Source organism: Pleurodeles waltl, chromosome 5 (genome assembly GCF_031143425.1).
Source record: "Pleurodeles waltl isolate 20211129_DDA chromosome 5, aPleWal1.hap1.20221129, whole genome shotgun sequence".
Classification (NCBI taxonomy): domain Eukaryota; kingdom Metazoa; phylum Chordata; class Amphibia; order Caudata; family Salamandridae; genus Pleurodeles; species Pleurodeles waltl.
Genome location: NC_090444.1, coordinates 73,806,570 through 73,950,748, shown reverse-complemented (window position 1 = coordinate 73,950,748; position 144,179 = coordinate 73,806,570). Strand labels below are relative to the sequence as shown.

General features: G+C 47.3%; 1 protein-coding gene across 7 annotated transcripts; it reads left to right on the top strand.

The window, feature by feature from the left end:
* Positions 1 to 41,249: 41,249 nt before the first annotated feature.
* LOC138295361 (sterile alpha motif domain-containing protein 12-like) lies at positions 41,250 to 130,109 on the top strand. 7 transcript variants are annotated; one of them, XR_011203577.1, is made up of 6 exons: positions 41,250 to 41,479; positions 61,436 to 61,606; positions 79,482 to 79,645; positions 79,800 to 79,950; positions 87,184 to 87,324; positions 100,411 to 100,649. XR_011203577.1 is itself a non-coding variant. In XM_069233602.1 (6 exons), exons 3-6 carry the CDS (start codon positions 79,643 to 79,645, stop codon positions 100,422 to 100,424), a joined length of 309 nt encoding a protein of 102 aa, XP_069089703.1. In that variant the 5' UTR covers positions 41,252 to 41,479; positions 61,436 to 61,606; positions 79,479 to 79,642; the 3' UTR covers positions 100,425 to 100,649. The 7 variants fall into 7 exon arrangements, 3 of the variants coding, with proteins under 3 accessions (XP_069089702.1, XP_069089703.1, XP_069089701.1); XM_069233602.1 differs by having other exon boundaries at positions 41,252 to 41,479; positions 79,479 to 79,645; XM_069233601.1 differs by lacking the exons at positions 79,482 to 79,645; positions 100,411 to 100,649 and adding an exon at positions 120,593 to 130,109.
* Positions 130,110 to 144,179: the final 14,070 nt, after the last annotated feature.

Below are 144,179 nucleotides of genomic sequence, written 5' to 3'. Positions count from 1 at the left end.
TTCCACAGATCCATAAACTAAAGTCTAGAATGTTTGGTATCAAACTTGTCAGCACAATAAACCCAAACTGATGCCAGTGCTGGTTTTATTGAAACATGCACCCAGAGGGCATCTTAGAGATGCTCCCTGTATTTACCCATTCCTTTAATGCAGGACTGACGGGTCTGCACCAGCCTACCACGAACAGACAAGTTTCTGATTCCATGGGGTGAGAGCTTTTGTGCTCTCGTAGGCCAGAAACAAAGCCGACACTGTGTCCGTGCTTCACACCTCCACCCTGCAGGAATTCTAACACCTGGTGGTGAGCCTCAAATGATCAGGCTTCTTACCTAGAAGCAGGCCTGATTCTGAGTGTCCCCAGTCGCCATAGGTTCCCACTGTAAAACCCGGCAGCAACGCTGACCTCTGCATAAAGCCAGCCCCGTGTGGCTGGTGGAGGGTGCTTGGCACTAACTCAAACTCAGACCCATGGTATTATAACCCCCAGAGAATGGAACTGTAGGTCTGGTACTTACCGCCATAACTGTAATTTCTTTTATTCCCTACGGAACTGTTCCTGAAAATTGCAGTGTGTCAACTTTTAAAACACATTTGCTATATTCACATAAGCCATTTATATTGCCAAATTAAAACAAATAGGTATTGATACATATTTTGGAAACTTAATTGTAAATGTGCTTTCCTTGCAAATTGAATCTTGTGGTTCTAGAAATAAATGGACAAAAACAAGTTTTGGTATCTAAAAAGAATTGCCCTGAAATTAGGGCTTTGAGAGCATGCTTCATTTATTACCTGTGTGTACAAAAAATGCTTTGCACTACCCTCTGATAAGCCTAACTGCTCGACCACAGTACAACAAAACAACATAAGTATCATATTTGTTGCCTCTAAACTCTGGTGAATCCCTGTACAGACTATATCTCAATTTGATATAGCATATCCAGAGCCATCTTCCTACAATCTTGTATCAGTGGTTCCCCTAAATAGTCAATTTAGGGGAACCGGTATTGAGAGTGAAGGGTAGTAATCACTGGAGTACTGTAGGAATCTGGCCTGGTGTGTGCTAACTACCTATGGTATGATCACCTTATACAAGGTCCATGTATCCCTTATGAGTGAAGTGGAGTCAGTGTCAAGGAAGCCAGGCTCTCTAAAGGTAGCTGTGGATAAGTAGCCAAGGCTTATTTAGGAGACATGCAAAGCTCTCATGCAATACCACTGTAGTCATACAGCACTTACACAAATGAAAGAAGGCACTCAGTGCTACGAAAATAGAGGCTCTTTATTAGAGTAATACAAACACTAGTTAGGCAATACTCTAATTGTAGGTAAGTAAACATACTACACATGTACAGTAACAATCAGGAATAGGCTTAAAAAGCAATTGAGAACACTGAAAAACAGCAGACAAAACTCTAGACCAGGGGGAGTGGGGGTGGGGTGGTGTTGGTGTTAGGTGGATGCAGGAGTTGGTCGACGGTGGAAAGAAGACGGTCAACACTGGGGCAGGTGAAGAGTTCCTGGCTGATGCGGTCGACGTCCCACGCTGGATGAAGGATTGCAGTCAGTCTGTGGAGTGAAAAAAAACACATACAAGACCTGAAAAAGGAAAATATTGCAGTTGCTAGCAGTGGAGCTGTTGGGGTCCAGGAAGGCCAAGTGAGGGGGAGAGGGAACTAAACCCACAGGGGATGTCCGTAGCGACCCTCGGCAGTGCGGAGAGTCCAAAGAAGAAGATGCAGCCCACACAGATGACTCGCAGGCAAGGAGCACAGGAGTCACGGTGAGGCCCATGCAGGACACTTAAAAAGGAGTCCCACGTCGCTGAATAACCATGCAAAGGGCTGAGCGTCACAGGGAAGAGTGATGTGGACAGGGGCAACACGAGCAACACGAAGACTGAAGTTCCCCTGGAGGCGGTGCCATCAAGCCTTGTCAGTTGCAAGAGACACTATGCATGGAGAAGGGAAGGTCCTACCTTCACCCAAGTTGGACAGCTGGTAGGGAGGACGCAAAGGACCACCAACTGTGATGCATGATTCACACAGTTCCATAGAAGAGGAGATCCATGCAGCCGGTCATCATTGCAGCAGAATGCCTGCAGATGCACAGGAGCGACTCTTTCATTCCACGGGAAGTTTGCTTCTTAGGGCAGACTGAAGACTCGCCACCCTCATATGATGCACAGCCGGGGAAATGTTGCAGTTGCTAGAAGAAGCCAGAGAAACAATGTTGGAGAGCAGAGGCGTAGCTGTAGATGCGGACTGTAGGTCCCTGTGGAGTCCAGCTGCGGTTCGAGAGGCCAGAAGTTTCAGTAAACGATGCAGATGATTCCTGCTGGAGTCTTGCATGTCGAATCTTGGAATCCACCCATGAGGAAGACCCTAAATAGCCCTGGAAGGGGAACTGGTCACCTAACCACATGGCCACTAAGATGCCCCCAGAGGCCTCTGCCCACCCTAAGGTCAAGATGGCAGAATCAAAGGGCCATCTGGAAGAGCTCTGGGCACCAACCCTGGGGTGGTGATAGACAGGGGAGTGGTCATTCCCATTTCCATTGTTCAGTTCCAGGACAGAGCAGGGATTAGGGGTCCCTCAACTGGTGCAGATTGGTTTTATGAAAGGATGGCACCAATGGTGGCCATCAAAGCATACCAGTGGCTTGGCGAGGCTACCCCTCCCAAGTCATTTAACACCTTTTTTCTACCCAAAGGCAAAGGGTGTTGCCTCCGTCACCTAAAGGAAATTCTTTTGTTCTGCCTTCCTGGACTACAAGTCGGAAACGTTTGATAACAAACATGCCCATGTTCAGAGTTACTCTTATGTAGCTGGCAAAGGTAGTGACCTATGTCCAGTACACGCGTGAAATGGCATCCCCGCACTAATGAAGTCCAGGAAAATGGAGATGAGTCTGTGGGGGAATCTCTGCTCATGCAGGGGTGCCCTCCGACATCGGTACTTGCAGCAGGCCCTCTGGGCTAGGAGGCCCTGCCTTAGGAGTGACTTACAGGGACCTGGTGCAGTGATCTTCAGTGAAAGGGTGCATGCACCTTTACATGCAGGCTGCAATGCCAGCCCTGCAAACACATTTTACAAAGGTCCCCATGGGTGGCATAACATGCTGCAGCCCATGGGGAACCCCTGGTGTCTCCCCGCCCTGGGCACCATATACTAGGGACTTACATGGGGTAAGAAGTCATAGCAAACAAATGTACAGGGGGAGTGCACTGTAACTGGGGTCCTGGTTAGCATACTGACAAGCAAAAAGTGGGGGTAACCATGCCACAATAAGGGTACTTTGCTACAGCTACATACCCTGGAGTCACAACACCCTGTAGATGACCACTTTCTGTGGGGAGTGGGCAACACCATGTCCAGAGGTCCTAAATTCCACCAGACACAAGTAGAATTTCCTAGGCTGTGTCCATTTCGGGCTGGTCACTCTAGGGGTGTGTCCAGCCTCGAAATACAAAATGTCTCCTACATAGCTAATGTTCCTGAATATCCAGGTGCCAGATGGGGTCTGGGGGTGGGCATCTCCCTCTCAGAGACTAGATCTGTCTTGGAATGCAGATCATGCTATGGGAAGGGGTGTCCAACACCTCACCCTGAGAAGCTTTGTGTCTGACCTCCAAAGAGCAAAGGATCTCACCCCTGGATCTCACTCTAGTCTGTTGGTGGCAAACTGGCTAGAACTGGTCAGTTAGCTCAGAAGCAGTTGTTATGTTTTCAGGATGCGTGCATTAATAAATCCATCGCCAGGGCTTATAAAACATGAGAGGTTCAACATCCCTATTTTCATTGAAGACATCATGGAGCTGGGAAACTCGTATTAATCAGTGGCCAACACATCTATTTAAAATGGATTCCCTGTTCACCTAATATATCTAAGAAACGACAGACCTAGCAGGGGCATATCTTCTCTTGCAGATATGACCACGCATATAATAATATGCACCCTGCCTTAGGGCTATAAGGCCTGCTATAGGGGTGACTTACAAATATTACATGCAGTGTTTTGGGGACATGGCACACAGTCCATAATTTATGTTGCATTTTCACTTTTAGGGGGAACCTTGTCAAGCAGTCTGCATGAGGTCAGTACTGGGTCCCTTAGAGAAGAACAAGTTCTGCTACAGCTCTTAGCGACCCTCTGCAGTACCGAGGCACTCTAGGTAACACTTACTATGGGACTTAGAAGGGTGCTACAGAGCCTTATCACTTGGGATCAAGGGATCAGGTGTCTTGTTTTGGGGAAAGACTGGCACTGGGGACCAGCTTACCAGGAAGCCAGTGAACTTCAGTTAAAGCTGCATCAAAACTTGGCAACAAGTTGGGAGGGGGCAAGGGACGGACAGCTAAGTACAAGTGTGAGTATGACTTTTTTGTGATGTTCGTTAATTGGTTGCAATGTTACACAAGGAGGACGGGCTGGGAGTTGAGATGAATTTGTGAGTATGGCACGTGGTGCCAAAAAAATCTTGCCATTGAATGTTTTATGACCTTGGCCTAAGTTGTTAAATATAGGGCTGCTCAGTTCCAAGGCAACCAAGACTTACTTGGTTTCACCTTATCCCATTTTCTTCTACCGTCCTACTCTTCCTTTATCCTTATTTTATCCTTGCAGGTTAATTTTCTTCTCTACTTTCTCCTGGTGATTGCTTCTCTATGACCCTGTTCCCCTTCCCATTCTGCCTTTTGCTCTTTGGCCTGGTCACTGGCACACTGGTCTACATTCTAAAAGTTTTAACATATCATTTTCAGGGATAGGGAGGTCTTTCCATTATTGTAACACGGGAGCAGCTCACTACTGTTCATGGAAATAATATGTGTGACACCCTCACATTTACAATATATGAGGTTCTATTTTGATGTATGTAGGAAGTTGGCTCGGAATATACTATCTCAAAGTGAGAGATAGTGTGCACAGAGTCTAAAGGTTCCCCTTAGAGGTTGATAGTGGGAAAATTAGATAATTTGAATGCTCTATTTTTTGGTGGTGTAGTTGAGCAGTAGGCTTGTCAGAGGGTAGTGTTAAACATTTGTTGTACACACACAGGCAATAAATGAGGAACACACACACTCAAAAGACTTAACCCAAGTCCAATAGTTTGCCTGCAGAACATCAGGATCCCTCGGCGCTGGCGAAAAGTGAGGGCTACTTTGAGCGACCTCAAAAACTGAAGGGACCAGTGACAACTCCGGACTCTCCTGCTGAGGCGTGACAGTAGGACTCATCTCCCATGTCTTCTGGCATTGTGAAGATCGAGACCTCGACCTCGATCGTCTCCGCTCCGAACAGCGCCGAGAGTCATGATGACGCTGCTTCTTATGCTTTTTGGGAGAAACATGGAAGGAATCCTTTTTATGGCCCTTCTTCTTTGCTTTGGCTAAGAAGAGCTTCGCCTCGCGCTCCTTCAGAGCTTTTGGATTCATGCTCTGACACGAAGAGCAACCTTCCACATCATGCTCTGAACTAAGGCACCAAATACAGTCCGAGTGGGGGTCGGTCACTGACATCCGACCCTGCATTCTCTACACAGCTTGAAACCGGACTTCTTCGGAGGCGACATTGTAACCACCAAAAATCGTTACAGTTAACAACGAGCCAGGAAGAAAAACCATTGGCGTCGAACGCACGGAAAAAAGGAAAACTGATGTCAGTACGCCGACAAGGACCTATTATTGGCACGTTGACGTCAGACGGAGTCACGTGGAGCCATGCCATTATGACGTCCTCGTCGACGTAGACAGCTAGGAAGAAGACTTTCCGTCGGATGCTGGCGCAAGGATCCAATTCATAAGGTGAGGAATCCACAGGTAGTTGTATCCATCAGAAATATATTTTAATTTATTTTAGAACCACAAGATTCAACTCAGGTTACTCACGTTATCGCAGTCGCCTGGGAGTCCCCTCTGCGGTATTTGTTTTCTAGAGCTCGAGGTGGGGGCATTGGATGCAGAGTGAGAAGTCTCACGCTTCCGGCGGGAAGGGAGAGTTCTTTCAAAACTTGCAAAAATGTTGCAGTGTCCTCAGAGGTCGCTGTTCCCCGACAGATGCGTCGCTGTGCAGTTTGAGTCTGGGGACAGGCCGGTAGGGCTGGAGCCAAGTCAGTTGGTGTTTCCGTCATCTCTGCGGGGCTTTCAGGTCAGCAGAACTTATTTGTGCAGGTTGGAGGAATCTGATTTCCTGGGTTCAGGGTCGCCCCTAAATACTCAGTTTAGGGGTGTGTTTAGGTCTTGGGGCAGTAGCCAATGGCTACTGCCCTTGCGGGTGGCTACACCCTCTTGGTGCCTCCACCCTGAGGTGATGGGGGCACATCCATATTGCTTTTGGGGGCATCTTCTAATCTCAAGATGGAGGAATTATAAAAGTTAAGAGTCACCTCAGGGCCCCTTAGGGGCTGTCCTGACTGGTGGGTGGCTCCTCCTTGTTTCCCTCATCATCTCCTCCAGCCTTGCTGCCTAAAGTGGGGGGGAGTCCATCTCCACTAGCTGGGATGCCCTAGGGTGTTGTAACAAAAGGCATGAGCCTTTGAGGCTCCCCGCCAGGTGTTACAGTTCCTGCAGGGGGAGGTGAGAAGCATATCCACCCAGTACAGTCTTTGTTCCTGGCCACAGATTGACAAAGGTAATCTCCCCATGTTGCCAGAAACTCGTCTGGTTGTGTCAGACTTGCAGAAACTGGTCAGCCTAGCACTAGGAGTCGGACTGGTATTCCGGGTCCCTCTCTAAGATGCCCTCTGGGTGTATTTTAAAACAAATACCACACTGGCATCAGTGTGCATTTATTGTGCTGAGAAGTTGGATACCAAACTTCTCATATTTAAGTTTAGCCATTATGGAACTGTGGAGTTCGTGCTTGTTAAACACCCAGACCTTATACTCTTATGGCTAACCTGCAATTACAATGTCCAAGGTTTTGCTAAGACACCGTAGGGGCATAGTGCTCATGCAGCTATTCCCTCACCTGTGGCATAGTACACCCTGCCTTAAGGCTGTAAGGCCTGCTAGAGGGGTGACTTATCTATGCCATAGGCAGTGTGAGGTTGGCATGGCACCCTGAGGGGAGTGCCATGTCGACTTAGTCATTTTCTCCCAACCAGCACACACAAGCTGGCAAGCAGTGTGTCTGTGCTGAGTGAGGGGTCTCCAGGGTGTCATACGGCATGCTGCAGCCCGTAGAGACCTTCCTTGGCAACAGGCCCTTGGTACCAGGTGTACCATTTACAATGGACATATCTGTGTGCCAGGGCCGTGCCAATTGTGGGTACCGGTTAGGGAAATAACACCAGGCAGATCTTATCCTCCAAACCCACCCTTGCTGCCATCCACAGAATCAGGAAGAGCACATCTGAAGGCAGATGCTTTTCTTACCTTGTAGCCCAGTCAAACACGCTTCCACTCAAACTCAGACATGCAGACTCACTGAACCAGCTCACAGAGGATCTAAAGACATGGATCGCAGAGTGTGCAGCACGTCCGCAACAGCTATTTGAGCCTCCATGGGTGATAAGCCGCCCTTTAAAAGCGTCTGATTGCTCAAATGACTGATGTGTGCAAAAATACCTTTATTAGGAATGAAAAACTTGCCTAACAATAGCTTTACAAGTATGTCTCAATAAAAACATAAAAGAAAAGAAATGTTTTACTCAGAAGTTATTTTGAAAGATTAGCAACACATAACTCACCCACTGTTCAATATCAGTCATGTTTGGCCACTAGAAATGGCTGCCAATACTCTTTTTAGTTTTGTTAGTTCCAGAGTGACCTCCAATTAGTGAAGAATGTAACTTATTAAAAATGTGTTTTGCCAATTCTTCACCAACGATAACTTGTGCCTTCTTCCCCTTTCCTACAAAGAACACCTTTTCACCTAATTTGCCAAAAAAACATGAGAACGTTTAAAGGACGATTTCTATTTACTGCAGATGTTGCACGAGAGATACATTAAAAGCACGTAATATATATATATATATATATATACACACACACACGCTAACAATCATTTAAAAAGATAAAATATAATGAAATGAATCAGACTAAACAATATTTGTTAACACATAAGTAGGTAGATCAGTATAATTGAAAGGATCACCAATTCATGAAGCTTCATTCAAACAAGTACAGTAAATTGTATGAATGTATAACAATTTTCTAATTCCAAATTAATTTGAAAAATAACTTACCATCAATTCAATGGTGATTTTTTTGGAAAGTCTCCGTAATCCATGCTTCATTATTTTACTGAAATCATCAGGGTACACATTACTGCGTATATAAAATTCAGAATCTGGTTGTACTTTGTAGCATCCATTGTTCTTTACAATAACAAAATAAATATAAACTGAAGAAAATCTAAACATCGTAATAGTAAAAAAATAAAATCACATGGATGAATATACGTTAACAAAGGTAAATAATGTGTTCCTCTGATTGACAATTTGCACCCACACATTCGTTTTTTGAAAATGGATACCATAAGAATATCTCTCCACAGTAGCTGCCTCCGCTCTGGTGGGAGGAGCACATAAGCCATCAGAAGTCTGCTTCTTCGCCAAGGCACAGCACCTTTTAATAGGAAGAAAAAGATAGTTGGAGATGGTCCTCTTCTCTCATCAGCTTGCCTAATTTTCACAGCAGTTAAGCAAATAAAAAGCTGATCATCCATTTAGCGTTGTTTAGTACAATGAATGACCGCTGTGGGTCAAATATATGTAAGAATGAGGAGGTAGAGAAAAAGTCGTCAGGACAATATTTAGACCAACGTGAAAGAGTGAACACTTTTGGAAAAAGAGAACCAGCTTGCCTCAATAGATGGTAGTTAAATGTGTGGCTACAGACAGGGTTAGATGCTTGTTAACCCTTATGTAAGAAGTAATTACGAGAAAAAAAGAATATTGTATCGTCAACAAACCTATAGGTCCTCATTACAACCCTGGCGGTCGGTGTTAAAGCGGCGGTAAAACAGCCAACAGGTCGGCGGTAAAAAAAATGTAATCACAACCGTGGCGGAAACCGCCAACATAGACAGCCACTTTAACACTCTGACTGCCACAGTGGTACAAACAAACAGCATGGTGGTCACCACCAACAGACAGGCGGAAGACAATGTATCGCCCACAGTATCATGAGAGGCCAATCCACCATCTTTTCAGGGGCGGATTCAACGCGAACAAAAACACGGCGGAAAAAGAACTTGGAAGGAAAAATGCTCACCTCTACACACCATTCGAGGAACCAGGATGCCATGGAGCCGGAACTCCATATTCTACCAGCCATTGTCTTCCTGTTCCTCTACCAGGAGCACGAACGCCAGCGGCGAAGACCACAGTGAGTATTGCACCTACGACACAGGGGAGGGGGAGGGAAAAGAGTGACACACACACGCAACACCCCCACCCTCACCCACTACAGCACACACACAAATACATGTTGATACATTACAGTTACACCCCCAAGGCCCCCGGAAGAATGCAAGGACAATGGAAATGATTGTAACTATTCTGATCAATAAAAATCCAGTACTCATAAATATATATACACACTATTAACAAATATATACACCAAGAATTAAAGTCCATGTGCTGCACATACATAGTCCGTGGACCACTGGGCCCAAAATGCATTGGCGAGGCCCACACAAGATATCCAATCAAAACGGAGCGAACACTGCAGGGGCATCAGATCGAAATACAACAGGCACCTCAGGGGGGAGGGAAGGGGGGGCACTTCAGCCGGATGAGTGCACAACGCCAGATCCATGAGGGGGCTCCATGCCCATTGATGTATTCTGGGGAGTGCAACGCCACAGTCTCAAGTCTTTTCAGTGGGTGGTTTGCCCACTGCTGCATCCTGGGGAGTGCAAAGCCACAGTCTCACAAGTGAATAACAGTCCCCACTGGTTCTGGAGGGGGGTTTGTGCCCAGAGTGCTTCATACTGCCAAGGACGGAGGTAGTGGATGCTTTTCTCCACTGGTTCTGGAGGGGGCTTTGTGGCCAGCGTGCTTCATCCTGCCAAGGACTGAGGTAGTGGATGTGAATCTCCACTGGTTCTGGAGGGGGCTTGGTGCCCAGAGTGCTTCATCCTGCCAAGGACAGAGGTAGTGGATGTGAATCTCCACTCACGGTGGGCCATGGAAGCTGTCCAGGCCCCTGAAACTGACCACCAGCTTTGTACGACTGACCACGGAGGATGGCAGCCATATCTGCGGTGGTGCCACTGGCATATGTGGCGTGTCCACTGGCAGTGATTGTGGCAGCCTCAGTAGCGGCGGTGCTTGCAGCGCTCATTGGCCTGCAGTGCTGGTGGGTGGCTCAGTGAGCGTGCTGGTGGCGGCGGTGTCCTGGGACGCGGTGATGGTAGCGCCGGTGTTCTGGGAAGCGGTGCTGGTGGTGGCGGTGTCCTGGGAAGCAGTGCTGGTGGCGGCGGTGTCCTGGGAAGCGGTCTTGTCCGCCGTGCAGGTTGGCGGCGACTTCCCTTTCTTTCTGTGCCCCTTCCCCACCTTTGATGGTGGCGCAGCTGTCTTCACACTCCCAACTGTAGTCCTGGGAGAGCCCTTTGTGGCAGGTGTTTTGCCCTTCTCCCCCCGGGCTGTGGCCAACTTCTTATGTTTCTGAGGTGGGGGACTGTCTGTGGTCTGGCTCCTTGGCACACTGGCTGCCCTGCTGCTTGGCGCACTCCAGAAGCCGGTTACTGCTGGCACACTGGGAAGGGTAGATGGAGGGGGTTTGGGAGTGGAGGAAGAGGTAGTGGTTGTAGGAGGTGTACATCTGCTGAATTTGGGTGAAGGTGCATGGGCTGGAGGCTGTTGAGGTGGATGGGTGTTGGGTGGGTGGGTGCCTGAGTTTGTGTACTTTGGGAGGAGGGCTCACAGACACACTGGGAGAGGAAACTGGGGATGTGTGAGTGGTAGTGGTGTGGTGAGTGCACATGAGCGGTGTGTGGTGATGGATGTAGTGGCTGAAGATGTAGTGCATGCAGGTGTGAGTGGAGACGTGACAGGGAGGGATGAGGGAGACGAGGAGGAGGGGGACACAGTGGAGGCAGTGGATGTTGGTATGTCTGCATGGGTATGATGCTTGTGTGAGTGCCTGTGGGATGTGTGGTGCGTATGTTTGCCAGAGCTACCCTTGTGTGTTGAGGTGTGTGCATGCTGGTCTGATGGTGTGCTTGGGATAGGCTGAGGTACAGGGGATTAGGTCTGGGTGGAGGAAGTTGGAGGGGGGAGCCTGGACACAGGGACAATGGCTGCCATCAGTGCTGAGGCCAGCGTATGAAAAGCTTGCTGTTGGGCTGCCTGACCAGAATTAATGCCCTCCAGGTATGCATTTGTCTGTTGCAACTGCCTCTCTACACCCTGGATAGCATTCAGAATGGTAGACTGCCCAACAGTGAGGGATCTGAGGAGGTCAATGGCCTCCTCACTGAGGGCAGCAGGGCTGACAGGGGCAGGGGCTGAGGTGCTGCTGTGAGGGCGGTGGTGGGGGGGGGTGGCGGCTGTACCTGTAGATGCAGGGGGCACAGAGGGGCCCGCCACCACAAGGGAGCTCCCATCAGAAGAGGAGTCAGTGTCGCTGGTCTCAGCTCCTGTCCCCGCTGTGGAACTCCTCTCGCCCGCCGTCCGCTGTTTCGCCCTCCAGGGTCATGTGGGATGCAGCTCCCTCCTGCTCCGGTGCCACTGCTCCTCTGCCTGATGATGCTAATGCACACAAGAACAGGTAGACCACAAAAAGGTGGGGAAGACAGAAGAAAGACATGTTCAGTGCATGCAATACCGCTACAGTTGGCGGACACTACAGACACAGCAGCCCTCTGCACTACGCCATGCACTTAGAGTTCCCTAATTAATCACAGGGACATGGGGTACAAGGCCTATGCCCGACTGATGCACACATGAGTCACAGGAGCCTGACTAGGTGTAGATGGCTCTTAACACTGGTGGGGTGCCACATAGCCTGCCTTACGGAGGGAACATGCCTACAAAACTCGTCCTGGCCAAGTGGTACCCACAGCCCACCTCCCCCAACCAGACACCTCCAATGTGCGCTGAATCAGCTGAATGAGAGCGTACTCACCCCCTTGTGGCTGCTGTGATGCTCTCAAGCACCCATCCAACTCCGTGTACGCCACCACCAGGATCTGGAACATCAGGGGTGTCATGGTGCGACGGGCACCCCCCCCCCCCACGTTGGGAGGCCATCCCCAGCTGGGCCTCCGCTGTCTTCTCGCTCAAGCGGCGAATGTCCTCCCATCTTTTAAGGCAGTGGGTGCTACGTCTGTGGTGGACACCCAGGGTCCTGACTTCCTTGGCGAAGACACGCCAAATATCCTTCTTCTGGTGGGCGCTGACCTACAGGAATAGGACAGGGGAAAAGGAGAAGATATAACCGTCCGCACCGTCACAGTCATTGGCCCGCATTCCTACCCTTGCCATGACACACATACACTCCCCGTCGTTTCATGCACGCCTAATTCTCCCCTTCCATCTTCCATCCACACAGGCATTGCCCATACAGCATGCCCACAGTGTACTTACCTGTTTGTCTGGAGGAACGTAGAGCAGCGTGTACGGGGGGAGGACCCCATCCACTAGTTTCTCAAACTCCTTCGTGGTGAAAGCAGGGGCCGTTTCCCCAGACACGAGCTATTGTCCCTTCCAGACTGAGGTCACAGCAGCACTTGCAGTGTAGGTCATCTCCTGTTGAACATCAGGTATCAAGTGAGTGAACAGATAGAAAATGGCGGTCATGTCCGCTGCGGTGCGTACCGTCACCGCCAGCGTACATCGTCATTGGCTCCTGGGACCCATAGGGCCCAATGTTAACCAATGCAGGATTGCGCCGCGGTCTTCGACCGCCTACTGCGACGGTGTACAACGCCAGCGCAGTTACCTCATATCCCATTGTCCCACCTGCAGGTCAGGCAGCCGCCATTTCAGGGGGCCACATGGCATTATGTTTAAATGCGTCACACATACTTAGGCCTTGCATACACACTAAAACAGGCACATATCGGATTGAAAAATATGTGCAATAAAGTTGTGTTTTCGTACATAAGTGTTGGCTGACCCTCTGCTCGCTGTTCTCCTCCACAGAGTACGTCCGCTGGGGCAGGTGAGGAGATGGCGGCATCCTCCGGTGTACAGACTGCTGGTGGACCTGTTGACAATGGAAGAGCGACATGTAATTGTCACCTGCAGACTGGACCATGCCACAATCCATGAACTGTGTGCCCAGTTGGAGTCAGACCTGATGTCAGCTATCCGCCATCCCACAGGTATCCCCCCCTATAGTGCAGGTGCTGTCAGTACTCCATTTCCTGGCAAGTGGGTCTTTTCAGACGACAGTGGCCATAGCCTCTGGGATGTCCCAGCCTATGTTCTCCAACGTGCCTACAGTGAAAGGTGACTTCTATGCCCTGGGACATATCCCCAACATCATAGGTGCCATTGATGGGACACATGTGGCCTTGGCCCACCCGCAGGAGTGAACAGGTGTACAGAAACCGAAAGAGCTACCATTCAATGAATGTGCAGATGGTGTGTTTGGCCGACCAGTACATCTCCCATGTGAATGCCAAGTTTCCTGGATCAGTGCATGACACTTACATTCTGAGGAATAGCAGCATCCCTTATGTGATGGGGCAACTCCAGAGGCACTGTGTGTGGCTATTAGGTGAGGACATGGACCCTATATAGTGTGACTAGGTGTCTGGGAATGGGGGTGCCCCTAAGGGTAAGTGTGCGTCTAACAGTTGTAACAACATTTGCAGATGACTCTGGCTACCCCAACCTGTCATGGCTACTGACCCCAGTGAGGAATCCTAGGACAAGGGCAGAGGAACGCTACAATGAGGCACATGGGCGAACTAGGAGGGTTATAGAGAAAGACCTTCGGCCTCCTGAAGGCCAGGTTTAGGTGCCTACATGACGGGTGTTTCCCTATTCTACGCACCAAAGAAGGTGTGCCAGATCATCGTGGCCTGCTGTATGCTGCACAACTTGGCTTTGCGACGACAGCTGCCTTTTCTGCAGGAGGATGGTCCTGAAGGAGGTCTTGTGGCAGCTGTGGAGCCTGTGGATAGTGAAGACGAGGAAGCAGAACAGGAAATCGACAACAGAAACAAGGTGATTCATCAGTACTTCCAGTGAGACACAGGTAAGAAGACATCACTGCCTGCTACATCTGATACACTTGTTCTACCTCTCATCTGTCTGTCACTTTCACCCAGTGTATGGACCCTGATTTGTCACTTTCCCTTTCGATTTCACAGATGTGCGTCCCACTGTGTGACCTCTGCTATGTTTCCTCATGGACTAGAGCTGTGTGACATAGGTATGCTGACAATACAATGGATATTGCTATTTTCCTCAGTTATTGCAAATACACATTTGTGAAAGGACAGACTGACTCCAGATTGTTTTGTGATTTAAGTGTGTTTATTTAAGTGCTAAATAGTGGAGGGGGTTGTAAAATGGTCAGGGGTGATGGTGGAGGAATGTCCATGGCAGAGTCCAGTCTATTTGTTTCACAGGTGCATTGTCCAAAGGGACATAGGAAGTGGAGCTGGGGCAGTTGGTGGATGGACAGGGTGACAAAGTGGGACAGAAGGATGACAATCAGGGTGGTCTTATTTCTTGACGGGGGTCTTGGCATCGTGCTCTGTCTTTGTCCTAGATCTCAGGGACTGCTTGCGGGGTGGTTCTCCATCTGCAGGGGGTGGGGTGCTGGTGTCGAGGTCCTGTGGCGGTGCCTCCTGTCTACTGGCGCCGGTGGTGGGCAGTTCATCGTCCAGGCTAGTGTCAGGGGCCCCTTGTTGTGCCACAGTGTCCCTCCTGGTGTTCACGAGTTCCTTCAGCACCCCTACAATGGTGCCCAGGGTGGTATTGATGGGTCAGAGTTCCTCCCTGAACCCCAAATACTGTTCCTCCTGCAGCCGCTGGATCTCCTGAAACTTGGACAGTACTGTTGCCATCGTCTCCTGGGAATAGTGGTAGGTTCCCATGATGTTGGAGGGCCTCATGGAGAGTCTTCGCCCTGTTGCCCAGCAGCCCTCCCAGTTCCCCTGTGTTCCTGGGCCTCTGTCCCCTGAACCGTGTGCCCACTGCCAATGCCCCCAAGTCCCTGCTGTTCTTGGGGTGGTGGGTTAGTCTGAGTTCCCTGAAGTGGTGGACACACTGCTGCTTGACGTGTCATGGGGACAGAGGTATGGGCCCGGTGGGTGCTGGTGTTTCCAGAGGGGGGAGGCTCTGTTGTGGCTTCTGCCAGTGGGAGGGGAACCGACTGTCCTGAGGTCCCAGATGGGCCGGGCTGGTCATCTAGATCCAGTTGGACAGAGCTGCTGTCATCAAAGTGGGCCTCTTCTGTGGGTGGAGTGGACATGTCTGGAACATCCTGTCCGGTGACGTTGGTTTGGGGTCCTGCAGGGGGTTTAAAGGCATAGTTTATCTGTGTGTTCCATGGTGTGCAATGGGTGGGTGACCCTGTACCCCAGTGGTTGCATTCCTGTGTAGGAGCTTGTGTGCTTGATGTTTAGGGGTCTGTGTGGGTATGTGCAGTGGACATGCATTTATGATGGGTACCCATGCTTTGTTGTTGCATGAAGGGCCTGGTGTTGGGATGTGTGGTTTGTGATAGTGGGACATCTGTGAGGAGTTGGAGTGATGGGGGGTGAGGGTGAGGGTATGTGATTGCATGCAAGTAGGGTGGGGGATGAAGTAGTGAAAGCTTTGACTTACCAATTCCTCCAGCTACTCCTGTGAGGTCCTCAGGATGCAGTATAGCCAAGACCTGCTCCTCCCATGTTAGTTGTGGGGGAGGAGGTGGGGGTCCGCCGCCAGTCCTCTGAACCGCGATGTGGTGTCTTGAGACCACGGAACACACCTTCGCCCGTGGGCCGTTCCACCTCTTACTGATGTTATCCCGTGTTCTTGGGTGCTGTCCCACTGCGCTGACCCTGTCCACGATTCTGCGCCATAGCTCCATCTTCCTAGCTATGATGGTGTGCTGCACTTGTGATCCGAATAGCTGTGGCTCTACCCGGATGATTTCATCCACCATGACCCAGAGCTCCTCCTCAGAAAACCTGGGGTGTCTTTGCGGTGAACATGGGGTGGTGTGGGTGATGTCTGAGGTGATGTTTAGGGGTGTGTGGTGTTTTGTGCGTGGATGTGTGTGTGATGGTGTTTTGTGCCTCTGTATGGTGTTGACATCTTCGCTGTGCTGTCTCTCTGGCCTTCGTCAATATTTTAGGTAGTAAGGGTTTGTGGGTGATGTGGGAGTGGTGTGTGTATGTGGATAAGGTGCGTGTATTTGGAATTGTCCAATGTGGTTGTATTTTGTAAGAGTGTATTTTGAGCGCGGCGGTGTGTTATCGCAAGTTTATCACTGACTTTTGGTGTTACCGCCAATGTTGTAATGAGGGCCATAGTGATTATGCTCAAATGGCGTTCACGAGAAAATCTCAAAAAACAAATGTAAGATTTCAGTGTGCTCTAAAAAAACATTTTTAGGCTGCTAGTGAAACAAGCTGCTTGAAATACTATCGACAGCTGGTGACTAACATGGAAGATCGGTCAGGCACCCGCAAACAGGCTGGAAACACTGAAAGATAACCTTTGTTTGTGCTCAAAGATGACGATAGTCCCACGCCAATGAGCTGACACCACCATCATCAGTTTTGTGAAGACACGAAAGAGGATCACAGTAAACTTAAAAAGCTACTTGCTCACTTTGAAACACAGTTAACATGTGTGAAAAATTCAGGATGCGGGTGTGTGAATAAGCATTGTGAAGGTCTAGCACTACTATAAAGTATCCTGTTTGAGCACTGACAACACCTCAGCCAGGGTGTGCATTTAGAAATTGTCTTTGTGGAGGTAGCTGTTGACTGACCACCAAAAAAAAAAAAAAAAAAAGGATCTTTTAGTTTTTTTTGTGCACAAAGAAATGAAAAAGAAAAAGAACCACAACCTATCTCTGGAGGTAGGACAACCTACTCTGCGCTTGTGCAGAAGAGAGATGGAAACACCCACTGGAGCAAGGAAGATTAGCTCTCCATCAGACACTGAATGAACATAGCAACAGGTCATGAGCTTCGCAGGTCTCTAAACGTAGATGACCACTGCTGTTGCTTTTGCCATCTCCATTCCTCCCAATGACTCCCTCCCATTTCTGTTAGTCAGCACAAACCTTGGCACTGAAAAAATAAAAAATACCAAGCCAAAGGCACTTTACCGTCAAGTCTGCGAAGATCCACATCCAGAGCTGATCCCACATAGCCTGCTCTTCCTTGCCAGCACCAAATGTTGCGGCGTTAGTCACACAAGCACAAAACTTTTGATAGCTGCCTGTGGATCTTCCATGGTGTGTACAAGCTTGAACTTTCTGGTGCAGAGCCTGTGGGTGTCTAAAACTGAAACTTTATAACAGAGGGCACAAAAACGCATAGACCTCAGCCAGATTTTGTTGTGACTTTAAAGACTCATATTGACTAGCAGGCTGTATGTCACCACACTAGACTGAGGAATAATAGTGGGTAAGAGGCAAAGAGCCCACACAAACAGTTGTAGACTACAGTTCTAAGAAAGACTATTATTTTGCCACACTATGTTCTATCTTGCGTGTGATGTTTAATTAAAAGACAAGTATTAAATGGAACATTTGTTGTACACACACGGGCAGTAAATATGAACACACACTCAATGACTTAACCCCAGACCAATAGGTTTTTTATATAGAAAAATATTCTTCTCTTAATTTACTTTAGAACCACAAGATTCTGAATTCAAGTAAGTACATAAATTGTAAGGTACTTGGCATAAGCAAATATAGAACTTGGAATGAACACAGTAAGGTACACAGTTCTGGCAAATATGCAAATAACCTATTTTAAAAGAGGACACTGCAAAATTCAACAGTTCCTGTAGGAGGTAAGTAGAAGTTAATTTAGCAGGTAAGTAAAGCACTTACAAGTTCAGTCTCCAGAGCATAGACAGCCAACTGTTGGGGGTTCAAGTCAACCACAAACACCCAGCACCAGCAACACAGGGGCGGTCAAGTGCAGAGGTCAAAGTAGCATAGGCGCTTATGGAGGAAAGGGGTGCTCCGGTTCCACTCTGCTAGCAGGTAACTACCTGCGTCCTCTGGGAGCAGACCCGGGGAGTTTTGTAGAGCACTGGGTTGGGGGGTGTCCCAAACAGGCGCACAGGGCCAGCCAGGTCCAGTGTGCAAAGTAGGTGTCAGGTTTTGAATAGAAATCAATGGAGGGACCCAGGGGTCACTCTGGTGATGCAGGCAGGGCATGGGGTTCTTCTTGGGCCAGCCACCGACTGGGCTAGGATGAGGGACGCCTGCTGGTCACTTCTGGACCGGTAGTTGGCAGTGCTTCTTCCAGGCGTTGGGATCTCTGTTACCAGGAAGTTGCGGTGAGGGGGAGCCTCTGGATTCTCTCTGCAGGCTTCACCGTGGGGATGCAGGGAGATTGTCTCAGGGTGGCCACGTCGTTGGAGTCACCTGGGGGTCCACGCTGCAGTGTTGGTCTCTCTGGACACAAGCTGGGGCCGTTGGTGCAGAGTGGTGGGGAGTCACGCTTCAGGAGTGAGGTGGGTGTCCCTTTAAAGATGGTTTCTTCCTTGTTGTTTGACAGAGCCCATATCCACTAGAGTTTTTTGGTCCTTTGGGTTGAAGGGCAGTCCCCTGAGTCGGCAGAGGTCGCTGGTCCCGCAGGATGCGTCGCTGTTGCAGGTCCTTTGAGTCTGGAGACAGGCAGGTAGGGCTGGGGCCAAGTCAGTTGTTGTCTCCATCTTCTCCACGGGTGTTTTGAGGTCAGCAGTCCTTTAGGTTTTCAGGAAATCTGAAATCCTGGGTTCAAGGTCGCCCATAAATACTGAGTGTAGGAGGGTGTTAGGGCTAGAGGGCAGTAGCCAATGGCTACTGACCTTGAGGATGGCTACACCCTCCTTGTGCCTCTCTTTGGGGAGGGGGGCACATCCCTATCCTTATTGGGTAAATCCTCCAAAACAAGATGGAGGATTTTCCAAGGAGGGGGTCACTACAGCTCTGGTCAACTTAGGGGTGGAACTGGCTGAGGGGGTGACACATCCTTGTTTTTCTCATTATCTCCGCCTGACTTTCCGCCCAAAGTTGGGGCTGTGTCCAGGGGGCGGGCATCTCCACTAGCCAGAGTGCCCTGTGGCAGTGTAACACGAAGCCTGAGCCTTTGTGGCTCACTGCTAGGTGTTACTGTTCCTGCAGGGGGAGGTGTGAGTGTGTTGCCGTAGTCAAGTCTGCTACTGACAAGGGCCTGAGTCACCGTTTTTCTGGTTTCCGTCGGGATCCACTTGTAGATTCTGCGGAGCATGCGGAGGGTGTTGAAGCAGGAGGAGGAGACTGCGTTGACCTGTTTGGACATGGTGAGAGCGGAGTAGAGGATGAAGCCGAGGTTGCGTGTATGGTTGGCAGGAGTAGGTGGGGGAACCAGTACGGTGGGCCACCAGGAGTCGTCCCAGGCCGAGGGGGAGCGTCCGAGGATGAGGACTTCCGTCTTATCGGAGTTTAATTTCAGGCGGCTGTTTCTCATCCATTCGGCAATGGATTTCAGTCCCTCGTGGAGGTTGGCTTTGGTGGTGTGTGGATCTTTAGTAAGGAAAGGATGAGCTGGGTGTCGTCGGCGTAGGAGAGGATGCTGAGGTTATGCTGACGGGCCAGCTGTGCGAGGGGTGCCATGTATACGTTGAACAGCGTTGCGCTTAGCGAGGAGCCTTGGGGGACGCCGCAGATGAGGTTGGTGGCTTCGGAGCGGAAGGATGAGAGTCGGACTCTCTGGGTTCTGCCGGAGAGAAAAGAGGAGATCCAGTTGAGGGCTTTGTCTTGAATTCCGGCTTAGTGGAGACGAGTTAGTAGGGTGCGGTGGCAGACCATATCAAAGGCGGCGGATAGGTCTAGGAGGATGAGGGCTGAAGTTTCGCCGTTGTCCATTTGCTGTCTGATGTCATCTGTGGCGGCAAGAAGTGCAATCTCGATGCTGTGATTGCGTCTGAATCCGGATTTAGAGGGGTCTAGGGTGGAGTTGTCTTTGAGGTAGTGGGTGAGCTGTGCGTTGACGATCTTCTCGATGACCTTCGCTGGGAAGGGGAGAAGGGAGATCGGGCGGATGTTTTTGAGGTCAGCCTTGGGTTTCTTGAGGAGGGCTTGGATATCGGCGTGCTTCCAGCTGTCCGAAAAGGTTGCGGTGTCGAAGGATAGGTTGATGATCTTACGAAGTTGGGGGGCGATGGTGGGGTCGGCTTTGTTGTAGAAGTGGTGTGGGCAGAGGTCTGAGGGGGATCCTGAGTGGATGGAGTTCATGGTCTTTCGGGTTTCGGCGTCATTTACGTGGGTCCAGGTGGTGAGGCGGTCGGCGTGGGAGGAGTTGTTGGGGGTGGGGTCTGGCAGAGGTGTGGTGTTGAGGCTGTCGTGGATGGCGGCGATTTTCTGGTAGAAAAAGGTGGAGAGTGCGTCGCAGAGTTTCTGGGATGGTGGGACGTCGTTGACGTTGGCGTTGGGGTTGGAGAGCTCCTTCACGATGCAGAAGAGTTCCTTGCTGTCGTGTGCGTTGTTGTTTCGGCGTTCTGTGAAGTGGGAGCGTTTGGCGAGTCGGATAAGTTGGTGGTGCTTGCGGGTGGCTTCCTTGTGGGTTACGAGGCTGTCGGTGTGCGCCCGAGAAGCCATTTTTTCTTGAGTTTCTGGCAGGTGCGTTTAGAGGTGATCAGTTCGTCTGTGAACCAGGCTGCTTTTTTCTTTTCTTGGTTGACGCTGGGCCTCTTGAGTGGTGCGAGGGTGTTGGCGCAGTTGAGGATCCACTGTTGGAGGTTGATGGCGGCGGAGTCCGGGTCTGTGGGGTCGGACGGTGGGTTCTTGGCGAGGGTGCTGGTTAGTTGGTCTTCGGTGACTTTTCCCCAGCTGCAGTGTGCCGGTAGTGGGGTGCGGTGGTGTTCGGTGTTTTTCTTGAATGTGAAGTGGACGCAGTGGTGGTCGGTCCAGTGGAGTTCGGAGGTGTGGCTGAATGAGATGTGGTTGCTTGCAGTGAAGAGTGGGTCTAGGGTGTGACCGGCGATGTGGGTGGGTGTGTTGACCAGTTGTCTGAGTCCGAGGTTGGAGAGGTTGGTGGTCAGTGATGCGGTGTTGGCGTCATCGTTGTTCTCCAGGTGGAAGCTGAGATCTCCCAGGAGGATGTAGTCCATTGAGGCGAGGGCATAGGTGCTTGCGAGGTCGGAAATGGTGTAATTGAAGGGGGCTCTTGGTCCTGGAGGTCGGTACCAGGGACTTATCTGTGTGCGAGGGGTGTCCCAATTGTGGAAATAATGGTACATTTTAACTGAAAGAACACTGGTGGTGGGGCCTGGTTAGCAGGATCTCAACACACTTCAGTACTCAGTAGAGTCAGCATCAATAGCAGGAAAAAAGTGTTTGGGGTAGGTGGGGGTTGTGGACTGCAAAAAGGAGGCATTTTCCTACAGAGGGTGTGTAAGCTTGTTGAGGAGACAGCGTTAATTTGTTGTGTTAGAGAAGCCAAGGGTAAAGGCCAGGTTACGCAATTGGTTAATGTGGGCGGGGGCATTAACATGAGTGGGGGGGCCACCAGGAGTCGTTCCAGGCAGAATGGGGTGTAGGCAATCACAAGCATTTCTTGTCTGAGTTGAGCTTGAGGCAGCTGACGTCCATCCAAGGGCAGACTGCTTTCCTCCCATTGGGAAAATGCATCTTGGCTTGAGCAGAGTCGTCCGACATGGAGAGGATCAGTTGGGTGTCATTGTCGTAGGAGACTATCTTTACCTCGTGTTTGATGATCTTAGCGAGCGAGCCATGTAGAGGTTAAAAAGCTTCTGGCAGTGTGTGGATCCTTGGGCTACTCTGCAGCAAGTGTCTAAGTTCTGATGTGCATGGTGGTAGTCTGACCCTCTGTGTTCTTCTGGTGAGGAAGGACCAGATCCAGCTCAGGGCTTTGTCTCAGATGCCAGCGTCAAGCAGCCTGTCACAGAGGCTGAAGTGGGAGACTGTCTAAAATGCAGTAGAGAGGTCTAGAAGGTTGAGTGCGGCAGTGCCTACGCTGTGCAGTATGATGCGTATGTTGTTGGTGGTGGCCAAAAGTGCAGTTTCGGTGCTGTGATTGCTTCCAGATCGGAAATGGGAAAGTTCTAGGATACGGTGTCTCGAGGAACTCTACGAGTTCCTAGTTGATGGCTTTTTCCGTTACATTGGCTGGGAAAGTGAGCAGAGACATGGGTCAGTAATTCTTCAGCTCCCTAGGGTCAGCTTTGGGTTTCTTGAGTAGCGGGCGGATTTCTGCGTGTTTACAGTCTGAGGGGAATGTGGCAGTCTTAAACGATAGGTTGATGGTTCAGCAAAGCTCTGGTGAAATGATGGGAATGACAAGCTTGAGGATGTGATGAGGGCATGGATCTGAGGGTGCTCCCAAGTGGATGGAGTTCATTATTCTTTGGGTGTCCTCTACAGTAATGGTGGTTCAGCAGTTCGTATCTGGTGGGGGAGCAAGGTCCATGGTGCTGAGCGGTGAAGGCGGGCTCTGTATGCTGAAGCCTTTGTAGATGTCCCAGATCTTACAGTGAAAGAAGGTGGGGAAGATCGTTGCGGAGGTCTTGGGAGGGAGGGATGGATGAGGTTTCTGCCCTGCAGTTCGTGAACTCTTTGACAAGGATGAAGAGCTCTTTGATATTGCGAGTGCTGGTGTTGAGGCATGCTTGAAATGCAGCTTTTTGGGTGGCTCGTATGTTCTGGTGGTACGTTGTGTCAGTATTTTTGCAGGCGGTGCGGTTTGGTGGATTTGCGGAGGCTCCATTTGCATTACAATCGTCTGCAGGCGCGCTTGGATTGATGTAGGTCTTGCGTAAACCACTTGGGAGTTTTGCTATGTAGATTCCATGCCAATTTCCTTAGGGGGGCTACATTGGCTGCACATTCAGAGTCAGCGCTTTAGTTTGCCTGCGGATTCATTGGAGTGGTTGACAGCGTTTGGTGATCTGTGCTTCCGTGACTATACCCCAATGCTTGCCAGGGGGTTAGGGAATGTGGTGGCGTGCAGTGTTTGAGTAGGTTAAGTAGATGCACTTGGTCAAGCCAACAGTGTTTGGAGGTGTGGATGAAGGTGAGGTTGTCCCCTGCTGAGAGAATGGCGTAGAGGGTTTGTGGGTAGGGACGATGACTAGTTGTTTGACGCCGAGAATTGTGGGGTCGTACAGGATGTTTGATGTATTGGGGGTCATTGAGGGTATCAAGCTGTAAATCGAGATCACAGAGTGGGATGTAACAGGAGGAAGTGAGTGCTTGGAGGGGCAATGAGGTTGACAATGTCTTGTAAAGACTGGGGTTGAGGTGCAGGTGGGCCTGTAGATGAGGGTGCCACGTAGGAAGGTGTTTCGGTTGGTCAGGATGTGGAAATGTAGATGCTCATGAGTTGACAGAATGCGACTAGATGATGAAAGGCGGAGGTTGTTCTAGTAGATTATGGCAATGACACCTCCAGGAAGGTTGGCTCTGTCCTTGTGTATGATTTTGTAGTTGTGCGTAATGGCCGTGGCAATGTCTGTGGTAGCTGCAGGGGTGATCCAACTCATAGCGAGATGGTGACGTCCAGAGCTGTTGAGTCGAGGTCTCAGACTTGTAGTGCATGCTTGACGAGGGAGCATGTGTTAAGGAGCAGTGAGGAATCATGGGGTGGTACTTGGGAGTATGCTGGAGCAGGCGCAGCAAGAAAATGATCCATGTTTGTACATGTGGTCAGCTTGGTGGCATGCTGATGATCTTATGGGGTTGAGGGCACGTAGAGTGCTTGCGTTAAACCAGCAGAAGGGGTGAGAACCAGGGTCCCTGGTGCTGGGTGGTGTCCATGCACAAACAGGCTTCCCTGTGGCGCACTAGCGTGGCGGCCGTCGTTAAGGAAGAGAGGTATGGAGGCGGTGGTCCAGCGATAAGGAGGTGGGAGAAGCGCTTTGCATGGGGCAGGTGGGGATGCTGGGACACCAGCAGTGCGGGGTAAACACAAGAGGGAGAAAAAGAGAAAAGGACAGAAAAGCAGCAAGTGAAAGGGAAAAAAAGGTCCAATTATTATGCCCAGTGGTGCCTCTGAAATGGGGGAAGACTTAAAAAAGAGGCTTTTGAAGAAAGTGCAAATAGGACAGGAAGTGCAGTGACTAGTTGCAGACTCGCTAAGGGGGATTATGTTTCCATGTGTGTGGGAAGAATAGCCAGCCCATTTAGATGTGCCAGCTGCACCATTTCATCCTGCCAAGGGTGGGCCATCAGGATATTTATGGTCCATCAGTCACACCTGAGCTCCCTTGGTGTGTGCCTGTCTGGAGGGAATGCACAAGAGGTGATGCGTCACCCACCCAAACATGTAGTCAGGGGCAGCCAGTAGGCAGTAAATATTTAAGAAAATAAAACAGCAAATTTCTTAATATGACATTTTCAGCCACACAAATGAACGTTAGACTTGACCATAAGTTGTGATTTTGAATTGCGAGTCCATAGAAACCAAAGTCCAAATTTAGTTTTTTCAATTGGAAATTAGACAGGCTGCTTCACGGTAACCCGGATGTTAGCTTAAGTGCAAGCTAGGCCTTGCGGTGGTGAAAGACAAGTGTAATCTTTTTTATATTACCACAGCAGGTTAAAATTACAAATACACGTCCAACTTGCCCCTGCCCTGTGATCTGTACCAGGCCCACTAAAGGGGTTACATGTGTTTTAAAAATAAAGGTTTGAACCTGGAAAGACTTAACTTGACAGATCAAAATGGAAGTTTAGAACTGCACACACAGGATCTGGAATGACAAGCAAGTCATGTTGACGTACTACTTAATTGGGATGCACAATCATTACTGTGGGCACACTAGTAGCCTTTAATTTACAAATCCAGGGCATAGGTAAGTACAATTTTTTAGGGACTCATAAGTAAATTAAATATGCCAACTGTGGGTAAGCATACATAACCATATTTTAATGCAAGAGCACATACACTTTAGCAGTGGTAAAGTGCTCAGAGGCCCGACAACAAGAAAAAGTCTGAGAAAGAAGGCAGGCCAAAATTTGGGGGTGAATCTTAAGAGAAGGATATTTGACAATAAGCAAACACAAAATACATACAGATATTGTATTTGATTCTCATTTTTGAACCACTGTAACAATATGTCCCGCTGAAAAAAAAAAAAAAAATGAGCAGATAGGATAGATGCTCGTACAAAAATACCAATAGACTGGACTAACCAATTAACTAAAAGAAGAGATTGACTGCCCATACACACATAAACAATACATACATGCATTATTAAGTTCAGCTGCTAACTGTACATTAACTATATTATCAGGGGAGCCCTACTATATGTGAGTTATACAAAGTATGATGATGTACCTACACTAACCAGTACCTCACACTTATGTAGTGTGGTTCACCTACATACCACAAATGTCCGTAATGCACATGAAGATCACTCTTCTTTCCATAAAACAAACATTAATGGGGCAGATGTAAGACAATACACAATTATATACATTCTCTGAAGAGTGGCTATTTCATTTGGGAACCCTGGAGAGAAGTAATTTTGGCCCAAAGTACCGGAGATGGTAGGTTGTTGTACAACAGACCCTGTGCAAGAATAAGAATTAACAGGCACGCCTCCTGTGAATTCCAGCAGTACAGGGCTGCCCTTTCATGCCGATGATATTTGGGCTGGTGGTAGAGGGTGTTATCAAATGGATACGGGTGGGTGTGCAGATCTGAAGGTGGACAAGATGCACGGGGTGGGGGGTAATTTCCCCAGAATGCTGCTTATGTTTTATGTTTCTATTACTAGACGTAAGTGACTATAACACTAAAGAGGTTGCAAGAGATCTTTCAGGTCTTTGTAAAGGTCTCTGGATTTAATGATATTTGGGACAAATGTTTATTGTTCACAATGGACAAGGTACTTGATCAACAATTGGCTTTAGCCCTTACAGCGGAGATGACTAAATTTAAATATCGGGGGGAGATAATTTGGTCCCTCTGCTAGCCCACTTTGACAAGAATGTAAGGCAATGGCAGTCAATGTCAATTTCTCCGCAGGTAAGTGTGGCATATTTTAAAATGCGAGCACTAACCTGCTTCAGGCATCGAAAAAACATAAAAATGTTACTAGACGCAAGTCAAGTAGCTTGAATAATCTACTCGACCAAACTGGAATATACTTGAACTGCAAATGGATCTCATATTGTGGGTTTCTAGGCAAATATTGAATTTTACAATCGCCTTTTTGTTCATTCTCAGATGTGAGTGCACCTTCAAATATGCGAGTTCAGCAGTTCTGCTGTAAAAAAGAAAAATCCTCTTTTGTTTGATTCAATACACTAAGGGGGTGATTCTAACTTCGGCGGGCGGCGGAGGCCGCCCGCCGAAGTTCCCCCACCAAAATACCGCTCCGCGGTCGAAAGACCGCTGAGGGTATTTTAGGATTTGCCCTGGACTGGCGGGCGGCCGCCAAAAGGCCGCCCGCCAGCCCAGGGCAAATCAGCCTTCCCACGAGGACGCCGGCTCAGAATTGAGCCGGCGTAGTGGGAAGGTGCGACGGGTGCAGTTGCACCCATCGCGTATTTCAGTGTCTGCATAGCAGACACTGAAATACTTTGTGGGGCCCTCTTACGGGGGCCCCTGCAGTGCCCATGCCATTGGTGTGAGAATCCCCATGGAGGATTCTCTAGGGCAGCGGTAAACCGGCGGGAGACCTCTCCAACCTCGGACTCCGTCAACTGGTCAACACCCCCACCCACATCGCAGGACACACCCTTGACCCACTCTTCACTTCAAGCAGCCACAACTCTTTCAGCCACACCTCCGAACTCCATTGGACTGACCATCACTGCGTACACTTCACCTTCAAGAAAAACACCGAACACCACCGCACCCCTCTACCGCCTCACCGCCGCTGGGGAAAAGTCACCGAAGAACAACTAGCCAGCACCCTCGCCAAAAACCCACCACCCGACCCCACCGACCCGGACTCCGCCGCCATCAACCTCCATCAATGGATCCTCAACTGCTCCAACATCCTAGCTCCACTCAAGAGACCCACCGCCAACCAAGATAAGAAAAAAACAGCCTGGTTCACAGACGAACTGACCACCTCCAAACGCACCTGCCAGAAACTCAAGAAAAAATGGATCCTCGAGCGTACACCGACAACCTTGCCACCCTCAAGGAAGCCAACCGCAGACACCACCAACTGATCCGACTCGCCAAGCGCTCCAACTTCACAGAACACCTCAATAACAACGCTCACGACTGCAAAGAACTCTTCTGCATCGTGAAGGAACTTTCCAACGCCAACGTCAACGACGTCCCTCCTTCCCAGGAACTCTGCGACGAGCTCTCCACCTTCTTCTACCAGAAAATTGCAACCATCCACGACAGCTTCAACACCTCACCTCCGCCGGACCCCACCCCCAGCAACTCCTCCCACGCCTACCGCATCACCACCTGGACTCAAGTAGATGACGCCGAAACACGAAAAACCATGAACTCCATTCACTCAGGATCCCCCGCTGACCCCTGGCCACATCACGTGTTCAACAAAGCCGACGCAACCATCGCCCCCAAACTCCGCAAGATCATCAACCTCTCCTTCGACACCGCTACTTTCCCGGACAGCTGGAAGCACGCAGAAATCCAACCCCTCCTCAAGAAACCCAAGGCTGACCTCAACGATCTCAAAAACTTCCGTCCGATCTCCCTCCTCCCTTTCCCAGCGAAAGTCATCGAGAAGATCGTCAACGCACAACTCGCCCACTTCCTAGAAGACAACGCCATCCTAGACCCCTCTCAATCTGGTTTCAGACGAAACCACAGCACTGAGACCGCACTCCTCGCCGCCACAGATGACATCAGACAACAAATGGACAACAGCGAAACCTCAGCCCTGATCCTCTTAGACCTATCAGCCGCTTTCGATACAGTCTGCCACCGCACCCTACTAAACCATCTCCATAAGGCCGGCATCCAAGACAAAGCCCTCAACTGGATCTCATCCTTTCTCTCCGACAGAACTCAGAGAGTCCGACTCTCACCCTTCCGCTCCAAAGCCACCAACCTCATCTGCGGCGTCCCCCAAGGCTCCTCACTCAGCCCAACGTTGTTCAACGTCTACATGGCCCCCCTCGCACAACTGGCACGCCAACACAACCTCAGCATCATCTCCTACGCCGACGACACCCAACTCGTCCTCTCCCTGACCAAAGATCCTCTCACCGCCAAAACCAACCTCCACGAGGGACTGAAATCCATCACCGAGTGGATGAGCAACAGCCGCCTGAAACTCAACTCCGACAAGACGGAAGTCCTCATCCTCGGACGCACCCCCTCGGCCTGGAACGACTCTTGGTGGCCCACCACCCTCGGCCCGCCACCCACCCCTGCCAGCCACGCACGAAACCTGGGCTTCATCCTCGACTCTGCTCTCACCATGTCCAAACAGGTCAACGCTGTCTCCTCTTCCTGTTTCAACACCCTCCGCATGCTCCGCAGGATTTTCAAGTGGATTCCAACAGGAACCAGAAAGACGGTGACCCAAGCCCTCGTCAGTAGCAGACTCGACTACGGCAACGCACTCTACACAGGCATCCCAACGAAAGACATCAAACGACTCCAACGCATCCAGAACGCAGCCGCCCGCCTGATCCTCGACGTACCCCGCCGGTGTCACATCTCCCCCCACCTGACTCCCCGTGGAAAAGAGGATCACCTTTAAACTCCTCACCCACTCACACAAAGCACTCCACAACACCGGACCCACCTACCTGAACTCCAGACTCAACTTCTACGTTCCCACACGTCAACTACGGTCTGCCAACCTCGCCCTCGCCATCGTCCCCCGAATCCAGCACAAGACCTCTGGCGGCAGATCCTTCTCCTACCTCGCCGCCAAGACCTGGAACTCTCTCCCCACCTCTCTTCGCCAGACCCAGGACCTCCTCACCTTCAGGAGCCTCCTCAAGACATGGCTCTTCAAACATTAGCAGCTCCCCCCCCCAGCGCCTCGAAACCCTAACGGGTACATAGCGCGCTTTATAACTCTTTTGATTGATTGATTGAATGTGTGTGCATTGTTGTCTGTGTGACAAAAGTGCTGGTGAAATCACCTAAACAAAACTGTTACATTTATTAGGGGAGTGTAACACCTCAAACACCACCTGTATTTAAATGAACAGTAAACTCGTACATTCACAAAAATCCACAGCCAAATATCACATTCATACTTGCATGCCATAACATTTTAAAATCTATATTTTTCATTGGTTTCATTGTTCAATATTTTCTCCCAAAAAAAAAAAAAAGGCACTCATAAATACACTGAATATTTTACAACTGCATACTTTCAGACCTGCCCTGCCTAAGGATCCAGACAACAAGACCCTCAGTTACTGCTGAGGGAGGAGAAAATAGGCTGCGGCGTGGACAACCAACGTGCGTCAGGCTCTTGCCCCATGGTGCATGCTACATAGATGCCAACATTTCAGATAGCTGGATTTTAATACAGATAAAGTGTAGCCATTAAAAAGTCACCCATAGAATTAAATTATACAAATGTCACACACTGCAATAATAAGCGAGCGTCTTGCTGTCCCCATGATCGTTAGGCAGTGCAGGCCTGAAAGTACACACTTGTAAAGATAATGGCCTGCCCTGTATAATGATCACACGGGTAGCAATAACATTCATTCATAGCTGTATGCCTGCGCGCCACCTAAGCAAAGGCACGCATTTTATCATCATAATCGCGTTGCCATTTATTTACTTCTCTGAAAATGCGTGAAAAGTCCCTAGCTCAGTGGTCTTCAAACTGGGAAGGGGCATGAAGTAGTCCCGTGGAGGGGGCTCACCAGGCTCTGCCCAAAAGAAGCATTACACATATAACAGTGTTTTGTTTTAAGCAGAAACATGTTATTGCACTTTTAAAAAGGTAACAGTACTTAACTTCAATGTTTAAATATGGCTAGACATATTTAAACATTGCCACATTTTCTAAAATAATTGTGAAAATACAGAGGGAGGGCCCAATGATTTTTATTTTTCAAAGGGGGTGTGGGGGCATTAAAAAGTTTGGAGACCACTGCCCTAGCTGCTTCTAAAAGCGCAACGGTGTACAGAGACGAAATACGGGAACGTTAATATGCAGGAGAGCAGAGACGCAAAAGAAACACCGTTAAAAAGGAAAGTATTAATTATATATATATATAGAGAGAGAGAATAAATAATAAGCACGAGTTCTGACCTTAAAGAAGGTGGAGGTAGCGCCGCTGCGACCGAAACGAGACCGCAGTGAGGGAAGCTGGCAAAGACGACCGTTAAAATACGCGAAAAATGGGAAAATGCAACAAGTAGGAGGACAGAGGTGCAAGAGAAACTCACCGTTAAAAAGGAAAGTCGTAATAATAGGCCCGAGTACTGACTGGTAGCGCCGCTGAGATCGCAACAAGCCCACCGCATTGAGCCGACCGTTAGAATAGCAGAAAAATAAGAAAATGCAAAACGCGCATGCGCGCACCCATGCGCATGCGCTTTACAAGTGCGCTGTGATGGGGAGCAGTTAAAATCAAAGAAAATGACAACATTATTATTACGCATGCGCAAAGCTCTGCGCATGCGGATATCATCAAGTAGACCCGATTCGGACGGGAATCACACACCTGCCCAAGCGGTGCAACAAAGTTCACATCTCGTGGCATAGAAACGTCTCGAGGGGTCATGTGAGAATTAAGGTGGGGCATTCTGCTCGACACCCCTCGATGCTATTGTTCATGCATTGGGGAGAAATTGTTTGTTTGTTTTTAAAGTCAGTAGCTGGTTCATGAAAATGTATGTAATATACTCTGCAATAATTTTTTTATTATGACATGGTGTTTCTAGTGCCTGATTAAACCATGTGGAGGCTCCTAGGCAGTCAAAATGTATCTCCCACCCCCCTCGCAAATTATCTAATAATACTTTTTTAATTTACCAACCAACAATTTTAATAAACCAATTTTATTACACAAAACTTCACATTACACGTACGTAGTTTGCACCTGATTTTTTTTTACAAACTGACTGAAGATGAGCTTTTAAGAGAGAAACCGTTCTGTTATGTGAATCCGATGTCGATGGCTTATGTACTTTAAGTTGTTAATGCGTACATTACATTAATACAGTATTTTCTCTAAAGAGTCTTTTTTGTAAAGTTTCCATTTGAGTTGATACATGTTTTTTTTATCTTTTGGAAAGCTTGATTGTAATTTTCTTTCAAGATCAAATCAATATTATTTTGATACGTTGTTGTGGGGCCCTTAAAAGGAGTGGGGCCCATAGGCCAGTAACTCTTTGCCTATTTGGTAATATGGCACATGGTATTTCGGAATAGATTGCTCTAAAAGTACTTTTGAAGTTTCCATTTTTAGGACTATCCTTAGCCAAGCCATTTTCATTCCCTAAAGTTATATCTGTAGTATGCTTATAGTTGCTTTCAGCAAGCCCTCGTCGCCCAATGGTCTGTTACTTGCGTCATTCACATTTGTGTTCCACCCACTACAGCGTGGGGCAATATGTTAGCCCACGTCATCATACGTGCCACCAGACTCGATCCAGGAGGGAGGCTCACAAGTTTCGAAGCAAAAAATTGCTTTATTTTAGCTGTCTCCCACCCGAAATTGCCCCTGCTTCAATAGAAGTCAAGGGGGAAAATACATCCCTTTGATTTTCAAAATCCTCAACTTCCTTGTCCTGTTATGTTGGCATGTGTGCACCCGCTGTGTAGGCTAACCATTGGGAGGGACAGCATTTTGCTCTTTCACAAGGAATACATCCACACGCAAAGTAGTTTCCTTAAGAGCCAGATGCAAGGTGTGTTTTTTTATATCAAAAACAAATTTTTGGGTTTTAGTTCCTTGTAATCACATTTCTTTATTTTTTGCAGTTTCACAAAACATAGGCCATAAATATTCAGTGACTATTTGTTTAAACATGAACAATAAAGCAGTAGAAATCCTCTACCATGAACTAACAACATTTGTCATTTAATATCTCTCTCGCTCTAGCAATTTAGATAGTTATCATTTATCACTCATCATCCTCACTCCCAATAAACCATACAATAACTTTCTTTGTGTACTCATAACTATAAGTACCAGTTGTAATTTGCTTTGTATCATATCATGTAGGGGTGAGATTGACAGGGGGAGGTCTGTACAATGCATGTGATCATGTGTATACTTCTATCGTTCCATCCTCTGGTCTGTTTTGTGAAAGGAAGTGACCCCACATACCACGAAACCCCAGCTGACGTCATCAAACAAAGTAAGATTCTAGAATGTCTGTTATTGGTTATTGTTAGAGATGCAGGATTGGGGGATCAGAACTGTTTTGTTCTCTACAATGGATGGCCTCTTTAAGCATCTGAGAGTAAAATAAAATAAATTAAAGCATTGGCATGTGTAGCAGATACTTCACTTGCATTAAAATACCTAATCATCACTCTGTTCCTCATAGCAGTGGTATAAATTACACCACCACTATTGCCCAAACATGCCTCTTCCATGTGTTCTTCTTGTTGCACGCAAGCTGCCGAATGTGCCTCTGTTTCTATACCAATGAATGGCGAGGATGAGTAACACAGCACGTGCAACTGTGATGTTACTACAGTGGTCCCAGAATGCAGTTCTTTAATATCCCACCTGGTGCTTGCCCTTCCACACACCTGTTCTCCTGTGTGCAATTTAGTCCTCTCCTGCCTGCCTATTGAGGGATACAAGGAAAGTGTGAGGATCCAAGCATGCATGCCGTAGGCACTGCCACATGTTTGAAAAACATGGTGGTTACTTGTGCGCTGGGAGGTTTTCCACCAGAATATCGAGGACAAAATATCATGAGGACAAAATTTTGAGATCTTCACAATATGTTGGTTTTCCTTCACAGTATGTTAGTTCTCCATGTTTGTGCTTCGACATTTTGCCCCGTGTTAGAAATGGGGTCTCTAGTAGGCAGTCAGTTTGTCCCAAGTAGGGACCCTCATTGTAGTCAAGATAAGGAAGATATCCGCTCAGATAACCCCTGCCCACCCTCTTGGTAGCTTGGCACGAGAAGTCAGGCTTTATTCAGAAGCAATGTGTAAAGCATTTGCACATAACACACAGTAATACAGTGAAAACACTGCAAAAGGACACTACACCAGTTTTAGAAAAATAGCCAATATTTATCTGTGTAAAACAAGACCAAAACAAGAAAAATCGACCATGCAGTAATAAAAATATGAATTTTGCATGAGTTCGCTTAAAAATACAGTTCCTTGAAGTCGATAGCTCCACCTGGGGCTATCAAAGCGTCATGAACGACAAAACCAACAGTTCAGGCCGGCTGCAGTGTCACGGGCCAGCTCTGGTGTCGGGATGACCCGCAAACAGTACCTTGGAATTGTAGGGAGTCGTGATGCTCGCAATGAGATCCGGAGAGTGGCGTCGCTGATGTTGCCGTTTCAGTTCTAGAGGTCGATGTGGAGGTCGTTGGGCCCTTGAAGTCACACGGTTGTGGATCGAACTCCGGGCTGATACAGTCAGAAGCGTTGGGGTGGATAGCGTTGAGACTGCGGTACGAAGTGGGATGATGCAACTTGCGGTGCCCACAGGTCACAGTGCAGGCAGCGGCTTGGTGATGGCATCGGTGAGACCAGGGCTGCGGTGTGAAGCAGGGCGTTGCGACATGCGGTGTCACCAGGTCACGGTGCAGGCAGCGTTGTCATCGTTGCTGAAGTGCTGTCGTCGGTAGGCCCAAATTGGCGGTGCGGGACGGGCTCTGTGAGGCATCCACGGCTCGCAGTGCAGGCAGGGACGCCTGGTGATGACGCTGGAGTTGATGGTGCTGGGCATGGGACAGGACGGTGCTTTGTGTCCCTCACGAGCGGTGTCCACAGGCCATGGTGCAGGCAGCAGCGCCGGTGTCAGCAGGAACGGCGGCGTCGGGGAAGCCCAGGCTGCGGTGTGAGTAAGGCAATGCCAGAGTGCGGGCCTACAGGTCACGGTGCAAGCAGCGGCTCGATGGCAGAGTTAGATGCCGGTGAGACCATGGTTGCGGTGCGAAGCGGTACAGTTCAGATCACTGCGGCGTCAGCAGGTCACGGTGCAGGCCAGCTGTGTTGTTGGCTGTGTCCCAGTGGTTTTTCTTCCTGAACAGCACAAAACACACAGTTCCCAGTGCTGTAGGCAGATGAAACTGAAATCATTGATATCCCTGAGACTTCCAACAGGAGGCTAGCTCTACTCCAAGCCTTTGGAGAACTTTCTCAAGCAGGATACACAGCAAAGTTCACCCTTTGCTCTCATTTAAGGCAGAAGCAGCAACTGCAGGCCAACCCAGCAGGGCAACATGGCAAAGGGGCAGTACTCTTCCTCCAGCTCTTCAGCTCTTCTCCGTGGCAGAGGTTCCTCATGATCCAGAAAGATTCTAAAAGTCTGGGGTTTTGGGTCCACTACTTATACCCCTTTATGCCTTTGAAGTAGGCATACCTCAAAGGAAAGTCTCTGTTGTTCACAAGATCCTGCTTTGCCCCGGCCTGGCCCCAGACACACTCCAGGGGGTCGAAGACTGCATTGTGTGAGGGCAGGCACAGCCCTTTCAGGTGTAAGTGACAACTCCTCCCTCCACTCTAGCTCAGATGGCTCATCAGGATATGCAGGCTACACCCCAGTTCCCTTTGTGTCACTGTCTAGAGGAGTGTCCCAGACAGGGAAGCCACAAACAGGCAGAGTTACAGAATTGTTTAAGCAAGAAAATGCCTACTTTCTAAAAGTGGCAGTTTCAAACTAACATTCTAAAAATCAACTTCACTAAAAGATGTATGTTTAAATTGTGAGTTCAGGGACCCCAAACTCCAAATCTCTATCTCCCCTGAAAGGGAAACTACACTTCAAGGTTATTTAAAGGCAGCCCCCATGTTAACCTATGAGAGATAGGCCTTGCAACAGTAAAAACTGAATTTGGCAGTATTTCACTGTTAGGACATGTAAGACACATTAGTACATGTCCCACATTTAACATACACTGCACCCTGCTCATGGGGCTACCTAGGATCTACCTTAGGGGTACCTTACATTTATAAAAAGGGAAGGTTTGGACCTGGTGGCAACTGGGTACACTTGTCAGGTTGAATTGGCAGTACAAGGCTGCCCACACAGACACTGCAGTGGCAGGCCTGAGGCATGTTAACCTGACTGCTAGTGTGGGTAGGACAACCAGTGCTGCAGGCCCACTAGTAGTATTTGATTTACAGGCCCTGGGCACACACAGTGAGCTTTACTAGGGACTTAAGAGTAAATCAGATATGCCAATCATGGATAAACCAATCACCAATAAAATATTCATAGGGAGCACTTGTGCTCTAGCACTGATCAGCGGTGGTAAAGTGCGCAGAGACAATAAACCAGCAAAAACAGAGCCCAGTATATCATAAAAACAGGAGGTAAAAGGGCAAAAAGACAGAGGAGACACGCCAAAAGCTGCCAGGTCTAACAGAGGGTTAAATGTCCACCAGTCATCTTTGACAGCAGACTGTAAAACCACATAAAGGCCGTAACACAGCTGGTAGCTCAAGAAAAAAAATATCAACCAGATGGTCTCTCATATGCTTACCCTGCCCTCAGTTTGTGATAATGCCTCAGTTCCGTGGATTCGGACTTTGGTTGGGGTTAGAGGTATGTGTAAGCCTTGACATACTGCAATGTTGTGCAAGACAAAACAGGCTACTATTATCTTGCACAATATTTCCTGGAAGTGCAGCAGCAAACCGATTGTACATCAAGACATTTGAATTGTGGCTTTAGGAGGGTTGTGTGTCGGGACAACGCAGGTCTTTAGCACGCCTGCCTTAAGAATGCAGCCGAAACCACAAATGCATCTCTGCAACGCATTCTTTTACCACGCAAGTCATTACAACGACTTGCCTTGGGGAAAGCGCTGGACTTTGGAATAGTATGGTTTACTATTCCAACTCCAGTCAGCGCCACAGTAGGGAAAGTGTTGGACTTAAAGTCCAACATCAGTCCAACAACACTTTCCCTAAGGCAAGTCATTGCAATGACCTGAGTGGTAAAGGAATGCATTGTAAAGACGCATTCGTGGTTCAGGCCGCGTTGTAAAGGCACAACGTGACTCGGGCCACGTTGTTAAGGCTGTTTTCCTGGTTGCAAGCATGTAAGGTGTGAGGAGATGAGGAGAGAGTGCGTAAGCTACATCACCTGAGGGTGAAAATAACAATCATTTGTAAATGGCCCTCTTGCAACTGTATAGTACATTATGTCTGGAAAGCTACATGCAGTATCTGTTGAGTCGTGCATGTGATATGAGTATTAGTCATTCAGCATGATTGTAGATATGTTAGCAAAATGTACACATAATAGACCTGTATGGTGCATTCATACTTATCCAGAAGCCACATGTTCCCAAATTCTGATGCTGACAGGCAGCGGGCAAGAGGTGACCTGCGGAATATGAAAATGTTGTGTCTACTGCCTTGGAATGTAGTACACACATTGGGGAAGCAGCCTTTGGCATCGCACACACCCAGCACATTGATGGAGTGCCAGCTGTCTGTTGCAGAAGATATGTGCTCTATGGCGAGGTGGCCTACATGACTGCAACCAATTGCACTAACCACACGTGGGAAGTGGGGAAAAGAGGTAAAAATCCCGAACAAACCTTTGCCTTCCTGCCAGTCTATGCGGCATGGCTATGTAGAGATACACTTTCCTATTTTTGCAGCTCAGAACCTGATGCAAGCATCAGGACTGGCTTGACTGAGAAATGCCCACAATGTCACTGGACACCCTCTGAAATGACCCAATAGCAAAGAAAAGTAGAGTTGCTAAGATCCTCAAATAGGCGGGGATGGCCTGGCAGTGGCATGTTGCAGACTCAAGATCCTGTTCCCACTCACAATGTCCAAAATGACCTCAAGCGGGAAATGGAATCTGGAAGTTACATCTTGACTGGACAGCCCAATGAAATTAATCATTTGCCTGAAAATCCTCTCAGCTTTTTTGCCTCCTCCTCAGATCATTCATTCGCAGGACAAGGGGCAAACCCATAAACACATCCTGCAACATGTTAAAAGGTCAGAAAGGGTTTGTTTCGATCTGCTCCTAATTTATGTATTCAGCCTGGCTTGGATTGCATATTAGCCTAACAACATTCTGGTGGAGGTGGGTGGGGGGATTCTAAACACATTCACAAGTGTTTGTGAAGTGTTTGGTACCATGGTGGAATGTGAGATTTGATTTGAGGTTGTGAACAGATTGTGGAACACAATACAAGAAAGATAAGTCATATTTGCAACTGAAGAAGAGATGTTGTAACAAATTGACTCAATTTTCTGGTTGCCGCTTCTATGGCAATGTGATAATGTAGTTGGTAATGTGTATTTCTGGATATTTCTTCACTGTTTTAGGGGTGGGTGTTGCTGGTCAACTCTTGTCCCTTCATATTTGAACCCCAGATGTTGCTTTTTGTCCTTTGAGTTACGTGTGTCCCTAACTCATTGTATACTCCAATGTTTAGTTGCACACACACATATTGAACAGGCAGAGGCTTGATACTGCCATATTTTTCATTACAATGGGCATTTGACATTTATGTTTGTTGTACTACTGCATGTAATACATGTCAGGGTGTCTGATTCTGTCCAGATGTGTAGAGGCCTGCACCTCCGTCTGCCTTGTTATTTGATTGGGATGTGCTCCACCCCAAGTGCGTAGATTCCACCCCGAGAGCGGCACCTCTGCAGATGTAAAAATACTACTAGTAATTATATTACCTGTTGGTTACTATAGCTGTGCGGCCAATCCTATCTGGTCTCATGGCAATGGATTCCCTCCTGCAGGAGCCATGCCGGCAGCCTAATTTTGGATGAAGTTTCCTGAGGCGATTGGTGAGGCAGACCTGACGGGGACTACACGTCTCCTGTGGCAGAGCACTGGAGGCTGACTGCAGACAGATGTTCTGATGTTGCAGTTGTGGCCTTCAGGCCAAATCCCTCAATGTGGCGTCTTTCTGGCAATTTCAACCTATGGGCCGCTCAGGGTATTCCTCTTCAGCGGAGACACAGCTTTCACTCACAGTATCATCAGCGGCCACACCAGTCTCTTAAGCCGGCCCAAAACTTCCTGGTGACAAAGGATACGTGGGTCACACCTGACATCACTCTCAGGGCAATTCAGCTTTCCCTGGGTGCTCCTTGCACCAACAACAGGTTCAACTTCTCCTCCTGGACAGTATCTTCTCTTGCTGGGAACAGACATAATATTGCCTTCTCTTAGCAGGCAGACAGGTTTCTGTGCACTTCCAGCAGAACCTCAGCTCCTCCATCAGAAAGTGCAGACTTCAGTGTATGTGCCCTTACCTCTAGGAGACTGGCTGCCAGACAGATGCCAGCCTTGGTTGCAAGGCTACTCTTCAATAACTCTGTGGATCCACTGTCTCAACCTACAGAACTGGTTTGAGTGAAACACTCAATACAACCCTGACACTGGAGCACAGATGTTGCATTAGTTGAAATTCTTCCGGAGGCAGTCCCTTTTTAGGTCGAAGCCTCTCAGACAGCATGGCTGTCTGGTTTGCTAAACACATCTTGGGGACATTCGGAAAGCTTCACTTGGAATGCATTCCACCCATTGCTTACCTTTGGGTTGTGGTTTGTTACTCACATTTGCTTTGTTTCTATTTGCTGGTTTTATTTGATTTAGGCTGTCCAGTTTAAATTCATCCCTCGCCCAGAGCATCTCTTGTTTATTGTATCCTTGTGGCTACTCAATTTTTGTATGTTCATTCAAAGATAGAGGTCAAATGTCAGGCTCTCTCATCCAACGGAGCTGGTGGTTACCGTTCTTTCTCTGAGTTCAATCATGCTGGCTACTGGGTGTGTCCTCGAGGAAGGATGTAGGGTGCACACAACAAAATTTAAATGTGTGTAAATGAACTATGCAAATGAAACACATTTTGTGGTAATTATGAAGTGTGGTGGAAACAAATATCTTAATAGGAGCAAAACAAACCGGCACACTATGTGATTACATTTCCATACATTATCTTTGTGCGTTATATAGCGCACAAACTTTATGTCTGTGAAAATGTAATGGTCATTTCAATTGAATATATGTTGTCTGTAACCTGAAACAATCTACAAGTCACTGCACTCTGTGCCTTGCACTCTACTTCACTGTGTGCCACTCCACTCTGTGCCACTCTACTCTACGCCATTGCACTCTATGCTGCACCAATCCAGTCTTCAGTATTCTGCTCTACTTTGCATCACTCTACACTACTTCACTGCACTCTATGCCACTCTACTCTAACCACTGCAATCTATCCCAGTGCACTCTACCACTTTACTCAAAATCAATGCCCTCTATGCCACTCCTACTCTAACCACTGCACTCTACACCACTGCACTCTATGCCAGTGCACTCTACACTACTTTACTCACAAGCAATGCACCCTATGCCACTGCACTCTACGCCACTACTACTCTAACCACTGTACTCTACACCGCTGCCCTCTATACCACTGCACTCTATACCAGTGTACTCTAGACCACTTTACTCACAATCAATGCACTCTACACCACTGCACTCTACGCCACTCCTACTCTAACCACTGCACTCTACACCACTGCACTCTATACCACTGCACTCTATGCCAATGCACTCTATGCCAATGCACTCTACACCACTTTACTCACAATCAATGCACCCTATGCCACTGCACTCTACGCCACTACTACTCTAACCACTGTACTCTACACCACTGCACTCTATACCACTGCACTCTACACCACTTTACTCAAAATCAATGCATTCTAAACCACTGCACTCTACACCACTGCACTCTATGCCAGTGCACTCTACACTACTTTACTCACAATCAATGCACTCTATGTCACTGCACTCTATACCACTCCTACTCTAACCACTGCACTCTACACCGCTGCACTCTAAACCACTGCCCTCTACACCACTTTACTCTATGCCACTTCACTCTAGGCCACCTACTCTACTCCATTCTATGACACTCCACTCTACGACATTACACTTCACAATACTCCACTCTATGACACTCTACTCCATTAAACTCTACTCCACTCTGCGACACTCTACTCCACTCTATGCCACTCCACAACACTGTCATTCACTCTATGTCACTCTACTCCCTCTGTGATGCTCTACACAACTCCCTCTATGCCACTGCATGCCCCTTTACTCCACTCTATTCTACGACACACTGCTCTACTCTAGTCCTCTTCACTACTCCACTCTAGGCCTCTCCACTCTACAACACTCTATGCCATGCCACTCTATGACACCCAACTCTACTCCACTCTTCAAGACTGTACTCTACTACAGCACTCCTCTCTATGGCAGTCCACTCTAGGACAACCTACTCCGCTCTACGCCACACAACGCTAATCTGCTCCTTTCTATAGAACTCTCTCTACGCCACTGCATGCAACTTTACTATACTCTATTCTATGACACACTGCTCTACTCTAGTCCTCTTCACTACTCCACTCTAGGCCACTCCACTCTACGCCACTCTATGAAACGCCACTCCAAGAGACTCTTCAAGACTCTAATCCACTCTATGCTGTTGCATTCTACTACAGCACTCCTGTCTATGGAACTCCACTCTAAGACAACCTACTCCACTCTATGCCACACTACAACACTCTGCTCCTTTCTACACAACTCCCTATTACTTTACTCCAATCTATGGCACCCGACGCCACTGCACTCTCCTCTATGCCACTAACGTTTAGCCAATCTGAACAGCAGCCACGCTGGTGTACAACATGGCTAAAGCACATTGGCAAAGCCAAGTGCCCTTATGTAGGCGAGACCCACTGGCCTTGCCAATGCTTGTCAATAACACGCTTTGACCACAGAAATAAATGGGGGAAACGCGCCGGTGTCTGCCGGTGATAGCGCTGCGAGTGAGTGCCTGGAGGCTGTGTGGTGCTCGGCAGAGGAGGGAGGGCCCGCATTCTCCCGGGGCGAGGCAGCGCTGCCCAGACATGCAAGGGGCAGGCCGCCTGGTACAGGCAGGCTGGCAGAGGAGGGGTGGGCCAGGAATGCACGGCAGCTGGGGGGCAGAGAGGGTGGGGTAATGGAGGGGTGAGGGAAGTGGGGGGGGGAGGGGGGCTGTCACTTCTTCAGCACCACGTGGACAGGAAAGCCGAGACTTCCCGTGAACCCCAGGAGGATGGACCTCGCAGGCCGCGGAGGAGGGTGCATCACGTGCAGTGCAGGGCAGACACCTCCATTGCAGTATAAAGCGCATAGAAGCCACCCCGCAGCGCTGCGTCCTGCGAGCCTACGTCACTCACAGTGCATAGGATAAAGCAGGGATCGCGGACGTGTCAACAGAAGAACACCCCAGGTATGTCCAGGCTCCGAGCGATAAACCCCCAGCCATGTCCCTGCAGGGTAAAACCGGGGTGACCTACACCGCTTCTTACATTACTCATATCAGGGGTACTCGCGACGCTTCCCTTGCCAGGTAGGCGTAAAGTACCACTGTTGTAAAGAACACTAGGGTGGAGGGGACCCACTCGCTGATTTTTCTAACCTTAAGTGCTTATTATTCTCAATGAGTAATTACGTCATTTCCGCGTTGGTAAATGTTCCATGTTTCCAAATTAACTCTAGGATCCCTTTAGTCTCTCAGGTAAAATATTGTCTCCGCCGTCCTGTCTTCTGTCGCCCACTTGTTGGGGTGGCTGGTGCCCTTTCGCACACATTTGTCACTTAAGTGTGCATATATGGACCGTCCGAAACGGATTTACTAATGTGAGAAAAACAGTAATAGTGGCAACTGAGCGTGTGTACCACGCTTGAAGTGGGTCTGAGGGCACACCCACGCCTGCCATTTAAGAGATAACTTAAAAACTTAAGCGTTGGTACCTCCGCACACACAGAAGTTCCTTTCCCTCTGAACGGCGTCAGTGTTTGAACTTTTGTGAATATGGTGTAAATTACCTAACAAGCTGCATCTATTTACGGCCCTAATTTAGTCATACGTCAGTCCCAGTGTCTTTAAAGGTAGTCACTTTAAATATGACTGCAGATATAGCTCAAATATATACACCAAACACAGACGTGGTTTGCCCTGTTTGAGACCACCTGCTGAGTTGACTTTTCTGAAAGAGGTCGCACTGGAGGAGAAGGTATCGTGAGAATATTACCGCTGTGTGGAAAGTTCCAAAGGCATCCTCACAGGTCACGAGACGATCTAAGGCTCGGAGGTGGTGCTATCAGTAAAGGGACTGACCTACCAGCAGTCCTAAAGAGACCGTAACAGGGCCAAAGATTGGCGCACAGGAATGTCTATAGGTAAAGCGACAGGCTGTAGTATGGGCCTACATTCAGAAAGGTCTACACAGATTAAGGCCCAGGATGGACATAAAGAAAGTTCAAAGACGTGGTAAAGGGCACTAAATGGAAATATAGGAAGTCCGATGACTGTAAAAAGAGACATCGGGTGGAAATAAAGAGTTCCATCAGACTGTAACAGGGCACATGGGGTGGGTGCGGTGGGGTACAGACCTGCCCAGGGCAGCGTGTTCAAGATAAGGACACTTATGGCTGGTGCTAAGTTTGTGTAGAGTGCTGCCAACTTCAGCAGGGACATTTTAAGGATTGTTGGGGCCCTGTTCGGAAGAGCTTTGAATGTATTCTTCAGTTTTAGCTCTTTCCTGCCCTCTTGGTCGCTGCAAAGACACACTCGTCCAAATTGTAAATGTGTCTACATCTAAAATTACTGGATGGTGAACTATGTTTTCGATATTGCAGAACAAAAACAGCTCACTCATATTACTGCAAATAGTCTCTGTGACCCCCATTTCTTAAATGCGAGATCCTGTTGTGATCTAAAATAAACTTTTTATAAATGGATGGTGCATGAAAAATAAACACATTCTCTGCAAAATGTTTGTAATTGACTGTCACACATCACCCACATTAAAAATAAATTAAAGGAAAACGCTATCTTTTTTAGAATTATTCAAGGTCAGCAGGACAAGAATCTCTGCAGAACAGAGCTGGCTCCTTCAGGGGCCCCCTGAAAGACTGGGGCCCGGGGCCACTTTGCCCAGGCCCTAAAACGTCTCCGAGGCGCACAGGACGAACCCAGACGGTGTCATCTGGGCAGTGCAGTCACGGGACTGTTTCCAGTAGATCCCACCCTGAACAAACTCCCAGGATCCCCCGCCCCCCTTCCCGGGCGGAATCTGTGCGTTATTTCCCCTCCTCTCTGCTGGGGAGCCGCAGCCCTCCAACAGGGCCTCATTGTACCAGGGCCCGGGAGGCCCTGCGCTTGTGCCAGCTGCACAGCTCTTCCTGCCCGCACACCTGCCAGGGGAAGCCAGATAGCGCCTTGCACCAAGTGAGCCCCGTCGCTTCTGGGAGCTAATGCTCCTGTGCACATACTGCGCGTGGCGCTGAGCTGCGGGAGCGGAGCTGAATCCTTCACACGAGGACTTGGATGCTTTTATTTCTTCCTCATAGTTCCTGGAAGGAATGTCTGGAGGCTGATTCACCGCAGACCGCACCTTTCGCAGGTAAACGCTCCTTTTCCTGTCTTTTTTGTAAAAGTTTTGTAAAGTTATTAAACTCACTTATTGAGACGTTTCCCACTTATGTACACCTGAGGTGTACGGTGTACCCGAAGGGGGCCCTACAAACCGTTCTATATCAGGAAACGAGTGTAAGGTGGGGGAGGTAAAATTCCTGGTCACACCAGTGGTTGCCTCATATTTTCTCTCGTTCTGGATGCAGAGAAAAGTCCTGGCCCCCCTCCCAAGAGGGATGCACAGCGCAGCCGCAGAAGGACTTCTGTCTGGACTCGACCACCCTAATCTGTCCTGCCGCCTTACGTTATGAACATACTTCAGGAGACCAGAACGTTTTGCTGAGAGTCGTATGTTGGCAAGCCTTGCACTATCTGCTTCACCTAGAAGCGCTCTGAATCACTGACACACTCTTTCATACTCCCAGATAAGCCTGGGCGAAATTTAAATGAAACTAGTGTAACGTGCGTAATTTTGTGACTTTCGTGTTTTGCGCATTACATGAAATTCCCATAGTTAACCCATAATTCTACTTTGTATATTTGAGAAATTACCCGCCGTTTGCTGTAAAAATTTACTCCAGACTCACAGGAATAGCAGAATACGGGTTTTTGCACTATTTTTTTGGGGCGAAATTCGTCCACGCGTAAAAAATTGACATGAGGACGCTTTTCGCGCTGAAATATAGCATGAAACGATAGATTTACATTTTGTATAATTTCGCCAACATTTTGCTTAATTATGCCGAATAAATGATGCAAGTGTTGCACGCACCTACTCATACGCCCTACACCGTAGCCCACTCTTTGTAGTATGAAAATATGTGCCTGCAGCTGACCACTTTATAAGGGCACATGTAGGATGCTGCTCCTTCCATTGACTGGTCCCGGGCCTCTAGTTCCCTCTTCTGCAAGCACTGGCCCGAAAGGCCGCAACTGCGATACTGGCAGCAGCGGCTGTCGCAGTTCTCAAGGGGCAGGGGAGAAGGTGAGCCATAAAATAATATTTTAAAAAAAACGTACCTTCTGCCACCGGCTGCCTCAATCCTCTTCCTGCAATTGTGGTGGTGTCCCAGCATTCCCCGGGACACCACCACAGGCTCCCCAGCAATCCTGGTGCTGCTCTCATGCTATACCTAGCATGAGAGCAGCGTCATGATTGGTCTGAGCTGCTTGTTCTGCCTGCTCATACAGTGCACTGGGGTCTGTGTAGTTTCTGCAACCTGGCTGAGCTGGGTTGGAGAAACCTAATTGTACACTGGCTCCACTTCTCCTCATCCCCCTCCCATGGATCAGCCCCACCCTCCCTGCACCTGTCGGCTGAGACAGCAGCTGAAAAATAAAATTATATTAAAATATCGTTGTTTTTTTCAGCTGCTAGCTCAGTCAGTGGGGTGACGCTCTTTCGCCATTGCAAAGGATCCGTCCTGGGAGGTCTGGTCACTGTGCAGGACCTGTACACCATCCAACATTCCGAATTGTGACTCGCAAATTGCGAGTCGCTCTGACTCGCAATTTGCGGGTTGCAATTCGGAATGTTCCTACATCCGGCCCTATGTTCGTGAGAAGCCTGTGACTGCTCCCATCCGCGTGAGTCAAGTGCAGACCGCTTGTGCTTGACCCAGTATGCTTGGCATTAGTATAATGAGTCCCAGGACATCGGTGGCAGATGGCCCCGGCCACTGCGGTTGGGGCCCAGTAGCACCTGCCTGCCCTGTGGCCCACCACATGGAGTCGTAGACATACATGAAGACTGAAAATGGCAACGAATGACTAATGTCAGCTGCAGACAAACTCAATACTATTACCTGGTACAATATTGACTATTTGTTGTGCCATGATCAAACACTGACCTGTGGCCTAGAACACGTACTCACAGGTGTGATTATCATTCAGATCACTAGTATTCCTCTTACTGAACCTTTGACCTGAAAATTGCACATACATCTCTACAACAGATACCCACTCAGGTTATGATTTACACGTTTATTAGGGCGTTCGGAGCAATGTTTGCTGAAAGGAAATGAAGATCAAAGTCTCAAAAGAAGCACAGCTGTGGCTGTTGGAATGGCTTGTAAATATTAACTTTTCTTGCTGCATTGTTCATGGCCCCACGCGGCTTCAGTTACAGTATCGCTTTTTGCGCTATGAATGAAATAGCGGAAGAACATCACATACCACTTTCCCAGCATAGTCTTACTTCAGTTCTCAAAACACCTGACACAGAGATCCCTGGGACTTCAGTTCAATATGTCCTCAGTGAGGGATCTCTTCTTTGTTGAAGACAGATTAAGCTATGTGCCAGATCTCATGTAACTTGTACAAAGAGGGGCTTTGTATCAGCCCCCTTCAGCCATTAGTTTGTGTGTGTCAGCCCCCCTTCAGCCATTGGATTCTTTGGGACAGCCCTCTTCAGCCATTGTTTTTTTTGGGACTGCCCTGTTCAGTCATTGGTTCTTTGGGACAATCTCCTTCAGCTATTGGTTTCTTTGGGCCGGCCCTCGCCAGTCATTGGTTTCTTTAGGGCTTCGGCCATTGGTTTGTTTGGGTCAGCCTTCTTTAGCCATTGCTTGGTTTGTTTTTAGATACCCAATGTTGATGCAAAAGTTTTTTCATGTTCCATGTTGTCTTTGTCAATTTTTGTTACACTGAACGGACCACAACATGCCGACAATAGGGCTCAACGCCTGACCCTTTCTCGCTCACAACCGTTAGATACAAACACCTCAGTTGGCACATGATTGAGGGTGTATACAGCACAGATGTTCTAAAACTACTTATCATGTCTGTGTCCCATCATCATCAACACGTCATACCAAGTCACATGGATTCTAGGTGTGCATCACTCATGCTTCATACATTCTAATACTGGTACAACCATGCTCTTTCCCCCTGCTTAGACACTCCAGGGATTTCTCACTGTAGCACCCACACTTTACTAACCTGTTGGGGCCCTTATTTCCTGATAGTTAACCTCAAACCTCCCACATCTGGAACTTCCATCATCACCAGTTCCACAGCTCACTAGCCCCAAAGATCTCCACTCAGTGCTTAAAGAGAGGTCTGATCACTGGATGATTACTGAGTCCAAGACCAGCGAGTGAGTAAAAGTTGCAAGCTAGCTATCCCTTTCAAGAGGAAAGGTCAACTGCATCTATAAGGCGAGGTAAGACAGCTGTTTTAGAGGGCTGCATAGTAGTGGCATCAATGTACTGCACAAATCCATAAAAATTGCTTTTATCCAGGTATGGGAAGTGTCCATAGAGAGAATTTTTTTCAAAACCACTTTATTGATTTTACAATTAAAGAGCATGGACTCCAAAGCAAATGGTAACTCCCATCAGGTTAGATCTTCAGGATATTTGGGGTACAATATATAGAGGATGTTTGTCCTACAGCAATCGTCTTAAGACTGTTGACTCTCAGTATAAACAATGTTCCATGATTAACAACAAACAAATGAGTAACAGCTCCGTGTGGAGGGGGGAAAGCACAGTGGGTCCCCCTTGTAGGAGATCAGGTTTACGAAGGCCCCAGAGGGTGGTGTATTCTTCCAGTTGTCCAAGAATGGGAGATGGGGGCATAAGCACCGGGATGCCTGCATATACCTTACCTGGGAGAAAGGGTAGGGCATATGCAATGTCCACTCGTGATTAAGTTGTCTGGCAAAATACCATACCGATATAGTAGTAGTTAGTAGATAGTAGTTTTCGCTACTTAGGTGTCCAGCTGGCGCTTCACTCCGATTTGGCCTGGATTCTTAATGTTACTCTGCTCGTCCGCAGGGTGAAAGCAGACTTGAAAAGATGGCAGCCCCTCCTACTTAACGTAATGGGGCGCATCGCCCTCTATAAAATGATGATTTTTCCAAAATTTCTCTATCTTTTTCAGAACTTTCCGCAATCTATACCCCGGCACTGGTTTAGAGAGATGGACTCTTTGGCGGCATGCTTTCTTTGGCATAACACCACATCGCGATTGGCTTTTACTAAATGCCAGTGAGTGACGTATGCGGGTGAACTGGGCATGACCAATCTGCATCTCTATTACTTGGCGTCCCAAGTCCTGGTTGTAAATGACTGGCTTGGTGGTGGGTGGCTGGACCCGGCTTCAGGGTGGAGCTGTCACTGGGATTTGAAGGGGTGTTGGAGATGCTGTTTGGTGCCCGACTTCCGCAGGCCCTCTCTGAAGTGACCAAGTGGTCTTCCTGAGCTGGCGTTCTGCGCTTAGGCATACCGGATGGGATTTCAAGTTTACGAAGCAGGCACCATTGTGGAGGGGGAGGTGGCTGAGTGAGACAGCCGGTCTAGAGGGGTTTCGGCTATGGGACAAAATAGGTATCTCCCTGTTAGGCGATGTCTGGTCTGGTTACAGGATGCTTTCCTTTCAGGAACCTCAAGCCACATGCGTGCTGTCATACACCCACTTTAACAAATTCCTCCAGTTGAGGCACACACTCAAATCACACATCCCACTGGATACAGTGCTTCCGGGAATTCAGCTCTTTGGAGGCTAAACTTCTGATGGGGACAATGTTGAAGGGTGGTATCTCTCAAATCTACCACACACTGATACACAGTACCCCTGATACACTGATACATCTGTGGGTGCAATGGGAGCAGTGGGTTGGGCAACTAGATGATGAGAATTGGCGAGATGCCTTGAAGGCCTCTCACACTATTGCGATTTATTCCAAACTGAGGCTTGTACAGGTATACTATTTGCATGGTGCTAATTTAGTCCCCAACCGCTTATACAAAGAACACCTACTTCCCGCCCCAGCCTGCTCTAGATGCCTGCATACTCCCCCAGATTTCTACCACATGGTCTGGATGTCTCCAGTCATTGTGAGAGACTGTACGGCTATTGCTGCAGAACTGGCGGAGGTCTTGGAATGGACAGTGGGGTTATCACCCCAAAAAATTCTTCTGAGTATCTTTGAGGATGTTGGGGGCACGAACTGGCAACCAAGTGCTGTTAGGAGTGCCCAACACTGTGGCAAAAAGAAATATAGCTAGTAAGTTGAAATTCTCGCCTCCGCTCTTGCTGTGCCAGTGGTGTAGGGGGTGGACTGGTGTGCTCACCACAAAAACAGGTATACGAAGCTAAAGGCTGTCTAAAAAAACTCGCTGGGATTTGGGGCAAGTGGTGGAACTGTCTTCGATTAGGCCCACTGTAATGTTTATGTCTCAATGTTTCTGTGGTTTGGAATTGATGGTAAGTCTGTAATGATGGCGCCTTATCTTTTAGTGCCAACCAGAGACAGCTGGATGTGATGGTCATTGTATTGTTATGAAACAATAAAATTGGTTATAAAACAAGATGTCTGCAGTTATTGCAGTCCGGTCTATGTATCTTCAGGGTGGGAGGTCAGCATTGTTATCAAGTGATTTATGGCTGGGCACTAGGTGATCCCAAAGGTCGTCTATTGTCCATGCTGTTCTTCTTGTCTGAAGGCAGTACCTTCCTCCTGGGCCTAGTGTTGGAGATCAGCATGCCGTGTCGCTATCGAGGGGGGAGTCTGAGATTGCCAGTGACGGGTAATAGCTCGGTGTGCAAGCAGTAGATCCAGATCCAGGAATTAGGTTGTAAGCTTGGCTATTGTAGGCGGAGAGTAACTCCCAAGAAGTACCATCCAAGGGGACTGTTCATGGCCAATCTGTGAGCCATATAAGTACTGAGAGAACCAACGCCCAGAAGGAGTTGAGCTGCATACAGCCCTATATCATGTGTATCAGGTGTGATGGGTCGACTGACATTGGGGACAAATCGCTGATGTCCTGGGAAATATAGTCTGCAGCCTTTTTGGAGACAGGTAGGCTCTATGGGTATGGGTGTCTGCATTAAATGAAAGTGTACATTATGTAGGATTAGGAATGAGTATTGTAGGGCTGCTTGCCAGTCTTTATTGTTAAATACTAGTTTCAATTCGTCCTCCCAGTTGCGTCGAAGAGCCTGTAAAGACACCTTGGCATGGGCCGGGAAACCTCTATATAGCTAGGTGACCAGGCATCTCCCATGGCCTATAGTATATAGTGTCTGTAGTGCTGTATGTTTTTGGGGTACAGTTCTAGAGTTGTGCCACCACTGAAACATTACCATGTGGACACTGCCATAAAATGAGAAACTCCCTGGTAAAGAGCTCCTTCTGCTCCTTCAAAGCCGGAAAATCTAAGATGAAGCCATCTTCTTATAGGTCCCCTACAGTGGTCAGCCCAGCTTCCTACCACTTGAGGTCATGCAGGGAATTCCAGTAAGGGCATTGCTGGGGCCTAAGCTTTTGTTCTCCTGGTGTAGTGCAACATGTTATGGAGGCAAGTGCACGCTACCTCCAGCAAAGGAGCCATAGGTCGCACCCGGGAACTTTGGGGGGACAACAAATTGCACAGTAAACCCTGTTTGATCTGGTCAACCGCAAGACCTGTCTTGGTCAAGTGATGTCCAGCTAGCCAATACGCAGCCCACTGTAGTTGGACCACATAATAATAGGCCCAGAAATCTGGGGCTCCGAGGTCCCCAGATTTGGGAGGAAAGAGAAGTTTTGTTAGTGCTATGTGGCCCGACCCGTGTTCCAAATCAGTTTAAGAAGGATGGGGTTTAAATCCCAAAACATTTTCCTAGGTATTTGAAGGAGTGTGAGTTCCAGTGGAATGTGGCGATGTCAAACATAAAGTCATTGGGACGGCTTTTGCGTTCCAGTGAGAAAATAAGTGTTTTGGTGGGGTTAACTCAGAGGCTGGAAAGGGTATAAAATATATTCAGTGTTGTTATTAAGGGGGTGAGGTCCATTCAGAACAGCAGCATATCCTCCGCATATAGGGATATGTTGTGTAAATCAGCCCTTAGTGGTATTCCCCGATCCTTTCCAAGCATATGACACTTAATACTCAGGGGTTCAATTGCCAACATGAATAGCAGGGGAGAAAGTGAGCACCCCTGCCGCATGCCCCAGGCAATATCATATGCCTCAGAAATATGGCTGCCAGTTTTATCTCTAGCAATGGGAGAAGAGTATATTAATTGTAACCATCCTATCATCTTGGAACCAAGGGCCTCATTCTGACCCTGGCGGACGGCGGAGGTCGTCCGCCAGGGTACCGCCGCTGAATGACCGCACCGCGGTCAAAAGACCGCGGCGGCCATTCAGACATTTCCTCTGGGCCGGCGGGCGCTCTCCAAAAGAGCGCCCGCCGGCCCAGAGGAAATGCCCCTGCAACGAGGACGCCGGCTCAGAATTGAGCCGGCGTAGTTGCAGGGGTGCGACGGGTGCAGTTGCACCCGTCGCGTATTTCAGTGTCTGCTTAGCAGACACTGAAATACTTTTCGGGGCCCTCTTACGGGGGCCCCTGCCGTGCCCATGCCATTGGCATGGGCACGGCAGGGGCCCCCAGGGGCCCCGCGGCACCCCCTACCGCCATCCTGTTCCTGGCGGGCGAACCGCCAGGAACAGGATGGCGGTAGGGGGTGTCAGAATCCCCCATGGTGGCGCAGCAAGCTGCGCCGCCATGGGGGATTCTAAGGGCAGCGGTAAACCGGCGGGAGACCGCCGGTTTGCCTCTTCTGACCGCGGCCGAACCGCCGCGGTCAGAATGCCCTGCGGGGCACCGCCGGCCTGTCGGCGGTGCTCCCGCCGACCCTGGCCCCGGCGGTCTTAGACCGCCGGGGTCAGAATGACCCCCCAAGTCTGTAGCACAGCAATCAAACATTCCCAAGTAAGTTTTTCAAACACCTCTTTCAGAGTCAATAGAAATACAGACAGAATCCGGCCATGTATGCGCCGCTTGGACCATCACATGGAATAACTGTTGTATAATAAGCAAAGTGCTGCATAGTGGGAAAAACCCATTTTGGTTTGGATGGATAAGTGTTGGTAGATATGGGAGCAGGTGATCTGCTAGTATCTTTCCAAAGATCTTATAATCTGTATTTAAGATTGATAAAGGGTGATAATGTGACTTTAGCGTGATCACAGTTAGGTTTAGGTATACAAGTGACCAACGCTGCTCTCGGCGTCGGGGGAAGGTAACCCAGTTGTGCATCCTTGAAATTTACATTTTCAAGGTACCAGTAATGCTTTGTAGGTGACGTAAAACTCAACTGGAAGGCCATCCAGGCCAGAGGTTTTAACGCAGGTGAGAGCCTGGATCACCAGGGGCATCTCCTGAACCGTAGTCGGGGCATCTACGGTCTGTACTTTGTTCGGTGCTATGTGGGGTATTTCTATGCTGTTGAGGAAGTAGCAGAAACTGTGAGGGTCCAGACAGGGCCGGTTCTGTAGAGGTCCATATATTTTCAAACAAAATCATATTGATGCTATACAGCTTATGCACTAGCATACCGGTATTATTATGGACAGTATGGATGGAGGATGCTAGTTTTTGGTGATGTATGAGGTGGGCCAACAGTCTGCCCGGTCTGTCTGGCTCCGTATGCATATGGGCTGCATAGGCTTGGGTGTAGAGTCAGCGCAGTCTTTCCATGAGTTCAGTGTGTTCGCATTTCATGATGGTAAGTGTTAAAAACTGAGGTCTCTATTTTGTAGAGCACCCTGTCCAAGTAGGGACCATCATCTAGTCAGGGTAAGTCACAACACAATCCAAATTATCCTGTGCTCACCCTCTGGTAGCTTGGCACAGAGCAGGCAGGCTTAACTTAGACAGCAATGTGTAAAGTATTTGTGCGATAACTCATACAGTAACACAGTGAAAACACCACAAAAGTACTCCACACCAGTTTAGGGAAAATAGATAATATTTATCTGAATAAAATAAGATCAGAACAACAAAAATCCTATATGCACAAGTCGAGATATCATTTTTAAAGGTTTAAATGGGTCTCAATCCTTAAGAATCAGTGGTTATATCCTTGTAACACACAGTACCTGAGATGTGTAAAAAATAACGATGCACAGGGGCTGCACAGGGATGTTTTGACACCCAGGGAAGATGTGTTGAAAATCCTTGACTTGCTGGTAGAAGGAGCAGGCACTGTGTCGATCCGGTAGGCGATGCAGTGAATTTTCAACTGTGAGGCAGGCGCTGCTTCAATTTCTGCAGGCATTGCGTTGATTTTCTGATGCACAGGGATTTTGTGGCCCTGAGACTTCAGAACAGGAGGCAAGCTCAATCCAAGCCCTTGGAGAGGCCTTGTGGGGAAGGCAGAGTCCTTCCATCTGAGTCAGAGTGCAGCAGGCAACAAGTAGGACAGCAGTCCTTCTCAGCAAAGCAGTCCAAATTAGTCCTTTGGGCACCCAGGCAGTCCCTCTGACAGAGTCCAGGTGTAGATCCTGATTTGGTGGGGTCAGAGACCCAGTTTATGTACCCAAAAATGCCTTTGAAGAGGAGGAAACTTCAAAGAGTGGTTTTGAAGTGGACAAGTTCCCCTTTCAACCCAGCCCTGTCTGCCATGATCCCTGTGGGGGGGGTTATCAGTCCTTTGTGTGAGGGCAGGCAACAGGCCTTTGAAATGTAAGAGAGAGACCCTCCACACTCCCTGCCCAGGGAGACCCATTCAGTATGCAGATGAATGCAGATTTGACTGAGTGTCTTGTGTATATGGCTGTCTGGGTGGAATGCACAAAGGGAGCTGTCAACCAGAACAGACCAGATGTGGATTGGAAACAGGCTGTAAGGCACAGATGGCAGTAAGTGCAGAGAAATGCCCACTTTCTAAAAGAGGCATTTCTAAAATATTAATATTAAAGACAACTTCACCAGTAAGCAGGATTTTTTATTACCATTCTGGCCATACTGAGCATGACACAGCCATACTAAACATGACAAGGTTACTAGTTTCAGATCAGAATCTACCACTTAAAAGACATATAAGGGCAGTTCTAATGCTGGCCTATGAGAGGAGCAGGCCTCACAGTAGTGGAAAACGAATTTGTGAGTTTTCCCCTACCAGGACATATAAAACATGCCCTGCCTTTTACTTTCATAGCATCTGCCCTATGGGTTACCTAGGGCCTCCTTACGGGTGACATATGTAGAAACAGTGGAGTGTTAAGTCTTGGCAAGTCATTTTAAATGCCAAGTTGAAGTGGCAGTGAAACTGCACACACATGCCTTGCAATGGCAGGCCTGAGACATGGTTAAGGGGCTACTTATGTGGGTAGCACAATCAATGCTGCAGGCCCACTAGTAGCATTTAATTTACAGGCCCTGGGCACCTCTAGTGCACTTTACTAGGGACCTACAAGTAAATTAAATATGCAATTGGGTAGGAACGAATGTTACCATGTCTAAGGGAGAGAGCACATGCACTTTATCACTGCTCAACAGTGGTAAAGTGTGCAGAGTCCTGAAACCAGCAAAAACAGGGTCAGAACACTGGAGGGGGGGCAGGCAAAAAGTTGGGGGATGACCCAACTGGAGGCTGTCAGGTCTAACAGTAAGACAGTCTCTGACCTGAGGGGGCGCAGGAAGTTGGTTCTCCAAGTCCTGTAGTTTAGTCTCAATCTAATGTACATCATTCTCCAATGATGCAAGTGCACAATGGTGGTGTGCAGTGTGAGGCTTCTTAGTACCACCTTGTATGCCTCCCACACCTGGGCTATAGTGGAGGCTGTGTCAGTGTTTTCGGCTAAGAATCGCCCTGTAGCCTCTTGTAGTGTTTCTTGGAATGATTGGTATTCTAGCCACAACGGCTGCTTCCGCCAAGTAGTCACTGGGGTGGGAACTCTCTCCCATTTTAGACAGGCCTTAAATGGGTTGTGGCCCGAGAGGGTTTTACTGATGTTATCTGTCATGGTGAATTGTGTCTGCAGAGGGGTAGGGCAGACCTGGCGGTCTAGGGAAACATGCACAGGGAAATTAAATGAGTATTCTTTCACCCTTGCATGCCGTATACGCCAATATCTCCGAGTGGCCAATGATGGAGTCATTCTGCAAGCACTGCAGTTTGTGGGAAACTTGTGTATTTTGCAGGGGGTCGGAGTGATCAAGGTACAAATCTAGAGCAGTATTAAGGTCCCCTCTGAATAGCCAGTGAATGTCCATCCAAGGTGCAAGTGCATTTGAGATTGTAGCCCAATGATGGGCTTGATCTGAGCTTCGGGCATAAATCAAGCCCAGTACCACAGGTAGACCGTCGAGGCATCCCTTGGTCAGCATGTACCTGTACTCTTCCACACAGAAGGGAGCCCCATCGCGAATCTAAATTGTGGCCCTTCAGAATAGGAGGTGTAGCGTGAGCATGACACAGCCATACTAAACATGACAAGGTTACTAGTTTCAGATCAGAATCTACCACTTAAAAGACATATAAGGGCAGTTCTAATGCTGGCCTATGAGAGGAGCAGGCCTCACAGTAGTGGAAAACGAATTTGTGAGTTTTCCCCTACCAGGACATATAAAATATATAATTTGATCTCTCCATCTATGTCACAGGGCCAGCACCTTGGCGCCATTCAGTTGGGTTTCCTGAAGGAAGATTACGTGTGCCCCATAGCATCCTAGCTGTGATCGGATGTGGTAACACGTCCTGCCCCTTCCATTCCCCTCCCATTCCAAGTGAGTAGAATATATTTTCCCTGCACCGAAGTAGCAGTCATTATTGATAGTGTGATTGCAGAAATAAAAATTATATCAAAGGAGTGAACACCTGATCCTGGGGGCAGGAAAGAGGGAGTAGGGGATGATGTAAGCATAATACCAACTCAAGGGACCCATTGTCCCCTACAGAGCACAGACAATAGGGCCAGTGGCATAACAAGCATCTGATCAAGTAAAAAAAAAGGAAAACCTCAACAAACTATGCACTGCCAACAGGGGAGTTGCAAAGAAGGTTCAGGAAGTGAAAGGAAATAGGGAAGAGAAAAAGAAAGACAAATCTCAGTGATCATGTAGCGAAGCTATCGGGAACAAGTGCTGGGGGGCACAAGAGGGAAGCCAGTTACATCTCAGCAGCAAATAATTCAGGGGCAGCTCCTTCGCAGTGGCAAAGGAGCATCGCCCCACTGGCGGAACCAGCAGCTGCAAAATAAAACAATATTTTACTACTGCTTTATTTTACATCTGCTGGCTTAGCCAGCATGTGCATGTAAGGGTGGGGCTGACCATGGGAGGGGGAGGAAGAGTGGAGCGCACTTAAGTGCGCATGTTAGTTTGGCCGGCCATCTTAGGCTGGCCAAACTGACATGCGCACTTAGTTTCGCCAACCCAGCTGTGTTGCGCAGCTGGGTTGGAGAAACTGCACAGACTCCCATTCACTGACTGAGTGGCAGACCAAGCCGCTCAGACCAATCCTGACGCTGCTGTCATGCTAGGCATAGCATGAGAGCAGTGCCAGGATTGAGTGGGGAGCCTGTGCTGGTGTCCCAGGGACTTCTGGGACACCAACACCATCGCGGGAAGAGGACTGAGGCGGCAGCAGCAGCAAAGGTAAGTTTAAAAAAAAAATTATTATTAGCGTTTTATTTCCCCCATCCCCTTCCGCCTGCCCTTCCCCTTGAGATTTGCGGCGGCTGCCCCTGAAATAATTGGATATAATAATGCAGCAGGGTGTAGGTGTATTTGGAACCATAAATGGCTAAGCTAGGCAATAGCGATGGGAAGTGAAACCAATGGGGCTGGAGAACGGGCCTCCACTGCAGAAGCTTTCGTAGGTGGGATGGACCGAGGATGGATGGCGGGAGAGTGGGAAGGGGGAAGGAGGGGAGAAAGAAGAGGGAGAAAGGAAAGGGCAGACAGATCAGCAGATGAGAACAGTGGATAATGAGTGACAATCAAATCAGGTTGTCGACAAATTGCGGTGTGACTCTGGGAGCCCCGCAGGAGTCCCACGTGGACAGTGTATCTCCAGACTCTTCTCTGGAAGAAACGTCAGTTGCCAGTCCCTGTGCGGTGCGTAGTGTAGCTGCAGTCTCGGTGGCCGATTGACGATCCGCCTGCATCTGGGCCTGGAAAAGCAGATCGTTGGTGCAGCATCGTGCACCTGGTTTAGATCCACGGCGACACCGGTGTTGTATCCGCTCAGTCATGTGGGCAGATTGACTCAACGTAGGCCTCTCCGACCCACATCATTCCTCTATCTATGATGGAGCTTAAACAGGGTCAGTAAAGAAATATGTGTGGTCTTCATGTATTACTTACAGGCTTGATGGGAACAAGAGGGCGTATTTAAGAGCCCAGACCTAAAGTTGTTCGTTTACAGCCATAAAAGAAGCCGCCAAAGTTACACTGCTGAAGTAAAGTTAGGAAAAATTGAAACTCTTGATGCTCCCTCCAAATTAGGGTGGCGGTGCCAGGCTTGGTGCAGGATATTAGTCATGGTTCATATATTTCAAGAGTTTGACCACTATTGGGCGAGGAGGAGCTCCAGGAGCTAGCGCTCTTTTTGGGACTCTGTGTCCATGTTCCACCACATATGTGGAGGAGAGACCTTCTGGGAGACAACCACAAATTGCAGCCAGTGTTCTATGTAGAGGGTGGGATTGGTGCCCTCTGTCCCCTCCAGCAAACTGATGATCCGGAGATTGTTCCTGTGTGATCAGCCCTTTGCATTCTCAGCACGTCCATCCAGTATCCTGGTTCGGTCAGTGAGGTCCCGCAACTTAGCGGTGTTATCCACCTGTTGTGGGTGAATGTCTTGTAGGGCTTGTTCAGCGGCTTTGACCTGCTCTTTAGTCTTGTTGTGATCTTAGCGGAGCAGATTTATGTCAATAGAGAGTGCAAAGATTTTGGCCTGCCTCGCCTCTCGAGTATCATGAACTGCTGCAAGGATAAGGTCGAGCTAATCGGGAGCGGAGGCGGTCAAGGGTTTTTTGTGCTGGTACCTCTGAGCCATAAGGTGAAGGATAGAGACTGTGTCATGTGCAGTGCTCTGGGTGGTATGAGTAATAGCGGCCAGAGGTTTAGTTGAGTGGAGGCACCCCCTCAACATTACGGCTGAAGAATGGCTGTCTAAGTACAGCGTAGTGCAGATGGGAGGCACAGGCAAGGCCAGAGATAGGCAGAAGGTCCAGAAGGTGGACAGGTCCTGCATCCCCGTGTGCCCAGCCCACCAGACGCTTCCCCCAGTGATGAAAGGGGGGGGAGGCCGACACAGGCAGCTAAGTGCACAAACAGGTGCGTGTGTAGTTGTAGAATTGGGAAGTGTCAGCAGGCAGTGGCTGTATGGTCTTTAATGAAAAAAGTCTATAGATGGGTAATAAGGCGAGACGGGCATTGGCCCCCACCTGGGCTCCCCAAGTCAATGATGAGTAAGGACACAGCTGGAGCAGATGGGAAAAGCAGAGCCCCTATGATGTGAAGAGTCTGTGATGTGAGAGGGAAGAGAAAAGCATCGCTGACAGGCTGCACTGGTATCTTTGCAGGCCACTTTCGCTGCAGCGTATCTGGTCCTGCAGCTGGTCAATGCCTAGGGGGTATCCCGTTCGTGATACCTTGAACCACGGTCAACAGACCAATCGCAGAGTCCACTTCAGGTGATATAAAGGGGGCCAACAATCAGGTAAATTTGGCAGTGAATAGGGCCTCAGTCCAGCCTCTGATCTGTGTCTGTGTCCCATGCTGGGCTCGCAAGGCAGCAAGAGGCTAAGTGGAGGCAAGATGAGGCAGTCTTAAGAGAGACCCAGTGGGGTATGGTGCCAGCACATCCAGCAGGCATCAGATGACAGCCGGGTATACCCCTGTAATTAGCAGTGCTGGTCCCCCCATGTAGCGCCACCAGCGGGAGGGGTCACCCACCTCACGCACACTCAAAATCCTCTCTCCACTGGGTAGAGGGGGCAGGCCCCAGTGATGCACCTGCAGGCACCAGGGCCCACCACAGAAGTGCCACTCACTGATCAAGCCCCTCTGTTCAGTCCCAAAGTGGGGGCGAGAGAGGGTCCAAGACCAAGGCCGTGACCGGGCTCCATACTGCATCTGCTTCTTCCCATGGTCCAAGCAGCCAACACAAGGCGAGGAGCAAAACACTCAGTAGCTGGGAGTAAGGCCCCGTAGGCCGCTACAACGCCTTCAGGAAGAAGCCCCCCTATCCAGCATTGCTGAAGCCTCTCCTCACTGCAGGAGCGTTCGCCTCCTACCTCCTTGGTTCGTGGTGGCACCAAACGTGAGGGAGCCGAAAGCGGGTTGCCACACTAATCTGCAAGGGCTGCCAGTATCATGAGTCCAGGCTGCCGACTTGCGTGGAACCCAAGCCCATCGAGAGGTTCTGGTGCCAGCTGGTCCCAAAAAGCTCTAACTTGTGGCATCCGCCTCCGAAGATGTGGCAGGAGAGGAAAAGGCCAGCTTTATGGGCACTGCATGTGGGGTTTCTGCCGGATGAGCTGACCCTGCGCGGAGTTTGCCATGTTCGTTGACTGTCCACACCCCCAAGTGCTCATGCAGAAATAATTCTACTTTGTCAGGAGCACCAAAAATCCTTGCAAGGTTTTCTGCAAGGTACTTTGTGCAGATATGTTGTTTTAAGTTAACATTTCAAAGCCCACCTTATACACATATTGGGAAAAATGTGGTAGGCCTGACAGACATGCCAGCATCCTTACTAAGGGAAGCAGGGCACCTTGCCCCCCAAGTTCTAATGCCCCATCAGGGACAGGCTCCTGGATGTATTTGGGTGCCATTGTCATGCCCCTACCAGAGGTGTCTGTTAACTTATATATTACCAAGGCAGTAAGATAGTTGAGTCAGTTAAGTTCCCACTCTCAGAATTGCTGATCTTGGGTTAGAATTTTAGAGAATATTGCTCTTCAGTTCATCCTCTGATGTCAATACAATAAGTAACATTTATCTATGTAGTGTTGATACCTCCTATACAAGTGCTTAAAATCTAATGTTTGTGTTGGTTGCAATATAACTAGCCTCTATTGTTTGTTATGTCTCCTGGGTGCTCCTGTTAGGGAGCCTAGGGGATGAATTCACTATTTCACATAAACAAATACAATCATTTAACAGAATCTCCAGCTGATCAGATGAATCTTTGGTTGTTGACTTGAAGAGCTGAGAGGCAGCTAACATTGGAATACATTTCAAATACTGTGAAACCAACGTGGCTTCACAATACAAACAAAGAGGATGGCATTGAACCTTAAAGGCTTATTATCCAATTATTAGTCAAATCACAATCAACCAAATTGGCAATGATTAAGGAAATATATCAGTATAGCAAAGATATTAAGATGCTAAAATACTCTAAATGTAAGTATTATAAAATGCAGAATGGTAGCAAACAATATGTAAAGAATGCAAAATATCCAAATTAGGTGTTCCATAAAGAAACCTGTCCTGCCTAAATTTAGCAATGAAAGAGAGTCGGGGATTTAAAAAGGGATATTAAAGAGGGTGTCAGCATAATGCAAACCTCAGTAGAAGTTCAGAGGCAATGAAAGAGTGCCTAGCATGAAGCTTTCCACTCCGGGAAAACCCAGCAGAGAGATCTTCTCTCTTGAAAGTCGGGTAAAGGCAGTGCTTAATTTGAGCCAGTAGTTTCCAGTGCTCTGCACTTAATTGCCATCACTGACACTTGACAGCTGCCACATGGTGGCGCTGTTTTTTGTAATTTAAAGATGAGCAGAACAACATTTGTTTACTAATTCAATATACAACTAATACCTGCCACCCAAGCCAAAGCATTGGGGGCCTTGAACAGTATGGACTGGCACACTTGTGGCAGTGTGATGGTTAGTAGTTGTGTAGGTACAACCATTGGCAGCGCTGACAGTGACAATACGTGGCAGAAACTGCTGTGGCATCTTGGCGACGGCCCCGGTACTTATTTTTATTTATTTTTACAAATTAAGCACTGGGTAGCTGCTGTGGCCTCCTGACGACGGCCCTGGCACTTTATTGTTTTGTTTTTTTTACAAATTAAGCACTGGTAGCTGCTGTGGCCTCCTGGCGATGGCTCTGGCACTTTTTTTGTTTTTTACAAATTAAGCACTGGGTAAAGGTCTGCCCTAACTTACGATGGGACACTTATTAAAAGCACCATCAAAGGTTCCAGAACATCCATATCTCGCTCCCACAGTCCGGAGCCAATCCAGTGGCGGCATTTGCTGGAAGTCGGCAAACCCTTAAATGTCCATCCTCACACAATTGTGTACACATCTGCCATATTCAGGAAATGTGGCTACATTCATTATTATTCAATTCAGTACAACTACATGTGATTTCTTAATGTGCTCAAAAGCGGTTGACTATCAGAATTTTATTAAGGTGAAACTCACAGGTTAATGAAGTTAGACTCACATTGAATACATATAGGTTACATACAAATGCACACAAATGATGTATATAGAAGGTGGAACCTAAATTTACGCTGCTCCACAATCTCCATGGGTCATTGTCGGATGAATGCATGTAGGTTGTACTAAGTGATTTTGAAAAAAACTCATAAAGATTTTTGAGGGGTTTGATCATAAAATGATCTAACCAACAACATTTTAAGTAAAAATAAAAAAAGACAGCCTTTGTAAACACATTTGTAACTTTTGCAGCTGAGGTCAAGGTTTGCTAGACAATTCTGTAAAACCCTGACAACAAAAATAGCAAGATGGAGCCCATGTGTGTCAGGCCAACCCTCCAAAGCCGACAAAGAACACTGCAGCCAGCATTTGTTAGACAGAGCCACCAGACACTGATGCTCTGTGCTCTGCAGTCTAATTAAGGGTAATTGGTAATTTACCAGACTGTCAGCTAAGCAGATCTAGGCTATTTGTGAACAGCTTGCTCACTCCAGGTGTTTAACTTCTTGAAGTTGGAATATTGACTTCTATTCTGTTTGCATAATTCATGGTGGTAAATCCAGTTGTTTTCTTTCCAGTATAGGATTTTGTGGCGCCAGAGACACTTTGCGTCAGCCTCACTTGGCCCTTGTGACAAACGTACACATTTATACACCTCATGCTACAACACCCAAGCTCAGGACAACACATGAAGCTCGAAAGGCTGTGAAAGCTGCTCGTATCACACTGCAATGGAGCCCTCAGCCCAGGTGAGTCTGGCCTTACATGGTTGGTTGGTTTAGGTACTTTGTAGAGTGACCATATGCTTTTTTGTGGCTATGTGACGTATCTTTTTAAATGTTAGGCAAGGGTGCTGAGACCTTTTTTTATGTTTGGGGCACTGTGCAGTAAGCTTTCAGAGGCGGGTTCAAAATGGCAAATAACGTTATGTGTTTTGCTTTTTAAAAAATGAGATTTGTTGCAAACAGTGACTGACAGCACTTAAGCTAATCAGGCATAGTGGTGTCCGGTAGGATGAGTGTTGAATGTGAGCGTGACGTATGTCCGGAGTGTTTTGTGCTTTTCATGATTGGCAGTGGCTTTTCTCACGTTTTTCGGGTCGAGCCTGCGTTGCATGCGCTCGCGCATCCGTATCGCAGCGAGACGCTTTAGTGTTTAGAAAAGGGCTCGGAGCCCTGTCGACGTCACCTCAGTGTTTTTCATTGGTTCGTGGGCTTGCCTAATAAAATCTGCTTGCTTTCATTAGTCGAAGGCATGCATACGTCATGCCTTTTCCGGTGGCTAGCCCTCCTCGAGCGCAGCGACCAAGTACAGAAAACATGCAAGGCTCGCTGTTTTCTGACCGGCTCGTGGACTACTTTTTCTCTAATTTCCTAGCGCGATTCCGCTTGGCAGAAGTCGAGCGCTTTACATAGTTAATTGCACTTTTTCGGTTACGTACATAAATGCACTTTTGCAGATAGGTGAAAAGTCGGGTTAGGAGTTTACAACGCTATCAGTTCTAACATGAGCAAACGTGAGACCCGTTGCATTGCAAATGCTTGTTAATCTTGGAGTTGAACGAAGCTGAGTGGGAGGTAACTGTTCATGTGGCCGTGCCCTCCATCTTTGTGGGAGATTTTCTTCCCGCTCAGTGGTGGGTGAGATACTTAGGGCCTGATTATAAGTTTAGCTGCTATTTATTGCACCTGGTAAATAATGATGTCACGGGTTTCATGATATATCAGGTGTGATAAATAGCCCCTAGTATGACGTTCTTCAGTATAACAAGTGGATTCTGGTGTTTAACACACCAAAATCTGCATGATGCTGTAATTACTGCATGGGTTTCTCCTGTTACAATTTGGCAGGTTTGACCTGTCGAAATTTAATGAAAGTTGAGGTATTTAACACATCCGATAATTAACCTCACCACATAATTCCGACCGGAGCAGAGGCGTTTACACTTGGGTTGGAATATTAGAAGCAACTTGTAATCAGGCACTGACTGTTGTGCCATCCATTCCCTGGGGGTCAGAGGCCTGAGGTTCTATTGGAAGGTGCAGATCCTTCATCCTCTGTTACATAAGTGCCAGCACTTTACTGCGGTATTGAATTACAGGTGGACTTCCATGCTTCCTGCCCTTGCAGGGCCTGTCTGAGGGAGAAGGTCCCACTGGTGCCTTGCTTCGTGTAGGGTGAGACTGTCACCCGAGGAGCTGTTGGGCTCTGCTCTGTGACAATCTTCACAGTTTTACCAGGACGGTGGTTGGGCTCTAGTTGTAGATGGTCCTGTGAACAAAGCAGAGTACATTGAAAAAGGAGAAAACGAGAGAAACAAAAAGGTGAGAGAAGCTTGACGAGGGGAGAATGCAAGGATTAAGAGGAACGTGCAAGCGTGGGATGGCGAGAGAGGAAGTGCAGGGGGACTCACGCGGTGCAGTCAAGACTAGGCAACCTTGGTATTCTGCAACCTTGACATTCAGTGGCAAGCGCCTACGGAAAACCTCAAGGCCATCCACTTCTTTAATTCACACAAACACAGTTCCTTTTGTCTTTATATGCTACTGGCTCATATATGGACACATTGGGCAGTGATGTGCTTCTCAGACCTGTGTAAACTGTGTCCTAAATGTGGGCTGTAAGTGGATGCACATTTATGGTACATTGCTAGCAGAAATCAGCAGCACCTCGCTGTGCATGTACTAGTGTACGGCAAGGTGTCGTTTTCAGACAAGATGAACTGTACAAAGCAGCCCCTGCCACACCAGTGCTCCCCCTTTCAACACAGGAGAGGGCTGTTCTGGGATAACAGGCACTGGAATCTGCAGAGGTGTGCAGCTCTGTACGTGCTCTGCTCGGCTGCAGCAGGAAATGCAACAAAGAAATGTTCCTTAAACCCTCTGTGCAGTTGCAGAGCGGTTACAGAGGGCCTGATTTAGATATTGGCGGATGAGTTACTCCCTTACAATGGTGACGGATTTTCTGTCCTCCGAAAGCTCAATCCCATTATATCTTATAGTATTTAGTTTTCTGGACGGGATATCTATCACTGTTGTGACGGAGTAACTCATCCATCAATATCTCAATGAAGCTCAGAGTCTGCACCTCTCACTTGTGCAGTGCAAAGGCACCATAAAATAAGAGCCGGAGAATGGCCCAGAGTCGCCTGAAGAATATATGGTAAGATTTTCAGCATTCCCTGTGAGCCTCAGGTCTGACACACGACTGCAGTAGATGCAAGATCAGGAGTGGCACAGCATAAAGGAGTGGGGAAGGCTGAGAGGGGGGATCAGTGCCAGTGGTACTAATCTCAGGCGGTGGCCCCACAAATCTTTTAAGCAGTGAGGTTGAATGCTCATGTGCCTTCATCACATGCAACAAAAATGCTCTGCAGCCCTAATTACCCTCACCTTCCTCTCTTCCTGATGTGAAGGCATTGCTTGCAGTGTTACCAGACCCAGTCTCCTGGCCTCTCCTTCCGGATGTACCCCTTTCTTGTCCAAAATAAGTTTTAAAATCTGAAGTACGTTTATCCGCATCAGAGTCCACACATCAAATACTTAATCCCAATCCTAGGAGGATTTAATACACAATGCTTTTTTTGGATGTTGCCAGATTTCCAGCTATGTAAATCTCATAAATAATAAAGGTTTCAAAAATCATTTTTGTTTTAACCATGATACGCTTCAGATATGTACAGGTAAATTATTATTGGACTGGTACCCCCTGAGGAACCTTTCACCCCTAACTTCCCTCAACCACTGTTGTTCATCTGAGAAAAAACGTCAGACATGCTGCGTGAAACCAACTTCTAGCAGCAGCTGGCTATATATCTGTTGATTCCTCAGTATTGTACTGCAGCTTTGCCACAGTAACAGGGGAAAACTAGACTGCTAACATTCTGTATTCATGACAAATGTGAGGTACACTTGGACACCATTTTGTTAAACCAAGAGCTGTTGAATACAGTCTCTAATAAGGAGAAATCTGCAGTAAATGAGTATTGATGGATTATTGTAGATATGAAACCAGCTGTTTACAAAATATGAGTGGAAGTGTGAGTTTTAAGTCATTAATGGCATAACATATTTTTAAAGGACTAAAAATAGTTAATGACAAAGATCTCTACCTATGTCCATCGTCCCCGTTCCATAAATAGTTTCTCAGACTCTGTCTAATAATATTAGCTTCTTAATTTTAAAATAGTAGTATTGTGGTAGACGTAGAAGGTTTTTTAAAATCTTCCATTCAAATATATAAGAACAGAATTTGTAGAGATTCATCAATCTATTAATAGACTTGTCTCATATTCAAAACTAATAGGTTTGTTCTCCTGAAAGAGCTTTAGTTATATGTAGGGTCACTGGAATTATTTGGCAGAGAGGACCAAATTATGAGGCAGGGTTGACCAATTTATGTGGCAAGAAAAGTCTAGTTATGAATTGACTATGCCAGTGGCTTAAACTCAAGCAAATGCGAGACCCATTGCATTGCAAATGCTTGTTCTTACTTCTTTTGCGTCCTTTTGTCAGTAGTTGCATCTCTCTGTGTGAGTGAGCATCTGCTTCAGAATATTTTTTATTGTGAGTTAAATGTAAAGAAATGATAAAACATGTATATTTTTTTTTGTGTATACAAATGTATCTTTGCCAGCCTTCACAGTAAGTTGAATGTTTCTAATAGTCTTTCCCCTCAGCATGTCTGCCAGTGCAGGGATACTCTGGAAGCGAGGCGAAGTTCTTTATTCTAATTTATTAGATTTCTGTGATCCTTTCGGGCAGGTGTTAGGGGAGAAAGGAGTCGTGATGTTTGGGTTCTTAGAGTAATGAGGCTTGAATCTCCTGGATAGATATTGAATTGCCAATCAAGTCGTAGCATTTTGTTAGGGTACATCAGTGCTTAGTTTGTAAACAAAAAGGTGGCAGTGCCCAAAGCCCTCCTCTTAAACACGCGGCTGCTACAATTAAATGTGCAAACACGGAACACTGAGGCAGCGTAATCCTGAAGCCATCTCGGGCCTTTTCAATCCATTTAAAGCCACTCCCTGCCCCTTCAGCTCACTCTTGCAGCTTTTTACTCTCTCTCTTTGTGACGCTTTTTCGGTTTTCTCTTCCTCCGTCTTTCTCAAATGAGTATTTTGCTCGCAGCAAATGCTTGAGGCAGAAGACTAAGCGCCGGCCCTAAAAAATAAGTGCTGGTGCTCAGCACCGGAAACAACAAGCACAAATTAAGCACTGACGTACATCTGTCCGATTTACCATAACGAGATAACGCTGCCACAGAATGCGATGCATAATGTTCTGGTCTTCGCGTAATTCAGTCAGCCATGTCTCAGTATTTTGTGGTGAACTCCCACATAACTCCAGTGGCCGCGATCATCCTATACAGCGTTGGTGTCACAGGACAGTGGTTATAAACAAGATTCAGTCAGTACCACCAGGTAGCCGCATGATGGCGACAGAGGACAGGGAAAGTGAAACCAGGAACCAAACAACCAGCAAACATCCTTAAATGAAATCACCAACTCTGTGTTCATCGGTTACTTTTCAGAGAGCAGTGGACCAAACATGAAAAATGGGCACGTGCAGTGAGAGTGAAAGAATCCCGGCCTCGGCTCAGCATCCGATGATTGTGCGCAAATCACGTCATCTCACTGTGCCTAAAATATTTAATAGCATGGATAGCGTAGTCTGGTTCTAATATAGCGCTCTATTCTCCGCAGGCCAGGTTGGCGCTGTAAAAATTGGAAAATAAGGTTCAGTGAGGCGCAGTGAATCAGACGTTGTTATATTACCTTTTCTGGATTTGTAGAGCTCGATTTACCACCCAAAAGGGTATCCAAGCGCTGGAGCAGGTGAGTAGCTGAGTCTGGTGTGATGGTTGGGGGTGGGGTTGAGAGAGTGGTCAGTGGTACTTAGTTAAAGAGTTAGGTCCTAAGCTTCTTGCAGAATTCAAGAAGCGAAGAGGAGTCCCTAATCTGTAGTATGGCATCCATTTTAGGACATCCTCATTCCTCACTCCTCATCCCTACTTCTCATTCCTGCTTCTCATCCATCATCCCTACTTGAGGAGTGAGGAATGAGGATGTCCTAAAATGGATGCTGTATCTGTAGAGGGAGCCCATCCCATGTTTTGGGTGCGATGTGGGAGAAGGCAAGGCCTCCGGCTCTGCTTTGTGGATGGGGGTCGGGGAGAGGGGCGAGTGAGGCCGAGCGCCAGTGTCTATGGTTTGGTGATAGTCCAGGGCAAGACTATTGATGGATTCGGGTTACGTGGTGTTGTTAATGCAGGCATCCCGTGTTGAGATGACGCTGCTGGCTGGCGGTGTAGTGTTCCAATACTGGAAGTGACCATACGTTTTCTTACAACATTACAGCCATTTAAAGGTAGGGTGACCAGATTTTGAGGAGCAAAAACCGGGACAGGTTAGATATAAAAGAAGGACTAAAGACTTTACTCTCACTTTTATATCTGGCCTGTCCTTTTTTTTTGCGTAACTTTGTGAATGTGTGCCTAACAGGTGTGTCTTTATATATATATATATATATATATATATATATATATATATATATATATATATATATTACGCACACACACACACACACACAGCTATGGCTTTACCTCCCACCCTTCACCCCCAACCTGCCCCCACCTACCTCTCTCTGCTCCCCACGCGTCTCTCTGCTGGGATCAGACAAGGGACTGTGTTGCCTGACAGTAACAGATACATTTCTTTAATTATTTCATACTGTGTAGGCGTTTTTAACTTATGCTTGTAGGTGATCTGACCTTTGTCCCAAAAACCGGGACATTTATTTAAAGATCTGACCTTTGTCCCAAAAACCGGGACATTTATTTAAAGATCTGACTTTTGTCCCAAAAAAGCGGGACATTTATTTAAAATTAAGAGAAGCGTCGGGACACCGGGACAGTTTGCTAAAAACCGGGACTGTCCAGGGAAATCCGGGACGGCTGGTCACCCTATTTAAAGGGGACCATCCTCACATATGACTTATATGTGCTTACGTTGCACCTGAATTGCCTCATTGTCAGATGCTATATACATTGCTTATTTTGTACTGAAAGGAGCCCTGAGGAAGTCTAGTGGAGGAAACGTGTTGGCAGTGTATGTGGATCAGACATCACATAGGAAAGAATCTTTTTCTTCTCTGTGTATTTTCCATCGTTTGTTTAATCGATTTCTGTATGGTGAGGCTGTTCGATGTTTTCCCTTTGTACTGAATCTAAAATCTCATAACTGCTCTCTATATTTTAAACTGAGTCTTGTGTATACAACCAACAATGAATTCATTTTAGTTGCACTATAATACATTTTAATACATTTTGTAACAACATTCTTTTGTGTGACTTGCCTACTTGCAGTGCTCCAGATCAATATAAAATAGTATATTTGGTTATTACTGACATAATTCATTCACAATGTCCAAACTTTTTATGCAGCAGGAGTGGTTTCTGTCGTAGCACCCGTTTATTTACTGGATTGCATGTTCTGAATGTGACCACATTCTGCGGGTGGCATTGGGCTGGTGGGTTTATCCACCGTTGCAGTTTGTAATAGGGCAGGTGGCTGTTGAGGTATAGTCCTATGTTGTGCAGAGCACTGTATGTGGGTGTGAGGAGTTTAAATCAGCAGCATTTCTGGATGGGAAGTCAGTGAAACTCTCTGAAGTGTGGGGTGTGACGAGGGAGGTCTAGGATGAGTCTGGCTGTGGCATTCTGGTTGGTCTGTAGTCGGTGGAGGAGGTGTTTGGACATTCAAGCATAGAGTGCCTTGTCGTAGTCTAGTCTGCTTGTGATGAGGGCTTGAGTGATAGTGTGTCTGGTGTTCCTGAGAATCTGTTTGAATATTGTTACAAGCATGCAAAGCATGTGGAAGCAGGAGGAGCTGACTGTGTTGACTGTGCTGCGATGCTCTTTTGGGTCCGGGTCTGGTGGCTTAGTGGATTAATCCATCCACTGTAGGGGCCTGTGTTTGACCTCATGGTCACAGGTTCAAACCCCAGTGGGTCCACTCAGCCTTTTATCCAAGTTCTGAGGTCGATAAAATGAGTACCATTGAGTTGGGTAACAATAAACATCTGTTACTCAGCGGCAAGAGGCCTACGGATGAATGTGTGCTTTACAGATACATATGTTATGTTATGTTTTGTCGTCTAAGACGATTCCCAGATTTCTTGCTTGGTTGGTAGGAGTTAATATAGGGCCAATCTCTGATGGCCACCAGGTGGAGTCTCAGGGGGAGCTTCTCTTGCCAAAGATTAGCACTTTCGTCTTGTCAGAATTTAGACTTAGGCAGTTGGTTTTCATCCACTCTGCTACGCTGATCATGCATTTGTTGAAGTTGGTTCTGGTGGTGGTGGATTTGTCGGACACTGATGAGTTGGGTATCAGTGGCGTGGGTGATGATGGAGACAGCGAGTGGTGTTATGTAAATGTTGTGCAGGGTTGCGCTGGCAGATGAGCCCTGTGGGACCCTGCAGATCAGGTTCTTGGGTTATGAGGTATAGGGTGGGAGTCTCACTCTGTGTTCTTCCTGTGATAAAGGAGCATATCCATTTGAGGGTCCGTCCTTGAAGGTCTTCATCGTGTAGATTTTTGATGAGGCTTGAGTGTGACATGGTGTTGAGCGCAGCTGGGAGGTCAAGCAGAATGAGGACGGCGGTTTCTCCTCATCCAGTACGCTGCAAATCTCATCTGTGGCAGCGATGAGTGCCTTCTCTGCGCTGTGGTCGCCTCAAAAGCCAGACTGGGTGTGGGTGAGTAGGTTATGGAGTTCCAGGTGGTTGATGAGTTGTTGGTTGATTGTTTTATTTATTACTTTGGCAGGATATGGGAGTAGGGGGATGGGACAGAAGTTGCTCGGTTTGCTGGGGATGGCTGAGGTTTCTTGAGGAAGGTCTTGACTGCTGGGTGTTTCCGGTCTTCTGGAAAGGTGGCGGCTTTGACTGAGGTGTTGATGATGCGGGTGAGGTATTTGCTTATCAGGGATCCTGATCATCTTGATCGGGCATGGATCTGTAGAGGCTGCATAGTGGACTGTTTTCATGATTGCAGTGGTGTCTTCCTCGATCAGTATTAGTCACTTAGTTAGGTGGCTGCCAATGTTGGTTATGGACAGGCTGGTGATGACGTTGTTGCTTGTTTTTCAAACTTTATGTAGATCTTTTCAGTTTTGCTGTGAAAGAAGCGAGGCCTCTTCTCTTGTTGTCTCTCAGCAGATTGGGCTAGGACCTGCGTGCTGCTTTGTAGGTTGATCTGGTGTCGGCTTTGTGGTTGGATCTCCATTTGCTTTCCAGCTGCTTGTAGTATCCTTTGGTTTCCCGGAGTTCGTCTGTGTACCATGTGATAAGCTTGCAGATTCAGAGGTGTTTTTTAATTTTGATGGGAGCGAGTGTGTCTGCGCAGGATTTGATCCATTGGTTGAAGTTGCTGATGTCCTTGTCAAAGTTGCCGGTGGTGTTGGGTTAATTTGTTTAGATGGCCTTGTGTCAGTTTGCTTCTGTTAGGTTCTTGCAGTTCCATCTGGGCAGGGTGATGTTGGTGGATGCTTTAACTTACACAGTGGATATTTGGAAGTGGATGATGGAGTGGTTGGTCCAGGTGAGCGGCAATGCAGATATGTATTTAATGTTGTTCCTTGCAGCAAACATAGGATCTAGGGTGTGTCCTGCAGTATATTGGGATCTGTGACTAGCTGGGAGAGCCCATGTGCGGGCTTTCAAGCAGGTCAGTGGAGGAGGGATCGGTGGGGACTTCCAAGTGGAATGAAGTTAACACTGTCCAAACCACATACACAACTGGATGCCAGAGAACGCAAACCTGAATGGCAGCTTCCAGGCGAATGAATAAGAAAAAGCTCCCATTTAAAGAGCTGTCATCTTTGGAAACGTTCCCTTCTACAAGCCAAATTATGATGAATTAGTGATTCATATTTGACACAGAGCTCCTGTTCATTCACTAAATCAAGCTGTGGTAAAAGGAACCGAATTGCAGCAGTCATGGTCTGTGCTGGTGTGTATTGTCTGAAGCCCCCTTCCTCATGACTAAAGAATCTGGTGTGGAAACCAGGTTGCACCTGTGCTGAGCTGCCTGCAGATGGATGAAAACAGCTGGATTACCACATTCAAGGTTAATAAACCCCAAAACAGTGCACTTTGTAATCCAACTATGTCCACGGTGGTAAATTGTAATTAAAATATGTGTGGTACCCCCAAAGTGCTGACTTTACATAAAAACTCCTCAAATAACCAAATAAGTGTTTAAAGTGTCAGACAGAGTTTAGAAATCAAGTAGAGGCCTTTAAAATGTGCTAGACTGCCCTCGTGAGTACTCTAGGGCAGTGGTTCCAAACCTGTGGTCCGGGGACCCCTGGGGTCCACGAAGCCTCCTCAGGGGGTCCATGACTGTTCGGAAAATTAAATAATATTAACAGATTAGTCCCCAGCTTTCAGTAATTACGTAGTTGGGGGTCCCCAGATTCCAATTATGATTCATTGAGGGTCCCCGGGTTCCAGTAATGATAAAATGGGGGTCCAAATAAGTCAAAAGGTTGGGAACCACTGCTCTAGGGACATTCTCGTGAGATAATTTCCTGACACCAAAATTATGCACCAGTGACACAAGCATGACCCCAAACAAAGGCAAGGGCTATTATAATTTTTGTAATACGATCTAGAATGTTCTATGTAAATGACATAATTGACCAGCATACTCTGAACATGTAATTTTATGTCCTAATGTTGTGGTGTACAACACACTACATACGAGGAGACAATATGGTGGTGTCTATTATTCAACAGTCGAGGCTGGGGAACAGGTGAATGAACTTCCTGAAATCACCCAGCTGAAATTAGACATCAAAATCAATGGATTTAAAGGGTAGGGTGGAGGGATAGAAGACTGTGGCGAGGAAGCCCAAGACTCGGAGTAATGCAAATTACTTGTAAGTAACCGGGTCATTACTTCCGTGTCCGTCTTCCTTGTCCACTTGTCCAGTCCTTACTCATGAGTGAGTACCCAAGCTGAAACATTGAGTTTGATTTAAGGCAAAAAAACACAACAGAACATGACGAAACACCTGTGATTTTATCCTAGATGAGATCAAGGTTAAACTGAGGTAACAGACGATAATAAGTGGATACCAAAATCTGCAGATGTCCTAATACCCAGCTGAAGATGATAATGTGTCATGAAGGCCTTGGGTATGGCCCAAGTGGCAGCACAGCAGATATCATTGAGGCTGGCACTCCTAAAGGCTTTGCAGGAGGTAAAAACAACTGTAGGTGATCTGCCTTGAACTGGAGTTGAACGGGATTGTCGTGACAGCTGATATGCATTTGTAATAGTCAACTTAATCCATAAGGAGAAGGAAGAGGTCGAAGGCTTCAGATCTCTTTCCTCTAAACTAAAAGTTACAAAAAACAAAAAAGGAATCGGTCTTGTGAAAAGAGGACGTTCTGTCTAAGTAAATTGACAGACCTCTGTGAACGTCTAATGTGGATAATTCAGACTCCTCTAATGACTGAGGGTTAGCAAACAGACCGGAAGATTTATGTCTTCTGAAAAGTGGAAGACATAAACAATTTTTCGAAGAAATTATGGGTTGGAAAATAACGCCAGACATGAGGAGGAAGCCAACAATGCTCCAATCTGCCCAGTCCTCCTTCTTGAAAAAATGGCCAACAAAAACAAAACTTTGGCTGAACGGAACTTGAAATCTTAAGTAAGAAGAGGTTCAAAAGGTTTCGTATGGAGAGCCTGAAAGACTAAAGGAAGATGCCAGAAAGGAACCGAAGAGTTGATCACTGGACAACAAAGAAAGAAACTTCTTAGCAGTCGAGAGGCCAAGTGGGCAAAAGAAAATGTGTCAGAACCCAAGGGCTTGAATTGCTGGCCAATGACTTCTCAAATCTGAAACTGCAAAACCTAAATGTAAGCCATCTCTGAGGAAATCAAGACTTCTATGAGGATCAAACGTATATGAGGAATAGTTTCTCGACATGCACCAGGCCTCAAAATGTTTCCAGTACCTACTGTATGATCTGAGCGTGAACAGTCTTTGGGACTGTTGAATAGCCTCGGTAGCCTATGCCAGACAACCCTGAGATATTAGAGTTAACCTTTCAAATGCCAAACCCCCAGGTTGAGGTGAAGGGTTAATCGGAAATTGCTGGTGTGGGGACAGAGACATTTGCAGAAGAAGTGGGTACCATTGACTCCATGACCACCCTGGATCCACCAAAGGAACTTCTGCATGATCGTCCTGGATCTTTCTCACTACCTGCGGAATAAACTGGAAGGGAGGGAATGTGCAAAGGAGACCCTGAGTCCAAGGAGTCGAGAGTGCATTTGTTGCTGTGGCCCCGCTAATGGAACTAGACTGCAGAATGAGGGAAGCAGGGTGCAAAGAGACCCAAAGCCAGAACTCCGATCCTCTCAGTTATTTGAAGGAATAGGCAAGGAAAAAGACAGAACATCACTGAAAAAGGGAAGTGCCAACTCGGAGATTCCATGGGCCCATTCTCCTTCACCAAAGTTACACTTCTTTGAGCGAATGGAGATGCTCCTCCGTCCACAAGCCTATCTCCAGAGAAAGGAGAACCAGCGCCCGGGGACCCATTCCCCCTTGCCGAGTCACGTATGACCTCACTGCCCGATTGTTTGTTTGAATGCATACTGTCTGATTCTGAATCCAGAGCAAGAAATGCAGAAGAAACCTCTTAATGGCTGCTAATTTCTTCTGGTTGGAAGATAGCAGAGACTCCTTGTAGAACCGTCTGCCCTGGGCCTTGGGTTCCACAACCCCTCTTGCTTGCATCCATGGCCATAACCACCATAGGGCAGGATGAAGACAAAACCCTTTGTCCAGGTTCGACTGAGTTAGCCACCACTGGCCCGCCACTGGGGTGGAGAGTGTATAATTACCAGAGGAGTGATCCCAGAATGAGAAGAGGCCATAGACTAGAGGCTACAAGTGGAAACGGCTTCACAGTAGAAAGGGGAGAGTAGAGGCCATTTGCCCCTTCACCTACCAGCCAAGGCCTTGCAGATGTGTAGTTCTGCTGAAGGAGGAATCAAAGATTGTAAAAGAGTTTGGCTCTTCTTTCCTGGGTTAAAAATACTTGACCCAAGTCAGTTTGAAGCACGGAGCCTGTAAATATCAGGCTCTGGATGGATACAGCAATGATTTTGTGATGCTGATTGTGAAACCGTGCTTCTGGAAGGTGCTGCAGGACTATTGGACATCTTACTCTGCCTTCGAGAAAGAAGAGGATGTAATTAACCAGTTATCTAGTCATTGGTACACCCGAATAGCCAAAGAATGGAGTATACCTACCAAGGGTGCCAGGAGTTAGAACCAATGCAGGCCAAAAAGGAGCACCTGGAACTGGTAGTGAAGACCAGCCACCGGGAACCGGAGAAACCGCTGGGAACTTGAATGGATGGGAACTTGAAGATAAGGGTCCATTAGGTAGACTGAGCAATGGAAGTTCCCTTTCCTTATGAGAGAAAGAGTGGCCTGGAAAGAGACCATCTTGAAAGTCTGATGACGGATACAGACAAATGCTCCCTTGAGGTCGAGTACTGGGTGAAATTCTCCAGAAGACTTCTGGACAAGGAATAGGCTAGAGTAGTACCCCAGTGCCTCTCGTGTTGAGGTACTGGAATTATCAAAGCTTTGTCCAGTAGGAGTTGAGTTACCTTTCGCAAGGCTTATTTCCTGACTGGTAATTTAGGCAGAAGCATTTGATGAAAGGACTTTGGAGGCTTGAGACATGAAAGGATTCAGATATCCGGTCCACCCTATTTTCCAGGGCCCACTGACCTGAAATCGTGGAAAGCCAAGTATCCCTGAAGAGGAGCGGCCTGCCTCTCACCGGAGCAGCAGGGGCATATTCATGCTTTTGGGGGAACAGCAGGATTTGCAGAGGAAACTGAATATGGCTTGTACTGGGATTTGTCAGCATTTGGCCTCTGGAAGCTGGCAGATCAAGGATGGACTGGATGGACTGGGGTCTTCAGTTTCTTATTTTCAGCTCATTTTTTGACCATTTCTTCTAATTGTTGACCCAAGAGTTTATTCCCCTCAATAGTAAGCCTCATTGGAATCGCTTTCTGAGAGGGATCCATCTTCCAAGCGTGCATCCATAAGTGCTGTCGCACTGCAGTTGACGTTCCTTATGCTGCAACTCATAAATTACAGAACAAAACGTCTGATGAAAAGTGGACATGCTGGTCCATTGTTTAGAGCATTGCGGAGCAGTGAATTCCTTCATTCATTTGATAGAAAGTCCCTTACAGCAACTAGACTGTAAGCGTTATCATGTACTGCGAAATTAGGTGCAGCGTATGATGTTTCCAGTGCACCCTCTGTCTTTTTATTAACTGAATCAGCCGAGAGGGCATCCTCCAAGATGACAGTTCCCAGAGATGATAAGGCAGCCATGAGGCTATCAACTTTTACATTTTCTGGACATTTTTCAGAATGTTTTTCCAGGAGATACTGTTTTGCTATCAAACGAGGTGAAAATTGTATCGCTCCAGCCTTCCACTCATGGGAAAGTACTTAGCTCAGGCAGCAGGTCAGTCCACACAGAAATACATGTCATGCAATGTTCAACAACACCCGAAACAACGATACAGTTAAAAAATAAAGCAATTACAATTTTAAAACCTAACTAAATTGAAAAAGAATGAAAAAGAAGAGATTTAATGGTCGAAATGATACAAACGTATCATGCCAAAAATGTAACCTTCACACTACGAACATTTCTGGAGGTCCAAAATCTTCAGCACTGTCTTGAAAAGCGAGAATGCTGAAGCCACCGAGGTTATATCTTTTTGGGGTATGTTTAGCACCTTAACCTTGCCCTCAAGGAATACATCCATTAGAAAGAGTTCTGCAACTTTGGTTCCTCGATGTGTACTTCTTTCAGCAAGATTCCTTACACCAGTCCTTGGAAATAACTTGAAGGAGAACATCTTACAAACCCAACGCCAAAGAAAGGTTCAAGTTAGTTCCTGGGATTTCTCTGCAGTAGCATTGCTTTGTTAGTCTGTACGCCCCTTTGCACTTCCCAGGAACTAGGGACATGTTTCACAAGAGAAAGCAGGAGAAATTGTGACAGGTCCACTATTTTCTTTCTATGCAGTCATTATTTTGCCTGTTTCTAGGATTGTCTGCACTCTGTAGCCAAAGATGTGGAGTTACATAGATAAAGAGGACTTTACTGGCAAGATCTGCACCCTGGTGTCCTTGGAGCCAGCAAGAGGCTACTTTCCTCTCACCCTGGGACAGCTTTCTAAACCCAGATCTATAAGCCAGATCAGTGCACATATCAATAAAGAAGCCCCCGTCATGTAGACAGGAATTTATCAGTGCAGCAATCTAGAGGTGGGTGATATATTCTGTTACGCTGCTGGAGTTTTGGCCACTCCGCTTTACGCTTGTAACGCAGAGTTCCAGCCAAATTCCACCAATTACCGCATAGCCTAGTTTTTCCTCTCACGCGACTTGCGAATAGTAAGTTGGTGAGCGCAAGCTAACCAAAAGCAAACAGCGTATTTGCATTCTAGAAGGGAAGATAGCATCTTCCCCTCCACAGTCACTTCCTCCGCGCAGAACACCACTCTGAAGTGGCAAACTTACACCAGTTTGGTCAGGTGTGACATTTCTGACAACGCTCAAGTACCTCTCCACTTTTTGTCTGAGGATTCCCACAGCCAGTGCGATACTTCTTCTTTAGATGTGGATGGTCATGTCTGCTATCTTGTTTGCTACAGTGCAGGAGGGGAAGCGCTCTGCTGATAGGCCATGCCCTGAGCAATATGATGTCTGCACCGCTGTGTTCCACTCAACAGGACCACAGCTGCTTCTGCCATGACAGCTTCATAGTGACTGAGGGGGCACTGTCCAACCAAAAACAGGAAGGGATAACAGCCACGACGCTGGACCTGGATAGAAGGTGACACACCTGCAGCTTACACAACCAGGTTCACTTTCACAACCATTTTAGTATTATTGATTTACAACTAGGTCGACCCTACCTGGGATATACTTTTGTTACAAGCTTTGGTGCTTCCAGGTGCTAAACATCAGAACAGTTCTTGAATGGCTTCTCTGGTGATGCCGGTTCCACAGAAGGTGATGTGACCGGTGTGTAAGGAGCTAAGTGTGAGAGTAGGGAATAACAAATAACTGGAGTCTCCTTCTGAGTATGAGACAAAGAGGGTCACTGTCTTCACATGTTTAGCACAGGATTATTTTAATACCACTCGTCCAGAAGAGAGATTGGTCCTCCTGGATTAACCTAATTGTCAGGCTCTGCCAGTGATCCATTGATGGGAAGTGCAAAGGTTTGGACATAGCTAAAGTCTTCAAGTGAGACCCCCCCAAGGATGTTCAAGTAACTCATCCACATGGCTGATAGGTTCAAGCTGTGACCTTCGTCGTGTTGACTACTTACTGCCCAAGAATGAACAGCTGCTCCAGCAGTTCTACTCTCCTGATCCTCTCTGCTGATGAAGGGCTCCTTGCACCAACAGCCTAGGGGCTGCTGCATGCCAGTGGCTTGACAAGGCCTGGTACCTCAATGACCCTCGAGTCCAGTCCATCCTGGAAGGCTGAGTACCAAGGAATAGTAGAGTCCCTAAAAATGTTCCTCCCTTGAGTAATAAATATGGGTTCTCCCCATCCATTGCAAGCAGGGTAGAAGCCACACAGGATGGCCTTATCTGCAGCACTTGCTCTCTTCAGAGACCAGCACTAACTCTCAGCTGGAAAGTTTCTCATACGCTATCATGCCCATGCGCTCAGCCAATGGGACATTGGTAGTGCTTCGTTCGTACAGGAAACCATGTCCCTCCCTCCTTATATGCAGCACTTGTTCTCCTCAGAGACCAGCACTAACTATCAGCTGAAAAGTTTAATTTGTACACTGTCATACACACGTGTTCAGCCAATAAGACATCAACAGTGCCTCTTGACAGCAGCTCTCAGACTGCGCACTGGTTGCAGTTCTTGCCAGACGGGGCTGGCTCTGAAGTGGTCCATAGGCTTGTTTTACAGGACCCTGCTAATAGCAGAGGGGCAAAATGAGGCATGTGGGAGTAGAGTCCAGTCATGTCCAAGATGACCATTGTCTTGCTGATTGCTCAGCTCCATTGCACTGCCTCTTCTCAAACAGATCACACAGCTCTGCCACAACAATTTTGTTTTAAAAAATGACAGGGGCAGTAGTAGATGATAAACTCTTACAGCCTCTAGAGTGGGAAGCTCCCAGGATGAATCCCGGGCACCTGCCACAGGTTAGGTGTGGAGTCAAAATTTATCAGAATTCTACTTAATGCTGGTAAAAAGGCTGTCAGACTTCCAAGTTTCCTAAAATGCACTTTCCCAAGTGGGTGATGGACCCAGAATAGTGCAATAACTCCTCATGCTGTAGGTAAAGTTATATTTATGGTTCCTTTGGTGTAAACGTAGATGCTTCTCAGCCAGCGCAATGCCCTTTTCTGTCAGTGCCCTCTGCAACTGCACACTATTGTTCTACCTTCTACCAGTAGCCCTGATGTGGCCTTCAAGTGCGCGGCAGAAAAGGAGTGCTGAGCAGTGCACAGTCGCGCCAATCCTGCCCCAGGAAAGTGCCCTCAGAATGGGCTTGAGTACTATAGGAGATCCCCCACAATACAAGCAGCAGCCTTGCTTGGTTTATGCCTCACACCAGGATCCACTCATAGAATAGGGAGGGAGAAGGTTGCTGCAGATGCTACCAGAATCTAGGATTTTATCCATCGCATTAACAGCATCAGCTTCATTATCTGGCCTACACTGTGAGATACACAAACCTCCAAGGGGTCACTGACCCAAGTCCTCCTTTATCATATTGTGCAAAACGTAAAGATGCTGAAAGTACCAAAATGACATGCCCAGCTCCTTGGTGACACACGCTAAACCTGTATCTTCCTTCAAGGCTCAGGAAAGAATACTTTAAACTTTGCTCTTGAAAATGTCACAGGGTATCTGATGTCCCTTACTGAGCCCCAGACCTCAGCAACATTTTGGGGCCTGCTTATTTCCCAGTCCTCATGCGGTTCATCTGTAAGGACAATTCTCGACAATAGTGCCACCTCACTGGTGCAGGTGGTGAGGGCCTAAGGATAGACATGCCTTCCACCCCCTGCCCTAAAATATAAGCACTAAAATTGGTTGGCGTTGGTAGAATGTGGTAGCTCATTCATTCACTGTGTAAACTCTTAAATGTCTACAGAAAAAACTTACATTTTCCCAGTTCAACAGTGTGCCTCTCTGTTATATGCTTTGAGCACAATTGTAGCCTGAAAGCCACAGGCCACGCTGAAGTGTTATCTTCTTCTTTAAATTAATCTAGCACCTTTGGTGGCATCTCATAGAAATATACTCTTTGGAATACAGCAAGAGCTATAGATGAAATCCCAAATCTCACATTAGGGTTTTTTTAAAGTTAGTTTTGATAGAGATAAGAAGGCATTGAATTGTTCAGACAGTACCATATCAGCTATATGAATCACTGCCCTGGGAATTCACTCTAAATGCAAATGTGACTCTTTGGAACCAAAGCAGTAATTGCCCTCTTGTTTCAGTAGATGGAAGGCTGTTTACGTCCTAATGGGTCAGGAGCTATGTGTTGTTTGCCCAGGACTTCACCTCCTGTGTGACATGCAGCCCAGTCTTGGATTCAGCCTCTGCCTCTGCTAAACCAGGGAAGGGGGAGCCGGGCTCTGAAGTGAGATACATCAGAGCCCAAATGGTAAGTCATGACCTGCACCGATGCAAAGGATTCTGACTTTGGGTTGTCAGTGTGGTGTGAGACGCAGATTGAAGGGGAGCTGTAGCACTGAAATGAGGACTGGATGCCGAGTGTGATAATATGTGGGTCACAGACACCGCTCCTTGACTTTCAGGATAGCAGTGGTGGTCAGCGACCGAAGCACAGCGCTTTGAAGAAGCCCATATCCCAGTGGTCGGTTGAAGATGTGTGCCATTGGCTGAGGAGTGGAGAGTTTGCATGCAGCGCCCCCATAGTGGACTTGGCCCAAATCCACGCCATATCAGGTAACCTGTGGATGTTGTGATTGATTTTATTTTGTGCCACTTAAAACTGATTCTAGAAATTGCAACAACAAATGTGTTCATGACAGACATGCAGATTTCTATGTACACTGATCGAGTAAAAAGGAAGCAGTAGAGAATGGTCAAAAAAGGGCCTCATCTGATCAGTGCCTGCTACCTTAGCTTGTGTCATTCTGATCATGTGCTTGAAATTGCCCTGCCACATGCTCGGGTAGAGCCCTGCGCCTGACCTGCTGCAGCGTTTCCAAATGTTATCCTTCACCCACTGAGTTCTTCAGTATTTTTATTGTCGCCAAAGCCATGTGAAGATTGATTTCCTCTGAATATACTCTTGGATATTTCCATCTGTGTAAGTCCTGTAGTTTCCTCCTGCTCCATGGCCTGATCTTATCCATCCTTCCCCCTAATCCATGGACAGATCTTATCCATGTTATCCATCCTTTCTCCCAATCCATGGCAAGATCTTATCAGTGCTCCTGATCCATAGCCAGATCTTATCCATCCTTCCTCCTTATCCACAGCCAGATCTAATCCATCCTTCCTCCTGATCCATGGTCAGATCTTATCCACTCTTCCACCTAATCCATGGCCAGATCTTATCCATCCTTCTTCCTGATCCATAGCCAGATCTTATCCATCCTTCCTCCTCATCCACGGACAGATCCTATCCATCCTTCCCCCTTATCCACAGCCAGATCTTATTCATCCTTCCTCCTGATCCATGGTCAGATCTTATCCATCCTTCCTTATGATCCATGGCCAGATGTTATCCATCCTTTCTCCTAATCCATGGCCAGATATTATCCATTCTTCCTCCTGATCCATAGCCAGATCTTATCCATCCTTCCTCCTTATCCACAGCCAGATCTTATCCATACTTCCTCCTGATCCATGGCCAGATGTTATCCATCCTTCCTCCTGATCCATGGTCAAATTTTATCCATCCCTCCTCCTTATCCACAGCCAGATCTTATCCATCCTTCACCTTGATCTATGGTCAGATCTTATCCATCCTTCCTTATTATCCTTTGCCAGATGTTATCCATCCTTTCTCCGAATCCATGGCCAGATCTTATCCACCCTTCCTCCTAATCCATGGACAGATGTTATCCATCCTTCATCCTGATCCATGGCCAGATCTTATCCATCTTTTCTCCATCATTTCTCCTGATCCATGGCCAGATCTTATCCATCTGAATCCGTTCCCTTGTGTCACAGTGCTTCCCACCATTAAAGTTCATGGTCTGTTCTGTATTTATGTTAAAAGAACATTTGCACAGAAATACACACCTCACACTACTGCACACTCCCACACAACGTTGCATACTTCCACATATCACCAGCACCTAGAATTACACACACTCAGTGAGACACTGAGCACTATGACCTCCACATATGTATACAAAGAGTGAGTACACTTTTGTTTTGATAAGTTAGTAGTTATGGTATTGTTACAATGTAGGAGCTCTCTAGGAGTGGCCATCTCTTAAAAAGAACTTAACTTCCATGCTGATTGGAAGTTACAAAATACTTTAGGTCTGATTACAATTAAGATAATAATCCCCTTTTGGTTGCAAACTCCAGTTTGATCCCAAAATGAATACAACTCTGGTATAAATTGTGCCCGATGCAGATCTTTGCACCTGCACAGCATGGCAGGTGCAACGCGCCACAGATCGCAGGAACGAACTTCAAAATGCATGCATGCGCATCCCGCAATGAGATGGCCATGGACGCTATTCCCCTATCTGTGATCTCAAACTACACCCTGTCTCCTTCCAAATAATGGGTTCACAAACTGCTTGTGGTGCCAGTTGTAATCAGTCCATTGATACACTTTCCACTTTTAAGTGGATCATTCAGGTACAGGAGGTCACCTCACTTCATCTCTGACTTCTTTCCTCCTGGTTCTGGTCTTCCTTTACTTACAAGTCTTTGCTACCAGGTGTGTTTGACATATTAATTCAAAGGGACCAAACTACTACTGCAGTACCCCGAATGCACTAGGTAAGCACCCAAAATCCCTGTACTGCAAGCGTGATGTCCAAGATGACCTGACGCAAGCTGGCCACCTTATTCAGGTGAAGGGTTGCTGGTGCAAATGTTTGTTGAAAAGACATTACAAATGTCATGTTAATACATGGGAGACAGGACTGCGTGCTTGTTCACCATATTTTCAGTCAGCAGTTTTACATTTTCCTAGAAATGGGCACAATTATAGTGGCCATAATTATGTGCCATGTACGTACGTATGTGTAAATTCTGCAGGTGTACTTGAATTTTCATGTACCTGATCACCTGTGCGTTTTTTGTATGCAGAGATTCAGACTTTTTCCACACATATGTACACAGGAAAAAAACCTTGTGAATTGATATAATAAAAACTGTTTAATTCACAATAACCTTGGAGGGGTAGAACTGTGACACAAAAATGAATATTATTGATTTTACTTATGGCCAGTGTGTGCTGGGTCTTACCTATGATAATACTTTTATGCATTGTCTGCATTATTGCACATTCATCACCATTGAGGTGCAAGGGATCAGGTTGCTGTACATTGAGAACACTAGATTATCAGGGTTAACATGAGGTTTCAGCGGGGTCGGCTTTGAGCTGCAGGACCTGCCTCCAGAGCTCATAATGCAAGCCGTAGGTTCATCATGAAGGATTCATCTCCTCTGGAAGCATCTATTAGTGTGTTGTTGTCTGGAAGAAATCCTGCTACAAGCGTGTAGGGATTAACAGGACACACATCACTCTCTGGGGTGGGATTTCCTACTCTCCTCTTCATATAGGAAACTGTGACTCTTTAATGGCTTCCGGAGCCAGACTCAGCTCTAAGGAGATCAACAATTCTCCAAGAGATGGATAGGGCTGTCTAGAGACAACACAAGCTGATAGTTTAAGCAGAAGGATCAGATAGCCTGACTGGGGCGGCACGCTCTGCACATTGATCTCAAGCCGGTTTAAGAGTACACGATTTAAGGCTGCAGCCTGGGATGAGCCTCTATTGGTTGTACTAGCCTGGACGGATCCATATCCTTAAATTTGGGAACTGCCTTGGACTCGAATTCTGTACAAGTGCAATCTTGTTTCATGCGCTTTGGCGTAAACATAGAAAGTGTAGCTCCCTATCACCTACCTGTACCGGTCCAGGGTATGACATATGAGATGTGTTTACTAAAGCTCAGCAGCGCACTCAACATACGGTTCTGGGCTCTTCCTTGTCTGCACCTCCAAATGTGCTAACATATCCCCTGATGCACTCCTGTGCTTCCTTCGGAGCATTCAGCGCTTAAATAATTCAAGTCCGCGAACAAAGATCAATGGAGTTAAGCAGGACTTTAACTCTAAGCTGTATATGCATGTCCCTTACATGTGCTACACTTCTTTAAACTCTGCTTAACTATTTGATGCTACAAGACCCTCCTGCGCTACCCTTTGCCTTTAGAGAGCCACAGAAAGCCACAGTCTGCTTTTTCACCTGTTGACATGCGAACTACTTCCTGTTGGTCTTTCAACCATGTAGAGGTGCATGGAGGTCCGACCTTTTTCCCCCTCTTTTGGAGATCATGTGAACACCTTTTAAGTATGGATCATTGTACAAGTTCATAATGTCCAAACCTAAATGAGGTTGCAATGATAAAGCATCCACTGACAGACCTCCAAGTACAGAACTTGGACAAATTGGAGAATTCAGAGGTTCTGACATCGCCAGTTGCCTTATCCTTGCTCCCTCAGCTTTCCCCAGTCCCAGTTTTAACCACTCACTGGGCCCGTGCGGGAATTGTTGTTGTCTTAGGCTTACTGACAATTTGCTGTTCACCCTGCTTCTCAAACAAGGCGACCTTTGGTGCTTAGCGGGGTAACCTGGTACCTGGCCATGAGTAGTGCCCTATGCTGCTGCGTAGAGCTACCTCTCCATAGGACCAGTCCTCATTATAGCATCCCAGAGACAGCAGAGTTGCCTGCTGTCCTGTCATCCCTAGATTTTAGCCTTAGATTAAATCCCATAATCAGTGCAGAGTTTGTTACCTTCACGCCTCCTAAACTGTGTTAGGAAGGACTTGTATATGGTCACATCAATGATGTCCTTGACAGTTTAGTTTTTGAGACGGTCCTTTGCTTCTACCTGTTCTGCACTATGAATATTTGGTCTTTGTCTCGTGTTGGTACTTCACCCGGGAAACAGGTCTTTTAGTCTTCTATGGCCTGCTGCTCTGTGACTGTCCTTGAGGTGTCCTTCAGTCAGAGCCAAGGCATCCTCTGTGACCTTCCAGTGCCACACCCATCTGCTGGGGTCTTCTCTCCACTCTTGGTATGTGAGTTCTACACACCTACAAATGGTCTTTCATATGTCAGTTTGGTCAAACTACTCATGGATGTTTCTCATTAAGTTTTTGTGGCTGAACCTTATTTAGACTTACCACAGTGTTTGATCCTCCAATTACAATTTCTTCAGAACATGGCAGTCAGTTGATGACAGGGACAAACCGATGGGTGCGTTTATCGCTGGTTCTCAGGGTCCCTGAGAAGTCCATGAATAAGGTTTAAAGCACGTTGTCTACCTCATGAGACTGTTTCAGTATGTGTTCTGTTTTTAATTCCAATAGATTCGACAAGTAAATATTTCCTCATTTGCTCCTGCAAAGTTTCACATGACAGTGGGCTAATGTGATGTAGGACTCTCGCTAGTCTAACTTAGAATTCAACTTTTCCTTATGTTTTGTGACTGGCTAAAACTGTTTTTTTTTGCAATATAATATATTTAAATGTAAGTAAATAAATATCCATAAAATGCCTTTTAGACACCTTTTAAAGCCCCATAATGTTACTTCCATTGTAAGAAAGTAGTTGAACGTTTACCCGAGGGCCTGCGCTGACTGCGGATGAAGAAGCATTGTCCGCGCTCTCAGGCAGCTTTGAGACGCTGTGTCCAGTGTATGGCTGAGCTCCTGCGGTGCCAAAACCGCCATGTTGTCTCCACGTTTCTGGCCACTCCGATGGGTGTTCAATGAGCTGTTTGGGGTTCAGGACGCAACTGGCAGCAGCAAAATTGCAGTGCAGCGCTAGGAAAAAGATGGCAGACCTGGGCTTTTTTCACTTCACAAGTAAATGCCATGTTTCCAGGAAGAGGACGTTCTCATATCTGCTAATGGACCCATGCCAAGATGGTGGTCAGTCCATAGGATGTTGTTAAAGGATCTCAATCGAAGATGGAGTTTGGCCTTTTAGTCAGATACTGTTTGACAATAGGTGAGGAGGCTCTTCAAAGCAAAGGAAGCATCACAACACATTTGCTCTCTTGTTTTTTTGTTGCATTCTTCATCCCTTTGAATCCATTTTTATCTCTGATTTTTGCTCCTTCCAGGTAAACATTTCGCTGAATTCCCATCCTAAAGTGTGGCCTGGCTCTTTTTTTCTTTCTAATCTCTCTGGAGTGGTTGGTTCTTGCATTCGTCATGGTTTCCTATTTTCTTTTTCAGTCAAAATTCATAGGAAGGCTTGTAGGTTTACCGTCTTTGTGGGGTTTCTTTTATTTCAGACCCTCCTAAGGAAACGCCTGACCTCTTTCACGTGCACCATTTTGTGCATGGCGGCACCACGGCTGCGGTAGAAGTTGCACTTGTTTCATGGTCTACAAGGAGACTCAAGAGACCCTTGAAGCATCCAGTATTAGTATGTATCAATGAGGATATAGCAACTATACAATAGGGGTGCACGATGCATTTCTACACAAATCCATCATGGATAACTTTATTAATCGTCTGAAGCATGAATTGAGGCTCTTCAGTAAGCTCCTCACTCAGTAGGAGCCTTCAAACTCCGTATAAGGGCACACAATAACTCCATGGGTTGGGCTGTACGTGAGGAAGGCAGAGCATATTCTGTGGAGCGTGACCAGTCCTTAGAACTAAACCAGTTCTTCGTCAAATCTTCATTTGCTTTTTAGCAGCAAAGTCAAGGTTTGATATTATGTCCTTTTGAGGTGCCGCATTAGCCAAGACCTTTTTGATTATTCTAACATTCTGTGTACCATACACTTACTTTGGGGGGTTTTCAGCATGCTTTCTTCATCCATTGGTCTGTCTTTGTTGCTATCTATAGCTATCATTGCAATTCTGTCTAAGCAATTGTCTCTATCTGTGCAACCATCCCTAGCTATGCAGTCATCTATCTACTTATTTACACCAATATGTCTGTCTATGAAACACTAGCTATGTATTCAACCTTCCACATCAGCGTTTGCGCATCGCGCTGTCAATCTGTCTTTTCACGCATATCTATTTGCAATAAATATTTACAAAAATATTATCAAAAAGCAATAGACTGAAAATATTTTTGCCTTTAGCCAATGTGCTTTGGTTTAGATTGAAGAGGACCTGGCAGGTCCCCAACAATAAAGTGTTGCTAAAAACATGACAGAGGCCAAAAGACTGGTGGTGGACGCCAGATGTTTCAGATTTGCAGATGCTTGTTCTCTCCTATGGAACAATTTCCGTACAGCAATGCTGAGATATCAAATTTGCACGTATCTTCCAAACTACCTCTGCTGGTCATTACCATGGGCGTCCGGCCGCCTTAGTGTTACGCTGCCTGCACTAGTACGGCCGATGACGTAAGAATGATGCCCCCCCTATGAAAAATTTCTTCAGACGCCCAGGGCCATTACTTAATTGTGATATTTTTCTTAGCATTGTTTGTGGTTTCAAAATAGTATGTGTCAGTGCTTAATTTGTAAATAAAAACGTGCCGGTGCCAAAACCCTCCTGTTAAACACGCGGCTGCCGCATTCATATGTGCGAGCACGGAATACTGAGGCAGCGTAATCCTGAAGCCATCTTGGGCCTCTTTAATCCATTTACAGCCACTCCGTGCCTCTTCAGCTCACTCTTGCAGCTTTCTGCTTTCTACTTTTGTGGTGCTTTTTCATTTTTCTCTTCCTCCGTCTTTCCCATATGTGTCTTTTGCTCGCAGCAAATGCTTGAGGCAGAAGAGTAAGCGCCAGCCCTCAAAAATAAGTGCTGGTGCTCGGCACCGGAAACAATAGGCAAAAATTAAGCACTGGTATGTGTGTTATTTTGCTCATCTCTGCACTGTTGGTTTTTAGTGATGTTTAAATTTTTTATTCCATTTGAGACTGTTCATCTAATACATACCTCTGATGCATAAAAAATAACTTCCTTGATTCCATCTGTTTTGTCGTGGTGTAGGGCGTGCACTGTTGCGACTCACCGACGAGAAGCTTGAGAAGATGGGGGTCGGCACGAGGAGCCAACGGCAGGACCTGATGGAGCGGGTCCTGAAGCTGCGATTACAGCAAGAGATAGAAGATCTGCTGCTGATCACGGAAGGTAAAGTTACTTTTCCACCATGAGGATGGTGGGTAAATGGTGACTGTCCCAAACTGGCGTATCCATGATAGGAGAAGATCGTTGACTAGGTTACCTCATAATTGATCTGGGTATATGAAGCGGCTACTGATTACAGGTACGTAAAGTAATTTAGGTAGGACTCATACTACACCGTAATGGGATAGCCACGTTGAGTCTTTTGGTCTCACTGCTTTTCAGGGGTAGGTAGGGGAGTCCAGTAGTCAAGACTTGCTCTTGATGATAACAGTAGTTAGACCTCAGACAGAGACCATCAGAGTAAATACCACACAAACTTAATGTCTAGTCAGTCACATGACTCCAACAGGATATTTTTACAGGCAGGTGAAATAGGGCAGGAAAAATAGGGATACACACAAAAAGGATCCAACCATTCTCTAGGGGCCAAAATACCATCCATGTGCTTTTGCAGCACACCAGGTGCAACGAACGCAATGAACATAGTGCCTGTGAATAAGTTACTCTAGAGCTGAGGCACTGAACTAACACAACAGATTAAAAGCCCTGGCTTTGTGATTTGGAAGTGCCTCGGGTTTATACTGCTGTTTGTCTTTTAACTGTGGGGTGCAGGTGCCAGAAGGAGGCATAACATGTATCCAGTTCAGTACGTTTGCCATTCACCCTGTCTTCCCTGAGCTCTGGTCGCAAAACTGGAACAACTCGGTGGGTTCAAGACTCAGGGGCACATTTATGAGTGTGGTGGCGCAGGGCAGCGTCACAGGGGAAGGGCAGGATTGTGCCATATTTATCCAATAATGCGCATTCCTGTTCTTTCCCCCGTGCTGGTGCCCTTTTGGCAGCCTAGCACCAACGCAGGCACCCTTGCACCATTGTGCAAAGGTGCCTGTGTTGCATGCAGGATTGTTTTCTTTTCTCTTTTTATGTGTACTGCAGAATGCAGCACCCATAGAGAAAAAACTAAATAATAAAGGTATTGCTCCTTGTTATGCCTCTCCCGGGTAGGCGTAAGATTTTGGCGCATTCCAAAGTTTACAAGTCCTTGTAAATCTGGGAATGAGTTAAAATCCATGGGAGTTGCGTGGGAACACCCACCACACGCTAATGGGAGGCCTACCTAGGGCAGAGTAAGACAACGTAGCAATTTGCGCTGCCTTGCCGTACTCCATATTTTCGAAGCCATTCATAGCCACGCAAAGTGCCTTTGCTTGGCTTCAAAAATATGACTTGGTGGTTTGCATCCCGCATGTACCACATTGTGTGGGGCCAGCATGGCAGAGTCCACTCCTAAATATGGGCCGAAGTGTATGGTTGAGTTTCACTGAAGTAATTGATCACAGTCTGTAAAACCAAGAACCTTCCACCCAGACTGGAAGAGAGGCCTCACCCAAGTGCTGTGCTCTCTCGGGCGCCAGAGGAGGACTCGACTAAAGGGTCTGGCAGTCGGAGGAAAGGAAGGAACCACTGGATACAGTCACAAGAGGACACCGGTTGAAGAACTGACTAGTCCCTCATTTACTGGACTGGGTACTAGTTGGAAAGTGTACCCAGCTGAATGTCCCCCAGGGTACCAAACCTGTGGTGCCTCCTGTACAGTTGTGTGTAGTTGTCTAATTTTTACTCACATTGTACGCATGTTTCTTCTGAGAACTATAGGTTGTAAGTGCGCTATGCAGGAGCTGATTTTCATATGTAACTAGGGACACCTAGCTTACTCTTTACCTCAACATCCCCCTATTCCAGTATTATTTGTCATCATCTGTTCTTACCTTCCCTTGCAAATGTCCACTGTTGTGTCACTCGGGAGGCAAAGGAAATCGAAGTGTGTACTTGTGGACAAAAGGCTAGCAAGGTACCGGCACCAAGGGAGGTCACTCCATTTTCCACAAGTTGCATGGCGGACGTTGGTGGAGGGCGCATACAGCTGCCCGACAACTCTGGTTTCACAGGTCTCGCAAGATATTTTAGCTCGGACCAAGCCTCGATAGAGAGACACCTATGCAGTCAGTGTACGAGTAATTTACATGTGCTAGAGGTGACTGTTGTGTGTTAGTTAATTCTTGGTTTATAGAATGTGGAGGCCGATGACACATTAGGATTCTAGCGTCCCTGACGCTGGAATTCTCCTGGAGTCAGTTGAGCCTGGATGCGTTGAGGAGGCGAACCTGTTCCCTTGTTACCGTACTGGCAACCTAATAAAGAAGAAGATTCACTTACCGATGACTCTGATTTAATCCTTCCACACCCACTTCAATCTGGCGACGAGGGTGGTGGAAGCACTGACTGTGTTGCTTCAGCTTCCACTTTCCATTGGGATCCTTATTTTCATTCAAGTCCATGATCAGCACCACTATAGGAGCGGCGACACTCAGGTCAATTTTGCCTGTATTCGTTTTATTTTAAATTTATTTTTATTATTGTTCCGGGTACATACTCGGCGGTAGTGCGCGCGTGCGCAAACCGTTAATTGACCTGTCGCGCGTGTTTCCGCTCGCGCGTCGTCTCCTAGGTAACGGAGACGCGTCTATTCGATCGTCCAGCTGATGTGTGTTTACACTTGAGTGTCGTCTCCTAGGTAACGGAGACGCGTCAATACGCGCTAGTGCAAATTCGGGATACGCGTTGTCTACTTGGCAACAGAGACTCTCAAGGTATCGTAGGGACGCGCTACACAAGTTACATATTTTACACGTTTTTACGTGCAACATTATTTGGTGACTGGTTATAGAGGTTATGGTGTTCAGGAAACCCCAATCCAAACAGCATTACTGACAATTTTTTGGGGGGGAATAACAGAAATAAAGAATACAACAGAATTAGAAATATATACAATTTTTTTTCTCATCAAACAAGGGAACAGGTCAAGGAGATCCTCAGTGTGCGTGACATGGCGCAGCCTAATTTTACGATTGTTCCGCCACAAGTATTTTGGGCTGCTGGGAATAATCCACCTGTAAAATGGTCAGAATGGAAAGATTATTTCATGAACTACATAGGGGCTATAGATCTTGATGACAGGATGCCTGCAGAACAAAAGAAAATACTTTTACTACATTCATTGGGACCTATGGGTTTGAAAACGTACAACAAAATGCAGAAGAGCCCCATAAGTGGAGATGTGTGTGTTTTTGGTGTTGCAATGCACGACCTGGATAAATATTTTGCACCCAAAGTTTGCATTGGAATTATTCGCTACAAATTTTTTCAAAGAAAGCAGGAGAAGGGTGAATCTGTTGATGACTATGTGGCAGATTTAAAGAAATTGGCCCTTGATTGTAAGTTTGGTTCAATACAAGATGATTTGATAAGGGATCAAGTGGTCATGCACAACAACAATCAATCCATTCAAGAGAGATTATGGATTAATGGTGACTCTTCATTGGAGGAAATTGTGGCTATTGTAAGGAAAGCTGAGATTTCTGAACGGTGTGTTTCAGAATTAAAATCGACTGAAAGAAGTGTTGACAACATCTGCAAGATAAATAATCGTAGAACATTGAAGGAACAGAAAACACCACAAAGTAACGATGGTGAAAAAAGATGTTATAGATGTGACAGCAAGGAACATTTAGCGTATGCTAAATCATGCCCAGCTATGAAATTGAAATGTAGTAAATGTGGCATTGTGGGACATTTTGCGAAAGTATGTAGGAATAAAAAGAAAATGGTTAAATGCATATTAAATGGCAATGCTCATGTAGGAATTGAGCACCAAGAATATGATGACTTGGAATCTAAAGAGGATACTGTAGATGGGAACTTTATTTTGAACATAACAGATGTTGAAACAAAAGGGAAACCAATGTGTGATATGGAAATAGGTGGAATTCCAATGACTATGTACGCAGACTCTGGCTCACCTTTCACTATAGTGAATGAGGATATATGGAATAAGGCATTCGTGAATAAATTAGGTGGAAAACTTTTGCAACCTGATGTGCGACCTGAAAGCTACACAGGAGACAAGGTTGATCTCGTTGGTTTTAGATGGTTAAAATTCACGTTTAAAAATAGGTGTGCCAGAGGAAAATTGTATGTGTCAAAAAGGGGGCCATCAGTTCTGGGATGGAAGGATCAAGGACAGCTTCACATGATCTTAGATCCTAACAGCAAGGAAAAGGTGTTGATAGTAAATGAGGAGCATACCCTGTCTATGGAAATGGAGAAAAGATTCCCCAAGGTCTTTGGGAAACCTTTAGGAAAATTGATTGGTTTTGAGCATAAAATTGTATTAAAAATGAACGCTGTACCAAAAATCCATAAGGTGAGACCAGTGCCCTTGATGATAAGGGATGAAGTTTCAAAAGAATTGGAAAAGCTGGTAGGGATGGATGTGATTGAACCTATAGAAAGCGCGGAATGGTTATCACCAGTGGTTATTGCTCGACGCAGCAATGGGAAAATTCGCTTATGTGTCGATTTAAGATATGTAAATGACAATATTGTCATCGACCGCTTTCCATTACCTAAAATCAATGAAATGGTTTCAAGTCTTAAGGGTGCAAGTTGGTTTTCAACAATTGACTTATCAGCAGCCTATCATCAGATTCCATTAGGAACGGAATCAAGGAATTTGACAGCGTTCATCACACCTTTCGGTTGTTACCAGTACAAAAGGATGCCATTTGGACTAGCGTCTGCAGCTGCAGTTTTTCAAAGACTCATGTATAAGTTATTTGGAAAATCTTTGGGAGTTATGTGTTTTCAGGACGACATTTTGGTGTTTGGGTGTGATCGGAAAATGCATGATGAGCGATTGGAACATGTTTTAGGGGTGTTGGAAAGTAAGGGGTTGACTGTCGAATTGAGCAAATGCAAGTTGGCCAGGAGAAGTGTAGAATATTTGGGGCATGAAATCAGTGGTGAGGGAGTGAAACCGAAAGCATCATTGGTTACTGCCATTGTTAATGCAGCAACTCCAACTTCTAAGGAAGATGTAAGATCATTTTTGGGAATGGCTGAATTTTTTGTGAAATTTATTCCAAATTTTGCAGGAAAGGTTTATAATTTAAGACTACTGCTGAAAAAGAATACTCAATTTATATGGAATGATGTATGCGAAAGGGAATTTTTGAGTGTTAAGGATGATTTGAGCAAAGTAATGAATTTAGAGAGTTTTGATCCTGACTTGGATACTGTTGTGACTACGGATTCTAGCAATAAAGGTCTAGGTGCTGTATTGTCCCAGAAAGGGAAAGATGGAAGGGAGAGGATTATTTTATTCGCATCTAGATCACTCTCGCCTTCAGAGGAGAAGTACTCAGTCATTGAAAAGGAGGCGTTAGCTTGTGCTTGGGCTTTAGAACACTTTTGTACATTTATTTGGGGCAAGAACATCACTATCCAGTGTGATCATAAACCTCTGATTAAGCTTCTCACATCAGAAGGTAGTGTAATGGCTTCTGCAAGAATTTTAAGACTATCTATGCGTATGAAGGATTTTATATACAATATTGTGTATGTTCCTGGGAAAAATAATCTGATGGCAGATTGTTTATCCAGGCTTCCGTGCCCTTTAGAAGGTTGTGTGGATGATCCTTGGGAAGACTATAGTGTTGCTCTGATACATGATACTGGAAATTCTTCTTTTGATAAGGACTTGTGGTGTAAGGAAATGGAAGAAGATTTAGATTTGCAAATGGTGCGGAAGTTTGTCTTGGAAGGTTGGCCTAAGAAAGATCTACTTACGGAGCAAAGTAGACACTTCTGGGAAGTTAGGCATGAACTTTCTGTTGAGAACAGTTTCATACTGAGAGGGAATAAAGTAATTCCACCACATGGAATGAGAAATATTGTTTTGGATCTGTGCCATGAGGGTCATTTTGGAGTTGTTCGCACTAAGTCAGTGGTTAAAGATTTGTTTTGGTGGCCGGGAGTGGATAAAGCAGTTGAAAGGTTTGTAAGGTCATGTGAAGTGTGTTCTTCAGCAGACAAAACTTTGTGTACTTTAAAACCTCCTATGGATCAGAAATTATTACCAAAGCAACCATGGGAATGTGTGGCTGTTGATTTGTTTGGTCCTGTTGGGGATGAGCAAGAATATGTGGTAGTCCTTATTGACCTATTTTCTAAATGGCCAGAAATTGGTACAGTAGAGAGGGGAGACACAGTTTCTGTATTGGAATTTATGGACAAGGTGTTTCTGTCGGAGGGAATTCCTACGAAATTGTTGAGTGATAACGGTGTGCAATTTGTTTCTAGTACTGCTAAGATGTATTTTGGAAAACTGGGCATCAAACACAAAACTACGTCTTTGTACAACCCCAGTGGAAATGGTACTGTTGAGAGATTCAATAGGGTCATTAAGAGTGTTATTCAAAGCTCTATGAATAATTGTGATTGGCACATAGCTGTGTTCAAAGCGATGTGGGCTTACAGGATTACTGAGAATCCAACTACACGTTTGAGTCCTTTCGTCATTATGAGAGGTAGAAAACCCAGGGGTAAGCATAATCCAGCGTGGTTGTTTGGTGCTGGTGTGGAGAATTGGTCGATGGAATTAGTAAGAAATAATTTGGACAAATCCCAAGAAAAAAATAAGATGTACTATGACCACTCTCATCATGTGAAACCTGTCAAAATTGTTGTGGGTGATTGGGTACGTGTTAGGAAGCCTTTTAAAGTAAGGAAGAATGAGAGCCAATATTTTGAACCTGAACAAGTGAGGGAAGTGTTGCACAATGCGGTTAGATTGAGTGATGGTCGGGTCTGGAATCTTAAACGTATTGCTTTATTCAATAATAAGTATTGTATTGGGCAAGATGGTATGGGTTTTAGGAAGGAGGAAGGAAGGTCTGACTGGTTAGATGAGTTGATTGACACCTCTTCACCTTCTGAAGTTTCAGAGGGTGTTTGCTTAGACACCTCTTCACCTTCTGGAATTTCGGAAGGAGGTTGTTCTCTTCTTCCTGGTGATGATTGTGAGGGAGATGTGAGACCTAAGGAGAAGAGGAAAGTAACCCATCCAAGTTGGTTGAAGGATTATGTGTTAGGGTATATCTCTGCCTCATACACGGACTCTGGATGATTTTTAATGGGAATTTCCTCTTCTTATGTATCTTCTTATGTTATCACTATATGTTTGTGTGTTGCTATTTTAATTTATTGTTCCAAATTATTTATTTGAATTTACGGAAGGGGATGTGTTGTGTGTTAGTTAATTCTTGGTTTATAGAATGTGGAGGCCGATGACACATTAGGATTCTAGCGTCCCTGATGCTGGAATTCTCCTGGAGTCAGTTGAGCCTGGATGCGTTGAGGAGGCGGACCTGTTCCCTTGTTACCGTACTGGCAACCTAATAAAGAAGAAGATTCACTTACCGATGACTCTGATTTAATCCTTCCACACCCACTTCAGTGACCCTATAAGCAGACTCTATGTGACGTTGTGCTTATGTAATCTTGGAGCTCTGCCAGTGAGTTCACATATTGTGGTTCAGTCTGGAAGAATACAGGGATAGGCCAGACAGGCAAGGTGTGCACAGTTCGCAGGTTTTAGAAGCTGTGTGAGGTTCTCTGCCACTGCCCTCTTAAGGCAGACTGTAAGCGAGGGACAGTCCATTCTTTCCAGATTTCATTACAAGACCGGAGGCTCCCATTATGCATTTTTCCTTTAATGCCACTCCACACAGCACTTTAAAGCACATAACATCATAAAGAAACATTCCAGAATAGAACATTCATAACATATAATGAGCCCAGGTAGTAAACATTCTGCCTCTTTTAAATGTAGCTCCTCGCAGATAAGTATCAATGTTTTTTCTGCTGTCTCTTAATATTGTTTGAGTTGTTTTAATTGTCTGGTTTCTCGTTTTTGGGGTTTCAGTTTATGGGACCCACTTGATATAGATTTTAACCTGCCATTTAACGCATTGTAGGGCTGTAATTTATGAAGATTTTGAAATATTAGTGTCACATTACATTACATATGTTTAGTTTTCTTTGTGGGAATTCTTAAACTTACTGCGGCAGCCCCGATATAAGCCTGAAGCTGGGGTTCTTTGCAACGGCTGCCGGAGCACACTCATGAAATTAGACTTACTGCAGCCGCCCTGATATTAGGCCTGAGGCTGGGTCCATTATAGATGCTCGCGATCATCCACCAAAGCGCTTCTTGGTCTGTTCGGCCGATAGTAGGAACCGGTGTGCATTTTACCCCGATCTATCCATTTGGGGCATAGGGATTTTCAGACCGACTCGTCTCTCAAGGAGATGACGCATCAATCTTATTTAAAGGAATTGACTGCGTAGCGATGCACTCGGCATACGTATGACCTACGTGCGGCCATTTTACTTCGGTTTCTCTGTCTTTGAAAAACGGAATGGTGCAGGCGGAGTGGCTCATGAGGACGCGGCAAACTTTTGACGTCATTTGACAGTTGCAGCTCCTGTCAGCTGTTCAGGTCAGTTTCAACTGCTTGGATGAACCGTCCTTTCTTTTTCTTGGATAACTGTGTTCCTATAGGTCATAGAGACAGATTTAAGACATAGACAGACATAGAGAGAGCTTTAAAGTTGTTGGAAGATATTTTATAATTACTTAACATCACTAACATGTCTTCTCAGGAAGGTGAGATCTCAGGAATGTCCTTTTAAAATTTAAATCAGGACATGATTAAAAGACTCATTCAAAACGAAATGAGCACGTGTGTGAAAGTTACTATTGATAAGGTATTGACTCATAAAAATACCCATAGGAAGAGGATATTGCTTCTTCATCAGAAGAAAACTCCACAAGTGATAACAAAGGGGTAAAAAAAAGAGTAAGTCAAAACATCTCGAGAAAGGGTTTATACCTAACAAAAAGATGGTAGGTCAAAGCACCTTGAGATTATTGGGAGGTCCTAGCACCTCAAAAAGAAGAGGAGGTCTAAGCACCTCACAAACTATGGGTGTCCCAAGCTGCACAAAAATGAAAGGTGTTCTACACAACACACAGGATGATCTTGGGGGATTAGAAAACGTGGATGTAGGGGAAGCAGATCCTCATGATGATTCCCCTGTTGATGACTATATCCTAGATCTTGACCAGGGTATTAGTGATGGGGATGATCTTTTCCTGAATAATGACACACCTTCTTCCTCTTCTAAAGATGTCATCATAGATCCCCTAGGAGAAGAAATGTTCAACCGACATAATATTAAGCATCCCAAGAGTGCAGTGTGGTACCCTTTGGAGCATGTTGCAAACTGTATTAAAAAATTGATTAGACACCTACTTGAAAAGGGAGCGAGAAACCTTTTAAGAGCTGAATGCTCAAGACCTGTCATTCAAGACAAGGTTTGTCCCACATCCAACCTGGACTCTGAACTAATTACTTTTCTTTCTAAATTGGGCAGAGACCCTAGAAAGGGCCTCAAGAGGTCCCTATAGTCATGTCAGGATCACCTCCTGGATGTAGTCGGTCCTCTTGCAAGGATTATTGATATGGCGGAAGAGGTGCATACTAACGACCTCCCATTAGATGTCAACCTACTCAGGGGTTGAAGCCAGAGGGCCATGGTCCTACTAGGCAACGCAAATGCTAGCATTAATGCAGAAAGGCAAAGAGTTGTTCTCATGAGGATAAATCCAAAATTGGGGTACCTGGTTGTTAAAGAACCCTCAGAAAATCCCAGAGGGCTTTTATTCTGTGAAGACATGATCAAATCACTTAGCAAGCATGTGGTGACTTTTACAGCCTTACATGAAGCACAAACAAATATGCGCAAAGTCTTTAGCGCAGGTGTTTTCGGTCGGGCCAGCAGAAGGGGACTCTCTGCCGGCCGCTGATCACAAAGGTCCCAATTTTCAAACTATCGATCTCCCAGTGGTCAATTCAGAGGCTACAGGGCGTTTCAAACACAAACTTCTACCACCAGAGAGGACGTTCTTTTCGTGGTAGAGGCCCAAGAACATGAGGCCAGAGCTCTTCAGGATATCAGGGTGAGTACTATGAATCATCTTATTTCTTCTTCTGTGGTAAAAGTGGGAGGTCGACTCAGATTTTTTTCCCCAAAACTGAGAACTAATTACACAAGATCCTTGGGTTCTAGAAACTGTAAGACGATTCAAAATAGATTTTTGGCTAGATCCAGTTCAAGACGTTTTGCCAAGGGAAAGCAACAGATGGTAGACAAAGAGATAAAATCACTTCTGCACAAGGGAGACATCATTCAGGGTTTTTTAGATCAAAAAATGTTTATAAGTACACTTTTCCTAGTGGAAAAGAATGATAAGAGGTGGAGGCCTGTTAAAAACCTGAGAGAACTAAACAAGTTTGGAGTTTAGATACATTTCAGGATGGAAGGAATCCATCTATTAAGAGATATGTTATTGGAGAAGGATTAGCTAGTGAAATTAGACCTCAAAGATGCCTAATTTACCATTCCCATGGCCAGTGTTCATCAACCCTATCTTCAATTTACTTGGCAAGGCCAACTTTACCAGTTCCAAGCACTTCCATTCAGGTTCTACTCAGCACCATGGTGCTTGACGAAGATCATGAGAGCTGTAGCCTCCCACCTCAGGGAGAGAGGTTTGTGAATGAAAGTAAATTTGATGACATTCTTATCCCAATGCAAGGATCAGATTTTGAAAGATCTGGATATGGTTATGTCTCTTTTGGAGAGTTTGGGTTTTATCATAAACAAAGAGAAATCTCTTCTGTCCCTTTCCAGGTCTCTCGAGTTTCTAGGCTTCACCAGAGACACTGTGAAGGTTATGCTTCTGTTACCATTGAGGAAGATTGGAAGAATTTGAAAAGAAATAAGTTATGCTCTGAAGCGAGAATCATTTTCTCTGAGGGAACTAGCCAGATTTCTGGGGCTCTTATCATCTTCTATTCAGGCAATCTTTCCAGGCCCATTACACTATCAGGCTTTACAGAGAATAAAAGCAAAAGCCCTTCAGATAGGACTATGGTACGGGGACAAGGTGTCTCTAGACAAGGAAGCAAAATCAGAATTGTCCTGGTGGTTAGAGAATATAGATGTGTGGTATGGTAGGGCAATCTTCGGTTGCTCTCCGAACTTTGTCTTATGCTCTCCGAACTTTGTCTTAGAGTCGGATGCAAGTCTAGCTGGCTTGGGTGCACACTTAGATCTTTCGGAGACTGGTTGTTCATGGTCTCAGGAGGACAAAAATTATCATATAAGTTATTTAGAATTAACTGCAGGGCGTTATGCCCTAATGAGTTTCAAGAAATCTTTGCATGGCAGAGCGGTCTTGTTAAAAATGGACAATGTTTCTGCAGTATCGTATATAAATCGCTTAGGTGGTACAAGTTCCCAAGACCTATCAGGGTTAGCAAGGAAGCTTTGGATGTTTTGTTTGGTACACAAGATCCAGCTAATAGCAGAACACCTACCTGGGAAGGCTGATGTTGTTGCAGATTGGAATTCAAGGTTTTTTCGAGACTTCAGCAACTGGAAACGGAATGAATTTTGTTTCAGAAAGCTATCTCAGGTTTGGCGCCTCTTGAGACTAGATCTCTTTGCGAGCCAACTCACTTCTCAGCTGAAGAGATACTTCAGCTGGATGTCAGATCTGGGTGCTCTAGCATTCAACGCATTTCTTCAATCGTGGAAAGGAACCTTTGCATACGCGTTCCCTCCATTTGCTATGATCCTGAGAGTTCTCCAGAAGGTGAGACAGGAGAAGTGTTCAATTGTCCTAATAACCCCATTTTGGGACTCACAGGTATGGTTTCCAATGACACTAGAACTGGCTTACGAAGTGGCCTTCTTTCTACATGCTGCTCAGGGCCTTTTAATAAACGCAAATGAAGAGGAACACCCTCTGGTACTAAATGTGACTTTGAACCTTCTGGCCTGGAGAGTGTCAGGAAATCTATAGAGATGTCAGGCTTTTCGGGAAGGGCAGAAGACCTCTTGCAGGAATCCTGGGCTCCAGGGACCCATAATAGATATAGAGGAATCTGGAGATCATGGTTTCGTTGGTGCTTGGAAAGGGACCTGGATCCCGTGGAGGCACCTATAGTAGAAGTAGTTAACTTTCTTGTAGAACAATTTGACAGGGGCCTCAGTTACAGAACGCTGAATTGCGACAGATCTGCCATTTCGGAAGGACATAGCCTGATAAATGGCAGAACAACAGGAAAGAACTTCTTAGTTTGTAGGGTACTTAAAAGCATCAGGCTGAGGAGACCTGCTAGGACTAGATATGATTCCTTATGGGATGTTAATTTAGTACCATATATTTTTAAGTCTTGGCCCGCTAACAGATATCTGGATTTGAAGAAACTTTCTGTGAAGCTGGCCTCTTTACTATGCCTAATTTCTTGTTGCTGTGTTTCTGATGTCAAGGCTTTGGAGGTAAGTAACAGACTCTATGACAGTTTTGGGGTTACCTTTGAGATTACTAGAAGAACAAAAGCAATGTCCGATAGTATATTTTATCCAAAATTTGATACTTGCAAGAAGCTTTGTGTGGCGAACTGCATGAAGGAGTATGACTCAAGATTAAGTGAATTTCGCCCTAATGGTACAGGCCAACTTTTAATTTCCTTTGTCAAGCCGTTTAAAGCAGGTACCACTGCTACAATTGCAAGATGGGTGAAATGGACCACGCAATTGGCTGGTGTTGATTTATCAAAATTCCAAGCTCATTCAATGAGAGGAGCAACGGCTAGTATGTCCTTTTATAAAGGGGGCAGACTTTGAGGATATCCTAAGAGCTGCTGATTGGTCTAATTCTTCCAACTTTTGCTAAGTATTATTGTAAACCAATGGAGTACATGTCTGAGGTGGTACTGAGGGGCTACCAACATGCACAGTGGGAGCCTCGGGTCTTGTAATGCAATAGCGATTCTACAAATTACAATGACAAGAGATTCTGAATTTCATTAAAGGCACAGAGGCTAACATTATCCCACCCTCTCTAAACCAACTTTTGTTAGGCCTGTTAAATAAATAATTAAATAAACCTTTGAATGGTACATACATGTCTCTGGGAAATCTTTTGCATTCGGTAAAATTGTGTCTCACAGAAAGGTCTGAGTTAATTGCTTATTTGTATATTTAAACTGCATTCAGGTTGTTCTCCATATTCTACTTGGTATTTGATGTTCTTTTTCCTCTTTATTTTAGAGAATAGTCAATAGTTGGTTTTCATTAAGAAGATATTTAATTCGGATGAGTAATTCGGGGGTTCGTCTGATCTTCACCCAGCATTGGAAGAAGTTGACTCGATTTTCCACTTAAAAGAGGAAGAATGTTGACTACCTGGACTCATTATATGTTGTCAATGTTCTATTCTGGAATGTTTCTTTAGATTGTTATGTGCTTTAAAGTGCTGCGTGGAGTGGCTTTAAAGGAAAAATACATAATGTCAGCCTCCATGTCTTTAATGAAATTCAGATTTTCTTGTCATAATTTGGAGTATCGCTATTCGCACACACCGACATATACAAGATAGGTTGATATTTTAGGAGGGGCTCCTAGGTAAGGGATGGTGCATCTGATTCATGACGTATGGAAAGAGCAAGGAGTGTATGTGTATTGCTATCCTGTTTCTTTCCGGCATTGTGAGGTTGACCACTGGCTTATGGGTCATTAAGGGTGCGTTTTCCAGTCCTGGACCTTTGTGTGATAGCCTAGTGCATTCTGGGTGTTGTAGTCTTGCATTGCTTCCACTGAACAAATGAGACTAACAAACCTGAAATCAGTGATTCGTAGGTGAAAAGTTTATGACTGTAGGCAGTGGCAGTGGTGATCCATCCCTGGCACAGTGGCGTAACAAAGGTACCCGCAGAGGACGCGGTGTCGGGCCCCCAAGCTCCAGGGGGCCCCTCAGCACAGTACACTGTGCATGGGCAGCAGGCCCTTGACTGGGTCCAGGGGGCAGGGGACCCTCTTCAGATACTTTGAGGAGGTCCCCCTCCAGGTTTGTTACACCACTGCCTTGGCTTTGTAATAAACAGTAGACATAAACCTTTATGAAGCTGCCTCGACTGTCCCTCGTCTTATTACAAGAGGGAGATGGACTGATGAGTGACATCGGTGCAAGGCGGCCCACCTGAAGGCTACACATATTTTTTTCCTAGTTGGATACTCTACCAGTGACTTTTCCTGGAAGATCTGGGAGGACTGCCTGGCTTTTGTTTCGTGTTTGTTGTAAATCTCCTCCTGGCCGTGTGCCTTGTGTTGTCACCGGCCCTCCTTGTACATGCTGATGGAGAAGTGTGGCACAATGGTTAGAGTGGCAGACCCTGATGCAGAGATCTGGCCCGGGACCAGGGTTCAATTCCTGCCTTGGTGGGTCTTGGGCTCAGTTCCCTTGGACCAGATAATTCCCGCCTCGGTGTGTAATCTAATTAATGGGTCCCACTCTGTAACTCTGGGCAATAGCTTGCTTAATCTCCATAATGGCCCTCACAGCGCTTGGATGCCTGGCTTCACTCTGGGGCTGTCCAGGAGTGGGTGCCTCACAAGGAAAAGCTAGGAGGGGTTCCACAGCGGTATGAGTACAGTGCCTTGAGACCCTAACAGGTGAGTAGTGCGCTATACAAGTGCAAAGTTTACAGTTTATGGTGTGAGCCTTCCTTCCTGTGCACCCTGGAGGGGGATTGTGCCCACAGATGTTCTCTGTATTGGGACTGTTGTGTACTTTTGTACGGTTCTTTCACTCCAGATCTGCTGGCCAGGCCCTCTCACAAGTCTCCATTGTGTTTTGTGCCTGGTGCACACTGCACCGCTGCATCTCTTGTGTTTCCGTGTGGCAGTGGTGGCTGCAGGGCATGCATCCCCTGTAGAAAGTGTAGATGTTCACAGATGCTGGTGAAGGATTTCAGAAGGAGTGTACTCTGGACACGGTAGAGGTGCTGTGAGAGTTCTGTAGGTGGCCACATTCGGGTGGTGGTTTGGGAAGGTGAACAGCTCTTTTATTGCAGCTCCTGGTGCATGCTTTCACTCACAGCCGCTCTGCCTGGTCCTTTTCAAGTACTTCACGCCTTTCTTCCATACTTCCTCACTGCTGTTCATCAGCAGAAATAAAAAGCTGTGGGCCATGTTTACAAAATGTGCCATGTTTCTTGCGGCCCCCTTGCATCCCCTAACGCCACCATGGTAGTGCCGTATTGACAATGCGGCACACCATGGCGCACATTAGGGGCAATAGCATAATTTTTTCGACGCTGTTGTAACTCTAGACTGGATTAGCGTAAAAAAAATGACGCTAATCCAGTATAGTGGTAAGACGCCCATTGAAATCAATGGGAGCCTCATTTTAACGCCTGCTTTAAGCAGGCGTTATAGCAGGCGTTAAAATGAGGCTAAAAATGGCGCAATGAAATCTTGTACATTCAATTGTGCCATTTTTAGCGACCCTCTAACGAGAGAAAGCCCCCTTTGCATAAGCAGGCATTAAAATGAGGCTAGAAATGCACTTAATTGAATCTTGTAAATTCAGTTGCGCCATTTTTAGTGACCCTCTAACGAGGGAAAGCCCCCTTTGCATACCCAGGCATTAAAATTAGGCTGGAAATGCACTTTATGGAATCTTGTAAATTTCATTGTGCCATTTTAAGCAACCCTCTAACGAGGGAAAGCCCCCTTTGCAAACATCATGCATATATTATGCATAACGTGGTGCAAAGGGTTTACAAGGTGGCGCAAACCTAGTTTGCGCCACCTTGTAAATATGGCGCAATGGTAGCGGCCAGTTAGCGTCACATTTGCAACAAAAATGTTGCCACAAATGTGGCGCTAAGGGGCGCAAGGGCCTTGTAAAACTGGCACTAAGTCTCAAAGGCCATGTCCTCCTGTTCAAGACCCCTAAGTGTGAAGTCACTCCCCTGTAGTTGTTCTTGGGTGCTTGTAAGGACCTTTTCTGTGCGAGGATGCACAGTTATGGAAGATGGCCGAGCACCTGGATGGTGCCAGGACTGGTGGAACCCTTCACCAGGATGTCACCATCCAATAGGTTATCATGCTACCCGCCAGTAAGCACTTTGAGGTAATTAGCTCTGTATAAACCCAAAGCATAGCACTCCATACCACACTGTACCACGAGGGAGGTTGGGTACCACTTCCGGTACTAAATATTGATTTGCATCTGTTACATCTCTGCTTCCTGTAAGTGTGATGGTAATAAAAATCTGTTTTAGGCTTCCTGGTGTGTACGTTTGATGACAGAATACTTAGGCCCTGATTCTCACCCTGCCGGTAATTACCGCCAGGGCGGAGGTCGGCGGTAGCACCGCCAACAGGCTGGCGGTGCTCCGCCGGGCATTCTGACCGCGGCGGTACAGCCGCGGCCAGAAGCGGAAAGTCGGCGGGGTACCGCCGACTTTCCGCTGCCCGTCTGAATCCTCCATGGCGGCGGAGACACCCCCTACCGCCATCCTGTTCATGGCGGCTCTCCCGCCATGAACAGGATGGCGGTAGGGGGTGCCGCGGGGCCCCTGGGGGCCCCTGCAGTGCCCATGCCAATGGCATGGGCACTGCAGGGGCCCCCGTAAGAGGGCCCCGCAAAGTATTTCAGTGTCTGCTTTGCAGACACTGAAATACGCGACGGGTGCAACTGCACCCGTCGCACCTTCCCACTCCGCCGGCTCAATTCTGAGCCGGCATCCTAGTGGGAAGGTTGATTTGCCCTGGGCTGGCGGGAGGCCTTTTGGCGGCCGCCCGCCAGCCCAGGGCAAATGTCAGAATCACCGCCGCGGTCTTTCGACCGCGGTGCGGTGTTCTGACGGCGGTACCTTGGCGGACGGCCTCCGCCGTCCGCCAAGGTCAGAATGACCGCCTTAGTGTCTGATTACACTTTTGTGTACATTTGCAATTGTTTGCTCTACACAGAGGGGTTTACCAGTAGTATCTTTACGGGTGCGGAGTGTCCGCAAATAAAAAGACACATATTTATGATGCGGAGACTCGACACTCGTAAAGACACTAGTCGTAAATTCCTGTGTGTATAGCAAACAGGCATGAACTTAGTCAAAAGTGTAAGTTTACCTTTGTGAATCAGGCCCTGAATAATTTTTTTCCCCTCTAACTAGCATGTATCCACTTGTATAAAATTCAGGCTCTGGCCTCCGAGTAGCAGAGCTGGACATCTCCTGACCTTGGGTCTGGCGCGTAGCGCCCAGAAGCCGGCTTCTCATTACCTTGAATTCCAAAGCGCTGTCTCACCGCACAGCCCCCGCAGATCTAAGTGTCACTTGCGGTTCTACGAGCCGGTGATGTCTCCTGCGGATAGGTCGTGCTGTCACGGTGATAAGTTCACCCTGCTTCCTGCCAGGGTGACACGGCCCGAGCCGGGAGTTAATGGGGGCCCCCCCACATCTCAGGATGTTGAGGTGTCATCTTCCAGTGAGGACAAGCGGCCGCTGCCTGAAACGGGGGCTCCTGTCAGGCCATCTGCCTCCGAGGACAGCACCTTCGCCCCGGAGCATCCACGAACTTTGCTCAACGCAGCCTCACGTGCCCTGGTCGGAAGAAACTTTTAGGTGGATTTAAAGTTTGATTAAGTAAGTTCCTCTCCCTTCACCTTTCTCCTGTAAAACTGTCAGAAATAGAAAGAAATGGTGGCCTGGCATGGCACAGACTAGCAAATTAACAATATACGTAAACTCTGTTAATGACGGTGGTTTGCACTTGATTACATAACATCAAACAGTCACACGTTTCAGTTTCATGGATGGGTGCACAAAGAGGGAACCCTTCATTCGGTTCACTCACATTCCTGCTATATTGTGCCAACATCGCGAGGGTCGCTCTTCTAGGCGCTTAGGACTGCCCCGCCACTCCAATATTTAAGAGCAGCGCTTACAGTAGTGCATTGGCATGGCACTGCCCACCTTTGCAGCTACCAGCCACCTGCTCTGCCCTACTGTGTGGCATTTCAGCAATTAACTCCAGCGATGCGTCTCCCTAGTGCTGCCCTACCGTGCCAACCTTGCAAGGATAGTGCTTAGAGCAGACAGCGGCCCCCTCCCCCCCGGCTGTTCCAGCTTCCAAGGGATGTGTTTTCTGTAGTGCGTACCCCAGGTCTGCTGTGCCAACCTTGCAAGGATGGTGCTTAGAGTCTCCTTTTGGTCACATTTGCTTGTACCCTTATTTGGGGACGTTTTTCTATTTAGACATGTAGGAGACTTAGTGGATTATATAGTGGATCTATGATTATTTTCCACAGACTCTGGACGGTTCTTAATGATACTGGTTATACATGTAGATATAATTTGAGTTAAGGTATGTTTCGATTTATGGGTTTTTCACTGTTTATTATGAAGGGCTCTGGTGGTGTTTCTGTTATCTTACACTGGGCAAGCTATTATTACATTGCGCACTTTGGTGTTGGCCAGTTTTCAGGGGCAGTATTTTTAGTAGTGCGTACCCCCAGGTTTGTTGTGCCAACCTTGCAAGGACGGTGCTTCCAGCAGACAGACAGTTCTACTCCTGGTTGCGCGCAGCTGTGCCAGCTTTTAAGGGCAGTGCTTTCCGTAGCGCATGACCACAGGCCCGCTGTGCCAACCTTGCAAGATTGGTGCTCCCAGCAGACAGTTCTACCCCTGGTTGTGCGCAGCTGTGCCAGCTTTCGTGGGCAGTGCTTTCAGTAGGACATGCCCCCACCCAGCTCCGCTGTGCCAAGATTAGAAGGACCATGGATCCCTGGTCTAGTACTGCCCGCTGCACCCACATTGTATGTGGTACACCCACCAGTGTGCCCTGCTCTAGATCTCAAGGTGGACGCCTGCCCATTACTGCCCTGTCCTGCTAGCACTGAGAGGATTGTTTCTTGAGACGAGCACCGCCTAGTGGACAAGATGTTTCAGTGAACTCTGCCACTGGTGACTGCTGTGAGTCCTACTCCAGTCGAGAGTCCCGATTCCAGCTCAGGCCTCTTCCCCCCCACCCCCACACTCCCTGTCTCTTTACCTCACTTGCTGCCTTTGTCATCCATTGTCTCCTTTCATCACTATTCCTTGTTTTTATCTTCTAACTTCCGTCCCCTTTTTTCAGTCTTTCCCTCTTGCTCTGGGTGAAACTTTGATAGTGAAATGTCCTGATCAGCAGTTATGTGAACATGGTTCCTCTCAGGGATGCTGTTCTGGGCTGCAGTGTCCCCCGTCTCCTGGACGGGTCACTCCCTCCAGAGGCCTCCATGCAGACTCCAGTGTTGTGCTCACAGCGCACCGCCTGCCCCTTCCATGAGGCCAGCCAGGGCGCACAACGTGGCGTCTGCGGAGCGTAGGCCTGGCGCCAGGCAAGCCACCCTGGTCCGAGGGCTGCCCTGGTGCTGGCAGAAAACAGAGGTAGCTTCCCCCGTCTTCCACCCCCTTGGAGAGTCTTGGGGAAGGTTCCCCATGGCACGGTATGTCCATAGAGGAGGGACACAAAAAACAGAGTAAGGCGCATCGAGTCTTCCGTATAACACACTCTGCTCACTGCACACATCCTCCGAGGTGTATCATGTGCACGTGTAAGTGCTACTAACAGCACGCGACACACCGGGTAGTGGAACTAAGGACCCCGGGTCTACTGTGCAGTTTAAGAGGGAGAGTGTGTGTAGGCCCTGTCCCTGCAAGGGTCTGTGTCAATAGGCCTGTGCTGTAGAACTGATGTGACAGGGCAGTGTCCACCCTTGGGGAGTGAGTGCACTCTCGGTGCACGCCAGCGACACCTGGAGTATAGAAGAGACTCACAGATTGTGGAATCCATTATGGACCGAAAGAGAGGGATAGTTGAATAAAGTAGAACAGGGGCGAGCAGAGAGGCGCAGCTTTCAGGGTCAGGCAAGGACTTCTGTCCCCACACAATGGACCGCCTCCTTCAGAAGAAACACGTCCTCCGCGCAGAGACTCATCTAGCCCTCAGAAGTGGACAGAGGATGAGAGACAGGGTTGGATTGGGGCCACAATTAGGCCCGGGCAGTAAAAAAAAAGTGGCCCACATTCGCAGAGCACAAGCTTTCGCAAAACACTGTTTAGTTAGGAGCATGGACCTCATGTTCATAAACATTTGCAGTACTAAAAGTATTTTAAACCATATAGGGCCTGTAACTTTTGTCAAGACTGGAAGCAAAATTATTCCACATGATTCTCTTGGGTGTTCTTGGAATATTTCTCACCCTGAGATTCCCTGAGAGTGCTCTCCATCCTTAGGCCTTTTACACTCACCCATGGCTTTTAGATATGTGCAGTACTTTTACACTACTTAAGAGAGGTCCTGTAGTGTAGTGTTCAGAGACTGGCAAAAGGCGCATTGTTATTTTTTTTTTACTTGCAGGTGGCATCATGCGTAAGTTCTAACAAATGGACTGATGCTAGTGTATAAATACAAAAATGAATATGCGTAGTGTCACTTTCCTCACAGTTTTATATAGCATAAACTTGACACAGCAGTGTTAGGGAGCTTTACAAGAGCACCAGATAACAATACAGAAGGTCAGATTAATTCCTTTGGAGGCTCAGGTGAATTATGTGATTTACCCAGGATCACAGGATGCTGAGCTGATGCTGGGACTTAAACCTGGTTTCTCAGTTTCAAAGTCCGCTAAGGCCACAACCTCTCCCTGCTGACTGCAGGAGGATATGGGGCACGCAAAAAAGAACAGCAGAGACTAATTTATCCCACCCTGTTCCATGGAGGGGAGAAAAATCAACTGCAGAGTTCCCTCTCTGCCTCCTACCAACCCCCAACTCTCAGGTCCTCTCCCCTGCCCCAGTCCTCTGCAAAGCAAGTGGTAACTGCTTACCATCGGGAGCTCTGTCACACCTGGAGAGAGTCGGAGGGGGCATGCTGTGACAGCCGGAGCAGCCCATTGACAATTAGCCGGCTGACCTGCCGTCATTTGATGGAGACAGGTTCAGTATTTGCATATAAAAGCAAGTATAACAGGCTTTCACGTTGTGCACTTGGTGGCGCCTGACAGGGCCAATGCAGGTTGCACTGTTTAACAGACCGAGAAACCAGCCCATAAACTGGCCTCAGGCACAGGCCCATCGGCTGATGCCCGATTGCCCGCCTTGGCAATCCGAGGCTGATGAGAGAGGCGCAGCTTTCAAGGTCAGGCAAGGACTTCTATAACCACACAATGGACCGCCTCCTTCAGAAGAAACACGTCCTCTGCGCGGAGACACATCTAGCCCTCAGAAGTGATTAGAGGATGAGAGAGGCGCCGGAAGCTCGGATCTCCGAAGCATCGCTCAAAGCGGGGTCACATGATGGGAAAGTCCACAAGACTCCCAAGCACCCGGAGAGAAGCGGCACATTAGCATCACTCATTATCTGGAGCCACTCCTTTATTAATTACACTAATTACCCAGCACTCTCCGTCTTATCAGTCCTGATGGACTGCTCCTTCCCAAGGAGAGCATTAATCACAGCCAGGCTGAGTGACTTGAGGGCACACTGCCTTCCCCTGTCAGTCCTGCAGTCCAGCTACATCTGCGGATGTCCCTCACCTGCGCCTGCCTGTCCAGGTGCATTGCGGATGTGCCCTCACGTGCGCCTGCCTGTCCAGGTACATCCGCGGATGTGCCCTAACCTGCGCGTGCCTGTCCAGTACATCCGCGGATGTACACTAACCTGCGCGTGCCTGTCCAGGTACATCCAAGGATGGTCCCCTCACCTGCCCCTCCCTGTCCAGGTACATCGCGGATTTCCCCCCATCTGTGCCTGCCTGTTCAGGTACATCGCGGATGTGCCCTCACCTGCGCGTGCCTGTCTAGGTACATCACAGATGTCTCCCCCACCTGCACCTGCCTGTCCAGGTACATTCACGGATGTCCCCCCCCATCTGTGCCTGTCTGTTTAGGTACATCGCGGATGTGCCTTCACCTGCGCATGCCTGTCCAGGTACATCGCAGATGTCTCCCCCACCTGCCCGCATGTCCCCCCCATCTGTGCCTGCCTGTTCAGGTACATCGCAGATGAGCCCTCACCTGCGCGTGCCTGCCCAAGTACATTCGCGGATGTCCCCCCCACCTGTGTCTGCCTGTCCAGGTACATCTCAGATGTGCCCTCACCTGCGCTTGGCTGTCCAGCTACATCCGCGGATGTCCCCCCCACCTGCTCCTGCCTGTCCAGTTACATCGCGGATGTGCCCCAGCTGCGCCTGCCTGTCCAGGTACATCCGCGGATGTGCCCTCACCTGCGCGTGCCTGTCCAGGTACATCCACGGATGGTCCCCCCACCTGCGCCTGCCTGTCCAGTTACATCGCGGATGTCCCCCCCATCTGTGCCTGCCTGTTCAGGTACATCGCGGATGTGCCATCACCTGCGCATGCCTGTCCAGGAACATAGCAGATGTCTCCCCCAACTGTGCCTGCCTGTCCAGGTACATCTGCGGATGTCCCCTCATCTGTGCCTGCCTGTTCAGATACATCGCGGATGTGCCCTCACCTGCGCATGCCTGTCCAGGTACATCGCAGATGTCTCCCCCACCTGTGCCTGCCTGTCCAGGTACATCTGCGGATGTCCCCCCCATCTGTGCCTGCCTGTTCAGATACATCGCGGATGTGCCCTCACCTGCGCATGCCTGTCCAGGTACATCGCAGATGTCTCCCCCACCCGTGCCTGCCTGTCCAGGTACATCTGCGGATGTCCCCCCCATCTGTGACTGTCTGTTCAGGTACATCGCGGATGTGCCCTCACCTGCGCCTGCCTACCCAAGTACATTTGCAGATGTCACCCCACCTGTGTCTGCCGGTCCAGGTACATTGCAGATGTGCCCTCACCTGCGCCTGCCTGTCCAGGTACATCGCAGATGTCTTCCCCACCTGTGCCTGCCTGTCCAGGTACATCTGCGGATGTCCCCCCCATCTGTGATTGTCTGTTCAGGTACATGGCGGATGTGCCCTCACCTGCGCCTGCCTGCCCAAGTACAGTCGCAGATGTCCCCCCCCCCACCTGTGTCTGCCGGTCCAGGTACATTGCAGATGTGCCCTCACCTGCGCCTGCCTGTCCAGGTACATCCGCAGATGTCCCCCCACCTGCTCCTGCCTGTCCAGGTACATCGCGGGTGTGCCCTCACATGCAGCTACCTGTCCAGGTACATCCGCGGATGTGCCCTCACCTGCGCGTGCCTGTCCAGGTACATCCACGGATGGTCCCCCCACCTGCGCGTCCCTGTCGAGTTACATCGCAGATGTCCCCCCCCATCTGTGCCTGCCTGTTCAGGTACATCGTGGATGTGCCCTCTCCTGCGCCTGCCTGCCCAAGTACATTCTCAGATGTCCCCCCACCTATGTCTGCCTGTCCAAATACATCGCAGATGTGCTTTCACCAGCGCCTGCCTGTCCACGTACATCCACGGATGTCCCCCCACCTGTTCCTGCCTGTCCAGGTACATTGCGGATGTGCCCTCACCTGCGCCTGCCTGTCCAGGTACATCCGCGGATGTGCCCTCACCTGCGCATGCCTGTCCAGGTACATCACAGATGTCTCCCCCACCTGTGCCTGCCTGTCCAGGTACATTCGCGGATGTCCCCTCACCTGCGCCTGCCTGTCCAGGTACATCCGCAGATATCCCCCCACCTGCGCCAGCCTGTCCTCGATCAGTCATCCTAGGAAACTGAGAAGCTCCAACGTGGCAAACTGATCTCAGGGAGGCCAGTTATACAAAGGCAAGAAGGTCATTTACTTAATGACCTATCACCGAATGCATTGCTCACTCTTGACTACCCGGTCCGTTTCAGGAAGATTTGTTGTAATTAAAGCTACTGGACACGGGGCTGGGTACAGAAGAGCAAACAGACCGCTAGTCAGCCATTTTGCAAGAATTCCATGAGAATGCAAATGCCAACCCTAAGGGAACAGGACTGGTTTGAGTAATGATACTATCCTAGTGAATCAGAACTTTTACTATCTGACTGGAGGTGAGTGGTCAGCACAGGGGTTTACCATTCCCTTCTAGAGCAGAAGGCCAAGGCAAGGACCACTGAAGGAGCCCATGCAGATGTCCTTCGTGCAGAGCTGTGTCAAATGTCTATCACTCCCGGCAGAGGAATTTTCAGTACTTTTTGCTTCATCACATGTATTGCAGGATGTGTCCCACTTCATTCCAATGCTTTAGGTGTCAGTGCACTGAGCTCCAGTGGGCCCACGGTGGAGCGACCTCGGGCAGCTTCTGTAGATCCCCCAGAGATCTCATGTGTTGCAGGATGTGTCCCACTTCCTTCCAGTGCTTAAGGTGTCAGTGCACTGAGCTCCAATAGGACCACGGTGGAGCGACCCCAGGCAGCCTCTGTAGATCCCCAGAGATCTCATGTGTTGCAGGATGTGTCCCAATTCATTCCAATGCTTAAGGTGTCAGTGCACTGAGCTCCAGTAGGCCCACGGTGGAGCGACCGCAGGCAGCCCCTGTAGATCCCCCAAGATCTCATGTGTTGTAGGATGTGTCCCTATTCATTCCAATGCTTGAGGTGTCAGTGCACTGAGCTCCAGTAGGCCCACAATGGAGCGACCGCAGGCAGCCACTGTAGATCCCCAGAGATCTCATGTGTTGCAGGATGTGTCCCACTTCCTTCCAGTGCTTGAGGTGTCAGTGCACTGAGCTCCAGTAGGCCCACGGTGGAGCGACCGCAGGCAGCTTCTGTAGATCCCCCAGAGATCTCATGTGTTGCAGGATGTGTCCCACTTCCTTCCAGTGCTTGAAGTGTCAGTGCACTGAGCTCCAGTAGGACCACGGTGGAGCGACCGCAGGCAGCCTCTGTAGATCCCCCAGAGATCTCGTGTTGCAGGATGTGTCCCACTTCATTCCAATGCTTGAGGTGTCAGTGCACTGAGCTCCAGTAGGCCCACAGTGGAGCGACCACAGGCAGCCACTGTAGATCCCCAGAGATCTCATGTGTTGCAGGATGTGTCACACTTCATTCCCATGCTTTAGGTATCAGTGCACTGAGCTCCAGTAGGCCCACAGTGGAGCGACCGCAGGCAGCCTCTGTAGATGCCCCAGAGATGTCATGATGTCCTGCAGGCCACAGTGGGCTCCTGCTGTGACCGCTCCATCATCTTCTACAGCTGCAGGATCACCCTTGCTGGGCACCCAGCAAGCTCCCTTCTCCATCCTTTCATCCTCCATTGGGTGTCTAGACACGCCCCTGCATGCGCTTTACTCCTTGAGGCTCCACACACCTGATTTCCACCTTTGTTTCTCTCTTCAGTCCATTTCCATCCCTCCCCTCCCTGTGAATCCAGCCATCATTTCTCTTTACCCCACACGCACTTCTTTCTTCTATCCTCACACTTGCTGATTTGTGTTCGCAGCTCTCTCGCAGGTTCTATTTCATTCTTGTTTCTCTCATCCCTGTATACCTCCTATTGCTGTGACCCTCCTTCTTCTCTTTCTGTGTCTTTATCCAGCTTTCACTGACTCACACGACCCACTTCTCCATCCCTGACTCCCATGTTAATCTCCCTCCCGTTTCTCCCTCTTATTTTTCTCAGTCTCTTTCCTCCTTTGCCTCTCTTTACCTTTAAACTGGTGAATCTCTGTTTCTGTGTCTGCATTCTTACTTGATCCCTATCTTCTCTGCCTCCTTTTCTCTAGCAGGATCATTCTCACTTTGGCCATCTCCGTTTTTATTTTTTTGCCCCCAAAATTGTTTTATACACCTCCTTCCATGTTTACTCCCTTTAATTTTTGTCATTCACTTCCTTTTTCTCGCTCCTTGTTTCTCCCTAGCTCTGAACTTTAACTCCTGCACTCCTTCTTTTCCCTCTCTCACATGTTCCTTTCTTCCTTCTCTGACTTCTTCTCCTTGCCAGAAATAACTCCTTTTCAATCTCTCCATTCCTCTGGCCTCGCTTCCATTTTCCTCTTTTCACTGAACACGGTGCCAGCCTCAGGCCCATTTAGGTTCACGTTTTGACGGTGCAGCTGTCGAACAGACCTGTTCCCAACAATGCACATAGACTGGGCTCCATGCCCACTCCTTTCAACTCCTTTTTGGCCTTTGCCTTAAGACTTTGTCAGTAATGTTTTGGCTCATCCTACTGCAGTATATCACACCTAATGTTATTGGCTGTTTGAGTGTATCCTTTTACTTCCACTCGAGTGCTTCCATTGAAGTGCATCAGGGACTACTTTACAACTATAGCCCTCTGTCCACCCTTGATGGCTACTTCTGGCTGCTCTGCTCTAATGTGTGATTGCTAAATGTGTTAGCACATTAAACCCACACCTATTAGCTTTGTCAGTGTTAGCATCCGGTTGTATGACACAACCACACATGCAAAAACAATGCATGCCTGAACAATGCGGTCAGAACCACGACCGCGTCTTTACCACGCATGGGTTTACCACGCATGCCTTTACAACAAATTCTATTGTAAAAGCATATGTGATAAAGTAATATTCGTGGTAAATTCCCCCCGCCCTGCACCCTAACACACCCCTGTACGTAAAACTGCCCCATTACCATGCCCCTCCCATCCTGAGCCCTAAACCTAATAAAGTATCCTCCCCTGCTTTTAAAACGACCCCAAGGCCTAAATCCACAATACCACCCGACCTGCCTACACTGAAATCTAACCCGCCCCTCCTGCGCCCTGAGATCTAAAACACACAAGCCATCCACCCCGCCCCTGCCCGTAAAACTACTCCGTCCCCTGCCCTGAGGCCCAAATACACAAAACTACCCCTACCCCCCTGAGCCCTAAATTCCCCAAACTACCCTAAACCCCCTCCCTGAGCCCTAAAACCCCCCCATGCACCGCTCAGTACCTCCCCAAAGTACCTCAACCCGCCCTGAGGCCTAAAAACAAACCCTCCCCCCACCCTGAGCCCTAAAACCCACCCATACACCCCTAAAAACCTCCCCTCCCCAAACTACCCTGACCACCCTCCCCCGCCCTGAGGCCTAAATCCTCCAAACTACCCTGTCCCCCCCGGCCTGCCTATTCTTAAATCTACCTCAACCCCACCCCGACCCTGAGCCCTAAACCCCCCCATGCACCCCTAAAATAAAAAAAAACTCCCATCACACCTAAAAAAAAAAACCAGCCCCACTTACCTCAACCGATCCATCTTCCAGCTCGCCCGCCCATCCGCACAGCGCGCTGCCTGAACCATGCATATGCGGGCCGCCTTAATCACGCAAATGCGTAGATAAGACATATGCGTGGTTCAGACAAGGGTTGTTCAGCTTGCGGCTTTCCGGTACGCATGGCTGTGCCTGCGTAGTTTAGGCCGTTTCCCTAGCATCCTTCTGTCACCCTGATTGCTCATCGCTCCTGTTTTTCTCTGTTCTCTGTCTCTCCATTCTGTTGCTGCTTCTGGTCCTCCCACTACCATTTCTCTCGGGCCCTGTGCTGTGTTGTGTACAAGACACATGGGTTTCTGCTGCTGTGCCTGCACTTCTACCAAGAGGCATGAACAGCTCCTCTCTGCTCTTCCCGAGTCACCAGGGGCAGAAGCTGCACCCACCGCAGCATCCAGTGGCATAGCAAATGTGCAAAGGCCCTGGAACAAACAGGGAAAGTGGGATCCCTGACTGCAATCTGGTAATAAAATACAGAACTAACCAAAGTTGGGTAGGTCCCCAAGGCCTCTGGGCCCTTGCGCCACTTCAATGGCCAAACAATTGATAGCTTTGGCCCTGAAGCATCTGAACGTATGTCACAGTCAGGGTCCTACAGCTGCAGCCCAGATTCCTTATACCTTGTCCCGATTGCCAGGTCACAGTCAGCACCTGGTGAAGCAGCCTCTGCCCTCTCTACATTGCCTGGATCACCAGATCACAGTCAGCACCTGTTGCTGCAGCACCCACCCTCTCTACATTGCCTGGATCACCAGATCACAGTCAGCACCTGTTGCTGCAGCCACTGCCCTCTCTACATCCCTGGATTGGCAGGTCACAGTCAGCACCTGTTGCTGCAGCCCTGCCCTCTCTACATTGCCTGGATCGCCAGATCACAGTCAGCACCTGTTGCTGCAGCCCCACCCTCTCTACATTGCCTGGATTGCCAGATCACAGTCAGCACCTGTTGCTGCAGCCCCGCCCTCTCTACATTGCCTGGATTGTCAGATCACAGTCAGCACCTCTTGCTGCTGTCCCCGCCCTCTCTACATTGCCTGGATCGCCAGGTCACAGTCATACATTGCCTCGATCGCCAGGTCACAGTCAGTACCTGTTGCTGCAGCCCCCGCCCTCTCTCCATTGCCTGGATCGCCAGGTCACAGTCAGCACCTGTTGCTGCAGCCCCCGCCCATTCTACATTGCCTGGATCGCCAGGTCACGGTCAGCACCTGTTGCTGAAGCTCTTGGACATCTCTACCTTTCCAGGATTGCTAGATCACATCTACATCTGTAGCCACTGCCCTCTCTACATCCCTGGATTGCCGGGTCACAGTCAGCACCTGTTGCTGCAGCCTCTGCCCTCTCTACATTGCCAGGATTGCCAGGTCACGGTCCGCACCTGTTGCTGCAGCCCCTGCCCTCTCTACATTGCCTGGATTGCCAGATCACAGTCAGCACCTGTTGCTGCAGCCCTGCCCTCTCTACATTGCCTGGATTGTCAGATCACAGTCAGCACCTGTTGCTGCTGTCCCCGCCCTCTCTACATTGCCTGGATCTCCAGGTCACAGTCATACATTGCCTCGATCGCCAGGTGACAGTCAGGACCTGTTGCTGCAACCCCGTCCTCTCTACATTGCCTGGATCACCAGGTGAAAGTCAGCACCTGTTGCTGCAGCCCCTGCCCTCTCTACATTGCCTGGATTGTCAGATCACAGTCAGCACCTGTTGCTGTAGTCCCCGCCCTCTCTACATTGCCTGGATTGCCAGGTCACGGTCAGCACTTGATGCTGCAGCGCTTGCCCTCTCTACATTGCCTGGATTGTCAGATCACAGTCAGCACCTCTTGCTGCTGTCCCCGCCCTCTCTACATTGCCTGGATCGCCAGGTCACAGTCATACATTGCCTCGATCGCCAGGTCACAGTCAGCACCTGTTGCTGCAGCCCCCGCCCTCTCTCCATTGCCTGGATCGCCAGGTCACAGTCAGCACCTGTTGCTGCAGCCCCCGCCCTCTCTACATTGCCTGGATCGCCAGGTCATGGTCAGCACCTGTTGCTGAAGCTCTTGGACATCTCTACATTTCCAGGATTGCTAGATCACAGTCAGCACCTACTTCTGCAGCCACTGCCCTCTCTACATCCCTGGATTGCCAGGTCACAGTCAGCACCTGTTGCTGCAGCCTCTGCCCTCTCTACATTGCCAGGATTGCCAGGTCACGGTCCGCACCTGTTGCTGCAGCCCCTGCCCTCTCTACATTGCCTGGATTGCCAGATCACAGTCAGCACCTGTTGCTGCAGCCCTGCCCTCTCTACATTGCCTGGATTGTCAGTTCACAGTCAGCACCTGTTGCTGCTGTCCCCGCCCTCTCTACATTGCCTGGATCTCCAGGTCACAGTCATACATTGCCTCGATCGCCAGGTGACAGTCAGGACCTGTTGCTGCAACCCCCGTCCTCTCTACATTGCCTGGATCACGAGGTGAAAGTCAGCACCTGTTGCTGCAGCCCCTGCCCTCTCTACATTGCCTGGATTGTCAGATCACAGTCAGCACCTGTTGCTGTAGTCCCCGCCCTCTCTACATTGCCTGGATTGCCAGGTCACAGTCAGCACTTGATGCTGCAGCGCTTGCCCTCTCTACATTGCCTGGATTGTCAGATCACAGTCAGCACCTCTTGCTGCTGTCCCCGCCCTCTCTACATTGCCTGGATTGCCAGGTCACAGTCATACATTGCCTCGATCGCCAGGTCACAGTCAGCACCTGTTGCTGCAGCCCCCGCCCTCTCTCCATTGCCTGGATCGCCCGGTCACAGTCAGCACTTGTTGCTGCAGCCCCCGCCCTCTCTACATTGCCTGGATCGCCAGGTCATGGTCAGCACCTGTTGCTGAAGCTCTTGGACATCTCTACATTTCCAGGATTGCTAGATCACAGTCAGCACCTACTTCTGCAGCCACTGCCCTCTCTACATCCCTGGATTGCCAGGTCACAGTCAGCACCTGTTGCTGCAGCCTCTGCCCTCTCTACATCCCTGGATTGCCAGGTCACAGTCAGCACCTGTTGCTGCAGCCTCTGCCCTCTCTACATTGCCTGGATTGCCAGGTCATGGTCCGCAACTGTTGCTGCAGCCCCTGTCCTCTCTACATTGCCTGGATTGCCAGATCACAGTCAGCACCTGTTGCTGCAGCCCTGCCCTCTCTACATTGCCTGGATTGTCAGATCACAGTCAGCGCCTGTTGCTGCAGTCCCTGCCCTCTCTACATTGCCTGGATCGCCAGGTCACAGTCAGCACCTGTTGCTGCAGCCCCGTACTCTCTACATTGCCTGGATCTCCAGGTCACAGTCATGCATTGCCTCGATCGCCAGGTGACAGTCAGCACCTGTTGCTGCAACCCCGCCCTCTCTACATTGCCTGGATTGCCAGGTGACAGTCAGCACCTGTTGCTGCAGCCCCGCCCTCTCTACATTGCCTGGATCACCAGATCACAGTCAGCACCTGTTGCTGCAGCCCCCGCCGTCTCTACATTGCCTGTATTGCCAGATAACAGTCAGCACCTGCTGCAGCAGCCCTCACCCTCTCTACATCCCTGGATTGCCAGATCACAGTCAGCACCTACTGCTGCAGCCCCCGCCCTCTCTACATCCCTGGATTGCCAGATCGCAGTCAGCACCTGTGGCTGCAGCCCACGCCCTCTCTACATTGCCTGGATTGCCAGGTCACAGTCAGCACCTGTTGCTGCAGCCCCCGCCCTCTCTACATCCCTGGATTGCCAGGGACAGTCAGCACCTGTTGCTGCAGCCTCCGCCCTCTCTACATCACTGGATTGCCAGGTCACAGTCAGCACCTGTTGCTGCAGCCCCGCCCTCTCTACATTGCCAGGATTGCCAGGTCACTGTCAGCACCTACTGCTACAGCCCCTGCCTTCTCTATATTGCCTCGATTGCCAGGTCACAGCACCTGTTGCTACAGCCCCCGCCCTCTGTACATTGTCTGGATTGTTAGATTACAGTCAGCACCTGTTGCTGCAGCCCCGCCCTCTCTACATTGCCTGGATTGCTAGATCACAGTCAGCACCTGTTGCTGCAGCCCCCGCCCTCTCTACATTGCCTGGATTGCCAGGTCACAGGCAGCACCTGTTGCTGCAGCCCCACCCTCTCTACATTGCCTGGATCGCCAGGTGACAGTCAACACCTACTGCTGCAGCCCCCACCCTCTCTACATAGCTTGGATCGCCAGGTGACAGTCAGCACCTGTTGCTGTAGCCCCGCCCTCTCTACATTGCCTGGATTGCCAGGTGACAGTCAGCACCTGTTGCTGCAGCCCCTGCCCTCTGTAGATTGCTTGGATCGCCAGGTGACAGTCAGCACCTGTTGTTGTAGCCCTCTCTACATTGCCTGGAACTCCAGATCACAGTCAGCACCTGTTGCTGGAGCCCCGCCCTCTCTACATTGTCTGGATTGCCAGATGACAGTCAGCACCTGTTGCTGCAGCCCCCGCCCTCTCTACATTGCCTGGATCACCAGGTCACAGTCAGCACCTATTGTTGCAGCCCCTGCCCTCTGTAGATTGCTTGGATCGCCAGGTGACAGTCAGCACCTGTTGTTGTAGCCCTCTCTACATTGCCTGGAACTCCAGATCACAGTCAGCACTTGTTGCTGGAGCCCCGCCCTCTCTACATTGCCTGGATTGCCAGGTGATAGTCAGCACCTGTCGCTGCAGCCCCGCCCTCTCTACATTGCCTGGATCACCAGATCACAGTCAGCACCTGTTGCTGCAGCCCCACCCTCTCTACATTGCCTGGATCTCCAGGTGACAGTCAACACCTACTGCTGCAGCCCCCACCCTCTCTACATAGCTTGGATCGCCAGGTGACAGTCAGCACCTGTTGCTGTAGCCCCGCCCTCTCTACATTGCCTGGATTGCCAGGTGACAGTCAGCACCTGTTGCTGCAGCCCCTGCCCTCTGTAGATTGCTTGGATCGCCAGGTGACAGTCAGCACCTGTTGTTGTAGCCCTCTCTACATTGCCTGGAACTCCAGATCACAGTCAGCACCTGTTGCTGGAGCCCCGCCCTCTCTACATTGTCTGGATCGCCAGATGACAGTCAGCACCTGTTGCTGCAGCCCCCGCCCTCTCTACATTGCCTGGATCGCCAGGTCACAGTCAGCACCTATTGTTGCAGCCCCCACCCTCTCTACATTGCCTGGATTGCCAGGTGATAGTCAGCACCTGTCGCTGCAGCCCCGCCCTCTCTACATTGCCTGGATCACCAGATCACAGTCAGCACCTGTTGCTGCAGCCCCGCCCTCTCTACATTGCCTGGATCGCCAGGTCACAGTCAGCACCTGTTGCTGCAGCCCTTGCCCTCTCTACATTGCCTGGATCGCCAGGTCACAGTCAGCACCTGTCGCTGCAGTCCCTGCCCTCTCTACATTGCCTGGATCGCCAGGTCACAGTCAGCACCTGTTGCTTCAACCCCCGCCCTCTCTACATTGCCAAGTCACAGTCAGCAGGTTCCTCTGCTCTCCAATTTCTGCTCTATCTTGCATGTATTGCCAGGTCACATCCCTGGATCGCCAGATCACAGTCACCATCTGTTGCTGCAGCCCCGCCCTCTCTACATTGCCTGGATTGTCAGATCACAGTCAGCACCTGTTGCCGCAGCCCCCGCCCTCTCTACATTGCCAGGTCACAGTCAGCAGGTGCTACTGCACTCCCATTTCTTCTCTATCTTGCATCTATTGCCAGGTCACAGTCAGCAACTGTTGCTGCTGACACTTGCCTTCTCTTGCTCGCTTGATTGCCACAGTCAGCATGAGTTCCTGCAGGCCCCTTTCTTTTCTGTTTTGTCTGGATTGCAGAGTGTTAGTCAGCAACTGCTCCTGCAGCACCCCTGAACCCTCTCTCTGCTCTGCATTGGTCTCCTGGGCACAGTCAGTGCCTCTTTGCACTCCCTGGTTCAGTAGATCACAGTCAGTGGCTGTTGCTGCAGTCTTCCTGCTCTCTGCCCCGCTGGGTCATCTTGTCGTAGTCAGCACCTAGGACTGCAGCTCCCCTGAACTCAGAGAAGGGCCACCTCACCTGTGCTACACAAAATCTGTTTGCAAAGCACCATCCTCTATCTTGAACCTAGGAGAAATGTAATGACACAAGCCCTCCTGCTCCCAGTCTTAGTGAACACAACATTTGGTGCTGTTTAAATGGTCTCCCTTAAATACGCCTTTTATGACATGGTGATATTCTATTTATGTTTCTCACTTGGGCATCCAAGGCTAATAACAGTGGAACAATGCTTTTGCTTTCCTTCTCTCTGCAGCATGACATGGAGTAATTCGACAGGCTTCAGCATAGTAACACCGAACTGAAGGCTGGATGAGGACATGGACGCAAGACAGAGAGAAGGGGGCTGAACCTAGGCATTCAGAAGAAGGCCTCTTATCAACAATGACAAAGGCAAGAAGTGCATCCATTGGCCTTCCCAGGCATTGCTGGTGAGCTCAAGAACTGGAGCTTGGAAAGGACTTTGGAAAAGGCACATCATTTCATGCAGGAGCATCACACTCAAAATAGCTTAATGACTTCAAAGAGAACACCGGTCCTCCTGGGAAGTGCTTGGAACACATACGCTGCTCTTCAGCTAGAAAAGCCGACTGTTGATCTGCATCTGGTGCTACACGCCACATCGAAAGCCAGGTTGGGCTGTTGTTTACAGGGACATAGGGCATATAGAGCCTAGGCTTTTTAGGATATCATGATATTTCTTGTAAGTTTGAGATATTCCTCCCTTAGTAACCTGAGTGAAATTCAAAGATACCATGCCTATTATTTATACTAATTTTTGGGATCACTTATATGTGGTCACCATGAAGTGCAAACACGTGGGCGCATCGTTCAGAGGTGTCGACCAGGGCCTAAGCTGGAGCATTGGTCAGCTCTTTGGACCAGGAAGATTGCAGTGTAAGAGACATGTTCATTATCCACCTCCCTGTTACACAGTCCTCTTTTTCAGGAAGTACAGATGGAGAGTATTCCAGAAGAGAGTTTGTTGAATAGCAGAGGTCCGATTGCCGCATAATTTGGTAAATTGTTTATCAAACAGAGAACTGCCGAGCAAGCTGCAGAGATCTCTTTGAGGTGAAGAGTCTCATATTGTTTTGGAGGTTTTTTTCCATCAATGCTTTCACACACCATTTAGAAACACCATGGGGATCCTCTTTACTTCTCTCTAGGGCAACCAATCATTGTGGCCGGTTTTACACAATGTACTCATTTAATCTGGAGAGTGAAATGCCGCATGGTGGTAATCAATTCGGGAAATTCAGGTGATCATGGAGGCTCTGAGCAGTATATATCTTCAACACTACCTCTGAGTTCTTCGCTGAGTTTAAAGGGACTGGATGTTCCCACCCTAGATAGACATCTAAGCAAAGTAACACTTGGAATTGAGCAGCTAATGAGTAATATTTTGGTTCTTTGCTAATTACAGAATGATATACTTTATCAATATCCACACACAGCAGTAAAGCTGCACTCATTCGTAGGAAAGAATGGTGAGGAAAATATACTGATTTGTATAGTCTCATGTCCATGCACCACAGCCTCGAGAAGGGCTCAGCAGGTTTAATATTTGTAGGTGAGATAATCAGTCTTCTGAAGGACAGATGTTACATCTTGACAAGGCTGACCCAACCTTCTATCTTTCTGAGATCTGCATGGTCAGTGCCATGATATGGGATAAGACCTGTGATTTATAGTGCTTAGGAATGAAAAACCAGTGGTATTAGGTCTTATATAAAAATAGTGAATTTTACTCATATGCCTATGCCCATGACAGTCAGATCCTGTTCGGGGGGCCATGAGGCAAACAGGGAGTACTGGGCCTGAACTGTGGGGATTACAATTGTACGTCTCTGATGACTCGGGGTCTGTCCTGCTGTGGCTGTGCTAACTTGGCCAAGTGCAAATCCTTCAGAACTTGACTCTCAGTGGTAGCCATGGCAACCAGTCACAGGCTTTTCAGGGAGGCAATGTGGGAGTGCTCAAGTTCAAAACTCAACAATCAAACGGTAGTTCAGTAACTAATTGCCCAACCCAGAGTTTACTTTGAAAAAGAAAAGTACCTTATTACACCCCAAAAATAAAGACTACACAAGTAATAACGAGCACACACAATTTGGGGAACTTGCTGCTGGGCCAACTGTACCTCAATCCACTACCATATTACCACTCCGCTGATTTCCTCCTTCCTCCAGTTTCCCCTTTTGGCAGAAATTTCTTTGATAGCATTAATAAAGGCTTGGGTGCAGATTAACCCCCTCTAGTAGGCTCAACACACGTAGTTTATCACAGTTCAAAAAAACTCTCTGTAGTGTGACTACGGTGTGTGTTTGGGAATCATAAGGGTGAGGCCAGCATCAGCAGAGAGCAGTCCCTCTCACACTTCTGGAGGGAGCGTTTACTTCTGTTCAGGCATGGTCTTCTCTTGCTGCAGCAGGGTCGCAGGTCTGGATCTCAGTGGTACATGATGTCAGAGGCCCTCCAGCCCAAAGATTCAAGTAACCTGGATTTGCTGTAGGCCTACGTGGCAGATCTCATCACAGCCACACTCCTAGACACATCTGGATGCTAGGCTTTCATCCAGGACCTGCTCAGGGTGCTATGTTGGTGTAGTGATACTGAGCAGCTCTGATTCTACAGTTTCGATCTGTAACCTCAACCAGGAGAGTCTGATGCCTACCGACACCTGGGCCATCAGATTGTTCTCCTCCAGACTCCTTTCTGTGGAAGACCCCAGTAGCCCTTGGGTCTCATAGCTTCTGGCTCTTCCTGGACAGTCACAGCTCCTGCATGGTAGGCAGGATCCTTTCCACTGTCAGCAGGCAGCGTGGCTTCTAGGCACCTCTGGTCAATGGCCAGCTTCTTCCAGCAAGCCAGGACTTTGGGTGCTCTATGGTAGTCGCAGAAACTAGCCCTGGTTGCAAAGCAGTCCTCTGAGTACTCGACTGTGCACTCCCATCTTCGGCCATGGAGAACTTTGAACTGGAACAAGTGAGTCAGTAGGTCCCGCTTTTATACAGTCAATCAGATGGGAGATGTGGATCTTCACAATTGGGTCAGCTTGGTTCTTCTTTCAAATGTCCTCAACAGGTTGCTCTCCAGACACATTCTCAAGTATCCTTCCAAGGCAGCTCTCCAGACTCACCTTTGTGTAGAATCTCCAGACTGAAGCACTCATAACAGAAACACAAGGAGGTGTGAGTTTTTTGCACCTGCCTGTCAGTAGCCACACCAAAATGTGATCATGGGAAAGACAAAAGGCTGACCTCACCTAAGAGGTCATTCCCACCCTTCACCCCCACATCAACAAAATGGCACAGCAATAGGTAGGCTAACCAGCAGCTCCACTCAACAAAAGGACTTGTTGGATTTCTAAAGGAGACTTGTCTTCTCTCTCCTCACTTCAGCGGAGAGGTCTTCCACCTCTAGCTTCAGGAATATCAGCAATAAATGTCAGTTATCCGGGAAAACAACCTCACGTCCATCCTGTGCACAGGGCCAAGGGCATCCAAAATGGCCCCCACTGTCCTCCATGACTGTGTTGCAGCTGCCACTGGGAAGGCTCTGTCCCCGTAAAGATGAGTATGGAGTTGAGGGACGCTGAGCAGAAAAGAATGAGCTGAAAACAAGGCTCTGTTGGGAACATAAAAAGAACATTTCTTTGCTAAGAAATCTGGAGTTTCTCGGCATACTGCCCAATGAACAATAAACATTTCAAAATAAGTTTACTCTTCACTTGTAACCAGTGGAGCAAATGCAGGATTTGGCTTATGTGGGCCCTCTTAGAAGTATGTGGACCCAGCCGAGCAGCAGCATTTTGAAGCAGATGGGGAAGATAAAACAGCCTCTCACGAGAGGCTAAATATATAGCATTTCCATAATCCAAACTTGACTGGATGAGTGTGTTAACTGCTGTAACATGGTGCAGAGGGTTTAAAAATGGTAGTATTACTTTTAACATTTTCGGCTGGGGAAAACAGGGTTTCAAAACTTTGTTGACTTGTGTTTGAGAAACAGATTGGCATGAATCTGAATACTAACATTACACACTGAACTATAAGGTGCAGGACCACTACCTACTGTGTCAGGCTGGCACTGAATAGGAGCCAGCCTGGGGGAGTGCTAACAACAAATCAGATGTATCAGTATTCATTAACCTCATTAAGGGCATCCACCATTGGGCAACAGATAAAGAACTTCCCAAAGAGCACTGATCACCCGGTAGTGTAGAGGTTGGATCTGAGAATCTAAAACTCAGATGGTTGTCATCAGCAGGCAGCTAGAATAAGGTTCCACGAGCATTTAGCAGTTTAGCCAAAGGGAATGCATAGATGTTAAATAAAAGACCGGACAAGGTGGAACTTTGGGCACGACAACTCAAACTCGGGGGTCCGGGATCACAACCATTTCTTTGCGTTTCAATAAAAACGATCTAATACATTTGATGAAGTTACCATATACACCTATGTCGGCGAGCCTTGAAATTAGGATGGAATGAACATTAAGGCCAAAGCTGGAGAGAAATCTAAGATCACCAAGGCACCAAATCATCATACATGTGAGGGGAAAACAGAGAGTTATGGAGACTGTTATTTGTGAGGGGATCAAAGGGAATCCCAGATTGTGGGGTTATTATAGAAACCTGTTTTGCATGGTAGCATAACATTTCTAATGACAACATTTCGGATTTATGAAAAATAACCCTGCTAACTCAGCAGTAGACATCATATGAGATTTATTTTATTCCAGCTCTACACCACCCAGAACACCCTTCTGTGTGTTATATTTATTTACTTCATCATCCCAGAGGAGTCTAGCAAAGCAGGTGGCCGAGTCAACAAACTTTGATATCATGTTTGAACTGCAATCAAAATACTATCTCAGTTTACATGAATGGTTCTTCCAGTTGTATTTCTGCTAAGGATCATTGATTGTTCACTTATTGAGTGAACAGGCCTAATCAATTGATGACTCTGCGTTTAACCTGGAAACAGCCCTCTCGCAACCCTAAGATTTCACTTTGCTGGTTCAGCCAAGTTACTAGAATGAAACATCAGACGTGTCTGAGTGACATAGAATGAATTTACACTTGATATTTGTTTTAGCCCTGCTAGCTGTGTAGGAAGTGATTGATTCTTGAGTTAAAATAAAAACTAACCCATGGAAGTTCCTTTAACTTCATTGCAGTGGAAGCCACATGAGTTTATATCTAAAGATATAAAAAGCGTTCACATTTGTAGAATTCTGAAGACTTACCCTGCTCATATGTGAGAGCCTGTAGTGGAGGAAGTGCAAGGCAAAGTCCTGCTGATTTATGTGTCCAGCTCTGAGAGTGAAGCAACAGAAGGAGCAACCAATGGGAACTGTAAGAGTAATCCTGGCACAGGGAGAGGAATGGAGGCTCAGGAGGAAATTAAGAGGTAGAAGCTATGTCTAGTGTATGAACAGTGTTTAAATGTAGAAGGAGGGAGTTGAGGAAAATCTAAAAAAAACTGAGCAGCCACTGCACTTCTACTGTTAAGAACAGAATACTGAGCTGCACCTGTTCCACAAAGTCCATATGTTTCATTTACTGCTTCAGTCTTCAAGCTGAGGAGACGTCACAAGTCCAACGCTTAGTGTTTAGCTATAATTGATGATACGTCTCATATAGATGGTGGATAGTCATATAAATGTGGACATTAAGGAGCTGAGAAGACTCAAGATAATTTACTAAATCGTTTTATTAGCTTGTAATAATGAATGACTCAAATGAATGAACTTTATGCAAACTTCCAAAGCACAAACATCTACCCCAAGGCATCTTGGTGCTAAAATCAGAATGCAAAACTGTACAAGTAACTGGCAAAGAGCTTAAAGACCAGGTTTTAACACAATTCCTTAAGACCTGTGATTTTCTGTGCGCTTGATGTCTATGGGTAGAGTATTCGAAAGCTTAGTTGAGAGATATAAAAAAGCTTTTCTACCCCAACTGCTAAGTTTAGACTTTGGAACCATCAACTCTTTCTTCTGGCTAGATACATGCTCAAATGACAGAATTCTACCATACAATGCACCTCCTTTCAGCTCTAGAACTGAGGTTAGCTTTCCAAGGCTCTCTACAATTAACACCATTATCAGAACTATTCAAGTGGATATTTATGGACCTCATCAGCCCCTTGGAAACAGCTAGCCAAGGGTATCACTAAGTACTTGTGGACTATGCTATGTGTTACCCAAGGGTTTTACTCCTATGACAAAATCATAAGCAAATATGTAATCAGGTAATTCCACAAGATATCTTGACAGACCTAGGAACAAACTTCATCTTTTGTTTAATGAAACAAGTATGTTCTGCCCTCAGAATCAAACATCTAAATGGGTCTGAGAGGTACAATCAGACTTATAAACAGATGAGTAGGAAGTCTGTAGGCTTGGGTATTTCTAAGACACAGTACTTCCAAGTCTTTGGGATTCAGTCCCTGTGAGCTCTTGTTTGGTAGATTGACCCAGACCTTGATAGAACCATAGAAACACAGATTCCTCATCTTAGAATATAATCCAGGCATTAGATTTGATCCAGAGATTTATTAATTGCAGTTCTCCTGCAGGCCGCTTGGTAGCATCATGCAGCTTCGCGAAGGCTCCACACTGCCCCTTAAGTGATGGAGCTGCATATAAACACCACCCCTGTGTTCTGACATCAGTTGTTTTCCTTCTGCGCCTTCCAACACAGATCCGGAGCCCCGCTCCTGATTTTGTGGTTTCCTACCAACTCCCATAACGGTTTCCCAGTGTGCCAGGGGATCGTGTAAATACTGAAAATTAGAGGTTTCAAGCCATGCGTTAACTGCAAGAAGCAGATGTTGGTCATGGACATGCACATGTGTGTCTTTGGGGCCTAGGCACAGCACACTACTCTAAGTCGTGTGATAAGTGCACCGTCATGCACCTGAAGGAGATCCGAGACTGGTGCATGAAGCTGGATGTAGTTGAACAAAAGAAGAAGTCACTGCGTTTGCGTTAAGTCTCACTTCTGCAAGTCGTAGGCCCAGATGTTCCGGGGTCAATCCTGTTGCTGTTCAGCTTTGTACTCGTTCCTCCAGTGAGTTAAAGTCCAAGCTAATATGTAACATTTGGTGCAGTGGCTTTCTGCTCTCCCTCCCCCTCCGAGAGCTGTTTAATGCATCACTGCAGGGATGATGAGGTCATGTGGCAGATGTGGAGCTCAGAGGATTCTGACCTCTAGTGAAGGACTGGCTCCACATCAGTCTGCTGGGGGACCATCAAGGGGAGACTGGTTGAAATTCTCATGGACACCACCAATGCTATGTAGTACTACAACAGGCAGGGCAGAGAGGGGTCCTGTGCCAAGAGACGTTGCATCTTTGGAGGTGATTGGAGCACCAGGGCATCTTCCTGATTGCAAATTGCGGAGGAGGGTCCCTAAATGCTTGAGGGGATGAAGAAACAGACATCATCTGGCAGATCACGAGTGGCATCTGCATCCTGAGGTGGGGCAGGGCAGCTTCTAACAATGGGAAGAACCCTGGCTAGATCTTTTCAACAGAGTTAAGAATGTGCCGTATCATCAATTTTGCACGTTGGAGTTTCTGCATTCTGGCTTTACAGGAACAAGGGACTAATGTACACCTTCCTGGCTCTACCTCTCCTGCCCTGAGTTCTGAAGACGATCAAAACTGGGCACAAGACGTTGTAGTGGCCCAGTTTGGGCCAGGGGAGTATGGTACCTAAAGCTCCTGGGCATGAACATGTGTCCTCTACTCAAACTGCCACTTCACAAGGACCACCTGTCTCAGCAACAGGGCAAGGCCCATCACCTGAATTTACGCATTCTTCACCTTTATTCATAGAGATTGAATGGTGGCAACTGACTGCATTTAATTTGCTGCTGGAATGGTGGATATCATTCTTGCCACCAGTTGCCTTTCCACAAAAACATTTATGCTGGGCAATGGGGCAAATTATTTGTAACCTGATGTGGTTTTTAAACACTGGCCACTTACAAGTGAACCTGTTGGACATCCTTTTGTTTGTTTTTTCTTTAGATCAGCAAGGCCCTACAATGGGTACGATGACAGGTTATTTGCCAGCCCTTTTGGCCTTTCTACAATTGCCGGACAACTGTTGTTGTTCAAATTGTCTATTGTAATGATTTTTATTAAATGTTTGACACACGTTAACTCCCTTGCAGCTTGTGATGCCAAAGTGGGATCTTAGCTAGGTTATGACATTTGTCATGTGGACTCCCTTCAAGCCTATGAATAGCTGCTTGCTGCATCTCCCGGCCTTGAAAACCCTGTTCCTCAATGTGATTACATCAGCTCACCCTGTGAGTGTGCCACAGGAGCTTTCAGTGCAAATGTCCTATAGGGCCTTTTTCCCAGACAAATTGGTGCTGAGGTCTCAGGTGGACGTCTTACCAAAAGTTGTGACTCCATTCGACATCGGGCAATTCATCACTCTACCAATGTTCGTGCTTCCACTCACCCATCGAAAGAGGAGAGGCTCTGTTGGTTGGAGCCTAGGAGGACTTTAAGCTTTTATATTGGTCATACCATGTAACACTGAGTGGATGATCATCTTTTTGTGGGGTTCGCAGAAGAGGACTTTGCTGAGGTGGATAGCTTGCTGCACAAAGATGCGCTAAACACTGGCCAAGAGGTAGCATCCGAAATCTCTTTAAGCCCGTTCCATTGACGCTTAGACTGTTACCACTGTGTTGGGAGGCATGGTGCCTGTCCTAGACAGCTGTCATGCGGCAACGTGTAAATCAGGGCATACGGACACAATCCTTGTCTCTAATCCACACCTGCTATGACCCTACATCTCCAGTGGGAAAGATGCATTGGGAATGGTGCAAATATGATATTAAAATTCAGATGTTTATTCCACAATTAATTAAAATCATTGCAATCATGGCAAGAAGAACAACAAAATAGAATAAAAAAAGATTTAGTTTCTGATTTTGAGTTTGGTGGATGAGTTACTTTGTCACAAATGTTACAGATACTCTGTCCACCGTATCATGATTCCTATAGGACATAATGGGGTCATAATATGGCAGACTGGATATCCGTCACGTTTGTGATGGAGTAACCCCATCCCCCAAAATCGAAATCAGGCCCGTAGTTATTAGTTATTGACAGCTAGAAGTACAAAACTTACTTAGTCAACTAAATTGGTGTCTTAAAATCTTTCATGAAACTATGTCCATGAACTTTAAAAAACACTGTGTTAGGTGAGGGCCGGTGCCACTCAAGCAAGTTACAACTGCTTCAGTGAATTTCCTAATGTTCCAATGTTAAAAAAGCTTTTCTTAATAATTTCCTTCTTGGTGCAGTCAGCTCTTTGCAGATGCTCAAGATACGATTGAGAGTCTCATCTCTGAAAAGCAAAGGTGCACACTAGACTTTTCCTCACTGTGTAATCGACCATTTCAAAAGACGCAGAAATGGTATCGCATGTGTCTGCTCACATTTGCATGATGCATGATGTTGGAATGAGTAGAATCATTCTCATATATGAAAGAGACAACGCTCTTCATACAAATAATAATATGTGTATACTGGTATATCTTATTCCCTGGCAGATATATCGCCTGGAACCCGCAAGTCACCAAAAAGTAGGAGGGACTCATTTAGTATGACACATATAATACTGTGTGCATCAGAATAATCATATCGCTATAGGTTTAGGCAGTGATCAGACATAGTAGGGTTCAACCAAAAGGTCCTGAAGAAGCACCACTTGACCATCAGTGGTGGCCGGCAGCTTTAGGAGGGAGGGTGGCGGGCGGGAAGCACACACACACACACTCATTCTTTCACACACAGACACGCACGCACATCCATTAACAACACTCATACCATTCAAACATGCATGCACGCACCAAAAATTCATTTTAAAACATCACACACACTCATTCTTTCACGCACGCATGCCCATCCATTAACAACACTCATACCATTCAAACATGCACACACGCACCAAACATTCCTTTTAAAAGATCGCACACACTCATTCTTTCACACACACACACACGCACATCCATTAACAACACTCATAACACTCAAACATGCACGCGCGCACCAAACATTGAATTTAAAATATCACACACACACTTACCTTCAGCCTCCAGGTCCCAGGAGGGTTGGGACTGCTGCCTTCCCTCATTGGCTAACCTGAGGTCAGCCAATGAGGGAAGACAGCAGTCTCAGCCTCGTCACAGTGTGGGATGGGGTCAGTGAGACTGCTGACCCCACCCCACTCTGTGACGAAGTGTCACTGATTGACACTTGCCCTGGGCGCTTCAGGGCTTAAACCTGAAGCGCCCAGGGAGAGTGTCAATTGGTGACGCTTTCCTCGTCACCCAGGGGAGGGCCTCGAGGCACCTTTGCTGAGCCGAGGAGGTCACACCCATAGGAGCTGTGACCTCCTCAGCCCAGCAAAGTTCAGCTCAGGCAGCCAGGAGTCTGCGCGAATCGCACAAGGCTCACTCCTGACTGTCTGAGTTGAACATGAAGAGTGTCTGTCGGGCTGGCCTTTGTTCAGCCTGACAGATACTCTTCATGATGGGCAAAAGGTGGGGGGTCGTGGCCCCTCCGCCCTAAAGGACGGGCCGCCACTGTTGACCATATAAGGTAATAGAGTGTGAAACATGTCGCCTATAGGAGAGGGACTACAGAACACTTCAGGTTCTGCTGGTCCTCTGCCTTTTTAATCTTGCAGTAGATCCACAGTTCCATAAATAATAGTGTAAGGTACTGTTGGGAGCTATAGACAATTTTAATTCTCTAATCCATCTGACACTACACTCACTATTATCACTGGCACACAAGCACTTAACACGAGCAGTGAAAAGATCCTGACTAGAGAGCCCCCATTGAAGGACCCGCTAGACACTGCACCGTCCGCCTAGCGTGGCACGGATTCCTATGATGAGGCATGCCACCTTGGTGGGTGAGGATTCTTGTCTCTGAAAGAATCTCTTTCTCGCTTTACTGTGGGGCCGATACACCATAGATCATCCTATAGATATTTGGAGTATTGAACTAATGCTAAGATGTTCATTTCTGGTCTCTCCATAGTGTCACATTTTATGATTTCATATTCAGGTAGGGAGGTTATGTGATGGATCTTTAACACCTCCCAGCGCCTCATATTTTTTGTATTCACACTCTACCACCATAGTTCTAAAATACATTATGCCAGATGCTTCTACATTCGCTTGTTGGAAGAAGAACAGAGGATGCCAAATGCTTCAGATGATATTCAGAACTTTTAAATGCTTTACAAATCCAACATTTGTGTGGATCCCTGAGAACTAGGGTTGGGCACACCCAAGGGGTTCACATTCTCGATGTGAAAAAAGTTTATTTTCCAGGAAACCTTTAGAGAACATTTAGCGTGACAAGGTTTAACTAATCTAGTAAAGCTAACATTCTGAGATTACCAGAGTTTAACAATCTTATAAATCAAAACATAGAGCAATCAAAATACACCAGGGCCTTAAACTAATCAATGTTGGAGCCATTTTAAGACACACTAGACACAGTTTGCAGTTGATAACTGTAGCCTTTATCAAATTTGACATAATATCACCATTGTATATCATCGCTTCCTCCCACATGTAAAGTCGAAGCAGCAATGCAAACATGGTTATTAGTTCACATTCTGATCACAACTACCCTGTGAGGAACTAACTGATCTGGATAAACTCAGTGGTTCTGACCACAAAGTAAACAGATTTTTACGGGTCCCACCCACATTCAGTAGCTTGGATATAGATATAAACCGGTACTCAGATACAGGAGGATGTAGGTATTGCACTTCTCAAAAGAACAACAGCAATACAAGTAAAAATGCCAATGTAGACACCAATTTTAAGTAAAAATATAACAACAATAAAAAGAGGCAGAAAGTATATGGTCATGAGGTTAAAATGTTAGGGGAAGAAAGAAAATCATCAATAATTAGCCTTGAATAAAAATTTGTTTTTTACTCAAAATTAATTCACACCAAATAATAATGAAAAATGTAATGAGCAAAATCAAAAATAAAAGTTATTGAATTCAAAAATCCATTATAAAACAAAAATGCCACAATTGAAAAAAAATAATCTAAAATGTTACGTTACAAAGAAATGGCGCCCAACCATAATCCAGATATAACTAAGGAAAATGAATTATAGAGACCACAGAAAACCAAAAATTATTAAAGGCTTGTAGGCGTTTTCCCTAAGAGACACTAGACATCCAGTGTATCCAACGTTTGAAAGCTTGTGGCAGTATACAAGGTGGGGTTTTGTCGCGGGGAAGGATTTTACCTTCACCCTTGGAAAAACATTTGGCTTTTAAAATGTCCGGTGTGACCAACCTGGAGGCTGTATTTAATATGAGTTCAACAAGGCCGGGAGCCCACTACCACCTGGCCTGTCATGTTTTATCAATCAGAGCACAAAATGTTTGATATCTGTATTATTGTGCATTTTTTACACATTGAGTACTAAGAATGTAAATGAAACAATTTAAAATGCAAATTTTGCCGGCTCCCTATAGCATCCCTTGGTTGTATGATACAAACCAATAGATATCCAATGCCACATATATCTCTTAGACATTGTTTATAAGCATAGCTTTACTACCATAGTTCTGAGCCTGTTAGAGTTTTCTAACATGCGGTATTACTGCATTGGCGACTGCCTGTACCTGTAAGATCGCTTTTACCTAACTTACATAAACATTGGAACGTAAGATCCATGTAACCCAAGGGATAGTCCTGCTGTCAGAGGCCTAGGACTAGGATCCCTCTCTACCCAGGAGGACAGTTTTGCTGTCAGAAACCTGTGCATTTAAGAAAAATGTTTGTGTTTGTAGAAAGGGCCACATGCTGCAATGTGGCCACTGTAGAGCAGTAATGGAGTTGGTCAAGAATCTGAAAACAACGAGCAGATGAGGCGGGTCATAGTACTCCTATTCAGTAGTAGTTGTTCTTCGTTCACTGCCTTTCCAGTCGCATGTCTTCAACAGAACGCCATCTTGAAGAGATATGTGTAACCCAAGGATATCTTTGCTACCGGAGCCTGGGCCAGTAAGATCTTCAGCCTGTAAGGTCTCTTTACAATAATGGCCATCTGTGTTCTCAGAGATGGGAGATGAGTAGATTTAGGGGACCTGAGGGATAGCTCTGCTCCCTGAGACTTGAGCCTTTGAGAGCCGAGTAACTTGAAGGATGCATTGACTATCATAGGATGAAGCCTGTAGGAGATGGAAAGCTGGAGTGGGGCTAGCTCAATGAAATGAGTTTAGCTTGTGAAACAAAGCTGTGATCAGACGCTTACAAATTCAGCATGGCTAATTGAGCCTCCATCCTCCCCACGGCAAACATAAATTGGGTAATAGTAATATCTGTATGTATAGCACTTAGAAACGGCAGAGGTGTGGTATGAAGTGCTGTGTAAAAAGCAAATTATTATCGCTATTATCTGTTTGCATATGTTTAAAAAACTGCAAGAATGGAAGCGATGAGACCCCACTTCAGTTTATCACTGTAAACAAAGGGCTTACCTTGCTTTAGAAGCAAGTAAGTTCAAATGGGCTTGGTGTTACAAGCAAACAACTAAACAACACTACTCAGTATACTTAGATGTTTATAAAATAGATATTGTGGAAACCAGGCCAATCGGGGTTACTGGGAGCAGATTGAACCAATGAAAGCCTTTTTCCACTGGTGTTCTGGGACTTTGCCTTACTACTGAATTCAAGAATGAGACGCAAGTTCCATCATGCTGTACTAGGCCAAGTACAGCACTCCTCGGGTTGTACCCACACCTCTGAGGGATCAAACCTGTGAATGGGCAAAGCACACAATGAGCATGCAGCCGAGGGTCACACGAGAGAAATGCTTCCCACTCGACCTCCGCGAAGCCCCAGGTGGGTCCCACAATAGTGATCCATTCACTTCACAAGCCGTCTCGGGATGCAGCGGTCCTCACTATGAAGGGCCGCACACCAGTCGTTCATTTAGTACTCTGCTACTCTGCACCTGATGCGCCTGGTCTTCCAGACTTAATCCTTAGGCCACGTGCACACTTCTCCTCCCAGGTAGAATCCGGCACAGTGTACTGGCAACAGAGGGCACTGCTTTCCAGATATTGCCAATTATGATGTAAGTCACCCTCTGGAGGTCTTTGATGTCTCTGAGACTTGTGCTGAAAACAATGGGGCAAGCCAACCTGCCCTTGGAGAGTCACTTTCCGGATGCCACACGGCAGCAGGCAATCAGCCACAGGGCAGTCTGGAATCTGGAAGGGTGCGCGGATCCCCTCCTCAGACAGTTATCCTCCTGGGCACCCAGATTCCTCTGACAGTGCGCCAACGTGGTCTAGCCACACTGGTCCCAAATATCCATAGGTAGTACTCTAAGTTTCAGATGTTGAGTATCCCTATTTATACTAGGTAAATACTTTGAAGTCGAGGGTGGTTCGAAGGGTATTCTTTTGAACCACAGATTTCTCCCCTAAATTTCCTCCCTGTCTGCCCTGGGGTCCTGGAATGCAGATCTGTATCTTTATGGGTGCCAGGCTCTGGCTCCGGGAGGCAAAGTGTCACAACCTCACCCCCATCTATCTGACCAGGCGCCAAATGGCGTTGGTCGGGATGCCTGAGTTTTATAGCAGTCATCTGGGGAATGTGCAGATGTGCTCTTCCCACGGGAGTGATGGCATGAAACCAAAACTAGTCCAGGCACCAGAACCAGTCATGACCTAGAAATGCTAACTTCCCTGAAGTGGCACTTCTTGGGCACTGATCACAAAACTACAGTTATAAACGGTGCAGGTTTGTCATCCTGATTTCAACTATACCAAACAGTATGAGGCCGCTCCCCTGCAAATGAACACTGCAACCAGACTTAATAAGCCTTGGCTTCCCTTTTTCACCATATGGGTAGAGCAACTTTCATGGGTAGTGCAAACATGTGTGGGTGTTCAGCACTTCCCAGGCACGCATGCCCTGGCGCATGCACCCGCCTGCTAGACCCATCGGCTACAACCACCAACCTGGTGCTTGTGCACCTGGGTTAGCTTGAGCCCACAGGCTCTGTTCCTATTAGGAAATACGCAGGTGTAAATATGCGCACCATGGTTACTACAGCCATGCGTGCCCCCCTTAAGAAACCACTGCCCCCGCCCGTGATCATGTATGCCTGGGGTCGGAGAGGCTATTCCCCATCCATACCTGGCTCTGCACGGATACTCTAACCCCGCACCCTGGTATCAGTGCCAGTCTCAGTCCGTATGGATGGTGTGTGCACTTTCCCTCTGCATTGCCTGAGGGAAAGGGCTCTGAGCCCTAGGCTCCTGGGTCGTATGGTGCCCAATGCAGTTTAGACATCTGCCGGGCCACTTCCCTGGCCCGAGCCCTTCCTGTACAGGGAGTCCCCATGTGTACTGAGGCACGGGTGAACGCCTTACTGGGGTCTACCCAGGGCCAGCGGGCCCGGTGCACCATACTCAGGTCAGCGCGGTATCCACATTTGGGGAGCACCTGCGCATGCCCCTCCCCCGCTCATACAGGGGGTCAGGACCCGTGGCCCACAACGGTTTATCAGGGAACCGGCGCCTCAAATCGGGTACCTGCTGGCTTCCCTCCAGCAGCCCCTCCACCCCCCTTTTAGGTGTCCTTCCCTATCCAAGCACATCCTTTAGGGATGCACCTGTTTGGCTGTACATTTCCCTCAGACCCTTCTATCGTGGCCCTCTGGGGTCAGGCCCATTCAGAGTAAACCCCCCTTCAAGGGGTCCCCACCCTGAGCGCATGTGCCCGCAGGCCTACGCAATCAGGCCTTGGATGTGGCTAAGGGGGTTGCCAATCAATGCAACATAGGAGCCCGTATGTCCCCTGCCAACCAGGGCCACTCCCCCCTCCCACCCCCAGGTATCTACTTCACCTTTCGTACAGGGCTAACCAGGGTGCAGTACCCGCCATGTCCTCCCCTGCCTCTTCCTACAGGTAGGGTGGAGAACTCACTTCTCCCCTGCCAGACAGCGGGGAAGTGTCCAGAGTCCTAAGGCCCAGCACGGGGAGACAGCATAGGAAGAGGGTAAAAAGCAGAAAGTTTAAGGATTTTTCCCTAAGGAGAGCCATGTCTCACAATTGTCCAGGCAATACTTTTACTTAGGAGAAAAATTAATTTATTTTGAACACACACTGCATATTGTACTTTAAAGGCAGACGTCACCACACCAATATTAATCACAGTTATTTATGAAGTAATCACTCTGTTGGGGAACTAGCTGGTATTGGCTTAGTCTGAGCCTCTAGGCAATCAGCAAGGTATGATATAGATACAGTCAATGCAGGATTGGACAAATTGCCCACTGAGCAATATGGTGGTCAGGGATCTCCAGGCACCCCTCTCAGTTTCTTGTCCAAACCTGCACTGGGGAGCATGGGCAGGTTGTTGTTAGAGTGTAAATTCTTCTAAAGTTTGATAGTTCTGCCCGCAATGTCCCTGTCTTGCACTGCACCTCAGAAATTCTTTGGTGGATAGGGCCTACCTCTGCTGCATGAGAGGGGACTGCACCCCTCCTGGTGGTGCGTGGTCCTACAAGGCACCCTCAGAGATGTAAGGTTTGCACTAACCCTGTGTGCAAGATCCAAAGGAAGTCATGTTCTTTGCCATCGCTGACGTCCCAACCAATGACTACATGCGCCAAGACATGAAGACAGTAGTAGAAGAGAGGTGTGTGAAATGGAAAGGAATAACAGAAAATAGAGACACAGGGCTCCATTCCATGCCTCATCACTTCTGGGGTCAAGAATGTTGATATGTATCAGTGGATCTCTACTAGACAAAGAGATGCCTTACATAACTTATCATTGGAACATTGAACACACCTCTTATTGTGATATATTAGAAATATCTCACCACATACAACTCTCTGTGCATCGAAAGGTAACTTGAAATTCCTGAAAGCTAAACTTAGGAAAACCTAAATATCCTGCTAAATACATACACATTTACGCATCTCCCAAACAACTGTTTGAAGCTGTCACTATACGCCCTTTCATGGAAAATAAGTATAGTTATTTCTTCTGTAGAACTCAAAAATAAAGAACATCATTAACATACTATGATTCCCCACCTTAACAATATATAAATGGACTGGATATCTGATATCTTATATACTACGTTCATTATACATGTGAAATGTCCTTTTAAGAATCTGCCCTGTTCCATCACAGGAACGTTTAGCAGAGCATACAAGCTCAAACCAGTGTACAACAATCATTTCAGAGTCTATTTTCAAATCACACACACCTTCGGGATCCTCTATAAATCCAACCCTATATGAATTAGAGGTCTTGACGCTTGAAAACCGACATCCATGTGGCAAGATACAGCAACATTGTATCTCAGCTGCCTAGGAAGGAAGCCAAGCTCCATGAACAAAGTTATACCTGAAATTCCAAGATGGCTGATGTCTCTCTTGACACACACGAGTACAAGGCCCACCAGGAAACACAGGCCACTGCCCTTGCAGTACCGTGCAGCACATTCCTAATATGTGCACAGCCTAAATCCAGTCAGCACCCACACTTTATAATGATTGTCAGCGTTCCCGTCACTGGGCAATGAGCGTACATGGCCTCAAGTACTGCTGCCTCGTACTTGAGCCCGACTTGACGGTAGGTGGCACCGCGAGCCCACTACCTGACAGGAGAGGCCGTGCTTACCCAACTCCACCCCTGGCCAACATTGTTTCTGTCTCTGGCCTCAGTGTCTGTGTGCTGCCAGTTGGTGATGATGGGGCTGAGTGAACACAGGCGAAGGGAGGCCACTCTTCGCTTACTCGTGTCGGGTTAGCTGATCTTCTCTCAGGGATCTTCTTCTGATCCAAACAGAAGGCCGCTACTCAACAAAGTGAAGAGACCCTCCCCCTTGAGTCACAAAGGTGGTGGTTATGGGTAATTGGCAAATGCTGTTATGATATTGACGTAGCATCAGGCTTCAGGTGTTCCCTTTGCTTTCGTGGGTCACCCCTTGACTGAAGTTGTGTTTCTTCTTGGTGCTTGTAGTGTGGTCTGTGCTCTGTAGCTCATGCGGGATGTTGTCTGTTGTAATCTGCAATCCTTCACAAATCGAACAGGGGAAAAGCTCCGAGCAACCACACACAGAGCCCATGGAGCAAGTAAGGGGCACACTGTACGGTCTGGGGGTGCAAATGTTTCCTTCAGCCTCAGCGGGCTATTCAATTCCTCCTGCCTCAGCTCTTCCCAATCCCCTTTTTACAGGTAGCGTTTCCCTCATGCCAACAGTCATTCGGCCCCTTCCCTCGGCAACTGTTCTTGGCAGGTTGCCGAACATCCAGGTGTCTCCTCTTTCACCTGCCACAGTGAAGTGGTAGCTAGTGTCCCAACCCTGGAGCACAGGAGGGTTCTGCGGTCTTACCGGGTGTGGGACTCCCAACTATTGCTTGATGAGAAATATTGGCACACCAGCTGGCTGCTTCAGATATATAATTATACTAAGTTAGCAGTCAGAGTTTGTGTATTCCAGAAGTCCAACTTTAAGTCTTCTTTCAGGCAGTTTCCTGCTTTTATTCATTCATCCCAGACTGGTCAGGCAGCAGAGTGAGCTGGGGGTGGGAGCCAAAAACACAAGGCCTAGAAGAAGGCACAGCACTGATTTGCATTCAGTGTCACAGTGTGAATAAAGTGCACATGCATGACTGTGATTGCCATTAGAGCTGAGGCCAATAGTCAAAGATCACAAGATGCTGTCTACTGGAAACTCGGGGCACAGGTACATGCTCCCCAGAGCCATTTAGAGAAACGTTTGTGTCCCAACAGGTATTGAGTATAAAATGTGCCTGAAACATCCGTTATACACCTCATATTTTGGCAACATAAACTAATAAAACAACACACCTACATGTGCATAATTCCAATTCCTGTGTATGTGGACTAACATTTCAGTCTGTCCTTTATGCCTATGTATGTTGTACTGGTTTTAACTCTAAGGCCCATATTTATACTTTTCTAGCACCACATTTGCGTCGTTTTTTGATGCAAAATCAGAGCAAACCCAGAAAATATAATTGTATTTTGTAAGTCTTCGCTGCTTTTGCATCAAAAAATGACACAAAAGCTGCGCTAAAAAAGTATAAATATGGGCCTAAATGTCCCCCTTAAGGATCCCAAAATATGCCTTGGGCCCAGGGCCCCAAGAATTCTTAAAATGACTCTGTCCAAAGGGCAGTGGTTCACGTCACAGGAGCTACTCAGCTGTATCGCTCCTTCTAGCCTCACTCATCACATGAAAGAAGCAGTGCCGCGTTGACACTGTCCCTCTGCCCTCTCCTGGGTACACGAGACAAGTATTGCTGCGCGTGCACCCCTTCCCTGTGAGTGGCTTACAATAACATCTAACCACAAAGTGAGAGCTGCTGGTGCTGTCAATAGCTGCTAAGCCTAGGACTTACTCTAAAGCAGTGGCTCCCAGCCTGTGGTCCGGGGACCCCTGGGGGTCCGCAAAGCCTCCTCAGGGGCTCCGCGACTGCTCAGAAAATTAAATAATATTAACAGATTAGTCCCCAGCTTTCAGTAATGACTCAGTGGAGGATCCCCAGGTTCCAATAATGATTCAGTGGGGGTCCCTGGGTTCCAGTAATGCTAAAGTGGGGGTCCACAGAAATCAAAAGGTCAGGAACCACTGACATAAAGTATGTGTTGACTTCATTCTCCTCTTCACTGTCGCTTCCCTGGTGTTCATCTATTTTTCATCACTTGTTTATCACAAACTTTACCTTGAGTTACATCCTTTGCTGTCTGTCAGGCTTCGGAGGTGAGGTTTCTGACCCCCCTCTTCTGTTTGAGATAATTTTGCAGTAACCTTTGAGAAGCTGAAAAGCATCTTCACATCTTGGCACTTACAAGTCCAACACTCTGTTTCTCTGGCTTAGCTGCCAGTCCTGGCCACTGCAGTGTGAAGCAAGTGGATTAGTGTCATATATAAAGCCTCAGCCCTCCATTCCTAACTCCTCATATGGCTTTAAAGGATGTTATCGCTGTCTGAATGGCAGACCGAGCATACATCACTGTCTAGGAAGGGATGTGGTGGCCAGAGTTATGCCTGCACACTCACTTCCCAGTAAGTATCAAGTGCAACAAGATTACCTGTGTCCCTAGATCAGTGCTCAGAAGGGCAGGGAGGGGCAGCTGCCGGGGGGCTGCAGCACCCCCACAATAACACTGCTGGAGTTAAGAAGGTGAATGAGCTAAAAAGATGTCTTCAAACTTTGTTTTAATCTTTGTCACATTTGCTGTGCCTTTAAAGGCAGAGGTCAAATGTCAGGCTATGTCTTCTGATGAATGGTGGGCTGTTCTTTATCAAAGAAATAGGGGGAGCAAGAGAAATTTCCCAGAGGGGGTCTCATTTTCCCAGTTACATATACATCGAAACAAACTGGAGCCCTACTTCATACCGTGAGCACAACCTCCTACAGGGAGAAAAAGCCCAAGGCTTTTTTGTATAACCCTCACCCACCAGGGTTACCCCTTGGTGGCGTGCTTCATCACAGGGCTCTTCCGTTCTGCTGCAGAACGGGGCGTGCTGCCGCTTGTGAGATACACAGGAGTACTGAATAATGTACACCAAATGATGGGGAAGAGCAGCTGGAGGGGTTTTATTGAGAATTAAAAATACCTGCTGGGTAAGAAAGCTATGCTTTATTCTGTCCTCCAGAGGGTATGATTAAAAAGGGGAGAAATGTAGAAAGTATGTGTGGTTTTAATGACCCTTTTTATACATGGTCTACATGTTTCACTCTGCTGCTCTGGCTTAGCTGCCATCCCTGGTTACTCCCAGTAAGTACCAAGTGGAACAAGATTATCTGTGTCTATAGATGGGTACTCAGCAAGGGGGAGGGAGTAGCCACGCAGGGGGTGGGCGGAGGGGGGCGGGGCAGCACCCCAACAATAACCCTGCTGGAGTTCAGAAGGTGAATGAGCAATAAAGATCTCTTCAAATTTTGTTTTTATCTTTGTTACATTTGCTGTGGCTTCAAAGTCAGAAGTCAGTTGTCAGGTTATGTCTTCTGACGAATGACTATTATTTAAACACGGAGATTGTTTTTTACTTTTCGTTCTCTGACTGCAAAGATAGAGGAATTTGTAAAGTGAAGGATCTACCAATCTTGCTGGGTCAGTATGGGTGAGAGGAAAGACTGTAGAATATCAGTTTTTTTTCTAACTGCAACAACTTTTAAATATCTGTAAATAAACTTTACACATTTCACAAAATATCAGTAGTTAAGAAGGCTCAAATGAAGCACATTGTTTTGCAATTCTGAAGTGTGGGGGAAACAAAGATTTTAAAAGGATCAAAACAAATTAAACACATTACTTGGTGATGTAGAATATTTGCAGAACTGGATTTCCACATACTATAGTTTGTGCGCTATATAGTTATATCAGTAAAACCGTATATCCGTTTTGTGACATTCCTCTTCTGGGAGAGGTAAAGATATTCAATAGAGGAGTTAGGTGAGTTTCAGTACAGCAGTGTCTTACTGGTGACAAATGTGCAGATAAATGTTCTTATGGAGGCAGAAGTAGACAACTGATAGAACGTTGCAGCTGGGGAGGTTGGCATTTCCTTCATCCAGAAGCGAAAGTTCCAAGAGAGATGGGAAATGGGACTCCACCCACCTGAAAATCTCTGTAGTCCAGATTCAGAGAACTGCACCTTGGCCCCCCTGACTGTTGAGGTTCTCAACTTGTTCTTTGGTCTGACAAAAAGGGGTTTCTTCTCTTCATTCAGTGAGACCACTAGAATGGGTTTTAGTATAAAGGTCAGTTCCCTCCAACAGGAGGATTGCAGGTCCTCTGAAAGAGACCTTTAGGCCTGTGCAGAAGAAAATTACCCAGCGTAACCCTCAACCCCACCCAAATGGCATCTGTTGTAGGAACTAATGCGGTCTGTGTTCAACCTCCACGGGTAGCAAGAATTGAAGACAAATTGATGCTTTCATAGAATGTCAGTCTTGTGAAGCTGGAGGCCATCGGGACAAAATTAAAGTTACCAGGAGTTTGAGATGGAAAAGTTCCAATTAAGTTACAGAAATTGTGGATGCCAGGAGTCTTCAAACCCTACCCAGTCACTGAGAGGTGCTGTTTTTCCTTTCAACAAGGATGTCAGAAGAGAGTTCATTAAGTTGTTTATCTTGAGGGAGAAAAGGTCTCTCTAATTTGGCCTGAAAATGAGCTCCATTGAATGTCAAAATAAATATGGAAAAAATGAGGGTTGAAAATGGGACTTCTTAATGCTGACCAGGAAGCAGTGAACCTGAAGAATATTGCACACCAGTCTTGCATCATCCACAGCCTTTGAAAAAGAAGTGGCATTCTGCCAGTCAACCACATAAGGAAAACCTCTGACAACCTAAGAATGCACAAATGCAACTGAAGGAGCCTGAAGTTTTGTAAAACGGGGAGGTGCCTAAAATAGTCGAAAAGAAAACACCTTTAATTGGTGATGAAGCTTTGCTACAGCAAATACCAGGATGTTTGGAGTGCATTGATACATGAAATGATGTGTCCTTCATGTCCAGGGATAAGAAGTCACTTGGATGGGCCACAGGCAGAATGGGATGTAATGTCATTGTGAATGGAGGATCCAGAATGTATTTGTTCAAAATTCTTAGCTCTACAACAGGTTTGAGATCTTGCTATGGCGTGCTCACCAAAAGAAAAGAAAATACATGCCTTGCTATATACCTGTGTGGTATGTTACGTTACTGTCATTTATAAAGTGCCAACTGAGATCTCAAACCTAGCCCCCACAGATCTCTCCAATAACATGATTTTGAAGACTTTCCTAAAGAGAAGGTCTCACTTCATCCTCTTTACGGCTCTAGGGAGGGGTTTTCAAGCTTAAGCAGATAAATAGCTGAAAGTCTGCCCCTCACAACTAGTGAGCCTATATTGTGGAAATCTTAGATTATACTTACTTGACAATGCCTTGACATTTTTCACTCCGTGGAACTATTTTTACTAGTTTCTGCTAGGTCAAATATTAAATACCTTTTTAAATAATGTCCCTTTTTATGTGAGAACCAGGGAGAGGATTACCAGACACCAGTAATTGAAGAATCCATTGGTCTGACACTGTCTTTTCCACTGTCACCTAGAAATGAGGCATCCTTCTCCCCACAGACAAACTGGTGGCTCCTCTTCTAGTGATGCTTTTGGGGACCGCTGGTGTCATAGCAGAAGGCACAGACATTGCTGATCGAGGTTTGCCATAGAAGAAGTCTTGGGCCTTTCTAGGAAAAGGGGCGTGTAGAACAATGGTTCCATTGGACAATATCTGAAATACTTTGCTCCTTTTTAGAGTAGGGGAGTGGAATGCCCCTCCCACCCAGGACAATAGTTTTCTTTAAATAAAAAGCAAAACAAAAAGGGCCAATGCTTAGGAAATTCTTTCAAATAGTCATGCTGGTATAATCATTATATGCTAAATCGAAAACATTCAGCAAGGTCATAGAAACAACTGCATAGTGCTGATGTAGTGGTCGCTAAGTAGTGAGAAAATGAACTGTAAATCAACACAATTACCCCGTATATACCTGAGATCATCGATGGCTGCCTATATATTCCATGGGGAAGGAGGGCAGATCTGTGGTGCAAAATTACACCCAATAATCTTATAGTTGAAAATATTAGCAGTCCAATCATCAATTATTGTTGACATTTCAACCCCCTACTTGTAGATGATTTCCTTGGGGTCTTCATCAGGAGAAAGGTGTAGGTGTACCTCAGTGAAACAAAGAATGACAT

Excerpts from the sequence above, each read along its gene's own strand:
- LOC138295361 (XM_069233600.1), top strand. Across the intron at positions 79,951-87,183 it reads CCAAATCCACGCCATATCAG|GGCGTGCACTGTTGCGACTC; the intron begins GTAACCTGTGGA and ends GTCGTGGTGTAG.